Source organism: Dermacentor silvarum, chromosome 7, assembly GCF_013339745.2.
Source record: "Dermacentor silvarum isolate Dsil-2018 chromosome 7, BIME_Dsil_1.4, whole genome shotgun sequence".
Lineage (NCBI taxonomy): Eukaryota > Metazoa > Arthropoda > Arachnida > Ixodida > Ixodidae > Dermacentor > Dermacentor silvarum.
Genome location: NC_051160.1, coordinates 132,643,395 through 132,787,573, shown reverse-complemented (window position 1 = coordinate 132,787,573; position 144,179 = coordinate 132,643,395). Strand labels below are relative to the sequence as shown.

Below are 144,179 nucleotides of genomic sequence, written 5' to 3'. Positions count from 1 at the left end.
CGCTCCACATCCCCGCCTGTCGGTTTTCTTCAGCCTCTGCCATGTCCGACCGAACCTTTCGAGTGCGTTGGAATTGACTTATACGGTCCCTTGCCGTTGACGCCCTCCGGTCACCGCTGGATCGTCAGAGCGGTAGACCACTTAACAAGATACGCCGAGACTGCGCCTCTTCGATCTGGTGCTGCTTCTGAGGTTGCTGACTTTTTCCTGCAATCCATAGTCTTGCGCCATGGTGCTCCTCGCGTTCTTTTGTCCGATCATGGCAAAGCCTTCATGCCCCACGTCCTCGAAGAAGTCTTGCGGCAGACTAATACGAAGCATAAACCACTTCTACATATCAACCGCAAACCAACGGCTTTACTGAACGCTTCCACCGAACGCTCTCTGACATGATTTCTATGTACTTACGTCCTGACCACACAAACTGGGACATCCTTCCCTGTGTTACATTCGCTTATAATACTGCGACACAACGAACTACCGGTTACAGCCCTTTCTTCCTGGTGTATGGACGATCTGCCTCCTCCGTCTTCGACACCGAATTCTTTTTCTCTCCTGCTTCGCCTAACACCTCCCTCCCAGAAGAGTTTACAGCTCGACTCGCGCATTACCGTGAAATTGCTTGTCGCAACACCGCCGCTACCCAAGAAGAAAGAAAACGTCACTGCGACAGTAAACGACGCGACATCGCCTTCCATCCTGGAGACCAAGTCCTCCTATGGACGCCGGTTCGAACCCCTGGACATTGCGAGAAATTCCTTCACCGGTACATTGGGCCCTACACAGTCCTACAACAAACTTCCGCAGTGAACTATCTAGTCACTCCGCTTCACTCCGTCGAGGACCACCGTCGTCGTAGTGCAGAAATTGTTCACGTCTCCCGCATGAAGCACTTTATTCCCCGTTCAGCCGATCTTTAGATTGCGGCCAGGCTTGCCGCTTCCACGAGGGGGGGAAATTAGTGTAAGCACATTTTACGTACTTCATCGTTCTCATTTGTATATAGCCATCATCATCCCTGTTTCTCTTCTTCTTCGTGTGTGAGCCTCGGCCGTGCTGGTGGAATAAACGGGTCTGCCAGTGCTGCCTGTCCTGGTCGTCTTCCGTCTTTCAATATATATATATATATATATATATGCATATGGAGATGAGACAAGGAGAGGAGAGGAGGGGGAGGAGGGTGCGCATGCGCAGTGCAGGGGTGCGCACCGCGGATGGATGGAGGGAGGGAGTGACATAGCCCCGAGCATAAGATGATTCGCATCTAAAACTCAGGCTGACATCTCAAAGTAATAATAGGGCTTTAAGAAACTCCCCAGTTCAGAGGTGCAGAATTATTTTGAGCAAATCGGTTTCTTCGGTGTGCACCTAAATCTAACTACATGAGCGTTTTCTCATTTAGCCTAAATCGAAACACGACTGCCGCAGTCATGAAAAAAAAACACGTGTCCTTTAATCTTCAGCACAACGCTATAGTCACTGAGCGACAGTGTCTACTATTCCAATTTATCTATCCATCTTCATAAAATCAAAATATCTATGAGTGCTAGTTTCCAAAGGGGTTACTGTATGTAGCGCCAAACTGATGCCTGCGCGGACAGTAACTGCCAAGTCATACAGCCTACTCGTTCGGCTATCGACTTTGCTTTATTAATACATTTTTATTTACAAGGTAATAACCTTGACTGAAGAAATATTTTCAGCACAGTGCGGCGTTGCGTTTTATTGCGATAGCAATTATATGGACACTCAAAAGCAGATTTATGCCGTCGGTGTCGCCGTCGCCATCGCCGTCGCCGTGAGGTTCCGTATGACGTCAATGGAGATGAAATCGTCGCCGCGCGCCGAACGCTGTATGTGCGAGTGAAAGGGCGCGAGGGGCGCGTGCTTTCACGGGGAGTGAACGCACGGCGGAGAACAAACGCACGTTCGGCGCCGTGCTCGCTTAAGGGCTGCAGAAGTAGGCGTCTCTTTCCTCCTTTACAATCACCATATATGTAGAGCAAACGCGCCTTCTTCCGACGCGCGAGAGGCCGTGGGGGAGGGGGGGAGGGGGAGGGAAGGGAGGCGACGTTTAGCTGCGGCACCAAGTGCCTATTTATATCAGAGGCTCCGGTAACAGTCACCTACGCCGCACGCATTTTGAGTGAACGCGGGCAAAACGCCGATGGCGTCGACAACAGTTCTGCGTGTTGCCGGTGCTGCTGCATGTCGAAGTTTATACAGCTGATAAAGCTACTATCATTACTCCGTATAGCTCTCTACAAATTTGCTATCGCAATTGATGCTTCGCCTTTCAGGTGAAACTGCGACAGTGCGGCGTTGCGTTTTTCTCAACGTAATCTTCCGGTATTTCTGGATGCACAAGATGAAAGAATGTATATTGTACGTCCGTGGCGGTCTTCATTGATGCGATGTCCACGCGTCTCGAATTTTCCGCTCCCTTTTCGTCCTTGAGAAACACTATGTGATTCAGTGCCACTTAGCGCCGCGTCTTGAGTTAGAGTTCGCTTTGGGGAATGTATATTTCTCATGAGGACAACTTGCGGCTTTGCAACCACCCCAATGATGGCAGGAATGACGATGTGAATTCAGTGGTTTATGGGTACGCCTCACTATTTTATTGTGCGGAGGAGGTGCAATGCAGTACAACATAGCAATACAATTGCCCACGTGGTCGCTTCGGCAATGATGCATTTTAATGGCGTCTCGTTTACGTCAGAAATATTTTCATTTGTCGTTGGATTGCTTTACAAACTGAGAGGATTTTCATTCTTCTCTTGCCCGCATTTTTACCTCTCCTTTGTGCACTATTCAGAGAATGCACCTCGTTTCAACTGTGGAGAGAAAGAAAAAAAACACATACTGAACGTCATGAATACATAAGCGACTATTCAACTGATATTCCTGATACGTCGATATTCCTGAACCTGCCACCTATCATTTCTAAATGCCTAAGGCATCTTTTGGTCTTTGAATTATTTGTAGGCACTGCACTCTGGCGGTGCCCCGCGTTACACGACGGCGACGATGTCACGTCGACCAAATGGGAGGCTGCCCTAAGCAGCCCCGATCTTGAAGCACACCTATGGGCTGTCCATCGGGCCCGCGACGCAGCAGAGAGGCTCGGCCTTTCTCTGCCGACGTGGGAGCGGCCCGCTACGTGCTGACGCGCGTTCCGAGGGACAATAATAAAGTTTTACCATACCATACCATACCATACTGCACTCAAACTTCTGCTGCGAATTTTCAACACAACATCATTGAAGCTCACCGGAGCCAAAGAACTAAACAATGACTTCAATGTTGGTGCGAAAATTGCACGAAACCTTTACCTGTTTTTTTACTAACATTGTAGTCTTATGTCACTACTGACCAATTTCTTTGTAGAAAATATTGTCTAAGAAGGATAGAATCCGATATTAATTCATTTGTTGTGTTGGCTAAGACTGCCGATGTTTATTTTGCATCTTGACGCAATGTCCATAAACGCAAAAAGAAGCGCTGACCAAACAAAGGTGTTTAAATTACGGACGGTGAGGTTGCGATGTAGGAGCCTGATTGATAATAAAGCCAGCATAGAGGAGAAACAAGTCGAAAATCACTTAATAAAAAAAAAAACTCGGCGCTAATGCAATGGTAAACTCGGCTGTAATGCCGTTCCACTCAATGTGAAAGCTCGGGAAGTGTGCAGCAGTGATTCACTGGTGTTTCCTTTGTGTTTTCCTTGTGTTTATCTTGTTTTATCCTGTGTTTATCTTGTGTCGACGCTGTCGACATTTGTCGACAGCTGGCGAGCAGCTTGTGTTTGGGCCTTTACGATGTTGGGATTAGCTTACCTGCGCTATATAGCGAGCAACTTCAGCTTCTCGGGCGCGTACCGCTTCATCAGCCCTGCGTCGGCGCTGTCATTCACGAGCAAGCTCCCACTGTGGCTCCTAGCGTGCTTACTCCTCAGCGTCCTTGACCGGACAGAGCGTCCCGAAGTGCGGGAACGGCTTTTCTAGGCGCGCTCATCCTCTCCTGCTAGAAGTCGTGCGCTGATTGGACGAAAGCTAAAGATTTGAAACTGGCGTCTAGAGAGCATTTCGAATCGGCATATCCCGAACATTTCCCCACAGAGGGAACTGGAACGAAGGAAAATTTTTCGTAATGCATTCACGTTGCTGGCATTCTATGCTAAGCCGTGTTCGAACACGTTATGTGCATTGAATATCTTTTATCGTCACTAAGTCGAAACATGAATATATTGACTACCTTTGTTTGGTCGGTGTTTCCCTTGGCCTGTTTGAACAACATACATTTTTCCGGCCAGATTAATTGCTGTCAAACATAGGACTTCATAACCATGCTATATTAAGAACGAATATATATTTACCATTGGCGTAGACCTGCATAAATCCCCTGAAATATACAAAATAAATTGGTGAGATGACACTTTCAATGTGACGTGCTATGTTCATTGTGTGCTTCTGGATCTTTAAAATGCCTAAAGCATTTCGAAACTTCCGAGAAGTGGAGACAAAATATGCACAAGGAAAGTACAGAAGAAAATGTGACTACCCGTAAACCTACGGGGGAGTGCTTATGGCAGTGATTTTCAGTTTTAGCTTATCGATATTCCGCAAAAGGAAATTATATAATCAGTGTATGCGGTCATTACTAAGCTATGTGCTGCAAACTCCGACAAGAATGAAGAACTTCAGAAGGATCACATGCCACCGATTGACAGATAGAACGAAAGACGGCAGCTTTTCTCTATTTGAAACAAAGACGTCCATTGCACAATTGTGCAAACGCGGATAGCCTGCGCTATAGGTAGTTGACATTACATGATATAAGCGCAGTTGGATAACATATCTATGGCGTGAAGCTGGTCATCGCTAGCCTTTCCAAGTAACCTAAATAGTGGAAAATAAAGCGAAACACAGTCAACAATCCGCATAAGTATAGTATTATTAGGTAGCGCGATGGAGATAAGAAATATTCGGAAAGAAGATGAGTCGGATGAGTAGCTGAAGGTGACAAGAACAACTCACGTGGCTTACGCTGCTTACTACATGACTTGCATTCATTCAATATAATGAAATGTTACAAGATACATAATGTTGCCAATTTTTCTCAATATTGACATATCGCGGCATGAAACGTGGTGAAACATATAAGATTTAGCAAGGAGTAGTCCAGCGTTCAATTTTGAATATTTCAGTCGATGAAAATTCGTTTTGGTCGATGGCTTTAGCTGCTACATTGTTATTAGCAGCCGCAGCGCAGCTGCTAGCTGCATTTTTGCAGCTGTAGGTTGATATTGTGGCTGTTTTGTGGCACTGGTAATGATGCTACCAAATATGTAGAGGCTGTTGTTGCACCAATAATCTGTACTGTTAACAATGCCTTGCGTTCTTTTAAGCTGCTCTGTGTCGTTCTTTGCAGCTACGGCTCCTCAAAACATAAAGCTAAATGGATGCGACTGATCCCGCCGGACCCTGATCCCATGATGGGCGCGCTTTTAAAAGGCAGCCTGATTTGCAGCAGTGTTGGGCGTTAATGAAGTGGTGCCTCATTTGCATCAGAGTCAAAAACATTGGCGGAAGATGTGCAGTGCGCATTGTATTTTACATTCTTTCAAGGCTAACAAATGTACGCACTAAACTTTCAAGTAACTGCTGTGATCAAAACCACAGCACGTTTATTTTTTTATTACTGAGTCACTGGACTGGTACGAAATTCATTTGTGTCATTGAAAGACCACTGCCGAAAAAAATACCTTCAATGATGCATTGAGAGTTTTCAATATTTAAGAAACACTGACGTCATGAATCTGGTTACTGCAACTAGCAAATGGCACTGTGAGCCGTGACTTAAGCCTATTAAAAGTTCTTGACAAGAGCATACGTATATTAAGAAAGACACCTTTGAGTGCTTTATGGATAATTTCCACCCGCACTTCTTAAGGGCAGCTATATCACTTGATGTATTGTTGAGTGTCAACTGCTTCTGAGAACCTGTTCTAAAGGATAGGAAATAAGGCGCATGTGCAATTTGTGCCTGTGTAGAAAAGTTGAAAAGCATTTTTTCTTTGAAATCTTTCTTTTTTGTACACAAAATACTGTAGGCCCTGCTTCTGCTCCTAGCAGGAGCGGCAATAGTTGCAAGTGAGAGAAATACAACAATAAATATAGATTAAGTACAAAGTAAACGAAATACAACAACAAAAATCAACAAAGCTACGAAATACAAAGGAACCAATTAAATCGATTATTAGATAAATTGTAAAGAAAATGTACGCCAGAGCTCCTCTGGGAGCTGTCTAAGTAAGCATCGGCATTGTGCCTCTTGCTCATCTACACACCGCCCGCTGTCATTACGAATGTCATGAAACTTGATCCGACGAGTAGAAAGGACAGCGCTGTAGCGACAAGAACTGCTGCCGACGGCTGCGCAAGGTGAATTGGTGTCGCAAGCGAACTACTGCAGGTGGCGGCGCCAGGTGCGCTGATGGCGTTCCGTTCATGATATGCCGCGTTATCGCTCTATAACGCCTTATTCATCGGCGGCTAACCATAGAGTAACATATACAAGGATAAGAGAGGACACACACATAGGCCGCTGCAGCTGATTCGGGTTCGCAGCGCACCTAGAAGGTGTGCGGAATGTACAGACTCAGAGATTGGGACCGCAGGAAAAATAATCTCGAAGGCAATTTTCTGGCGATTAGAAACATTACACGGCCTCCAAGATCACTTCCGTGCGAGTGGTCGTCCCGGAGGCTATATATTGATTTTTTTTAACGTGTTGCATGCATGCATCGAGTAGCTTCGTGTAAGCTGTACCACCAGAGCAGCAAGGACACTATGCAACTTTGTGTTTATGCAGACATTTTAAATAAACATGACGTGTTGGAAGATACGAAACTTTATTTTCAAGTCGTATTCTCAGAAGCACATGCACACTTTTTTTCCGCTACGTTCGATGAATGCAAGCATAAGAAGATGGGTGCACTGCACAAGGCAAGACATACCAATACAGCTGCGATATGTTGAGAATAAGTTTCACAAAAAGAGTAAAAAAGCGATATTATAAAAAAAGTTGTCGCAGTTTCACCCGAAAGGCGAAGCATCAATTGCGATAGCAACATAGTAGAGAGCTATACGGAGTAAGGATAGTAGTTTTATCCGCTGTACAAACTTGGACATGCAGCAGCACTGGCAACACACAGCACTGTTGTCGACGCCGTCGGCGTTTTGCCCGCGTTCGCACAAAATGCGTGCGGCGTTGGTGGCTGTTGGCGGAACCTCCGATATAAATAGGCACTTGGTGCCGCAGCTAAACGTCGCCTCCCTTCCCTGCCCCCCCCCCCCCCCCCCCCACGGCCTTTCGTGCGTCAGAAGAAGGCGCGTTTGCTCTACATATATGGTGATTGTAAAGGAGGAAAGAGACGCCTACTTCTGCAGCCCTTAAGCGAGCACGGCGCAGAACGCGCGTTTGTTCTCCGCCGTGCGTTCACTCCCCGTGAAAGCGCGCGTCCCTCGCGCCCTTTCACTCGCACATACAGCGTTCGGCGGCGCTGATGATAAGTGGTTCTTGAGGGAAAGGGAAAGGTTGGCGCTATCTTCTGCAGCCCTTGAGGGAGCACGGCTCAGCGCCAACGGCGGCGCTGAGCCGTGCTCCCTCAAGGGCTGCAGAAGATAGCGCCAACCTTTCCCTTTCCCTCAAGAACCACTTATATCGCGCGGCGACGATTTCATCTCCATTGACGTCATACGGAACCTCACGGCGACGGCGACGCCGACGGCAGAAATCTGCTTTGGAGTGTCCATATAATTGCTATCGCAATAAAAAACCCACAAAACAGTAAATGTCGGTAAACATCATGATGCATGCGCTACTGAGGCAGGAGTATTTATTCAGAATACGTCGTAGCCACAGCTTACAAACATTCTTCTCAATTCGCAAGTTCCCTCTCATTGCGCTCGTAGCAAAGGCTTCAAGCAATCTGCCAACGCCACGAATAACGATCCTAAGCATAACTGCATTCTTTCACACAATTGCACACACATGCATTGAATTGAGACTACGTGTACCGACTCACTTTCTCCCGCCAAGAAACGATTTTCTCGTAAACGTGCTGCGCAGCATTCCAAATTGCTGTTTCTTACTTAACGTGAAGCAATCCACGAACGTCATGCGCTAAGTATAAAACACAAAAAAGCTCTCTGCGCCAAACAGCACATTGCGAAAAATGTCACCTCACGGCTGAAGTGACAAATACATAAGCAATTTGCAAAGTAATGAAGGGAAAAAGAGCGTACTGATCATCCCCATGCCAAGAAGCAGCCAAGCAGCAGCCAAGAAGACAAACGTTCAGGCAGACGAACCCAGCGAAGACCACGGAGACGTTATCGCACATCTTTTATAGCGTCGCCTTGCCTGACCACACGATGGCCGGTATTTTGTAGCGATGCGTTACGCTTCATTCTATACTAGTCTTATCATCCACCGCTCAGGCCGGCTGATACCGTTGATTACGTCTACGTGTACAGCCACATAGACAAGTACACGTACAGTGCACTAGAAAAGTTACTACAGTAGATAACTAGTACGCGCGTTCCCTTGGAGACAGGGAGTGTTGTATTGCCCTCTAGTGGGCGGCATGAAGCTGCGTAGCTCCGCCGCTTTTAGGCTGAAATGGCCACTCTTGTAATCCGTATGTTACTCTATGGTGCAACCATTATGAACCGTGACCAACTACACTCCGGTGGTGGGCGCATCTGGCACGGCCGCGAAGGCCGTATCTTGAAAGCGATCTGCAATGCTGACAGATAGCACTGACGGCTGACACCCTCTTGTGCGCTGCGTTCTCGCGTCGAAGAGGCAACATGAAGGTGAATTCGCTCGCTGCTGCCAGCGCTACATTGAAAGCGATCGTCTTAGTGGGCGGATGGAGGGTTTTTCTCGTGGAGTAAGCATAGAAGTGCTTACGCATTTTAAATAAAATCAAATACGAGGTGAATCAAGTACACCGCTAAGGCAACATCTTCTGCACTATATGAAGGTTAGAAAAAAATAAACATAAAGCACAACAGTGTAGGAGGAAATAGTATAATGTTCTAAACAGCTAGCCAGGTGTCCTATCGCTTCTGTTCTTGGCAGTGACGCCTACAGGAGAAGGTTCCATTGATATAACGTCAGTGGAAATTGATTATAAACATAAAAAACTTCTATAAAAGAGTTGAAAAAATAAATGCTTCCCTTCCTGTATGCAGCGTTAGTTTTGCTTTGTGATATATTGCTAAGCAAATGTAACATGGGTGCATTTTTTTTCTTCCATGCAGAACATTTCTAGGTGAATAATTGAAATTCTACACCTTTTCCACGACCTATAATTCCTTAAACAATACTCTAGACAAAAGTTGAGTCGGATGTATTTATTTGCGATTGTTGAATAGCATGCTGTTGCAGTGTGATCAGTACCAAGATTGAATTCTTCTCACTTCAGATTTATATTAGGTTATTTGTAGCGAATAAACTGTCTATACCAAGAATAACAATTAGGAAAGTAGAAAGACAGAGGAGCATTGTCTTCTTTTGTCCCCATCAGTTTCACCTCACAATAGACGAACTACTGCACGATGAAATGTGTTACGTTGTTGTGCTTGAATTGATCAGTTTCATCTCACAATAGACGAACTACTGCACGATGAAATGTGTTACGTTGTTGTGCTTGAATTGATTAGAGACCAGCGAATTCTTTTGATATTTCGGTAATAAACTTCTTCAGGATGGTGCCTATCTGCTCACTGTGTTGTTTGATGTTACACAAGAGGAAAGAAATCACATGTTTTCTGCCCTGGGGGGATGAATATTTCTGTTGAGGGGACATAATGTGGTAAGAACATCTGGGGTGCAAGCTCACACTACCTAGCAGAATTTCATTTGCTTGCTGATTTGCGTAATGTGATCTGGATGGGTTTCCTTTTCTTTTTTACATTCTCGGCCTACCATCCCATGATTTCGTTTGGGCCGGTCGGTCGGTCGGTGGTTGTTGTCGTTGTTGTTGTTATTGTCATCTTTACACAAAAACTCGGTCGCTTTCCGGTTTCTCACCGAGTAGATTCCTCGCCACCATGCTACTACGCATACGCACAACAGGGAAATCGACCAGGAAGCATGTCGGCATGTTCATTACGATGAATATTTTATACTACGATATATACAATGTGGGATTGGCCAGGAACCGTGTCCGCGTGTAAAATATGATCATATTGGTATATAAACCCACAACAGGCGATTGGACAAGAAGAGGGTGGTATGTTTATGTCGTACCAACAATAACTAAGTATTGAGGCTGATCGCTGCGTGTTGATAATTATTATGATTTCGACATCATGGCGCATACCAGCAAGAGGGAGGTGTCCAAGAAGCGTGTGCGCGTGTTGGTTATAATAATTATTTCCCTACCATGGTATCTACCCGCAACCTGGAATGTGGGGAGGAATCTACGTGGCGAGAAATCGACCAGAGGCCGACCAACCCAGGCGAGACCAAGGGTCAGTCAGTAAGTAAATCTTCAATTTGAAAAGTTTGATCGGCGCTTAACCTTCTCCTTTAAGAGTGGAACGCGATAGCATTCATAGATCCCGGACTGCTTTTTGCGCTTCCCGACAACTGCAGCTTATGTAACCACAATGTTTAACTGGAAACGCTGGCGGTCAACGCTTTGCACGAAGGCGAGCTTTCTGGTAGAAACGCGGCCTCTTGCGTTTGTTCCGCACTTTTATTAATTCCGTCTGTGAAGATTTAACATAAAAGGCATGCGCTGTCGGTGTTTGTTTCAACACATTTGTTTGTGATGACCCGGACTCCGTATTTTCTGCGACACGAGGTCTTTAACGTAATCGCGTTAAAAATTGGACTTGCTTAAAAAAGGACAGTGAACAATAATAAGTTCCTTCAATTCTTGCAATGCACAAGATAACTTGTTTAAGACTTGGCACGAGTTAGCTGAAACATTTCCTATATTGAGCCCTTAGGTACAGTTATTCGGGACTACAAAGTGGAAGCTTTATTTTTTATTGCAGTCGCGCACCTACCATGCTTGGAGGTCAGTGGATGAATGCATGGTATTTGCTGGAGAAGGCATTTTAAGTGCAACCTGACCAAAATTGTATTAATTTCGACTAATGCTGTATCGACTTGCTCCGTAGTAATCACGACGGAGGAAATCGCGATTTGACCGCGCAGAACGGGCATCACGCTATTATACGCCACCCGTTCCTGCAGCACTCACACAGTATTCATTAGTGCTTCACGATAAAGTCGAAAGTGAAATTGACGTTTCGATGTTATGTTAAGCAAGAAAAACGTACGCAAAAAACAATGCTCGCAAAAATCCTCGCAGTGACCATGTTCACTCCACTGCACGTCGCCTATTTTATCGAAATGACGCGCGCAAGAAACGCATAGCTCATGACGTTAGCACGGTGGCGGTGTGCCACCACGCTCATTGTTCCGACGTGCATGCGCTGTCGGCCGTGTAGGAGAGCCGAGGAGAGTTAGATCAACCGCGTTTTCTTCCATTTTTGTCCGATGTCGGGTCAATGCTATAGCGGAGTTATCCGATATACGTCATATGTCACGTGACAGCTTTTTTTCCGCAATCACGTCCGTTGTTCCAATTCTGCTTGTACGTACGCATAATTTTCGTGTAAAATTTTCTTCACGAACCACATTTATTAGCGAATTATGAAGTTATTCTGGTGGCATTGTGGTTTCCGAAATCACAAGCCCACATGCTTTTTCTGCTCCTAACATATTTTTTTGTATCAGGGCACAGGTCCATTCAAAGCCATGTATTAGAGATTAGCAAACACAAATTTTTACTAATGAAACCGTAGTCGCAAAACACTGAAATGTGAACACTTACTTGCAGTCTCTAAGACAGGACGTTTTACTTGTGAAATAATTGGCAGAGCCCCTATTCACTGGCATTCCACATGCTGTAAACTCTTCGCAGTCACCTGTGGTTACACTGTAAAAATATCTCTTTCTTTCTCTGCCTTTTGCACCTTGTCCACATATACAATCCGGTCCTCGTCCACAGTGTGGCACTCCTTCTCCTACAGCGATAACAAAGACGTGCACATAATGACAAAGCTGTTATCACCTTCCAGGGTTTCTTTGCAACTGGGATGCAAATATTGTACTTGTTCCTTGTCATCATATTTTGTCTTCGGGAAATGCTAGTGTCATTGACTCCGATTAAGTTAATATTGTAACGGAATGTCGAAATTCATTATGAAGTGTCCTAAAGAGAATGGTTTTCTTATGCTCATTCACCAATTTTTCGCGGTCGGAAGTTGGAAGATGCACTTTTAACGACAATACAAATGCTCCGATGTAGAGGTTGCGTTCTTTCGAGCAATCGAGGGACGGGACGCGTTCGGGGCTGGACGCCAACTATTATATCTCTATGATATGGCAGTGCTGTCCACCAACGCTTACCACCACTACAAATATAAGGTATAAAAACAGTTTTCCCTATAGAATTATGCGCTGAAAAAGCAAGAACTACCTAAGTATCCACACTGCAACAAATACAGGGTGTTTCAGCGAACACTTTCAAAAATTCTTATAGGTTGCCTGTGGCAGATAGCACAATTCTAGTTCATTAGCAGGTCTACTCGAAGAGGCGGACATTACTTGCACAAGAAATTGAAATGCATAATTGACTAATCAACAAAAATTCACTAATTAAGTTTTTAACTAATTACCTGATGGCCCATATTGCAATTTACAAATTGTACCCGTGGAGTTCGCAAGGCGGATTCACTTGGAACGAATTCTCGGGATGACACCAGTTTTGAGATAATAATTCCCGAACTTTGCGGAGAAATGCATTGGCCTTCCAGTTAGGTCCTTAACAAAACGTCGCTTTTTGCATTCAAGCACAAAATTAACTAGAACGCCAATGCATTTCTTCGCAAATTTCAGGAATTAATATCTCGAAACTGGTGTCATCCTGCGAAATGATTATAAGTGGATCCGTCTTGCGAAATCCACGACTACAGTTTGTAAATTGCAATACGGGACATCAGATAATTAGTTTAAAACTTAATTAGTAAATTTTTGTTAATTAGTCGATTATGCATTTCAATTTTTCGTGCACCTGTCCGCCTCTTGTGCACCAATGTCCGCCTCTTCGAGTAGACCAGCTCATTAACTAGAATTGGGCTATCTGCCACAGGCAACCTTAAATAAATTTTGAAAGTGTTCGCTGAAACACCCTGTATATTGTTACAATTGGGTGCGTTTATTTAAACGATGAATTGAAGAAAAGGGGCCGCGCCGACACCGAGCCGCTACAAAGACAAGCGCACTTCGTTCTCATCTTCTTCCGTCCTTGCCGTCGCTTTAGCGTACGACTCCTCCCTTCTCAGATGAAGACCGCTCGGCGAGTAACTGTTACGTCCACTCGGAGTCACGTGGATGACAGCGCTTCAGGTTAGCGACGTGAACACGCCGCGTCTTCTTAGACCGGTAGCCATTGGACACGAGACAAGCATTCGAGTAGGTTACATCACTGAGGCGATCGGTGATGACGAAAGGCCCGGTGCAACGAGCCAGAAACTTCTGGCACAGGCCGCGCTTGTCTGAAACCATACAATGTCCACTTTGTCGTATGACACATTCTTATGTCGTGAATCGTAGCAGATCTTGGAATGGTCCTGAGATGCCAACGTACGGAGCTGAGCTATGCGGTGCGCTTCCTCAGCGAGGCAGAGAGTCTGGGCAATAGAAGAGTCCGTATGAGGAGTAAAAGTTAGAATGGTGTCAAGGATGTTGCGGGGTGGTCTAACATAAAGAAGATAGAAAGGGCTGTAGCCTGTAGTTTCATGCTTTGCGGTGTTGTAGGCGTATGGGATAAAAGGCAAGATGTCATCCCAGGTTTTGTGCCTGGAATCCACGTACATCAAAAGCATGTTGGTCAAAGTTCAGTTAGTGCGCTCGACGAGACCATTTGTCTGTGGGTGATACAGGGTCGCGTGGCGAACCTGGCAAGCACAGAGACGCAACAGCTCTTCGATTACGTCGGCCACAAACTGGCGAACGCGATCGCTCACAGTAACATGAGGGGGTCCATGACACAGCATAACGGAGGACAGGAGGAAGCTCGAAACATCAAGAGCCGTGGCCGTTGGCATCCCTGCGGTTTCAGCATAACGCGTCAGATGGTCGACGCAGACTATTATCCAACGGTTGTCGTTTGTTGAGCGCGGGAATGGGCCGAGAAGGTCCACTCCAACCATTTCGAAAGGAGATGACGGTGGCGCTACAGTGTGAAGGAGTCCGACAGGAGCCGTATTAGGGCGCTTTAATTGCTGGCACTTCTTACAACTGACCACATATTTCCCTATATCCCGTCGCATACTGATCCAGTAGAATCGGCCCTGAATGCGGTGGTATGTTCTGGTGAAACCCCGGTGCGCAGCGGTAGAGTCGTCATGCATAGCACGGAGCACGTGGGTTGTCAAATTTATAGGGACCACTAAGAGGAGGCGGGCGCCATCAGCCGCATAATTCTTCTTGTAGAGCAGGCCATATTGGATGACAAAGCCACTGTTACCTGTCAGCTGAGCAGCTGAGGCAAAGAGGGCATCCAGGCAGTGGTCGTCACGCTGCTCTTCCCGGAAGGTGGCCAGTTCGGGAAAAAGACTGTCGTCGATGGCGGCCAGAAACTCATCGAAATTGTCGGCGTCACATTCACTTGTTTGTAGAGGGAGTCTCGAAAGACAATCGGCGTCCGCATGATGTCGGCCGCTCTTGTAACGGACTGCAAAGTCAAATTCCTGTAAACGTAGCGCCCATCGAGCAAGGCGGCCAGACGGGTCGCGGAGACCAACCAACCAACATTGTGAATGGTGGTCAGTAACGATCGTGAAGCGGCGCCTGTAGAGATATGGCCGGAACTTCTGAACTGCAAAGACGACAGCGAGACACTTGCTCAGTGACGGTGTAATTCGGTTGGGCCTTGCTCAACGAACGGCTGGCGTATGCAGTGGCGCGCTCGGCGTCACCAAAACGCTGGACGAGGACGGCGCTGAGGCTGATTCCGCTCGCGTCGGTGTGCAATTATGTTGTGGCAGAGGGGTCAAAATGAAAAAAGTATGGGTCCGGAAGAGAGCATGAACTTCAGTTGACGAAACGAGGAATCGCAATCTGCTGTCCAGATGAAAGGGTTATCCTTGCGCAGCAATGAAGTCACAGGGTAGGCAGTATAGGCAAAGTTGGACACAAAACGTCGAAAGTACGAGAAAATACCCAAGAAGCTCCTCAGCTCGCGTTCTGACTGCGGTTGTTTATAGGCGCTAACTGCAGCGACCTTCTGTGGGTCTGGTAGCACCCCGCGCTTGTCCACTAGATATTCAAGTACTAGAGCCTCTCGTTGGCCAAATTGACATTTCTTTGAATTGAGTGTAAGGGCAGCTTGTTCAAGGCACGTCAGAACAATGTCCATTCGATCGGTGTGCTCTGCAAAAGTGCGGCCAAAAATGACGACGTCGTCAAGATAACACAGACAAATCTCCCATTTCAGGCGGCTCAATACCGTGACCATAAACCTTTCAAATGTTGAAGGTGCGTTGCACAAACCAAACGGCATGACGTTGAATTCATACAAGCCGTCTGGGGTCACAAAAGCTGTTTTCTCTTTGTCAGCTGATCGGAGGTCCTGATCGGAGGTCCACAGATGAAAAGTAGGATGCGGAATGAAGGCAGTCGATAACGTGATCGATCCCGGGAAGTGCATACAAATCCTTTTTCGTCTCAGAATTGAGACGCCGGTAGTCGACACAAAGCCTCCAGGACCTATCTTTCTTTTTCACGAGGATGACCGGCGCAGCCCATGGGCTAGAGGATTCTGGCATGATGCGCTTGGCTAGCATGTCATCGACCTATTCAGCGATGATCTTGCGCTCTGACGCGGACACGCGGTAAGGCCTTATGGGATGCGCGGAACCCGTGTCGAGTTACGTTGGCCAGGCGGCCGAACTTTGGCGTGTTACGTCGAGCTCTCAAGGCTTCAAACGTGCGGCAGTGCCGAATGACGTCACTGACGGAGTCAAGACTGTCTTTTCCAATGAGGAACTCGTACACGTCCTCGGCGACCCCTTTTAGAAGATGACCAACTTTGTCCTCTACTGTCATCTGAAGGTCCAGGGCCTTGCACAATTTCCGCTCTTCCTCGATGTACGTCGTGCATGTTTCGCCGGGAACTTGGGCTCGCTGCATTAGGGTTTGTTCTGCACGCTTCTTTTTAGCTGCCGCATCTCCGAAGCACTTCTTGATTTATTATACGAACCGTTCCCACGTCGTCATGTTTTCTTCGTGGTTTTCAAAGCACACTGAGGCGGTTCCCTTGAGGAAGAAGGCAACGTTGTTAAGCTGGGCGGTGGCATTCCAGCATTTGAACCGACTGGCGCGTTGGTAAAAGCTGAGCCATCCATCCATGTCTTCCCCGGCTTTTTCGGCGAAGGTTCGTGGTTTGATGTAGGGCTGCCATGGGGAGCTGGAAGAAGGCGGCGGGTTGTCACCGTCGGAAGCCACCTCTGGTGGCAGACCGGCAATTCGGCGACTTCCGCGAAGCTCGAAGTCGCCGGATCGCCGGAAGTCGCCTTCTGCGGGCGGTTCGTCGTCATTGTTCGGGGACGCTGTTGTTTTATTCTGCACCGTTCACCAAAACTGTTAGGATGGGATGCGTTTATTTAAAAGATGAATTAATGAAAAGGGGCCGTGCCGACATGAGCCGCTAGCCATGTATTACATGTCTGGAGCAATAAAAGACTACTACTACTACTACAAAGACAGGCGAACTTCGTTCTCCTCTTATTCCGTCCTTGCCGTAGCTTCAGCGTAACAATATCTTTTTAAGCGCATCATTTTTTGCTAACGGGAACATTTTTTACAAGCTTTAGGCTTTTCGCTTACATTTACAATCTTTGTCAATGGTTCCCGCGCATATTTTTTCTTCGTTTTTGAATCGCAACTGGTGTTTTATTCTGCCGTATTTCATGTTTGTATTTATTGGTAATTTTGTGTGCTTCTTGTCACATTTGTGTCCGCTGTCGGGCTTAAAGAACCGTCACTACAATTACTCGCCGATTGTGTTAGCCTTTATATAGACGACAGCGGTGTAAGCACGTCATAGAAGTTTAAATCTTTTTCACCCTGGAAAGAAATCGTGCTGGTGCTACGTGGTTATATAGACTTTGATTCTACAGTGAACTGATGATGCAGAACATTCGTCTTGCAAAAGTTCAACAGTTTCCCATTTCGTCACTATCGAAATGCCGCTACCGAAGCTGGGATTTGATTCCGTGATCTCGTACTTAGCAGCCTAACGTCCTAGCCAGCATGGTACGATGTCGCATTATACTCAAGAGAAAGAAGCGCTTGCACACTGTGACACTCAGTTACTTCTATGAGGCACTACGCTTACTCTTATGTTTTATCTGGAAAATAGGATTTGCAGTTTTCAGGTCATACCTGGATTGCATCTGGACATGCACTTAAAGCGGCTACCAAACAGGCGTGGCTTGTGACAAGCGGAATCCGGCATTGCATAACAGGTCTTCCTTATACTTTCGTAGTAGTACCCTATATCTGAATCGTTACAGTCTTTCCTCACGTAGAAACTCGGAAACTTGCACTTTGGGTCGTCAAATGTGTCACCTGTAGGAAGAATTTATATAGAAACGTCAAGGATCATATAATCCGGCAATACACACTATATTCACTGAAAATATTTATTCGTACTCAAGTTCACCCAGAGCAAAGTGCCGAAGCGAAACATAACGATTCATCGGGAACCATAATAAACACGTATTCTTTAAATAACTGCAGCTGCAACGTGATCTTACAATATCATACACTACCAAACAAAAACGACAAAAGAAACAAGATGTTTTTGGATCAACAAGATGCTAAGTTCTCGCGGCTAAACATTATAACCTTGCCTGTACTTAGCCTAGATTCTCCTAGACATTAATTTATATACACAGTCCTAGAGACAGTTTTGAAGTTGCGGCAAGGTCGTTGCGGTTTCCAACCTTCCTTGTTTGGGGGAAAATGTTACAAGTTTTGAGAGTCTCAACGTTTGAATTTCGTCACTATCAAATACTTCAGTGGCGGTGGGACACGTACATGTGAAGTCGATCAAAAAATTTTCCTATCTAAAGATTGATTTTCATATTACTCGTATCCAATTTGGGGAGGTGGAACAGCAGGTTCGGATGGGAATGACGCAAATCAACTCACTTCGTTGAAAGAAAACACCGCAATCTTTTTCAGTAGCTCTTTAGGATTTATTTTGATCAGCTGACGTAATCGCTGAAATTACGGAGCAGGGAGAGCGCTAATTTCGGACAGACACGGCATAGAAGCTCTTACAGGATACATTTGGGTTACATTTTTGCGAATACATGGCATGCAAGGCTTGAGGGTCTGGGATCAAATCCTATATCTATTCCCAGTAGACGCGTAACAGAAAGTGCGCCACGTAAACCACCTAATTTTATCTCCATCTTTGCAATGTTGCGAGGAGGTTTTATAAAGCTTTCGTTCACGAAGGCTCACAATTACGTTTTAGGAGTTGTGGCCACCTGGTGCAGATAGTCCGAAGATAGGCCCAGGACGCACACCGACTGCTTAGCTAACAGCGATCACATTTAAAGCTGTGCCTTCTAAAGCTGTGCCTTCTGATGAATATCTCTGATGCAGTTGCCAATTAGCAATGCAGCTCACGTCTGCGAAAGTTTCGCTTACGCATCTGATGTTTAACGCCATTTTACGCGCGTTTTAGCAAAGGCATTAACTTACCTCGTCCTGCGGATACAGAAACTGCGCATGCTGCCATGGTCATAATGATGTACAACATGTCCAACGTTCTTGTGCACAGCTTCTTGCGTACCTGCGCGTGTTTACATTAGTGAGTTGAAGGTAGCCATTGTTTACGCAGACTCATTTTCTAGATTTCTCGGGCCCTTTGCCTTGAAGCAAGTCGCACTAAAGTACGCATGTGTATATTCAAGCGAACTTATACTTTGCAGTCCTGAGTCCACTTCTGTGCTTATCTGCTATATTACCATTACTTACCTCAAGTAACAATATTTGCCGTGCTCTTCTTGAGCTCGTGATTATACGGCATTTGTATGGCAAATTATTTCGCAGTTCTGAACTGTTTTATTTACAACAATGTTGTGCAAGACCGCTCGGATATCTGAATAAATAGCTTGCCAGGACGTAGTCACCCCACACAGATGTTCGACTAACGATAGGTAAAACAACAGTACAAGCTGAGGCAGTTTTGGATACGATGAGTTTGCATAAGCTACACATGCAGATATATACAGGGTGTTCATTTTTACGCTTTAGGGAATTTTTAGAAATCGCGTGTGGCAGATAGCATAATTTTAGCATTGAGCTGGGTTGTTCGATCAGGCGGACATTAGCAGCAGGAGAAATTGAAACACATATTCAACTAATTAACAAAATTCAATAAAACACTTTTAGTTAATTACTTTACCACACATATTGCAATTTACGAATTGTAGCAGGTGAGCTTGTCAGGCGCATCCACTTAGAATGAATTTCCAGAATGTTACCAGTATGGATATATGCGCCGTCAAACTCGCCGTAAAATGCACTGTTGTTCCACTTACTTTTTTACCAAAATGCTGTTTTATACATTGAAGCACAGAAGTAACTGGAACGCATATGTATTTTGTCCCACACTTTGCGAATATCTCGAGACTGGTGCCATCCTGGAAATTCATTTCAAGTGGATACGTCTTACAAACTCAGCGGCTACAACTCGTAACTTGCAATATGCATCGTAAACAATTAACTAAGAAGTTCATTTGTAAATTTTTGTTGATTAGTTGAATATGTGCGTCGATTTCTCGTGCTACTAATGTCCGCGTCTTCGAATAACCCAGCTGAACGATAAGGATTATTCTACCTGCCACATGCGAGTTTTAAAAATCCTATAAAGCATAATTTTGAACGCCCGGTATATATATATATATATATATATATATATATATATATATATATATAGTATACACAGTTCAATTGAACTGAAATGAAACTAGTAAGTCAACAAAAAACAGCGAAAAGGTGTGAAGTCAGGAATATATTTACAACAGTAACGTTGCCCCTTCGTTAAAATTTAGGTAGGTTAATATAAAAAATGTTTGCTACTGATTGCATTTCTTATTTCAGTTAACATGAAATACAGCATTTTTATTTTACTCGTAATTCTTAATTGCTGTAATAGAGACACTGATCGTCAAGAAGCAGAACAGCAAGACTCCTTTCGCGAGCTCCACACCCGCCTTCAGTCTCCTCTTGTTCTGGGTCACCTTGACGCCCGGATGCCGATATGGAACTACGTACGGATCCAAGCAACGTTAGAATTAGTGCTATTCCTGTGCAGCTACAACCTAGGTGTCGAATGTGTTATTGCGTTGGCCAGCCGCACTTTATCATCTGCGGAGATAAATTATTCTTTATAGAATTCTTTATATTCTTATAGAAGAGGCCTATCGGTTTACCGAGGTTATTCTCAATGGTATGCATGACCCCAGTACAAGCCTAAAGAATATAAATTTTCCCATTGGGTTTCTACGAAACATAGAAGTGTACTCAAGCGTAAAAAGTGGGCCCACTCAAAATGCAGAAGTCGAGAGCCCAAGAAATTAATATGAGAAGCCGCCTACTGAGGTTGCTTTATGATTAACTGTGAAAGCAGAATCACAAGTATCACAGTGCGCCATTGGAGAACAGTGCTCTTAGCGGCAGGTGGACTTTTGCAGCCACTTTCGTATGCGCTACAGCAAACGATGACTTCATATCCATCATATAGACTCCTGTAGTGGAACAGTGCAAGCAGTCGCAGATTTTTTCACCGTTCTTTTTTCCTCTGTATATAACTGCCACCATAAAGCACTGTCTACCAGCCTCGCTCTTCTGCTGGAACTTCGAGCGCGGTACGTTTGGAGGACAATCTCATCAGAGAGTTCCTTAGGCGTGTGAGGTAATCTGTGCTGCGGCGCAGATGGCATCCCAGCTGCCATTATCGAAGCCTAGAGTAGTGTCTTTGTACCTGTGCTAAGAGAAAACTTTAATAAATGTCGGAATAATTTAACTTTTTCACGCGCGAAGAAAACCACTCATTCTTTTCCATCTTGAAATCCGCTTCCTAAGGGGATGTCGCAAAGCAGTGGCCAATTTGTCTTCCCCCTGGTATTTGCAAGCTTTTTGAATTAGCTAGTGGCAGAATATTTTTGTTGTAAAGGACGCCGAGACGTTCTACCAGAACAGCTCTATTTTCTGAGCTGCATGCTAGAAGCATCGCAGCCACACTGCACAGCTGTACACTGGAATATATATTGCGTGAACAGACGTACAAATAAAACAGTCTAGCACATGCGCTGAACGAACATTTCAAAACAGAAGAACCGATAGGAATCTGTTGGTGCGAGCATTGTTTACGCTCTATCGATACAACAGTTGTTCAATGTAAACAATGTTCTCGTTTCAAATCAGCATGGATTTCGTTCGGCCTGATGGCAACGTTCTCAGCTTTGTGATGCAGGTTGCCCAGCCCATAAGTAAAAGTGGGCAGCGTGGTGCTGTTGCTAAGCCTGTGGGCGTATGATCGAGTCCCGGCCGCGGCGGTCGCATTTCGATGGCGGGGAAATGCAAAAACGCCCGTGTGCCGTGCGTTGAGTGCACGTTAAAGAACCCCAGGTGGTCTAAATTATTATTTTTCGGTTTATACTGTGTACTGAGACCTCAGAAAAGCAGCTGACATAGTCGATCATCCACTTCTGCTCGAAAAGCTCCAGAACTACGTTGTTGAACCTGCTATTGAGGCGCTACTACACAGCGATGTGCTCGATACGTCCTGCTTCGTGAGTGTAAGTTATCAATGAATTTTTTCTTATAAAGTATCTAGTGCGGTGCTCAAAGGGTCCGTGTCAGGTCCGCTTGTCTTCTTAATTTTCATCATTGACGTTTCCCTAGCAATCGTTAATTCTTCATTTATTATTTACGCTGACAACATTAAAGTATTTTGAGTTGATACACAATACTGAGGGCTGCCACGCTCTTCAGTCCTACCTATGTTCTTTCTCTGAAGGGCGCCAATTAAACGGCCTAACACTAAATTCATCAAAAGCAAGTACTTTGTCATATTTGCGCAAGACCCATAATATTGCCTTCGTATATTCTGTTGATCGTGCACTGTTCACGACCGTTGTTGAAATAAGCGACCTCAGAGTAGTAAGCTTGCACTCTGTGTGCAAATCATCACGAAGCCTGGACACGCTCGGTTCCGTATGCACACCTATAAGACACTGGTAAAACCGAAACATCCATCAAAGCGTTGGGACTACTTGGTGCAGCAACCCACGCATAGAAATTCTGCCTATGTGATTATATCTGTGGCATTGCTGTGGTGCCACACAAATTCGTCGCCGGGTATAAATTAAAGCGCAAAACGCACGTGTTTTCTGCGATCATTTAGCAATGTTTGCGTCTGCACGAATAACAAGACACGTCGGCATGGTTAGTTTGAAGCTAGGGGATGGTTGGCTGGTTGTGTATAGATGGTTGAAAGATGGCTAATGGATTGGTTGGGTTTACACATCTTTGGCACAAGGCACAGACGGCGCCCTGTCTTTTAATGTTCTTTAACGTACATTTTTGCTCTAATACGGAAAACTAGAAGCCTTTAGCCGACTCGCTCCTTAATGTCCCGCAAAGCTCTTCGGTTTAATGTATGTAAGACGTCTGACGATACAGTAAAGCTGTGTAGTATTGGAGCACGATTACGGTGTAAATTATTGAACCGCAGTACTTAAATATACTAACCTTGGCAATGCGAAGCAAAAGTCCTCGTAATATTCCAGCACTCTTCAGTCACATGGCCTCTCTATTCTAGAATTTGCTCTTTTATAGATCACTTGCTTCGTTATTATCCAGAAGACCAACATCTCATTGTGCGCACTCGAATTTGAAATTAACCTAAAAAATCTTACATGCGAAATTCTTATCGACACTAGCATAGAAGTCTGCTCGTGTCACCAATAAAGGTCACATGTGGCCCACATCACTTATCTAGAGCTGCATTGTTGCCTTGAACAAAACTCGCCGGAGAGTGTGAGGCGGGAACAACAAGCTTTTTCCACTTCATGCGTTCAAAACGAATTGTTTTTTGCAACGTTTTCACAACGAGCAAGAAGTGTTTTTCAAGAAAGTGGTCATAGTGCTCAATCTCCCCCACCTCCAATAGGTAATGAGAATAAATGGGTGCTTGAACCAGAGTTTTGAACCAAAAGTTTTTTTCGTTCCGGATTTTGTTTCGGCTCACCGAAAACCGTTCAGTTCCGGTTATACACCGTAGAAAAAAGTAAAGGTTCAAACCGGTTTGCATAGGTTGAAGTTTATTTGCCTAACCAAAGAACAATTACTGAAAACCAAGCACGAATTTATTTTGTAGAAGAACTCGATGCTGCTGCAAAGCTGCACTAAAAGAATACGCCTGCTGTTCTTCAGGCCGCACGAGCTACAAAAAAAATACTGCAAAACCAATGCAATCGCAGGAACCTGTGGGAAGCGAAGCTTTCTTCAGACAGAGAGAGATGGGAGAATACATTAAACGAACGCAGACAGTCCTCCAGCCTACTTACTTTGCTTAGGGGGAAATATAAGGCTCGAAAAATGGGGGACTGAGGATTAATCATGAGCACAGGCAGTAGGATGCGATTATTTGCACGCTCTCGTTCGAAAAACCCTTCACAGCGTTGAATGTAGGCATCTGGTAATTTAAAATTCGAAGAGTACCTTGATGGTCTGCTTCAATTATACGTCCAGTCAATGGCCCAAACCGTTTTTCAATGAATGGCTTGTCGTAAAGTGGTTCAAATGAAGATGCCAATTCTGTTTTTCATAGTCCTACTTCAAATAAGCAACAAGTATGTGTGCTCCACTGTGTCAGGTACTGCAGTCGATATTTCAGTAGTAGTCAAGGCGAAATCAAGGAAAAGTTTGGGGGAAAAAGCAGAACAAGTATGAAATCAAATATTTTCTTGTGCACAAAACATGGGCCTTACTTTCAACACAGATAAGTCAAACTTCATAATCCTAGGCAGACAATATGATAGCCATGCACCTCAAATAAAATTGGGAGATGAGAGGCTAAAAATGGTTAAAGAATTGAAAATATTAGGAGTTATCTTTGATTCAAAAATTTCTTTCATACCTCACACCCAATATATCAAGGATAAGGTTACTCTTACAGCCCATCAATTGAGTAAATTCACAGGACCAAGGAAAGGCATTCAGCAAAAGCAATTAAAAGCTATATACATTACAGTAATAGAACGAATAATAGTTTACGCTTGCCCAGTGTGGTATAGCAAAAAGGTGGAGGTAATTAAAAAGTAAAAGCAATCCAAAGAATACCATTAATATTACTCACTAGGGCATATAGAACTACATCAAACTATGCCTTAAATATACTTTCTAATATTCTACCCATAGCGCTAACAATAGAAACGAAATAGAAATATATGAAATATTTGCACATGGTAAAAACTTTTCATGGAACGACATAATTTTTACTGAGAATCAAGTAACATCAAAATAGGACCTATCGGAATTTCACCCATCAACAAAGCTTTCTTTTCCATATACAGACAAGGAAATAAAAGTTGACATCATGATATACACAGACGGCTCTAAAATGGACGGAAAAGTGGGAGCTGCTGATGTTACATACAATGATACAGGAGAAATTGTTACATCAAGGTCGTTCAAATTGCTAGTGTATTCTTCAAATTTTGATGCAGAAACAATAGCAATAGAAAAAGCAATAGGTTACATAGAGTCAAAATGATTTACTCACACTTTCCAAATTCTCACAGACAGCCTGTCATGTTTACAAGCACTAAAAAACCCCCAAACCACCAATCCTCTTATAGTGAAAATAAAGAAAAAACTGTTACATATACCAGAAGACACAATCACGTTATCCTTTGTTAAAGGACAAAGTAAGAACAAAGGTAATAATATGGCAAACCTATTAGCTAAAGAGGCTTGTATAGTAGGAGAGAACACCTATTTACCAATTACAAAAACATTCATTAAGAAACAACTCAACACACTCGTGCAAGAAAAGTGGAACATCTTACGGCAACAGGAAGGAAAAAATAGTTATACTTACGAATGTGTCAAAAATGTTAAAACAATTCCCGACAATTTCATAGTTAAGTATTTCACATCCCAAGCAATTTGAGGACACGGGAGATTTCCGCACTACTTCTTCAGATTCAACTTGTCTAGCACAAATATATGCAACTGCAGACAAACCGTATCAACATTTGATCATTATTTGGAATCATGTAAAATCACAGAATCCCAACGTAAAAAAACTGGTAAAATAAATTGGAACGAACCCTGCAAAAAGGAAAACAGAAATAATAAAAAACAACCAAGCTCTCGAAATTATTCAGGAAATCATGAGAATAATTGGGGACACAATTTCACAAATTTAACTTCTAAAACATCTAAACCCGAGCTTTATGCATTTAAACACAGACCTGATGTCGCACGGAAGGAGAGCCGACCCCCGGAAGGGTTAGGCCTGAGACGCACTTTCGTCTGACATTAGGTACAGTTACACTGTCCAGTTCAGACGACATACACTAAAAATAAATCCGAGGCATAGCTTTGGGCATTCCCAAGATCTTGTAGGATTGGAACACCCGTCACAAAACGTTTCAAGCACTTTATCAGACAACAACACACTCAACTGACATGGATGATTATTGTTCACCACGTACCAAAACACTTAACCTCTCCAAGTCAAAGAATTTTATATAAGCGGAAATCAAGTTTCAAAGGCAACAGTGAAGGCAAGGCAAGCCTCAAGCACTCAAGAAGAGTTTTGTATTCAAGAAAAGAATGATACATGTACATCATTTTTGGTTAAATAAATCCCGCACCAACCCGCTCCCTGGCTGTGGTTTCGCCGAAGGTGACCAATTTTCTTACCCTAACCTTTCCTCTTTCCTTAACTTTCGTTTATTTTATTCAAAACAAAAATCAATTTGGGAACCTCCCCCCATTTTTTATATCACATTCGGCTTTCTTTTCCTACCTGCGATACAGTAGTGGTGCAGGTCGAGGCATCTCTTCTTTATGCCTCTCTCACTTTCTGTGTCAGGTACTTTGCAAGCACCAGTCTGTCGAGTCGGAGCGTTGGCGATGCAAATATTGGTCCAAACAATACCTAGTCTGCCCCCCGACGCAATAAGCTACAACCCGTACTATTTGCTACTGCTACTTACAAAATCACGGGAAGATGGTGTGTACTAACAAATGAAGTAACCTAGTTGAGCCATTATTATTATTTGATTTGAAAACATATAAGCACTTGTAACATATAAAACATATTGAACGATTTGAAAACATATAATTACTCACAGGGGACCCTGATCATGAGAAAGAAATTTACAGAAGAATAAAATTGGGTTGGAGTGCATACGGCAGGCATTGCCAAATCCTGACTGGGAGCTTACCACTGTCGTTGAAAAGAAAAGTGTACAATCATTGCATTCTACCGGTGCTAACATACGGGGCAGAAACTTGGAGGTTGACAAAGAAGCTCGAGAACAAGTTAAGGACCGCACAAAGAGCAATGGAACGAAAAATCTTAGGAGTAACGTTAAGAGACAGGAAGAGAGCGGTGTGGATCAGAGAACAAACGGGGGTAGACGATATTCTAGTTGACATTAAGCGGAAGAAATGGAGCTGGGCAGGCCATGTAATACGTAGGATGGATAACCGGTGGACCATTAGGGTTACAGAATGGATACCAAGAGAAGGGAAGCGCAGTCGAGGACGGCAGAAAGTCAGGTGGGATGATGAGGTTAGGAAATTCGCAGGCGCAAGTTGGAATACGCTAGCGCAAGACAGGGGTAATTGGAGATCGCAGGGAGAGGCCTTCGTCCTGCAGTGGACATAAATATAGGCTGATGATGATAATGATGATGATAATGAAGCACTTGACAGGAAATGGAGAGCGAGGACCAGGCTTTTCAACTTCCACTGGAAGGGGCACAACGCCTGCCTAATCTACCGCAAGTGCAGGGAATGCACGCATGGTAAGCTCCAGAAAAAGTGGCGAACCTGAACCGATAACAATAATATTTTTTTTTCCGATTCGCTCCCGAGCTAACAATAGTTGTTACGCTCGGGATTTGTTCTGTTACGAGCAAAACTAGAGTTTTTTTTCCGGTATTCGGTTCAGTCTCTGTTAGTAATCTGGCTTGAAGTAAAACAACTACATACTAATAGTTAAAAAGAGGGTGTTTTCTTGTGACAGCGACAAAACGAGATTAAAGCGTTGTGCCGCTGGTTCTTTTTTAGAAAAATCGGTGGTTAAGAGAAAAATTGTCTGTACGCGGGGGGAAGCTTTGTTAAGGAGGTGGGCTTTATTCTCCCAAAAGTAAAAAAAGTCCCGCTGACGGCACTATATTACAATCCCCGTCATAAAGCAGCAATTTTGTAGATATCTCATAGAACTGATATAGAGGTAGAATAAATCTCAAACGAAGTGTCACATTTCCTAAAAAAATTCAGAGCCCTTCCACTACTGTGAAGATGAAAGCCAGCGATGCTGTGACTATGGTGCGTCTGCTGTAGTGAATATTGCCCCCATGATGAGAATGGGTGTATCGTCGTTGGGCATCACCCGACCGAATATGTCTCGTTTCTATGTCTTTCGTAGGCGATGCAGGGGGAACGCACACAGCCGCGATCACCGTACCGTCAAAGCGTTTTAATGAAGACGGCTTGGCCAGTCGCGGCGCGCACAAGCGCTAACGCGTTTGCGTGGTCGCCAGGTGACGTACGTCACGTAATGAAGAAGCAAACGTATGAACCGGCGAGAACCGCGGTATAATGCATGCTTTTTTCTGTAATCCTAAGTTTCAACACGCCGCGAACCAGCGTTTTCATATGACTCCACGAGGTGGCGCGACGGGTCTGAAATTCTTGTACACTATACTTCCGGTTTTATACGGACGTAATCTCATAGAACCTAGCCTATTGACCCTTTTCGCGGCGATCCCGTGGGCGCTGCCATGTTTGATCACGTGGTGACGCGTCCATTGCTTGCCTCAACGGCCTCCGTTGCCTCCTCGTTTACAATGGAAGTGTATGATGCCGGCGCTGCTTAGAAAACCTCCGTTTTTCGGAGATATCGTAGACAGTGACTAGCTGGATGACACGAAGCTTTGATCACAGCTTCAGAGAACATGAAACACGCTTTCGGAGCTTATTAAGCTACGTCCAAACGGCGCAAGCAGCGTATATGGTGCTTGTTAAAGCGCGCGGGGCTAAATGTGTATTTCAAGCTATCCAAGCTTTCCGATTATGAGTTCAATCAGGATTAGTGTGTTTTGCTCTTTGTTCTTTATTCGGCAAATATTTTGATGCAGTAGCTTGTCAGTTTCTGACTCAGTGAAGGTCCTCGGTGCGGCCACTATCTGATTATTTTCTGCCTAATCGCTCGCGGGTGTGCTCAGTTCCGATAAATTTGTTCTTGCTGCGCACAAGCCTTGCGACGTAGCTGTTTTGTACATTGTAATACCTTCTAGCAAATATATATTACAGCTAGTAACTCGCTTACTCTTGTGGACCGTAACAAAACAGGTGTAGTCCGTCATTTATTGTGCGTATACAGTGCGCATATATTCAAGTGTGCGCCCATTCACTTATTCTTGATACGTCGGCGATAGAGCGGCCGTAAGTTTTCCTGCCATTTGGGAAAGAGGTGTATAGATAACGTGCGCGAAACTTACTATGACAGGAAGCGGCGCTACGCCCTTTGTCATTGTTTAACGAGTGGTACTCTTGCCGACGTTCTGGGGATGAAGCCCTTTCTTTGAAGGTTAGCGATACAAGGCTGGCGGATGAGCAAATTTATGTATCCTCGAGGAAAGCCGTACATCACGAAGTGCCGGTAATACGTTCGGACAGTTGCAGCAGAGGTCCGCGAACTTGGTCACACAGATTCATTCTATTCCTTAACATGCCAGTCACTATTTTTGCAGCCAACTACTGCGCATGTCTTCAATCCACATGATTCAATCTAGAATGATTTGAGCACAGTGTATTATCGAAAACTCAGTTGCATTTCCGACAGCTGATCGCACAGAAGCAAGGTAAAAAGCGGTAATGGTTTCGTATTCGGGCGCGGTCGCTGAGGAGAGGCATTGCGCACCGACGTGAGCGCCATCTCATTTCTGTAAAACAAACTGCTCCGCGAAAAGGCTCAATAACAGCTTCGCTGTAAAAAAAAAAAATCGGCAGAACGCATTTCACGATGTCTGTTGACGATAATGCGTTAAGAATTGAATCAATATGGCGATACAACGTATTGTTGCCATCAAAATGACTTATGTATGAGGCGTGTACGTGTAGGTACCCAGATAGGAAGAGGAATGGCTTTACTCCCAAAACACGCGCTGCTTAACTAGATACAAAAATGGGTGTGGTATTGACGTCATACTGTTAAAATAGTTTTGCCAGCTTCAATTTATTAAACTGTGCCAACGCCTATCTGGTTTCTTGGGTGTTCGTGTACTACGCCTTAAGGTTTCAGGAGCAGACTGCGCTGGAACCTGCTCAAAGCTTTCAGGGCTGGATATCGCCTTGACATCTTCAAGGCTGGGGTCTCATGCGAAGATTGGTGTTGCAGTGTCCGATCGTCACCCTATTGACGGTCAGGAACGGCTGCCATTTCTCGGGCCGCCGTGTGGTCTGCTTAATCGAGCCGTCCTGAAAGTAATAGGACTAAATGCGAGCTTCTGGCTCACTGCAAATCCGGGTGCTTAGCTCTAACGCAATGGTCTGCCTGCATAGAACGTTCTTCGTTATCCACCTGCACCGTATATGTGACGGCGCTAATAAGTGGCCCGGTGCGCGCAGTATTATTTACAATAACGTGTGGTGTATTCCATTCGCTATATAGGCACTTGAATTTGTATAGGTCAAGAATATTAACAGTGGCAATATACATTTGTAATTGTAAAATTTTTCATTGCCCTAAAAAAGCAAGCACGCAAGCTGCAGCTGTGGCTTTCCATGAGCAGCACGCACAGCTTCTTCGACGCGGCAGTTCCTTTGAAGAGTTTCAAAGTACTACACGTTGTCGTTACGATTGTTACGTTTTCAAAACAGGTGGTACACACAGTAGCCGTCGCACGCACTTGTAAGCTGTATTCCAAGAATCGCGAAGCCGGAGCCATGTTGGCCTTTTGTTTTCATGTTTCTACTTTGCACCGTCGGAAATCGTAGTCGCTTTTCTTATGAAAGCGAAGATTTCTTCGCCAACCCTCCGGGGTTTTTCCTGACCTTGGCTGCTGGGTGTTGCTGCTGTATTGGCTAATAACTCATAATAAGCAAAGTTTATTTCTGTGCCCTATGATGGGTTGCAAATTTGGTTCCCCTGCACGGCAACCCGGTGATATAACGTTTGTGCTACAATTGCACGTATGCCTCGTTCGTTACGACGCCAACTAGTCTTCGAGATAATCGCCGCGCTTCCCACATTGCGTAGCACGGATATGCGAGAGCACGTGTACGCTCGCTAGTTTTCTTTACGCCAAAGGTTGAAGAATAACATGGAAAAATGTATCATCATCATCAGCAGCAGCAGCAGCAGCAGCAGCAGCAGCAGCAGCCTATATTTTATGCCTACTGCAGGACGAAGGCCTCTCCCTGCGATCTCTAATTACCCCTGTCTTGCGCTAGCGTATTCTACCTTGCGCCTGCAAATTCCTTAACTTCATCATCCCACCTGGTTTTCTGCCGACCTCGACTGCGCTTCACTTCTCTTGTATCCATTCTGTAACCCCAATGGTCCACCGGTTATCCATCGTACACATTACATGGCCTGCCCAGCTCCATTTCCTCCGCTTAATGTCAACTAGAATATCGGCTATCCCCGTTTGTTCTCTTATCCACACCGCTCTCTTCCTGTGTCTTGATGTCGCTCTTAAGATCTTTCGTTCTATCGCTCTTTGTGCGGTCCATAACTTGTTCTCGAGTTTCTTTGTTAACCTCCAAGTTTCCGCCCCATATGTTAGCACCGGTAGCATGCAATGATTGTACACTTTTCTTTTCAATTACATTGGTAAGCCCCCAGTCATGGTTTGGCAATCCTTGCAGTATGCACTCCAACCCAATTTTATTCTTCTGTAAATTTCTTTCTCGTGATCAGGGTTCCCTGTGAGTAATTGACCTAGATAAACGTATAGTATTTGATTAACCGCTTCACATAGTTTCGACGGTGTGCGTTGGACCTTAATTAATTTTATTGCGATAGCAATTATATGGACACTTCAACGGAATTTTTGCCGTCGGCGTCGTCGTCGCCGTCGCCGTCAGGTTCCGTATAGATTGCAAGGGCGATAAAATCGTCGCCGCGCGCCGTACGAGTAAAAGCGCGCGGGGGACGCGCGCTATCACGGAGAGCCAAGGCACGGCGGAAAGCAAACGCGATTGTCGCCCAAAAGGCCGTGGGGGTATGGGGGGGAAGGAGGCGGGGCGACGCTGTGCTACGGCACCAAATGCTTATCTTGCAACCCAGCGCAAGGAGAACTGGCAACGCAATCTCCCACGCGAAAGCAAAAAAAAAAAAACTTTTCGCAGTTTCACCTGAAAGGCGAAGCATCAATTGGGATAGCAAATTTGTAGAGAGCTATACGGAGTAATGATAGTAGTTTTATCAGCTGTATAAACTTGGACATGCAGCAGCACCGGCAACACGCAGAACTGTTGCCGACGCCGACGCCGTTTTGCCCGCGTTCGCTCAAAATGTGTGCGGCCTTGCTGACTGTTGCTGGAGCCTCTGATATAAATAGGCACTTAGTGCCTCAGCTAAACGTCGCCTCCCTTCCCTCCCCCTCCCCCCCCTCCCCCACGGCCTCTCGCGCGTCGGAAGAAGGCGCGTTTGCTCCACATATATGGTGATTGTAAAGGAGGAAAGAGACGCCTACTTCTGCTGCCCTTAAGCGAGCACGCCGCTGAACGCGCGTTTGTTCTCCGCCGTGCGTTCACTCCCCGTGAAAGCGCGCGCCCCTCGCGCCCTTTCACTCGCACATACAGCGTTCGGCGCGCGGCGACGATTTCATCTCCATTGACGTCATACGGAACCTCACGGCGGCGGCAGAAATCTGCTTTTGAGTATCCATATAATTGCTATCGCAATAAAAAAGCGTGGAGGCAGCGCGGGAGCGACGGGGGAAGCAGCTTCTACTCTGCCAACAAAAACGCTTGCACTGGCTGTGGTGCCGTCGCCCCGACTTCTTATCTCCACCACGGCCGGGCTCGACTGGCGCGCGCACTCGCTTCTTAAGAAGCGAGCGAGCGAGCGCGCCAGTCGAGCCCAGCGGTGTCTCCACACGGCTCTGACCTTTATCCGCTGTCCATTCGCCGCTGAGTTCCCGTTGAAGCGATAGACCGAACGATTCTTCGCCCGCTGCAGCGGCCGCGCCGGCGTTTTGACAGTCGTTGTCTGCGGTCATTCAGTGTGATATATTCATGTTTGCTTGTGCGCGATGACACCACGCTTGTCAATTCAGTTAGAAAGCGAATGTGTGCAAGTTTATGCGGCCGATAAAACCACTCTAGTATCCCTACTCCGAATAGCTCTCTTACAATTTGCTATCGCAATTCATGCTTCGCCTTTCGGGCGAAACTGTGACATTTTTTTTCTTTATTCAAGGATTGAACTTCGTGCTTCGTGTACCTGCGGCTTGAATAGGTGGGCTTGCATATTTCTTCCAAGCAACACTTATCGCGCCCTTTGTATTATGTATTGCGCACGTTTATTTTACGTGCTCACTTTCCTCTACCGACAAGAAGCGAATATTCGTTTGGCCCCTGTGCGGTTTTTCACAGCGTATCTGTTGTACCCAGAAGCGCTACATTATTAACAGCGGAGCTGTTTAAGGCGGCCGTAATTTGTGCTGCGAGCCGCAAAACCTTGCCGATCTATGACGTCACTGGGTTGCCTAGCAACCACCTCGCGGAGCGGCCTGTGTATCGCCTGCTGTGCCTACCGTGCACATGTTGCCTTGAGATGATACATTAAAAAGAGGGAAGGAGAGCATGCGCGCGTCGCGCCCTATGCTCGCGAGAGAGAAAGAGAAAATGAGAGCAAGAGAGAGAGAGAAACAAATTATAGCAGCACCAACGAGGCAAAGCGCAGAGCTGTTGCCGACGCCATCAGTGTTTCGCCGTTTCGCCGCATTAGAGCCGAACGCGCGCGGTGTGCGGGACTGCACAACGCGCCTGTGACGTCTGTTCGGCAGGTTTCGACCAGCCATGCCCGACAAGTGTGGAGGCGCAGCTTAGCCGTTACATCACCGAGGAGATAACGCTCGGAGCCGCCACGATGGCGGCGGAACTCTCGTTGACTCTGTGGCGAGTACATGTACCCTTGACATGGGACGGCCAAAGATCCGGACACCCAGAGAAGAAGCCGCGTATCTTGAAGCGCGTCACACGGCCAAGCGACAATATGTGCGGCGGCGGCGAGCAGATTCGGAATACCGTGCCTAGCAGCACTGAGCATTTTCTAGCAAAACTGAGACACGCGTAGTAAAACCTGGATGAAGCTAGGTCGATCGCAAGCTCTGCTCTTTACTCCAGCCTTACACCACTAGTGCAAGCTGCCCACGTTTTTTTTTTCCTTTCAGTTCCATGTTAGCCACTTTTCTCATTGAGCTGCACACGGTGGTTAGATCATTTTGTAACGTTCCTGCCTGCTAACATTGCTCCTACAAGCTAAAAACAATATACTTAACAACCCGCTAAGAGCACCTGTCGCAGTTATCATACCGTTATCGCGCTGATATGGATTAAAAATTGGGAAAATAAAATAGAATATTGAGTTTGAGAAATTGGTCACCCATTTCTAATACGTGCTTGCCTTTGTTTCATATAAGCGACTTCATGACTCAGTGCATTGCATGATGGCGTCATCAAAATTTTGCATAAGCTTATTTTATACGAATGATAAGGAACACTATCTGATGGTTGGCGTTGGGACAGCAGCGTCGATATCTGTCGTAGCGGAGAAGGGTTACTGTGGCAAGAGCATCTGGGCGGCTGTCGCTTCGCAGCTGCAGAAAACGTTCTTCTGGCAGCTTTGGTTATTTCTTTTTTTGTCATCTACCTCACAATGCCTACTGCTCTTTTTTAATCGCGAAAAGAAGCCATCCAATATTGCTAGCCGGAAAACAGCTTAAGGCTTTTAAAAACAACAACCAGCTTTAATGTGGATCTGACATTTTTTGGAGCTTTTCTTTATGGAAACGAATACTTGGGTGTGTCTCGCATGCGTAAATCCAATGGAGATAGGCACCTTTCGCTTCAATTCGTGGACTGGTTTACTGTCGACTTTTCTGTCAACGCAGATGAAGACATCCCGGTATCAGAGTCACATACAGCCTCGCTGTAAAGTGGTTGAGCTCCGCCTTAGCGTTTCCTGGTTGATGCGCATGCCCTCAGTCCCTGGCTTGATCAGCCTCGCTGAGGATACAGCCGTGCTATCGTGGGCCAGTGGTGACTGGATGGGTGAAAACCACGAAGCGCGGTGTCCTTGTTTGTTCTGCGTTGGTTTGCTAGTCGTTTATTTGAATGCATTGCACAGGGAGGATGGAAACGGTCATTCTTTATTAAATACCTCCAAAGTGGGTGAAGTTCATCTTGATTGCTTTCGCAATAGTTAAAGCTCTACATCCTGACGTAAACCTCACCTTAGGCTTAGTTGTCAAAAAGGCAGGGCAAGAATATACGTTGCACGCGCTGATCGAGGCAGTGAGAGCAATTCTAGCAATTGCTAGAAGAAGAATCCACTAGGTGCCTATTCAGGGCGTCTGTATATAACCTTTGTATAACTGTCTGTATTCACCCGGTGAGACCCGTAGGTAACGTACTTATTCGACAAGCGCCTGGAAACTGAACGGAAGCATCAACCGGACAGCTGTCGAGATAAACAAGTGACATTTAGAGTATTGTTGAAAAAAAAACACGAAACACTTTGACACGACCCGATTCGTTACAGGCATAAGTAGCGGTTCAAGGTAGATAGAGTAGCTTTAAAGAGAAGGAAAAATGGTTATGAAGATGTATACAAAAATGCTAGAATGAAAAGCATGTACAGTATTAGTGAATAAATGAAGCAGGACAAGTAACTATTTGTCACCGCCCTGTTTAACGGGGATGTAATAAAATCATTATCATCAACATTAGCCACTGATCACCTTGCATCTTTCGAATTTAGCGCTTGAAATAGCGGATGCGGATCAGTGTAATGTGGAAAATATTTAATATGGTAGCAAGCCGCTTGGTGTCGCCAGATAAGTTGCATTTCAATTTTTGTCTGCATTGTCGGCTATTCAAAATTATTCGCTGTATGAAGGGTTTCTTAGAGATCGGAGCACCGCAGCGTCGACAGTCGAACGAGGCACGGCTTTCAAGCACGAGCGCCGTTGCGAGCAAAAGCGCTGGGCCAACTAGCGTCTGGGCAGACTAGAGCTGGACCCACTAGCGTCTTTCTTCGCTACAATTACCCCGGGAGTGATAAGGGAGCCGTCCGGCAACCTAAGAGCTCGTCAGGATGACAGGATCGTAGTGTGGCTTGAGGCGGTCGACGTGGACAATGTCTCGTCCACGACGGTTATGGTCCGAAGACGGTTGAACTGGTTCGATAACAAAATTCACGGAAGATGCGCGTTCGACGACGAGATAAGGGCCTTCATACTTTGGGAGTAGTTTCGATGAGAGGCCAGGGGCGGTGAACGGGAGAGAGAGCCACACAAGCGCGCCAGGAAGCAAGGTGACCGCGGAAGTGGAGTAACCGCGAGTGCTCTTCTGGTGCTCTTGGTCGTTGGATGTAAAGGCACGTGCGAGGTCATGGCATTCTTCAGCATGCGGTGCTGTGGCAGAAATAGGTGAGCCCTCGGATGCGTCCGGCCGGTAAGGTAAAATTGTGTCGATGGTATGCGACGGGTGCCGACTGTATAGTAAGAAAAAGGGCGAAAAGCCAGTTGTGCTCTGAGTAGCGGTGTTGTACGCGTAGATGACGAAGGGCAGAATGGCGTCCCAGTTCGTGGGGTCGGAGGCGACCTACATTGAAAGCATGTCAGCGAGCGTGCGGTTGAAGCGTTCTGTGAGGCCATTGTTTGGGGGGTGGTACGCCTTAGTTGTGCGATGAATGACCTGGCACTCTTTAAGAATGGCTTCAACCACTTCCGACAGGATGACACGTCCGCGATCACTGAGCAATTCCTGTGGTGGACCATGCCACAGGATGAATCGGCGAAGCAGGATCGAGGCAACATCGCGTGCTGTAGCTGCTGGGAGAGTGGCGGTTTCGGCGTATCGTGTAAGGTGATTTACTGCCACAATAACCCAGCGGTTACCAGCCAACGTCAAGGGAACTGGCCCATACAAATCAATTCCAACGCGCCCGAACGGCCGGGTAGGGCAGGGTAGAGGCTGCAGACCAGCCGGCGAGAGCTGGGGTGAAGATTTCCGGCGCTGGCAGTCGGGGCAGGAGCGAACGAACTGTTGAACGTACTTGTACATTCCCCGCCAGTAGTGGCGCTGTCGAAGGCGCTGGTAGGTTTTGAAAACTCCCGAGTGTACGCACTGTGGATCGGTGTGAAAGGATGCACATATTTCGGAGCGCAGACTGCGAGGAACTACTGACAACCACTGGCGGCCGTCTGCGATATAACTGCGTCGGTGAAGCAGGTTGTCACGAACCGCGAAATGGCGAGCCTGACAACGCAACGTACGAGTGGTTGACTGTGGTGATGGGTCAGCAAGCAAGTCTATCATCGAGGCAATCCACGGTTCCTTGCGCTGCTCGGAAGCGATAGTCTCAAGGTCGATTGTAGAAACAGCTAGCTCGGATAGTGAGCAGCAGCTATTGTCGTCAGGCAAGGGAGAGCGTGATAGGGCGTCGGCATCAGAATGTTGACGTCCGTTGCGGTACAGCACGTGGATATCGTTGTCCTGCAGGCGAAGTGCCCAGTGGGCAAGACGACCTGAAGGATCATTCAATGATGACAGCCAACATAGTGCATGGTGGTCGGTGACGACATCAAATGGGCGGCAATACAAATAAGGCCGGAACTTAGTAAGAGCCCAGATGATCGCCAGACATTATTTTTCCGTGACACTGTAATTGGTCTCGGCTTTCGTAAGGGTGCGACTGGCGTAGGCCATGACATATTCAGGAAAGCCAGGTTTGCGCTGCGCAAGGAGAGTGCCGAGGACAACACCGCTGGCATCTGTGTTTACCTCTGTAGGGGCCGTCGGGTCGTAGTGGCGCAGAATTAAGGGAGTCGTCAGCAAACGAGGGGGGTTTGCGAACGCTTCCTCGCACTCTGGCGACCACGAATGAAGGGGCCCGTTGCATCCCAGGAGCTTCGTCAGAGGTGATACGATGGCAGCGAAATTTCGAATGAAGCGTCGGAAGTAAGAACACAAACCAACGAAACTTCGCAGCTTAGGGAATTCGGCGACGGCACGAAGCTTGGCTGGATCGGGGAGAATTCCATCTTTGGAAACAACGTAACCCAGTATCGTCAGCTGCCGTGCTGCTAATCGGCACTTCTTTAAATTCAGTTGTAGGATGGCGTTTCTCAAACACGTCAAAACACGCCGGAGGCGTTGAAGGTGCGTGGAGAAGTCCGAATTAAAAACAACGACGTCATCAAGGCAGCACAAGCACGTGTGCTGTTTCAAGCCGCGCAGAACGGTATCCATCATGCGCTCAAAAGTTGCTGGCGCATTACAAAGTCCAAACGGCATGACGTTAAATTCGTATACGCCGTCGGGCGTGACAAAGGCTGTCTTCGGTCGATCGTCATCTGCCATAGGCACTTGCCAATACCCTGAGCGCAGCTCGAGAGATGAAAAAAATTAGCTCCTTGTAGGCTGTCAATAGCGTCGTCGATTCGCGGAAGCGGGTAAACGCCCTTGCAGGTGATCTTGTTGAGGCGCCGATAGTCCACACAGAACCGTACAGAACCGTCTTTCTTCGTAACAAGGACGAAGGGAGATGCCCATAGACTGTGGGAAGGTCGGATCACTTCACGGCGGAGCATATCGGCCACATGTTCATTAATCACGCGACGTTCTGTAGCCGATACACGCTATGGGCGTTGCCGCAATGGCGATTGGGAGCCAGTATCGATGTGGTGCGTAACAGTTGACGTCCGGCCCAGGAAGGGTTGCCCGACGTCGAAAGGAGCACGTAATTCTTGTAGGAGGCACAGAAGCTGTGATCGCTGGCCCGGCGTAAGGTCAGCGGCAACAGAAGAATCGAACACATCTATAGGCAATGAGCCAGACGTAGAAATCGAGCCGAGCGTACTGTAACGGGCATAGCATGGATCTTCGGGAACGTCCGTAATTTGTACCTCTGCGATAGCTTGGACACTGCCCAGACATTCTCCTTGGAGTAGCAACACAGGGTACGAGAACGGGTTACAAATAAATATAGCACTAGAGCCCTGTGTGTTGTTCACCGTCGCAAAAGGTAGCAGGAGACCTTTTCGAGTGGAAAAGCGGCCAGACGGTGAAAGTAATGCGACGGCGTCGGAGAGGCTGCTGCAGTACATAGAGAAAACCACTGACGAGTTGGGAGGAACGGTGGTGTCGTGTCTGACGAGGAGTTTGTGCTCAAGAGAAGCATTGTCGGCGAGCGTCAAATCAGAACTGTCAAAACAGTTCTAGTTCGGCCCGTGCGCAATGAATGACGGCATTGTGGCGGGAGAGAAATTCCCAGCCGAGGATAACGTCATGGGAGCACGACGAAATTACAATAAATTCGATGGCGTAGACAACGTCCTCAATGACAACACGAGCTGTGTGAACGGGTGAATGCCCTGTGCGCCGGCTGTGCGGAGGGACAGTCCGGTAAGGGGCATCGTGACTTTCCGAATCAAGCGACAAAGTTTGGCGTCCATAACTGATACGGCGGCTCCGGTGTCCACGAGTGCAGATGTGTGAACACCATCAACAAACATGTCAATCACATTCGTCGGGCTACCCGGAGGACTTTCGCGCTTCGCCGGCGTCGCAGCCCTTGCCTCGTGGACTGCGACGATTAGTTTTCCTCTTCCCGAGCTGCGGGACGGAGCCGCATCGGTGATAGCGAGCGTCGGCGTGGAGAAGGTGAGCGGAGGGTATTGGGCGTTGGGCGGAACATCGGTGACGATGCCGAAGGGTAGTCGTAATATGGGCGGGGAGAACCGACCATACGACTTCACGCATGTGTTGTAGCGCTAGGTGACTGCACGCGATTATAGTAGCGTGCGACGTGACCGGCGTAGCCGCACGCAAGACAGATAGGCCGGTTGTCAGATATACGCCACCGATTCGCTGTGGTGGGCCCCGTCCATGTAGGAGGACGCGCTGTGCGGGGCGGCTGCTGATATGATTGCATGGCGGGCTGTAGTCGGGGCACAGTCAAGACGTCGGCGTGTGTGAGGCCCACCTTGAGGGAAGGGGTGGGGCCTGGCGGCGACTTCCGCGTAGCTGAGTGGTGCAGCCGGAAGGATCTGTTGGGGCCTGGTGGCGACTTCAGCGTAGCGGAGAGGTGCGGCCGCAGGAACATGTTGATGGCGCTCAGGCAAAAGCTGGTTGAGTTCGTGCACGATAGTGCGGCGGAGCGGGGGCTCAAAACTTGACGTTGGCTCTTTTACTGGTGGCGGTTGTGCAAAGACCATCAAGGAGAGCTCGCGTGCAATTTTCTCGCGCACGAAAGCCTTCATTTCTGCTATCAACGCTGACTGATCAGCAATGGCCGTCAAGCCAGCGAGGTGTTCGTCGCGCGATGTAGGGCGACGGGTCAATGACCGCTGCCTGCGTAGCTCCTCATAACTTTGGCACAGTGTAATTATCTCGGCCACAGTGCGAGGATTTTTGGCAAGGAGCATGTTGAAGGCATCGTCTTCTATGCCTTTCACTACATCCCTGATCTTATCAGACTCCGACATGGTCGCGTTGACTTTCTTGCATAAGTCCAGGATGTCTTCGATATAACTTGTGAAGGGTTCGCCTACTTGCTGAGCTCGTTCCCGCAAACGCTGTTCGGCGCGCAGCTTACGAACAGCAGGGCGACCAAAAACCTCGACAAAAGATGTCTTGAAGTCTGACCACGTCGGAAATTCCGTTTCATGGTTGTTGTACCATAAGCTGGCCACACCCGTCAGGTATAATAACACGTTGCTGAGCTTAGCTGCTTCGTCCCATTTATTGTGGGCGCTTACCCGCTCGTAGGTCGTAGGCCAATCTTCAACGTCGGTGTCATCCGCGCCTGTGAAGACAGCAGGGTTCCTGTGGCGCGGCACATCAGAACGCGGTGCTGGTGCAGGGGGAGGTATTGCTGGGAGGCTTCTTCAGGCATGGTCGACTGTACGGTGCGGGATCGAAGTTCCAGGTTGCAGGTTTTGAGGGCGCAGCACGCTCCACCAATTGTAAAGGGTTTATTAGAGATCGGAGCAGCGCAGCGTGGACAGTCAAACGAGACACGGCTTTCAAGCACGAGCGCCGTTGCGAGCAAAAGCGGTGGGCCCATTAGCGTATTGGCAGACTAGAGCTGGACCCACTAGCGTCTCTCTTCGCTACAGCTGGAATAACAACCGTGAGAGTGCCTCAAGGTAGAGCACTACACGGGCTCGTGCTTACCCGAAAGCCCGAACACGGCCCGGGCCCGGGCCGGGCTCGGGTATTTTGACGCGGGCCCGGGCTGGGCGCGGACTTTCTAGTGGTGTGCATGTAACGTGCAGCGAGTTCTCCTCGCGCGTCCCCACTCTGAAATACCTGTTGACCCGGCGCAGCTAGAAGCTAGCAGTGCTACTCCTCTGTACTTCCGTTTTCGCTGTTTTCGCATATTTTCGTTGTTTGAACAGAATGTAAAATTCCAGAAAGACCGAAGTCGCCTCAAACCAAAGGATGCCCTTGTATTCCTTACCTAAATCAATGCAATTAATGCTTTCATGCGGTGCAAGCGCGTTCGCGACTTGCTGATTCTTCAAAGGCGAATTGGTAAAACGATGACTGGTAAGATAAGATAATTCGTCACGCGGCTGAAATATGGCAGTGCGTCCATCCATGATTGCACGCATGTTCTCAACCGGCCGCGTAGCAGCAGCGCATTACGCTTCACCATGGCGGAACAAGAAGCTTTCTTTCTCCATTTACTCCATTCATGCGCTGCGCTCACGACCAGTCTTGGCTGCGCTTCGGCTATAGTGTACTAGAATACGGTTGTGTGGGACGAGCGGCTGGGGCGACACATGCTTTGCAGTCAGGCGCCCGACGTGGAAAACTACTGGGGCGGCGCTGCGATAGAAGCGGATTGGGCCGTATCAAGGTCGCGCCGTTGGGAACTGCTGGCGATACTGCTCGGCAGGGTCATTCGTACTACTTCGCGCGCTGGTAGTTCCGTTGAGACCACTCAAATGGTGTTCATGATTGCATATGACATGTATTGATGCCTTAAGAATAAATTCATTTCATTCTCTTCTTGATTAAATTTTTTTAAATGCCACTCGGTAGTCTTTTTTGGTCTCGGGCCGGTTTCGAGCCTGGCTCGGGCCGGGCTCGGGCCGGGCGGGAGCCGTAGATTATTTCAGGCCCTGGGCAGGGCCTGGTTCTCGCCACAAAACTTTTCGTTGGACTCAGGCGAGCAGCCCAACATAAAAGCGGGCCCGGGCCGGGCCTGGGCTGAAAAAATCGGCCGGTGCAGTGTTCTACGTCAAGGTCATATTGAATACCCGCACGCATCCGGTTTCTTTTTGGTGCTGGAATTTCTCAATGGCCACCACCGCGTGCAAAGCGTCATGGTGTACGCGTTCAGAACTGCTCGACACAAAGTGACACACAGCACGTAGAGGGCTCGACTCGGCAATCTGAAGTACAGCTCGTACACTGCAACCTAAGAGTTTGTTGCTTTACCTTCTTACTCATTTTATGACAACAAGGCTCTTGGAGAAAATGCATCAAGAAACGTATTGAGCTTCGAATCTAGTGATGACGAGGATGATGATATTGTCACGTAGTTGTAGTGACGATGAAGAAAACAGCAAAGATACTGTATATGAAGAAACTAGCTTTTTATAGGGCGAACTTCTGCACACAAAAATAGGTTACACTCAAAGGACAACGATAGCGGCGAACAGAGTCGGCGGTTGTCGAAAATCTGATCAGCAGGTGAAGCGCGTCACCCTTTATAGATAAGTCATCGAAGGTTCCAGGGTAATCGCTGGTGCCTGCGTACCTTCCAAAAAGTACTGCACATTTTCCGTTGCGCCTATGTGCAATCAGATTACACAACATTCGCTGACAACAGACTGCGAATGAAACCATCGATATCATTCGAGAAACTTTCGACACATGTAGGCGCGTCCTGCGCTGAGTGATGACATTTGTTAGATGGTGAAAAGCGGTCATCCGAGAAAGATAAACAAGTACACGTTTAAATATCCCCCCCCTCTAAAAACAAACAAACACGAGAGCGTAAAGAATACCACGAATAATAAGGAAAAAAAAAAACAACCGCCACAAAGAAACAAAGTCCCTAAGTTCGTCCGCGGGCTTTTCGCAGATGGCGCGCCAGTGGTGTCTCGCTAGCTGTTAAGCCTATTTTTGTGACTGTTCTGTCGATTGGGCGATTCTTTTCCTGAGTTGCGTGTTGAGGTTATGCCTCTTCGATCTCTTGAATAGGGCCCTTCTGGCCTCCCAGAGGTGGAGTAGGTGGGTGTCTATGGCGGGGTGGCGTCTTCAAGTTCTATGATTTTTGTGAACCGTTCGGTAGTATCCAGGATCTGTTTTAGCCAGGCGTCGATGTCCGATATGGTGGTTTAATAGTCCAGCTTGCCTCTGAAGGCATTCCCTTCCGTTAGTCTTGTCAGGCCAGTCATGACCAGTCGACGTGCACGCTCGATGTCGAGTTGAACGATGTGGTGGTCACTACCAAGAGTGTTGGGGAGACAGGTCCAGATCGCGTTCTTCAGGTCCCGCGTAAAGGTTAGGTCGGGGTTGCTGTCTCTTGAGAAGTTGTTTCCCACTCTCGTAGGCTGGAGAGAATCGTTCCACAACGTGATTCCGTGTTGCTGAGTGGCATCGTGGACTCTCGCGCCTTTTTTCGTGGTGGTGGCCTAGCCCCAGGCGGTGTGCGTGGCGTTATAGTCACCTACGACTACGAGCCGGTGGCCTCTTGTGCGCTTTCGGAGTTCGCGGATGAAGTGATCGTAGTCCGCGAGCTGGTCTCGCGGTGGGCTGTATACGTTCGCCACGTAGAGGCTTTGGTACCACTTGCGGTGGGGTATGATTTCCACGATAGTGTTCTCAATCGTGGTTTCTTCTATCCTGTGTTCTTGGGCCGTAATTGTCTTTTTGAGAAGTATGGCGGTTCTTGTGGTTATGGTTAGGGAGTTGTATCCTGCAAGCCTAACTTTTTATTGCGATAGCAATTATATGGACACTCAAAAGCAGATTTCTGCCGTCGCCGTCGCCGTGAGGTTCCGTATGACGTCAATGGAGATGAAATCGTCACCGCGCGCCGAACGCTGTATGTGCGAGTGAAAGGGCGCGAGGGACGCGCGCTTTCACGGGGAGTGAACGCACGGCGAACAAACGCGCATTCTGCTTTGTGCTCCCTTAAGGGCTGCAGAAGTAGGCGTCTCTTTCCTCCTCTACAATCACCATATATGTAGAGCAAACGTGCCTTCTTCCGACGCACGAAAGGCCGTGGGGGGAGGGGGAGGGAAGGGAGGCGACGTTTAGCTGCGGCACCAAGTGCCTATTTATATCAGAGGCTCCGGCAATAGTCACCAACGCCGCACGCATTTTGAGCGAACGCGGGCAAAAGGCCGACGGCGTCGACAACAGTTCTGCGTGTTGCCGGTGCTGCTGCATGTCCAAGTTTCTACAGCTGATAAAGCTGCTATCATTACTCCGTATAGCTCTCTTCAAATTTGCTATCGCAATTGATGCTTCACCTTTCAGGTGAAACTGCGACAACTTTTTTGGTGTTGGTCTTTTGGAGGGCGATGATGTCTGGTTGATTTGTCTTTAGATGTTCTTGTAGATTTGCCAAGTGGTGTCTGTTTCAGTGCCAGATGCGGAAAGTCGATTGCGAAATGGGCGTTTTGCAGTTAGGGGTGGCCATCCACAGGAATCACAGGTGCGTTAATTTGCTCCCGTTCAAGAGAGTTCAAGCGGGAAGGCGTCTTGCTGTGTTGCCGTCGTTTCTTCCTTCCGTGCCTTTCCTCAAGTTCCGCTTCACTCATGTAGTTGTTCTTGACATGGGCTATGAAGTAAGTGAGCTGGGATTTCATCTCATTAATTTGGTCTGTATGTGCCATGGTGTGGCTGAGTGTCGTGAACTCGTTGCCGATTTGGGTATGGATTGGCTGCAATTTCGCTTGTACGATTGCTTCGAGCTTGGACTGAACTATCGGCGTGAGCTTCGATTCAATTAGAGCCTCGAGTTTCGTTTCAATGACGTGGACGATCTTCTCCTCCACGACAGCTTCAACTTAATGTGTCGTGAGGTTCTTGCCTTGTTGTTTAGCTGGTAGCTGTTCTTGACATTATTGAGTGAGCGTCTTGATGTTGTCTTTCTGGTTGTGTATACTTTCTTCTCGTTCTTGGCATAGTTGCGTGAGCTTGTCGATGACGGCGCCTTGGTTTTGGATCTGGTCGCGAAGGCTTTGTAGCGCCTTCTGCTGATTTCGAACAATGTTCTCCAGAGCCCTGAGCGCCGCGGTGTCTGCAGTCAAGAAACCCGAAGTGCTCCTGTTGTGAGAGTAACCCCACGCTGCAGCAGCATAGTTGACTCGTTGAACGGAGCGTGTTCGGGATCTCGTGCCAGACTTAGACCTCGATGGTACGATAGACCTAGACCTAGACTTGCTTCGGCGGGCATGGCATCGCGGTGCGCTCCCCGAGCTTGTAGACGGGTTCTCTAGCTTCGGAAATTCGTCATCGCTGCTTAAACTCCAATGTCTGTCTCGGACTTTCGCCTTGTTAAGTTGCTGTTGTCTCACTTGGTAAGGTGGTGGGTTGGGTCTTAACTTCTTCTTGCACTACTTTCCGGCGGTCTCGTGTGCTTCATCGCATACTTTGCACTTGGGTAGGCATTCGTAATCCTCGAGTACTGCGTCTTGTCCGCACTTGTAGCAGAAGTGTTTTATGGTACTGGGGCAGATGTCTTGTCTATGTCCAATGGCACCAGACGTCCGGCAGTACTGCACGGACTTTCAATAGGGCTTACAGCGATAGTTCCCGCTTTGGTAGGTGATGTAGTACGGGACGTGTGGCCCGTCGAAAGTGATGACGGCCATGCACGATCGACCGAGCATGCGTGCGCCGAGAACTGTGTATCTCGGATCGACTCTGAGGCCAGCTACGATTTCGGCACTACTGGTACCTTGCAGGAGACCGTAGATGACGCCTCTGCTCACGTCGTCGGGATTCCTGACGTGGGGGTTCATTTTGAAGAAGGTGCTGCCTAACTGGATGGTCGTTATGCTTTCGAGCTTGGTTGCACGTTCAGTGTCGGTGGTACTCGCAATGATGACGTTTTCTATCCTCTGCGTCTGAACTCGAACGTTATCGTGGAAGTCCTGTTGCATGAGGTTGCTGGATCGTCGATGTCGCGGGTGACTGCGGTTAGGTTCCATTTCGATTAGTCGAGTCCGACTTGTAGCCTGTAGACAATCTTAAAGTCGTCGGTTGGGAAAGGCGGCATCTTCTGGTTGCGTTGTTTTGACGGTTGCGGTGTGGGCTTAGGGTCTTGTTTCGGCATTTCGCTGTGCGCTTTTATGGGTTCCGATGCTTGTTTTCTCTTGCGTCCGACTTGCAGCCATTCAATGTGTTGGTTTTTGATTGTTTTCCCGCTGTTAGCATCGTAGGGCCGTGCCGATGTCGTTGCGAAATTCGCGTCCGTCCCATCTGTTTGCATTCTTGTCGGTTTCTCTTGTAGCTGGGTAGCCATCTGCTTTCCTCGAAGGTGTAGACGGCGGAGACCAGGTGGTGGTTTCCTCGACTCTTGGAGCCGTGTAACCGTATAATAGAGCACTGCTGAGGCCGATCGAAGATGTGCCTGACAAAACACCAAAACTGCTTCTACAGTTTCCACACATACAAGTGGTACCTGGAGTAGAAAGCCGTTACCTGTAGTTCGTTTTGAAAAATTCCTCAGGAAACCGGCAGTTCCGGTAGGAGAGTGCGAGAGCATGTGCTATAATATTGGTAGCTTGAGACATATTTGTGTGAATGGATAAGGCGAAGAGTGTGTGGCCCAATTGTCGCAAAGTTTGGAAGGATTACATGCGAAGCTCCGTAGTCTCTTTAGTGTTAGACCCAGTCCTCGATCGACGTCCCTACTTAGGCTGGTGCTTTTTGCCGAATGGCATTAGTGCTTGGCATTTCCATACGAGACGATGAAAACTTGGTGGTGTCACCGCGCTTGCGCATGGATAGCGTTTCAGTTGCGGATGTGTTTGCGTACACATTGCCCCTTAGTTTGTCCAGATGCTGAATGAAGCATCTCACTATCAGGGAACGTCGACGCAATGGCTCACACGAACACAAGCGTGACAGTGCCTAAGTCATACGGCGTACGCTGCACTTCTGCCATGCTGCAAAACTCACACATCAGAATGATGTTGCTTTCTCGAGTAACGTCGATGACGTGGAACGTCAAGCACCACTGGCAGACAAGAGGAATTAAAAGTTTTTTTTACAGAATGAAAGGTTCCTGATTGCATTCCCAGATAGGGTTCCGCTGAAAGAAGTCACAGTCTACCGCACGAAATAAAGGTTCACTATATGTTATGTCTAATGCCTGGGCAGTGTGTTTATTGTTGTTGTTGCCGTCCTCAAAACATGGCTCATACCCACAAGATGAATTTCTACACTGTAAGGGATGAAAGCTAGACTAAACAAAAAGAACTAAAATAAAAAAGTACTATCTAGAATGAAACATTGCATAAAAGAATGGGCTCCAATCCACGCTGTGAAGGTGGTTGGCCGCTGAAGCTCTGGTATCAACTGATCCGATAGACCAATGCGACGTAGCCTTGAACGAGGTCCTGCCTAGGTCCTGCCTAGGTCCTGCCTGAGCCTGCCTGAGCACGACGCCGTTGTGCACATCGACGTCCCTATTCCCGTCGCTACTCATCGTGTTCACGCTGCTCTTCGGGAGTCGTAACTATGCTTGGCGTTTCCATAACACCATAAGAACACAAGTGAAATCAGTTGCTAGGCGGGTTCTTGTTTTACATATGAAAGTGTAGTTACGTCACTCTCTGCTTCGTATGCTTCAGTTGCGCTTCACGGCAACTGCAGCTTATGCAACCGTAATATTTACTGAGAAACGCGTGCGGTGACGTAATGCGCGAAGGCGAGCTTTCAGTTATTTTGTTTCTTTCCCTCGCATGGCCGCCGCTGCCGCGGATGCGCAGAGACGAGCGCCATCTTGTGGAATCTAGCAGAGGCGAGCGGAGGCGAGTCGCAAGCAACCCAGCACGCGACATGTGCCTCCCGCTGTGATTGTTTGAGTCTTTGGCTGCGGAGACGAAGAAATGCCGGGATCTTAGTCATATACAATGCCGCGGTAAAACGGCGGCAAACATATTATGGGACATGTTTCCCAAACGATTTTATTACACCCCATTAAGTACCCCTAGCGGCGTAACTTTCTCAAACATAGAATTACCTTCCGCCAAGCTGCTAAAATGTACCTATAGATGCTACCCAACTAGCACGAACAGTAGGTGCATGCTACAGTACGTCCATGGTAATTCATGTCCTCTATTTTTCCCCTCTGTATCCATTGACGCGTTAAATCCTCAGATGCCAAAGCCATCGCAACTGTTATACCTCGTTTGGACGGGATTCTCAGCAATGCCACTTAGTGGGTATGTGTCAAGTGTCGAGGTCATCATCACCATCAATATGGCGGCCTGCCACAGCAGCAGCAGTCACCTTGGCCGCGCCAGACGACTCCCGAAGATGGGTACACATGCGCGCATTTGTCTCAAGAGGTGACGGGGGTGTCATCTTCAATGTGTTCAATGATGCGGATTCAGCAGTTAAGGTATCTTGTTTCTTGCAAGCTACGAGAGAAAAATCTCAGCGATCCATGAGAGCTTCCTAGACTGCGGTGAATGACACTATGCATCTTTGTTTATCAGCAGGTGGGCAATTGAAAAATACGGTTACCGGAATTTTAGACATGACAAAATTTGTGAAGACGGCGCATGCTGATATTACATAGCCGAGGCGTACGCCAATACATGTATTGAAGTTTTTGGTTTGCATATTCAACTCTTTTCTCTATCTTCATGCGTATCGGGGTAAATTTTGAGTGACCCCTCTCCTTCTCTGCGTAGAGCTTACATTTCAAAAACACTGATAATGCTCGCGTTCCTGCAAAATGTTTTGTGTTGGTATCTTGCCCTGCTTCAGTGGACTCTCATAGAGAGCGCTGATCTCAGCGTGCGTGTCGATTTATTTCTAACGCTCTAATTAGCACATGTCTAAATAAATGCACGCGGTTATAGGTTCGCGAAAACAGTTGCCTACGCTTTTTTCATCGTTCACGGGAGATCTTTAAATTAATACAACTTCCTTCGGAATAATTTCTTACGCTACGTTCTCGACCCATCATCTAGAAGGCCCGATTATTTCTTTTTTTAGAAACTTACAATTTATCAACTTCGCAGCAATCACTCCGCTTTATTTACAAATTTCTGGGTGATAAGTTTAGGGCCGAGAAGGATGTCATTCTTGCAGTAAACGTGCTTGTGTAGTCATACTTCGAAGTGGAGTCATGGAGCAACAGACTGCACAACGTCATTGAGGAAGCTGTGCAATTTCTCGAATGATCGTAATATCTACGTAGCCGACTTGCAGCCATTATGAATGCGTTTTAGGGGCTTATTTGTCTGTGTGCACGTGAGAAAATTAGAATTCCTTGAATTATATAGTGGTGACGTCCGCTACCTCGTGAAACACGTTGTGTATAAAAATAATATTATTCCCTGTGACCAATAACTCTGGGAAGAATATAAAATTAGCGAGTTGATGTTCTGTCTAGCCTCGATGGCTGAGTAACTCAGTCGAGCTGCTAAAAATGATGTCACTGGTTCAATTGAAAGCGACAATTGGAATGCCATATACGACTATACCTACAAATGAAACGCTTGAGTAAACAATATTCGGTGTAAATATAGAAACCCCGAAGTGGAAAATGATACACCAACGTATTCTATAGCTTAGCGGCAGCCTTAATATCTGAAAATCCAGCACTGATTAAGTTTACTACAGTGAATGTTTCTGCCTTTCGTTTTAAATCACATACTTCAAAACATTCAAGGAAAATTCTGCACTGAAATATTCAGGTATTCATGCGCTATAATTTCACCGACGTTGCCTGATACTGCGAGTCAGCAAAACTTCAGTGCCACAACTATGAACTGCGTTGCCAGCCGATGTTAAGATCGTCCTCATTTTTAGTTCAGATATCACAAATAAAATTACTTGCGTCTTATTCAGCTACAACATTCTCTTTTTCTTCTGCAATCGATATGCTGTAACACATTCCTCGTTCGCAGCACGTCGGCCGACGTTGCCTGAGATCCGCAAAACCTGACCATCTGCGTCGCCTCCAACAGGGAAGTCGAGAGCAGAAAATTATTCACATCGATCTTTTCCGAATGGCGAGCAATCGCAGGTGTTCAACCGGACAGCAAACCTGTAGCGCACATTAGACTGAGTGCAATGCTTTTATAGATCCCGGCCTGCTTGTTATAGACTACATTACCAAGGCACACAAAAACAGCGTGCAAAATATTCCAGGGTGTCGGCAATACAAACTTTTGAAGCCAAGCGCGTTGCGTGCATTACGCGCGAAGGTCAAAACTTTGTCAACAGCAGCGCTCAGATTTCTTCCGCTCCTCTTCTCGAGCGCAACCTGTGAGCGAACTGACCACTGACAGCCAGACAGTACCTGTAGTATGGCACTGCTCGATGCATTGCGCCGATCGCTGAGTACAGTTCTCCTGTTGACCATTGGGGCAGTCCGCTCCGCTATTCTGCTCATTCAGATTGGCATCCTGATTTTATTGAAAGGAAGAGCCGCTCTGAAGCCTAGAGAACGCCAGGAACCAGAATGCCTCCAAGATCCGGCGCTGGGTGGTCACGACTTCATCACGTTTGAGGTGAGGTAACAAGTTTCTTTGCGCTACGTATAAATATGATGTAGGTTTTTCTTCGCTATAAATAGTTCGCCCCATGCGCGGCCCGTTATGTGTACATTGACAGGACCGAAGTGCAAGGATATGCTTTCGATTATGTAGACGTTCGCAGCAGATGATGGTTGGTGGCAGTGTTGTACGGAACGGCGTTCCTGGAACTAGTTCTTTTTGGGAGGAACAGAGGAACAGCCACCGTTCCAATAAGGATTGGTGTTACTGTAACGGTAACTCGTTATGCTTACGAAGCCACGGCAGAGGGAATGGCGTTCCTTCTGTAAACGTTCCACGGCATTGAACAAACGCACGCACGTACGCAGCACATCACGCAGGGTTGATGGGAGACCACGTGAGGCACAAAGAACTACCCCTTGCCTGTCACGTGACTTTGGGACATTTTTTTCGTGAGTTCTCTGTTCTTTTTTATTATAGACTTGAAGATTGTCACGTGACGCTCCCTCCTGTAGTTTCTTTCCTCCATGCCGGCCTGCCGCAAAGGAATCATGACGTCAGGATCGCAGCGCCACTCGAGAGAATACGCGGCGGATGGGAAGTCCTCGCGGGCACCGAACCCTTCCAGCCATCGCACAGTATGAGCTGCCGCGGTACTTGCTAGTACCAGTTGACCACCCTCTGTCGCAGATGAAGAACTTCGAGGGATTGAACCAAGTTTTCCTCAAGTACAACACGGCAGTACCCCCAAGCGCTTCGGGGGATCGGCTCTTCAACATTGCCAACGAAGTGCTAACGAAAAAATCACCAGCCCTTCTCCTGTCGAGAAAATGGGGGTAAGGGAAGCTTGTGGCCAGACGACGCTGTCGCAGGCGTTCCGCTTCGTTTGCCCTAAACTCAAGGTCGGTGGCTCTCCATTTACGTTTGGCCTCAACATCGCGCTTCCGCGACTTGGGGTCCGCGGCTCCTGGCTAGCGTTTTGCCTTGGCTTCGGAAGCTCTCACGCTAAAATCGGCAGGTCGGCGACGAGCCCTTTCCCCAGCGATTTCGCGGCGCCGTTGGTCAAACGCAGCCTGCTCCTCGGCCGAACGCACCACGCGCGGCCCTCCCATCCGGACGCCGAAACTGATCTGAGGCGAGGGAAGCCCGGCGGAGCGCGCGCCAAGCCCCTTTCCTTTCAATTCCCGTGACACACTAAACGACCCTGATTGGTCGAGCGCGTTTCGTGATTTGGCGCCCGCGCAGCTTTCCCCGCACCAGCTCTACTCTGGGAGCGGAGCTGAAATGTGCGGCGCCGGTATGAGCCCACGTGATTTTTTTCTTTCTTTCTTTCTCATTCTTTCTTCCCTTCCTTTCTTTCTTTCATTCTTGTCCGTGGCTCATACACGCATATCCAGTGTGGGTATGCGCCACACATGATTTTATTATTGTTAATCGTGGCGTAACTCGCGAGCATGTGTTGTTATTTATGTCATGACCTATAAGTCATTTTAGTCATACATTCGTACCTTCCATGCAATTTGGCATATACCAAGGGCATGAGAGGCGAGTTTTCGACACGTTTTCAATAGGGTTTTAGCGTGACACCACTACCACCGTCAATACTTGTGAGGCAATACAAGCTCGCTTGAAAACCGGGTTTGTCCGTCCGGCACCAACATCGAGATGCAGCCCTTGCTCAGTTCAAACAAGGGACTTAACTATATTGCGGATATGTATTCTGAACATTTCTTTTACCCACTCATAGTGCAATATGGAATTATCATTTATTAAACGCCTATGTATTGCTTATTTCGAAGTGGTTTCGTGTGCAAGAAATTTATTATATTGGTCCATGTGAGTAACTTTCTATGTGCACATCTGAAGCCCAGTATCCTGACTGCGCATTTGAAGGCCGAAGTGGAATTGCCATATGTGTTGCACTTGTAGCAGACGAGCACCAAAGTTGCAGTTCGACATATCGGGAGTACGTCCGGTGCTCCCTGAACAAAAATTATTATAGAAGCGTTTCTTTGGATTGTTTTTATTTCCGGATAATATGCCGCCGGCGATGTTCAAATTCGTATAATATACGTAGTTTGATGTGAGTTTTAAATTGCTCATTTCATTTCGCCTCAGGGTTTTCCGACACTATGTTTTAATGAAAGAATTATAAAATGTAACGTTAATGTAACAACACGTTCCAATGTTCGAAGTGTAACTGGAACGCGTTCCTTTCGCATTAAAGAACTTGTAACGGCAACTCGTTTCAATATTGGCAAGGAACGAGCTTTCGTTCCTGTCTTAAAGGAACGTGTACAACACTGGTTGGTGGTCGTGCATTGTAAGGAGATACGTGTAATTTCCTCTTCATGGGCTCTTAACGAACATTTTGTGAAATTACGCAAGCGTAAAAACATGCGTCGTCTTCGAACCACAAACATTTCACAAGTTTGAGAAACGCGTATTGTTCCTATTATAAATGAAATCCAACATCTTTTCGCGTAACAAAATATTACTCCCGATATTTTTAGTTGAATGTTTCTTAGACGATTATTAGATAACATTTATATGTTAGTAATTTTCGCATGCGTGAAGTATGTTATGCACAACATAGCATACTTGGCATAAGTGCTTAGATCACGGTGTACAAACAGCACACACATGCTCACTGTTTTGATCAATCTCCCTGATGGTATCGTTACAGGTATAGAGTGCTATTACAACAAGAAAAGTACATTGCCCATTGAGTGCCGCCATCTTGAATAGTGTTCGGATATGTCATGTATAAAAACTAAATTCTGAGTTTTTTACGTGCCACCTCCACGATATTATTACGATGCACGCCGTAGTGGGCGTGCATCGTTACAAACAATTATTTCGACCAACTTGAATTCTCTAACGTGCACCTAAATCAATGTACGCGAGGTTTATTGCACTTCGCCCTTATCGAAATACAACCCCCATGCCTGGGATACAGGCCGTTGCCTCGAGCTTAACATGGCAACGCCATAGTCATTAAAAGGACCCTGAACCACTTATTTTTCGAAGCGGAGAACGGCATTTGAAGTGAAAATAGGCTATTTTAAAAAAACTACGCCGCAAAAAGTACTTCAATGCGTTCAGCAGAATGGGAGTTATTGGCACTCAATTACGGCCTCCGCTGTGCTCCCGTTCCTTCTTCAATGACTTGAACTGCGAAGGCTATGCCAGAGTGGGGCAGGGCCACAACATTCCGCCTTCGAAAAGTGGACTCGTGCCACCACGCGTCCACTGGCTCAAATTTTCTTTTAATCATTACAGGACACCACGTTGCACTATGTATCAGCCGGAAATCAAGACAAGCCTCTGGTCCTGTTGTTACATGGATTCCCAGACTTCTGGTTCTTCTGGAAGCACCAGATCCTGGATTTAAAGAAGGATTTCTGGTGAGCGCCACAGGGTTTCTGTTGCCCATCTGCCTGTAGTATGAAAAGTAGGCTTACCTACCTAGCGCCAATTGTGCGGTGCGTAGACTGCTCGCCGTCAAAGGACGTTAGACCATTTCATCGGGCTAGCAGAAAAGGGGCGCTGCGTCCTTTCTTCGTATCTGGCTTGTGCGAGCAGGAGCCTAAAGCCCGCGTGGCCGTCACGTACTGCGGAACTATTTGGCGATAAATCGGCTCGTTCTCCGAGATATTTACGTGATGTCAGTTCATTAACGTCGTCGGAGAACAACTCTGTAGCTTTTCAGTGTTGCAGTGAATACACTATATGGAAATGTATGTTGGCTGGCCAAAAATGCGACGTGCACCATCAGCAGCGGTGTTTGTACGTGTTTGAACTATTTTGGCTCTATTGGTTACGATTGGACAAAAAGCAGCGGCATCTGGGGTAAGCGTGAATTGTAAAATATCATATTTATAGTTTTGCGGCCAACATAATCTAACAGCGAAGCATCTAAGCACCATTCATAAATTATTTGCTTCAGCCACCGGCATCGCTCTCATGAATTCCAAGTCTAGTAGACTTGAAATAGCTATGCTATGCCTGCTTTAGCTTCCTCTATGAGCCCAATAGGGTGCCTCTACACAGCGATCACTGCGGTTGGTAAACGATCATGACAAAATAAGCTATGTGTTCTGGCATTGTCTTTTCACCCACTAAAGCATTAATCACGTACGCTTGTCTAAAGTGACCCATCGGCAGATTTGGTCATCATCGTTCGCGAAAGAAAACAAAGCACAGCCTAACGCCACAATAAGACCACTGATGCTCATGCCGCAGGCTGGCCGACATGCGCTATAAGACAAACAGATTTATAACGCCGAAGTAACCACTGCTTCAGACACTCGCGCAGTCCGCAGCCTAACAGCTCGACCAATCAACACGTGGGATTGAAGTTGTACTCAGAATGCTGCCTATTACTAACGACAACTATTTTACTCGTACGCGGAAACCGCATCCAAGAAACGAGGTAGACGCACAATCCATCTACAGATAACAATTTGAATGCTTATCAATGGGAACAGCCGACCGTATATCGTAGCAGCACGACACGCCCGCTGCTACGATCGTCCGCATACGTTTCTTAACCACTCATTACTGCTTAACCTAATCTTAGAATTCCAGTGATAATGTAAGAACAAGTTCACACTTATGAAAGAATTGTTTAAATATACATAACAAAATAATTTTAAAATACACAACACAGAAGAGTGGCTGACTGTAGACTAGAACACGTGGCATGGATTGCCTTGGGTGCTACGCCCACCTCAACGCACGTAGAAACTCCGGCCATGCGGACTTAAATAACTTGACGACTCCTCACAGAGCTTATTCCCCGGTAGAAGACACCACGTCATAGCATGCGACCATGCGAGCGCGAAAGCAACCATCAGTAACGTCGCGAGCGCAAAGCGGGCATGCAACACTGAGCGCTCGCATAAGCCAGCATGGCTTATGCAAGTCGCATAAGCCAGGAAAAAATGTCTATTACTACCTATACCACCTCTGCAGAAGGACTAGTTAATGCCTTTGTTCCCTGCGGAAATAGACAATGAAGCAATACAGGCTACCTAAATATAAGCCTTCACATGCATCACTCCTTTAATGGAGACAGTAGCTTTCTGAAAGCATTCAGCTGTTTACTTATGCTGACAGCAATCTTCGATGTTTTCGGCACCTTTATTTATTGTTTTCTTTTATTGCTTTGTTGAGGGAAATTTTTTTAAAAGACGACCACAACAAGGCTGTTAGAGCAAAAGCGCTTCTTAATGAATGCTATTAACGGGAAAAGCTTTAACTCATGAAATTCAACGTTGTTTCGGACACCTTCTTACACAGGGTGTCCCCGCTATAATGCAGCACGATTTGAAAAAAAAAAAGGAATGGCGTTACGCGAATCAAACCTAGTGAGTATTGTTTCCCGTACAGTGGATACACACTGAATTGCCGCGCGACTGGTCGATCGAGGCAATTTGCGTGTATTCGTCGGCTTCTTTCACGCTCGGAAAAACACTTTTATGCAGCACGTACTGAGCAACAGAATGCTGTATCGGGAGTTTTTCATGTTGCGCTACAATTTTCTCATTGACACTTTGATAATTAGGACAGTGCTTCTCGAGTTAGATAATAAATTACAATTACTTCATTAAATCTTAGTAATGAAAAAAATTACTGGCGGCTACTCCACTATACTGGAAACAATACACATTGGGTTTGCTTCTCGTAGTGCCCTTCCTCTTTTTTTTAAATCGTGCTGCCTGATAGCTGGGACACCCTGTATAGTGTGAATGGCATAATTTGACGTCGGGCTTTTTTAATAAAAACATTAACGTACAGTATCTAGCATACCTTTATCTACGTTGTTACTTTCAGGGTCGTTGCGCTGCACCTCCGGGGTTATGGGCGCTCATCAAAGCCCAACCTTGTCTTCGACTATCGTGGACCCCGGCTTGTCGAGGATGTTCGCGGGCTTATCGTATCCCTCGGTGAGGTGAATGTTCAGTGCCGTTGATTCGTTAAGAATATCGCCTAGAATGCATGTCGCGTCGTTTGGTGTGTATTGCGATGAACTGGTTTGTATAAACTATTGCTTAAATAGTGTATGTAAAAGAAACTTTTCTAAACGGTTTCTTGAAGAAATTATTTAAATGTACTGGCCAATTGATTTTCACTAATAATCTCATGACGCAAAGTGACTACTTCGAAATTGGTAAAAGCTTACTGTTTTGTACTTTTATGCTATAAATATTCCGTAGTAGTTTCATAGGTTACCTTCAACAAAAAGCTTGCAGATACTTAAAAGCCATATTTAAATTTTGCGATAAAAGCTTATTAAATGATGCGGGTTTGAATGGTGGCTGTTAGCATAAGGTTGAGGGTCGACATATCAAGCCTCCTACCTCGGCGTTTTCATTAACATGCGGGCGGCATTAAATTGTCACTCTGCATAATTGAACTTATTGGGGTGCATAGACAAACTAAAGGTTTCGTGAGCCTTGCTCTTCACGCCTTTTCTTCCAATCCATCTTCTGCGCGAAGTTTTCTCGTTAAATGAGAGACACATGGATTGAAAAACAAGAGGAAAACCTGCTGAACACACCATATCTTTCTAGCGTGCGGCAGTGTGATGAAAGAGACGGAACGGAAAGATGAGAGAGATAGGAAGGGAGATTGTGCTCGGAGTTGATTGCTCATCTGGCGTAAGATGATCTTCGAACGCCTAACGCGCTGAGTAAGGCGCGCTGAGTTACGCGCTGAGTAGGAATGCGGAAAGGGACAAAACATGCTGCGTCCCTACCTTGCGGGCACGAATCTCACTATTTCGCGTACATTAGGCCGGCCGTTCATCATGAATGATCAATGAAATTGGCCAGGCTACAATGTGCCTGATCTCGTACGCAAGTACATGCATGCGACCGGAGGAGGCATTGCACTCCTTTGCCAGAAAGTCGAAGTGTGCAGTACGGGTCAGAACGAGCTTCACTGGTGATAGTTTAATGCTTAACGGGCATTTTATCAACAATTACACACGTATCATAACCAGCTTTAACAAGTATCACAGGCGTTTATAAATGATTGGTATGGTATCGCTCCCACATATCCTACACTGACAAGTGTAAGGGTATTTTATTTTATGGCAATGAGAAAATGAGTTTCGCGTTTTACAAAATCGTTTCTAGCAAGACATGCTCTCGTGCGCGCGTAACCCTTTTAACTTATGTGACGTCTTCCTCTAAAGACGTCCAATATTCTGAAGGATAATACGTCTCAAAATGGCATTGAGCATTATTTGGCTGCTTCCCACAAAGTGATCCCTTCTCCAGCGCGCGCCTAGTCGACGACGGAGCCCTGCGCCGCCTATTGACGGCCCGCAGTGTTGCCAGGTTTGGCTATATAGAGCCAAATTGGGCTATGTGAAAATTTTTTGCCGTCGACTTGGACGAGTTGGCTATGTGGCTATATTTGGTCTACTGAAAATCTGTGACATGGCTGTGTTTGGGCTATAAGTGTAGCCCTAATCCACGCTCCAGAGGTGGCTCGAATCGGGTGGAAGCAAATCGCGAAGGCTGTGTTTTAGCTGGCTGAGCCGGTCACGTGGCTGTGCGTGGGTGCACGCGCGGAATGATCCCCCCCCCCCCCCCTCCCGCTTTTCTTTCCCTCTCTGTGCCGTTGTCTGAGCCCGTGGCTTTGCTCTTTGATGCACTTAAACTTACACCCTGCTTGACCGTTAGGAACACGATCCCCGGGCATCGGGATGAACCTGGGAGTAGTGAGTTTTTCACAGTACACTCTACTAAGAGAGCTATGCTCAAGAAGGGAGAGCAATAACATAGGGTCGGGGCCATCGGGCGATCGCGGCGCCGACATGAAAGAAGGGAAGCACGGGTGGATGACATGCTGCAGTGTGTTTATGGCCATGTCTTCTGGATGAAGTATCGCGCCGGGCACAGCTTTCGACCTACTCCACGTTTCTGGCGCAAAGCTTTACTGCCATTTTCCTTTTAATGCTATATGAATTTTTCAGCGTGCTTAGATTCGAGATTCATTTCGATAGGTTGGACGTAAGATCGGATCCTCCTCAGAGAGGAGAATCCAAACACGGGAAAGTGGGACAAGTTTGCGAAAACTTATAAAAAAGAATGGGAGCGAGACCCCAAGCCAAAGGTGGGTTCTGGTGCTTTTACTTCTAGATGGTTTGCCCGTAACGTCATGGATGCAGATACTCGTTCTGCTAATATCGAAACATGTTTGCCAAGAAGACATCAGTGCACCACGTCACATGAACTTCACCCACCGTATTAGCTTAGCTATTGAGGTGTCGTGCTGCTGGCTCGAGGACGCGGGTGTGATTCCGGGCCACGGAGGCCGCATTTCGATCAAGGCGAAATGCAGGAACACCCGTGTACTAAGGTGTACGTTAAAGAACCCGAGGTGGCGAAAATGAATCCCGGATTCCCCCACTGCGTCATGCCTCCCAATCATATCGTCGTTTTGGCACGTAAACCCCCAGCAATTGTTAGTTTTATAATAGGGGCCTCAAACGTATTGGGGCCCCAAAGAAATAGCGTCGAAGCCACTGCGCATGCGCAAGACGGGAACTGTGTTTGGGTGTAGCGTTGGGCACGCTATTTATTTCATCGATTTTGTGGGAGCCCACAAGCTGCGCCAAAAGCTTTCGTCCACAAACATTGCGGCACGCATCGAAGCGACGGCTAACACAAAACTGGGCTCGATTCGTGGTAATGCGTGAAGTTCGTACGCTAGAAGAAGTGATTGCGGTTATCGCTTTCTCTCAGCTAACATGTGTAATGACGATTGATTCATTATACGCCACTGATTCCGAATTCAATTGTCGATTTCATTGCTCGTAGGTCTATCACGGATTGACTTGGCTGGGTGAAGGTGCGTCAGTCAAAACTAAGCACAACAGCAGCATAAGTTCTAAATTGTAATTAAAGGCGGAAACACGAAAGTCTAAATTACTTTTGTTATCATAAAATGGTATTTTAAAATATTTATATCAGCGTTTCTTTGACGCCGTAGTGACGCCGCAAACGCAACACGCAAAGGCCGACCGTCACGGCGGCACGGACATTTTGTTATGACGGGTTCTGCAAAAAAGGATTGCCGTAGTCGAATGTGAAAAGGTATGCACAAATAAAACTACAAATAAAAATGGCTATATTTGGCTACGAAATAGTTTTGCAATTTTTTCTGTTTGGCTACATTTGGGCTACATCTTATCAAGATTTTGGCTACACCACCTCGTCGGACCTGGCAACACTACGGGTCAGCAAAGACACTCCCTTTCCGATGACAGTGACCTGTCAAGGAAGCGGTAACGACCTTCATGGCCTGGCTACTAACCGTAACAAGTTGACCGTCATGGAGAGTCCAATAATTGCGGCAAGTAGCCAATGTCGACGACGTTCGTGGAACAGCGTACACTCCTCTCTTCCGACTGCCTCGTCATTGCATGGTAGGCGGGTTCGAAGGTTATACATCACAGCCGAGTCCAGGATTATGGTGCACCATGGGCGGAGTGCTGTCAACAGTGTGAGCCTTCTGATTGACCGAGACAAGATCATCAAATTTTCTCGTTTAGTTATCTAGGAAAGAAAGACTGTTTCAAGAGCGGTTATCTATGGTGCAGTGTACGGTGCTCCGGCATGTAGTGAGATCAGTAACGTCATATACTCGGACATAGGGTGTACTCCCATATCGATATAGCTTGTCAGTTGCAAATATGGAAATAAACCCGTTTCCTGTTTCCTTCGATCTTCCGACCTTATCTGCCCATCAGCAAGGAACTCCCTTCGATAGAGACAGACGACGGCGTGGGTGCGCTTAGTCAACTTCGAGTGCCGCCCCGGTATAGTGCCGGCCAGCTACCACTGCTTTCGGAGTTCCGGTGGCGTAGGCAAACAACCCTCTTTGTGGCGCCTGAGTGAGAGCCACTAAACGCAGAGGCGGATCACAACAAGGCGTAGCTTAAAACAGTTTCACACGACAGAAGGAGAACCACGAATGAAGTGAGCTCGTCCTTTGCGATTCTCGTAAGTGTCACATAATGTCGTACCTACAGCCACATGCACTGTTTTACTAGCCACGGTGAGAGACACATGATAGACGTGGGAGTACGTGCTCCGCGGCGCAAAAATGCGAGAATCGCGAGTACGTTGCGAAATGTGCTATAGCTATGCTCCGCAGAGTTAAAGGCGAAGTCAAGGTCTCTTTGATTTGGCGGCACTTTTTTGAAACACTTCTCGAGAGTGCCTTGCGTGGTGCCGCAAGACTTCGCGACGTGCAAATTAGTATTTGCAAATCGAGGAGAAGAAGTGCTCTAACCAAGAGCTCTGTCGTCTAGTGCGGGCGGTTAGGCCTTTTTGTTAAATGCGCAAGGAGCAACGGCGAACGTATTTTCTGCTTGGTATCGCAATTATCGCTATCGTGAGAGCACTACGACGTGGTCTGATGAAATGGCAGCCATGGATTCTGTTTCTTTTTTACGCTGGAGAAATCATTCCGAGTAAAACCAATTGGAAGCTATTTCCTGCTTTACAGTTAAGTTTTACAAATGTGCTCTGACAACCTGTCAGGCCTCGAACCTGTATTTTACAGCCTTATGTAAGATCTGTAGGTAACTGTAGAAGCCACAGCAGGAAAAATTTACATCCGCGCACTATGAATCAACTAGCACGTCGCTATGTCCCCTGCTACTGAGAGCTTCCACGACGTATGCACTTCCACATACGCCCCAAGGTTTGTGAGTGGTGGCGCTGGCTAACACTTCCAGGTTTAGTTCTAGTTGTAAAACATAAATAGCCCAGAAAGTGGATGGGAAAACGGTTCCGCGGTAGCTCAATGCTGAGAGCATCGCACGCGTAATTCGAAGACGTGGGTTCGTTCCCCACCTGCGGACAGTTTTTTTTCATCCATTTTCATTTCCACTAATTTATCATTTCTTTAATTCAATTAGTAAGTACAAGTAATTTCCCCTATGTTGTCCTTGGTGTTAATGTTTGTTGGCTTCTTATGATTAATAAAAATCGGGCCCCTCGGTTCCCTTTCTTCTCGTTAATATATATATATATATATATATATATATATACATACCCTTTGCTAACACTTTTCTATTTCTATCGCTTTATGGCGAAAGCCATTATATCGACAAACCAGGCTAATTTTTGCTGTTGTCGTCGCCATGATGTTCCGTATTAAATCCAAAAGCCATATAAGTGAGCGACTGATACACTGTGGGTGCGGGAAAAAGCATGTAACAGTCAGCCGAAAAGGATGCTGGCTTGATAGGCATTATCTTCCCACGCGCTCAATACTCAGCTTACTTGTAGGTCACGCAATCAAACGCGAATGGGAAGGAGAGCACGGGTCTTCTTCTATAGTCCTGCCGTAGCTGTGAATGACTGTGCGCGGCTGACGGTTATGCGGCCCACGTGCCATATCAAATTATTGGTAATCATTGGTGGGTGCAATGATAAAGGGCGAGCAGGGATGGCTGGTAACTTCATGCGCGCTGTCTTCCTTAGTGCGCCCTAGTGTTGCAGAGTTAAGAGACAGAGGTCGTTGCAGATCACTGAAATAGGCCGTCTGTAGGGGACATAAAAATCGGCAGATAATAATGATGAATATAATTTTCGCAGTTGCGGTGAATCGCGCGGGTGTAGGAACCATTCGCCTCCACTGCCGGCGTTTTCCATAATGCTTGCGTTGTGAAAGCGAGTGCTCGGGGTCCTCCAGTGAGGTATTTGCAGGTTTACATGGTCCGTGCATTACACTAGACTTGCTATTTTAACTTTAGGTGAATGTTTACTACAATTTATATGGCCACTGTAACTAACGCATACACTCGTGTAAGGCCCACACTTTTCTGTTGCGATATCGATGGGCCTTTCATGGGACCGGGCCATTTGACCTAATTTTTCCAAGTACGAGTACTACGAGTATGAAATCCGCCGTAAACCTCCGCGACCGCCTACTCTCGACATCCAGTAGCAACGCGCGAAAGTACACTGCGCGCGACAATTCGGTGTTGAGCTCGATCAGAATCAGCGCACGGAACGCGATTGCTTCTCGGTTGGATGTCTTTTTTTTTCTAAATACTGGCTGTCAAGTTGGGAGTGAGGCGCTTACACGGGTGCGATCCTTACAAGGATTTGCACAGTAAGAATCTTTCTTCGTGTAATGGCCTTCTACTTCGCTATCGCTAATACTGCTTGGTCGTCAGGGCCAAACTGAACTCTTTTTTTAGTACTTTGAGTCCGAGTATAAGCGCTGCTGCGCATGACTTCTAGACTTCTGTTTATTCTGATTTCGAGTGAATCCGGCTTGGCATCATTTCGGTTACTGAGTGATTTCTATATTTAAGGAGTTTCAGCGAACACTTTCAAAAATGTTTAAAGGTTGCGTATGGGAGATAACACAATTCTAGTTCATGAGCTCGTCAACTCGAAGAGGCGGACATTACTTGCAGAAAAAATTGAAATGCATAGTCGACTAATGAACAAAATTAGCCGAATAAGTTTTTATCTAATTATCTTATGGCCCATGATGCTATTTACAAATTATAGCCGTGGAGTTCGGATCCACTTGGAAATAATTCTCAGGCTGACATCAGTGTCGAGGTATTAATTCTCTAACTTTGCGGAGAAATGCATTGGCCTGCCAGTCACATTCTTAACAAAACGTCGTTTTATGCATCAAAGCACAAAAGTATAAATACATGTATAATATATGGGCTTTTACGTGCCAAAACCGCGATCTTATTATGAGGCACGCCGTAGTGGAGGACTCTGAAATAATTTAGACCACCTGGGGTTCTTTAACCTGCACCTCTAACCAAGTATACGGGTGTTCTAGCATTTCGCACCCATCGAAATGCAGCCGCCGTGGCCGTGATTTGATCCCGCTACATCATGCTTATCTGTCCAACACCATAGCCACTAAGCAACCACGGCGGGTAAGCACAAAAGTAACTCGAACGCCAATGCATTTCTCCGCAATTTTCGGGAATTAATATCTCGAAACTAGTGCCATCCTGAAAATTAGTTCTTAGTGCATCCGCATTGCGAACTATAAGGCTAGAATTTGTAAATTGCAAATTGGGCCATAAGTTAATGCGCAAAAACCTAATTGGTGAATTTCTGTTGATTAGTCGATTATGCATTGGAATTTCTTGTGCAAGTAATGTCCGCCTCTTCGAGTAGACCAGCTCATGAACTAGAACTGTGCTATCTTCCACACGCAACCTTTAAACATTTTTTGAAAGTGTTTGCTGAAACACCCGTATTTATGGCCTCTGCATGCAAGATGCGATGTTTCCTTTCCTAATGCGTAAATGTTGTAAATAAATATAAGAGCTTTTTGTCGCCAGTCGTTGTATTGCCTACTAGAAATAGAATTAATAATGAGTGTCACGGCTGTCATCCGTTCGCAGTCGGCGCGAAGTCGATCGACTGAGTATACAGGCGGTTTGGTCGTTCCGTACTCGACCACAGTGAAAGAGTCAAAGTCGGGAGTATAAAAAACAAAACAAACCACGATATTTAGCGACTGATCACGATACACAAATTAATAAAATAAAATAAAAAATGACATCAGAAAACTAACACACTTGAACCTAATATCGCTCGATGACGACAAAGAAATATGACGAGCAATTAACAGTGGATATAAAATGAAACAAGGCGCGGATAAAAAATAAAAGAATACACTTAACAGTAGTTCACTTAAACAAAGTTCAAATGAAAACCAACGATGTTATATACGCGTGGCCGGGCAGCAGCAGCAATTTTCCATAAACCGTGAAGTCGGCGCGCAGAGCTTTCCCGAAGAATGTCGGCGAGCCGATCTTGTTGAGGTGGATGCGACTGCGGGGCTGGGTTTCCCGGGAGTCTTGATCTTACGACTTCCCTCAAGCAGGTTGAGCTAACTTGAGGTGAACTACGTGAGTTTCGTTGCAGATGTTGGTTTGTCGTGTCGTACGTCAACTAGTTACTCGGAGTTCCGACGCGGCTAGGCGGCCCAGGCGGGACTGGATGGCACTAGCCCCTCGACTGCTTCTCAGCAGCTCAGAGGCTCAGCTTCTAGACTGATTAGCAGGGCCTAAAACCTGCGCTTAAATAGCCTCTCGAGACTTTCCCTAGTTCCTTAGGTCGGGGAACGGCAGGTATTGGTGACAGTTCACCTAATTATCTCATGACTCCTCTCAAAGGTCTTGGCCGCGCTCCTTTTGATCAGGGGTGAGGGAACCGATGATTTCCCCCCACTGCCAGAGGTCGCGCCCCCACACTGCACGACAGACACACACATGCACACAATTTGGATCAGCTGACAAGCACAGAAGCAACAGCGGCCGCCGGCCTTACGGCGCCCGTTAATCGGCTTGTCGCTGTCGCGAAATTATGCCGCTTCGTAACATTGAGACAGATATCACTCACGTGCTTTTCACACGCCGTTGATAGAAGACTCTGCCGAAGGGGTCAATGAAGTCTGCAGGTTTTTTTTTTTCAGGGTCAAAAAAGCACGCAAAGTAAGTTGAAGTGAGGTGAACATACATCAACATATTCATTCTCTAGGCATTGGGTTTTCATTTAGTTGGCTACCTCCTTCTGTTTAAAAATATTATAAACTTTGTCCTGTGCATATATTCAAATATATTGTGTTTGCGCATGGTTTGCGCATGGCTCAGCGGAAAAATTTTTAAATGTGGAAGTGAGGAAACACGGAAGAGGCAGCCGCCGCTGGTGCTTCTAATGCGCTTGTTCTCCTATTCTCATGATTTGCCGAAATAAAGCGAAAGTATAAATTAAAAGCCGTGCACGTCCGCGCCAACAATGATGCTCCAAGATGTTAGCCATAACAAAAGTGAAAAGGTAGAGGCAACGCAAAAGAATCCTCAAATAGTTTGCGTAACACAACTCCAGTAATGACACTTTAGGGGCAGGGAGGGGGGGGGGAGCTCCAGATCGCCGGGGGGGAGGCTCAGCCTCCCCGGGAAAACTGCGGAGGGTGCTCGAGCCTCGGAGCCCCCCCCCGCCGTAGTCGGCACCTATGGGGAGAACCATGAATCGGTGCAGAACTGGCCTTGCACGAAGCCACATGGAAGAAGGCAGTGCGGCGGCGCGCGGTCGTCTTTAATTTCGGGGCCAAAGGGCTGCACTTCCTGAAATATCGCTGAAAGTGCTGAAAAATCTAAGAGACCATCACCAGAAGCACTTAGGGGATGGTCGCACACTTTCATATTAAAGAACGTCTCACATAGTCGTGTGAACATTCGTATGATGCGATGGAAACCGCAAAGGACAGAACCACTGGGTTTCTCTAAAGAAGCAACATTTATTTATGTATTTATTGACTGATTTGTTTATCTATACCTGTAACCTCACGGGTTCCGACATCGAAACATTGTGTGAGGGGGCATGAGTGTCATTTTTCGTTTTAAATGTTGGAGTCAAAGCTGTATACAGCAGAAAAAATAGAAAACACAAGACACTTTCGCTGTGTAAGGAAATACTTAAGAATGTATACAGAAAATGACACGATTAGCAATGTTAAAGAAAAAAATGTCGCAGTTTCACCCGAAAGGCGAAGCATCAATTGAGATAGCAACTTAGCAGAGAGCTATACGGAGTAAGGATAGTAGTTTTATCAGCTGTATAAACTTCGGACATGCAGCAGCACCAGCAACGCGCAGAACTGATTATTGTGCAGACGGCTGGAACGGCTGGCCAAAGGACATCCCATACCCTGCGTGCCTAGCCTGCTGTCTGGGTCCGTATACGAAACAACCGTAAAAAAAGATACTATTAAATGCCTTGGCAACCATGCTACTTAAATGAAATTCTCATCTCCCGCACCGCAACCAAACACACGGGAATGAAAGAGGACACCCTTAAGCGGTTGGTACAAGCCATCACTATCAGCCGCATCCTATACGTCACATCCTTTCTATGCCTCTCCAAGGCCGAGAAGCACAGGATTAACATAATTATAAAGAAGGCATACAAGCAATCCCTGCACTTCCCTCAATCGACGGCGAATCAGAAGCTAATAGAATTGGGCGTACATAACACCATTGATGAGTTAAATGAGGCCCAGCGCCTTCCACACTACGAGCGGCTCTCACAAAGACCGGGTGTCATATCATCCGCACCCTGAACATCCAGTACCTTGGGGAGAAGGGAGCCAACGTCCCCAAAGCCCCGGACCTCGCAGATATGTTCCTCATCATGCACCTTGACTGCAGTGCAGAACGGCGCGCCGACCGCGCTAGACAACTCAACAGGCGTTACTAGAAATCTACACAAGTAGCTTACGCAGACGCAGTGGAGTGCCAGCAACTACCGACCGTGGCCCTAGCGGTGGTCACAAGGCCGAACCATACCACTAACACAAGCAGCTCCATACGCAGCACAGAAACCGAACAGGTTGAACAAGCTTCAATCACTTTAGCCTACGCAACGACTACGGCCTCTTGCATCGTTAGCGACTCCAAGTCGGCTATCTACAACTTCATTAAAGGTCTCATCTCACCGCAAGCAAACCGCCTACTGTCAAGGAAATTTCTATCCCGTCGCCGCCGCGTTCAGTTAATCTGGGCCCCGGGCCATTCGGGCCTTGCCGGTAACGAAGTCGCGGACGATGCTGCTCGAGAAATCGTCCACGAGGCCCGTCACCGTCATCGGAGAGAAGGCCTTCACCGTCGTCGGCGCACCGATTGCTGTACCATAGATGTTTTGAAATTACACGTTTTTTTTTCTAAGCGTCCCAAGCGTTCGAATAAATCCTGCTTTTTTAAATACTCACCCGAATGAATAAGCGTTTACATAGATTCGCGTACGAACTCTTGTAAGTTATTGTTGAGACACCACCTTTCTTTAACACACCGGCGGAAAAAAGAAGCCAAAATGAGTGTGAAAAGCTTTGTAAGCCCACATTTATGGCTGTAAAATTATCTTTTTTACAATTGAGCATGGACCGAGGAATCACGTGCCTCGGGCATAGAAGCAGACTAATAGTAAACTGAATGCCTCGATCGTAACTGAAGCCATGAATCTATACTACAGTGGAGCAAAAGTTTTCAGGTACCGATGATAATACATGGTCAAATGTGTTTCGGTGAGGTTTGGCTGATCAATTAGCTGAAATATTTATGAAGCGTTACATCAAGATATTCCTTGGAGCGGCGTGAATGAGAATTTAGTTTTCGCTAGCCAATGTCAGGGTAGCTGAAGTCTCCCAATAGAAATACGTCCGCTTTCGGAACCTTTGAGATAGCTCAGTATCGTTAAGCTCTCATGGAAATCAGTAACGAAACTAATGGGCTCTCTGGCAGCCTGTGACAGACCGCGAAGATGCCTTTCGATGCTTATTTTTACCATTAGGTGCATTTGACCGTTATTTAATTCCGACCATAAAGGATCTGGTGACTTTTTTGGCAATTATGGCTTTCATCATTGCGTTTGAACTTGTTGATATCATGCAGGTTGTCTATGTACCCGGCCCTGCTCTTCATTCTTTGACCCTGAAGAGTGCTGGGCGTTTCTTAGGGCCATGTAGAATTCTGTGAATGTATCCAGAATTAGGGAACGGGGCTGACATAGCTGCTTTTCGTAGCAGTTATGAGTTAAGGTTGAATTCAATAGTCGCTTCTATTTCAGCGATGTTTCTGCACTACGAAGAAACTCCGCAAATCCTGAAATAATGTAACATTACTGCACATATTTCGCGTGAAATACAATGATTGTGTCTTTCAATACACAATGGATGTATTTTCCTCGATAAGATTTTAGCGATGCTTCTCTACTGCCATAATGCACTTGCATTTATGAAAGAATTTGCCAAGAAGAGAGTGAAATTTCATCAAATGACGTTGTTTTCTCTTTTTTTTTACTCATAGGCAAAAAGAAAGCCAGTATTGTGGGGCATGACTGGGGTGCTGTCATTGCCTGGTGGGTTGCTACGAAGTACGAGAACCTGGTGGACAAGATGGTCATCATTAACGAACCCTATCCCCTGGCTTTAAGATACCAGCTGGAACACAGTCTCAGTCAGATGCTTATGTCCTGGTAAGTGCCTGCTCGTGGTGTTCGAGCTCTCTCCCTTTCGTTGCATTTGCTTAAGATGCAATGTCGCTTGGGCGAAATGTCGTTTTATTAACGCTATCGCTTATCCTTCACGACAAAGTCTACGGGTTCTACGCCATAGGAGGCTCCAGATATATGGTGACGGTCGATTCATAACGTTGCGCTAGGATATCACCCGCTTAGTACTGTAGTTTAAATAAACTCATTACGCTTTGATTACCCTGGTTTCATTCGTCGTTTTTGTGCGATATTCTCCACTCTTTATTGTTTATTTCACGTTTGATTCATATCTTCTTTTACCCGGCATAAGAAGTAACAAGTTTTGCACAAGCTCTTATCAGCTATTAGATCGTCTTAGCCCGTCTTTGCTCCTTCAATGATGTGGGCCATAAAATCTGCACAAAAACGTACATTCTAAATACAACAACGCGAAAGTTGGTGAGTGTACTTTCGTTGCGCAAGCAATGCGGCTGTTAATTAACTCTCTGCAGGTACTTCGTGGCATTCCAGTTACCGTGGTTACCGGAAGCCAGTTTCTGTGTCAACGACCTTCAGCTACTGGACACATTACATGGCGCATACGATGAAGAGGAGCGGGAGGCCTTGAAATACGCATTCAGCAAGCCGGGTGCGCATTATGTAGCGGCGACCGTTTGGTCACCTTGCTGGCGGCTTGAACTTTGTGCTCTAATTTTGAATTAACGCTTGATTGCTTTATCGAAGGTTATCCAGGTTCAGATACCATTAGGAGAATCAGGCGTCACTAATGAAGCTTCTTATAAGTAAGATTTTTAAACAATGGTGACACTGGAGCTTGCTGTTTCTCCTCGCCTGTGTGAAGCAGCACGGAGTAAAGGCACGATTGACGTAAGTAAATTTACTCACGCTCACCGAGTGCAGTTCAATTGGCCACAGACAACAATCCACAGAGGAGTGCAGGCCTCACGCAGTTATACCCGCACGCCAGCGATGAGCACGCTCCGCCACACTTAACGATGACGTGCCGAGTACGCGAGGTGTTCGCAAGGCGGATCCCTACAATTAGTAGAAACAAGCCTGATATGGCTCTATTAGAACTTCAAGTTAAGTGCAGCAGTTCAGACAAGGACGCTGGCTCGCACGCCACCGCGGCACTTGCAGGGGGGCTTCAACTGCCTGCGTGTCTGTCATAAACACTGTGAACTAAGCCGGGCTTCATGCTCACTAGCTTTCCGCATCAATCCAGAAGCAAGCTGAAGCGTTTCGGTTCCTTTACATTTATTCGATTTGAAAGGTTTAGCGAGATGCTGCTTGTGGTACTACCGGTGTCACTGAGCCTAAAATTCGCTGCCAATACCCTCGTTACCGCTGTAGGTTTTCGTTTGAAGCAGCAAAAACGGCTGCATGAGCAGTTCAATGGAGGCGCACGTATGTTTCATTATTCCATTGAAGCGCCAGACACTTGCCTCCTTGAAACGCAGGGACCTCTCCTGTCTTGAAATTTAGGCACTTCGCGAATGGTGCCATAAACTCAGGTTTTCCACTGACCAATGCATCCACGAGTTCTGGTGGGCAGTAGAGATTCTCCAGTGTCAGACAGTAGTAGCGGTCCAGATGCTCGCTCATAATTGCCAGCTCAACGTTGGTATACACATTTCATTGTTGGTGCCAACAATTCCCTTTCCATTGTGAATAGCCTTGTTTGAAACATAGACGCTTTCGCACTCACAAAGGAAACATAATTTAATCTTGAGCCGTGCTCTGCTCAAAACGATATACTGGGTATACAGCTTAGCCGTGCCTTGTACAAGAGGTAACGGTCATCCACGCTTACGTGACGTTCGGGGGTGTGCACAGAAAGGAAACGATGTTTATCTCTGATCACTGGCCACGCTTTCCACTGCATAGGTTGAGAATGATGAGCCAGGTCGATGTCAGCTTAACTCTTGACAAAAAATTTAGGAACCTTATTAGTATTTGAATATGCTTTCGGCTCATGATCTTTGTGACATATGGTATTTTGACGACAGCGCACCTGGACCAGTACATAAAGTTTTTGGCTTCTAGATGATAGATTTTTGTCGATTTTTGTCGATGATAGATTTTTGTCGATGCAGCACGCTATCGGGACCGTCACCGCTTCGTAGCTGCGGTCGTAGACCACACACATCAATGCAAAGCAAGCGCATCAATCGCCACAAGACACGTAGAAACGGCGGAGGAAGTGGCTATCGCGCTGGCGATAGCTCACACCAATGCCTCGTACATCATCAGCGACTCTCAAACGGCCGTGCGAAAGTACGCCAATGGCAGAATCTCCCCTGAGGCATTGCGGATCCTTAATACAGGCAAAACTTATGAGGCAGACAAATGCGTACAAATCCTCTGGATCCCAGCCCACACACCTCTTGATCAACCGGAGTTCAGTCCAAACGAGGTGGCGCACAACGTGGTTCGAGGTCTCACGTTCCGAGCCGGGTTCGAAGAAGCAGCCACTCGAACGGACACCTCCGCGGTGGTGTGGGAATGGGACGATCGGCTCACTAAATTCTGTGACATTACTCAACATTATCGAATGCAAAGGCGTGAGTATCCACCACCACACCCCAAGCTCAATAGGGCCCAGTCCGTTCAATGGCGGCAGCTACAAACACGAACATACACGAACCCTGTCATCATGAACCATATATACCCCGAATTATATACAACCAATCTATGCCAGTATTGTAACACCAGAGCCACACTAGATCACATCCTATGGGCATGTCCAGCATTAATGAGCATTACTGGGGTCGCGGCCTCCAATGAGGGCCTTCGGGCGCGTTGGGGGACTGCGCTGCTCAGTTCAGGCCTGGACCAGCAACTGTGGGCTATCCAGGAGGCCGAGGAAGCTGCCGGGAGACACGGTCTCTCCGCTGGCTCCTAGGTGGGAACCCAGCCCAGCAATCTGCCGGAAATAAATAAAGTTCTTCTCTCTCTCTCTCTCTAGATGATAACATAAAAAATAACTTCAAGAAATAAACGAACATGTTGCATAACCGACTCCTTCCATGGGGCCGGGTTCTTACTCCATGCTGGAACTATTGTGCTGCTTAGCGGTTTGTCTCTAGAAACATTATGTCACAATATTCCATCGTCACAAACAGATCCAAGTATTGGACGCATTCGTCACCTGCTGCATTGATGTGGTGGCCTGATGCTGCCGTGAAAGGAAATCGTGAAAGCGCTGGGGGCGGGTGTCCCCATGTTGATAATCTACCATTGCCTACATGCAGTCCCTCTGTCATCTTGGGAATCCTAAGTGCCTGAGCACAAGCTGTGCAGTTTAATGAGCTAGTTGTCTCTTCCTGAAGTCAAGTTCACGTCTTTTTCTTAATTTGAAGAACCGTTTATGAAACCTCGGTTCTGGCCTCTTTTGCAGACAGAGTTTCCGCCACAAAAACAACTTGCAGGTGACGATGTCATTTTGCAAAGCTTGCCAGTTCAAAATCGTGCTGCTCGGCAGATAAGGTGCATTCACCGCTATTTCATTTCTTGTGGCGTCACCTGTTGTGCAAAAATCGAATAAACGAATGTCGTAAAGCCGAACTGACTTTTGCGTGGTGAAGCCAATCTTACGTTAGCAGTTTTATTGAGGACTAGCCCAGTTTGTCATCAGTAGGAGCGGTACGGATTTCAATAACCAGCCACGCTCGTCCTTGGAAGGGAAAGGGCGAACACTGTTCTAGTTCACCACGTCCAAATAAAAGTAGAAGTTCTAAATTACCGTGCCATATTGTAATAAATGTTTGACTAGTTTTTTGTCTTATAGGTAAGTAATTGAAAGCCTTAAGTGCTCAAATAAGCCTGGGTTGTAAATAACCAAGAAATAAAGCGTTTCAGTCGAGGCAAATCAATATTTTGACACCGCGAGAAATCATGCAAAATAAAACTATGTACTTATGATCCGATGCTTTTTTAAAGCGAAAAAACAAAAACTAAAAGAAAACGTGGGCAGCTTGCACTAGTGATGCAAGGCTGGGGTAAACAGCGGAGCTGGAAATCGACCTAGGTTCTTCCAGGTTTTACTGGCCTTGGCTATGTTTTGCTAGGAAATGCGAAGTGTATGGTATTCCAAATCGGCTCGCCGCCGACGCGCAGATTCTCGCTTGGCCGCGCGACGCGCTTTAAGATGAGCGGCTTCTTCTTCGATTGTTCGGATCTTCTGTGGTCGTCCCATGTCAAGGCTAAATGTACTCGCCACAGAGGTCAGTGGTCAGAGCGACGGTCCGCTCACTTTATCAACGGGATCAGCCGGCCATGTGGGATGAATGATAAGCTAGTATAGAATAAAGCATAACGCATCGCTACAAAATACCGGCCATGGGCCCTATAACATAATTCCCATCTGTTTTTATTCCAAACTCCTGACGACACATTTACGTAACCGCCAACGCAAGCACCGGGTGGGGACCAACAGCGTGGTTTGAACCAACCAATAAAATGCACCTCTCGTTTACAGGTCACCTTTGTTCGATTGACAACGAATAGCAATGCCTATCTTGGCAGTGTTTTCTTGTATTATTGTCTGACAAGAGGCGAGAAGCACGCAGCAGTGGCGATAGCTTTCGTAGGGATGTTATTATTTATGATGTTCACTGTTCTTCAGGATGGAAGCGTTTTTAAACTACGCTGGAAGGACGGAGCTAATGGGTTTGCCCAGAGATGAGGGCAACAACCGCAGGATATGGTCGGCGCACTTCATGAAGGTGGATTTCATGGACCGAGCGACAAGCAGGCTGGAAAAGCTATTCTGCGATTGGCTCCTTAGAGCAATTACAATAAATGGTTTTACATGCGCGTACATGAAACACCATCCGCGTTTTGTTGCATCCTATGTATAGTGTGTTGCACTGTGTGCTCCAAATCTGATTTTCGCCAACGAACACAATAAAGTGAGTCCAAAGAACGGTTGTGTTGTAAGTGGAATTCCTTTTTTTATATATAATTTGGGCACATGCTTGCTTGTTCGTAGTAATGAACCCGACTGCGTGCATGAAAACGCAAAAAGAATCCACTGCGCACAAGTACGCAGCACGAATGCACGAATGGCATGGCGGGACAGGAGAGGAGCGCGCGCTTCGGTTCGGCGGTGCGTCTGATAACGCCCGCGACAAAAAAAAAAAAAAAAAAAGATCACACCGCGGACAGCTAAAGAAATAAAAAAAAAGCACTGCTCGAAAATGAGGGGAGTGGAGGCGCGACATGCGAGGAGGGATAGGAAAGTCAAGAGGCAAAGGAGATACGAGCGGAGCAACGTTATCATAAAGAAAGGAAGAAAAAAAGGTGATGTAGCAAAGAAGAAGAGTAAAAAAATCGCGCCGCTTTTCTTTTTTTTTTCGCCGCCGTAGTACCGTCATCCGTCCGCTACGGCATAATAAAGCGCGCCTTGGCGCTACCGTCGACTGAGCGTCTGCTATACAGAACCAATGGTAAGGTATATGAAGATTCACCCCCCTGATGCAGGCGCGTCCTGCACTCCGCGACAACATTTATTGGACGGTGAAAAGCGGTCACCCGAGAAAGATATACAAGTACACGTGTCAATATTGCCGCAGTTGAGTTGATCAGTACCGCTTGCACTGAGCACGCGAATTTAGAGAATGTGCAATAAATTGAATTTATAGGTACGTCTGGTAGTTTGAAAATTTCTGCAAGAAACATTAATAAAATAAATTCTCATTTCACTCCCGCCTCCTCCCAATATCATCATACAGCGTTCGGTGGGCCGCCCAATAATGCCTTATATGCGTATAACGTGTCCACACATTTAAGGAACATACGTAATTTTGTAAGATATATGGCAGAGTTCATGTTCAAAGCAATTTCTTAAGCAATAAATGCCTACAGCGTCGAAACAGGACACCCTCATGTGAACATAACTTCCAAAAAAGCGAAAAGGAAGAAGACGAAATGCAGAAGCCCGCGACCCGGCCAAAAGGAGTGGCAGCTCAGAGCCGTGTAACCTTATAATAGAGCACTGCCGAGGCCAATCACTGCTGGCATAACATGAAATTTCCTTCCACAGTTTCCACACATGAGACACGCGTACCTGGAGTAGAAAGATGGTACCTGTAGTTCGCTTTAAAAAATTTCCGACAAAACCAGCAGTTCCAACGGGAGAGTGAGAGAGCGTATACTATAATATTAGCAACTGGAGACATATTTGTGTGAATGGGTAAGCCGAAGAGTGAGTGGCCCAATTGTCGCTAAGTTTGGAAGGATAACATGCGAAACTCCGTAGTGAGCTAAGTGTCTCTTTAGCGTTAGCTCGCTGCCAGACCCAGTCCGCGATCGATATCCCTACTTAGGCTAGTGCTTTTCCCCAAATGGCATTAGTCCTTCGTATTTCTGTACGAGACGATGAAAACTCGGCATAATTGCGCTTGCGCATGAATAGCGTTTCAGTTGTGGATGTGTTTGCGTACAAATTGCCACTTACTATGTCTAGATACTGAATGAAGCATCTCACTATGAGGGGACGTTGACGCAATTGCCCACACCGAACACTCGCGTGACAGTACCTAAATTATACGGTACATGCTGCACTTCCGCCTTGCTTCAAACTCACGCGTCAGACTGATGTTGCTTTCTTGAGCAACGCCGATGACGCGGACCAATAACCACCGTTGGCAGACAAGGGGAAGTAGAAGTGTTTCTACAAAATAAAAGGTTCGTCATTGCAGTCGAATATAGGGTTCCGCAGAAATAATCGTTCGCTATTCATGTTATGTTTAGTGCATGGACAGTATGCTTATTGTTGTTGTTGCCTTTAAGTCCTTAAAACATGGCTCATACCAACGAGGTGGATTGGCTACATTGAAAGGGATGAAAGCTAGACTAAACAAAATAACAAACATAAAAAAGTACAATCTAGAAAGGAACGTTGCATAAAAAATGGGCTCCAATCCACGCTGTGAAGGTGGTGGGCCAGTGAAGCTTTGGTACTACCTGATCCGATAGACCAATGTGACGTAGCCTTTAACTGGGTCCTGCGGAGCCCGAGCACGACGCTGTTGTGCATGTCGACGTTCCTGTTCCCGCCGCCAATCATTGTGTTCACGCTGCTCTTCGGGAGTCGTAACTATGCTTGGCGTTTCCATAGCACCATAAGAACACAAGTGAAATCAGTTGCTAGGTGGGTACTTCTTTTACATATGAAAGTGTAGTTACATCACTATGTGCTTCGTATGCTACAGTTGCCGCTTCCCGGCAACTGCAGCTGACGCAACCGTAATATTTACTGGGAAACGCTTGTGGCGACGCTATGCGCGAACGCGAGCTTTTAGTTCTTTTGTTTCTTTCCCTCACATGGCTGCCACTTCCGCGGATGTGCGGAGGAGTAGGCATCTTGTGGTGCTGCAAGGAACCCAGCATCGCACGCGGCGCGTGCCTCCCGCTCTGATTGTTTAAGTTTTTGGCTGCGGAGACGTAGAAATACGGGGATTTTAATCATATACCGCGCCGCTGTAATAAGCTGGCAAAAATTTTATAGGGCATACTTAACAAACAATTTTATTACCCCACGTTAAGTGCCCTTAGCGGCGTAACTTTCTCAAACTGTGAATTACCTTCTGCCAAGCAGCTGAAATGTATCTATGGGTGCTACCCAACTAGCACGAACAGTAGGTGCATGCTACAGTACGTCAATGGTAATTCCTGTCCTCTATTTTCCCCCTCTGTATCCATTGACGCGGTAAATCTTGAGATGCCAAAGCCATCGGAATTGTCATGCCTCGTTTGGACGGGATTCTCGGCAATGCCACTTAGTGGGTATGTGTCAAGTGTCGAGGTCATCATCACCATCAATATGGCTGCCTGCGGCAGCAGCAACAGTCAGCGTGGCCGCGCCAGACGACGCCCGAATATGGGTACACATGCGCGCATTTGTCTCAAGAGGTGATGGGGGTATCATCGTCAATGCGGTCAACGATGCGGATTCAACAGTTCAGGTATCTTGTTTCTTGCAAGCTACGAGAGAAAATGTCAGCGATCCATGAGAGCTTCCTACACTGCGGTGAATGGCACTACGCATCTTTGTTTACCTGCAGGTGGGCAATTGAAATATACGGTTACCTGAATTTACGACATGATAAAATTTGTGAAGACGGCACATGCTAATATTCCATACCAGAGGCGTATGTCTATACGTGTATTGAAGTTTTTGTCTCGCATATTCAACTCCTTTCTCTCTCTTCATACATATCCGGGTATATTTTGAGTGACCCCTCTCCTTCTCTACGTGCTATAAACACTGCTAATGCTTGCGTCACTGCAAAATGTTTTGTGTTGTTAACTTGCCCTGCTTCACTGGACTGTCATAGAGAGCGCTGAGGCCAACGTGCGTGTCGCATTATTTCTAACGCTGAAATTAGCAGATGTCTAAATAAATGCACGCGGTTATAAGAGCGTGAAAACAGTTGCCTACGCTTATTTCATCGTTCACAGGAGATATTTTCAATTAATACAATTTCCTTCGGGTAATTTCTTACCCTACGTTCACGACCCATCATCTTGAAGTCCCGATTATTTCTTTATTTTTTAGAAAATTGCAATTTATCAATATCGCAGCAATCGCTCCGTTTTATTTACAAATTTCTGGGTGATAAGTTTAGGGCCGACAAAGATGTCATTCTTGCAGTAAACGTATTGATGTAGTCATATGTGGAAGTGAATTCATCGAGGAACAGACTGCACAACGTCACTGAGGAAGCTGTGCAATTTCTCAAATGATCGTAATATCTACGTAGCCGACTTCCAGCCATTATGAAAGTGTTTGAGAAGCTTATTTGTCTGTGTGCACGTAAGAAAATAAGAACTCCTTAAATTATTTAGTGGTCACATCCGCTACTTCTTGACACACGTTGTGCATAAAAATAATATTATTCCCTGCGACAAATTACTCTACGAAGAATATAAATATAACGAGTTGATGTTCTGTCTAGCCTCGATAGCTGAGCAGCTCAGTCGAGCTCCTAAAAAGGATGTCACAGGTTCAATTATTGAACGGCACAATTGTAATCCCATATACGAGTATACATATAAATGAAACGCTTGAGTTAACAATATTCGGTGTAAATAGAGAACCCCGAAGTGGCAAATCCTACACCAACGTCTTCTATAGCTTAGTGGCAGCCTTATTATGTGAAAATCCAGCACATAATAAGTTTCTTACAGTGAATGTTACTGCCTTTCGTTTTAAATCACATACTTCAAAACATTCAAGGAAAATTCTGCACTTCTGCATTCGCAAGAAAATTAATGCACAGGTATTCATGCATTAGAATTTCTCTGATGTTGCAAAAATTCAGTGCCGGAATAATGAACTGCAGTTGCCAGCCGATGTTAAGGTCGTCCTCATTTTTGGCTCAGATATCAGAAATAAAATAACTTACGTCTTATTCATCGAAAGCGTTCTGTTTTTTTTTTCTGTACTCGATATGCTGTAACACATTCCTCGTTTGCAGCACGTCGGCCGACGTTCCCTGAGATCCGCAAAACCTGACCATCTGCGTCGCCTCCAACGGGGAAGCCGAGAGCGGCTAATTATTGACGTCGATCTTTTCCGAACGGCGAGCAATCGCAGCTGTTCAACCGGATAGGAAACATGTAGCGCACATTGTGCTGAGTGCAATGCTTTTGCAGACCCCGGCCTGCTTGTTATAGACTACATTACCGAGGCAAACAAAAAGAGCGTGCAAAAGATTCGAGGGTGTCGGCAATACAAACTTTTGAAGCCAAGCGCGTTGGGCGAAAGTCAAAACTGTGTCAAGAGCAACGCTCAGATTCCCTCCGCTCCTCTTCTCGAGCGCAACCTGTGAGCGAACTGAACTGACCACTGACAGAGAGACAGTACCTACAGTATGGCACTGCTCGATGCATTGCGTCGCTCGCTGAGTGCAGTGCTCTTGTTGACCATTGGTGCAGTCCGCTCCGCTATTCTGCTCATTCAGATTGGCATCCTCATTTTGTTGAAAGGAAGAGCCGCTCTGAAGCCTAGAGAACGCCAGGAACCAGAATGCCTCCAAGATCCGGCGCTGGGTGGTCACGACTTCATCACGTTTGAGGTAAGCTAACGTTTCTTTGCGCTGCGCATAAATAAGATGTAGATTTTCTTTCGCTATAAATAGTTCGCCCCATGCGCGGCCGTTATATGTACATTGACTGGACCGAAGTGCAAGAATATGCTTTCGATTACGTAGACGTTCGCTGCAAATGATGGTTGGTGGTCGTGCATTGTAAGGAGATACGTGTAACTTCCTCTTCATAGGCTCCTAACGAATATTTTGTCAAAAAACGTAAGCGTATCTGGATGGGCCGTCCTAGAACCAAAAACAATCCACAAATTTGAGAAACGTGTATTGTTCCCGTCATAAATGAATCCACTATTTTTTCGCGTAATAAAATATTACTCCCGAGAGTTCAGTTGACTGTTTCTTCCAAATACTTCGTATAGACGATGATTAGGTAACAATTATATGTTAGTAATTTTCGCATGCGTGAAGTATGTTATGCACAACATAGCATACTTAGCATAAGTGCTTAGATCACGGTGTACTTCTAAACAACACGCACATGCTCACTGTTTTGATCGATGTCCCTGATGGTATCGCTACAGGTATAGAGTGCTATTACAACTCGAAAAGTACATTGCCCATTGAGTGCCGCCATCACGAATAGTGTTCTGATATGTCATGTATAAAAACTAAATTCACAGTTTTTTACGTGCCACCCCCATGATATCATTACGATGCATGCCGTAGTGAGCAACTCGAAATTATTTTGACCATCGTGAATTGTCTAACGTGCACCTAACTCAAAGCACACGAGCTTTATTGCACTTCGCCCCCTATCAGAATACAACGCCCATGCCCGGGATACAGGCAGTGGCCGCGAGCTTAACATGGCAACGCCATAGCCATTAAAAGGACGCTGAACCACTTTTCATCGAAGCGGAGGAAGGTATTTGAACTGAAAATAGGCTATTTTGGAAATACATTGCCGCAAAAAGTACTTTAATGCGTTCATCAGAAGCGAAATTATTGGCAATGAAATACGGCCTCCGCTGTGCTGCCGTTCCTTCTTCAATGCCTTGCACTGCGAAGGCTATGGTGGAGTGGGGCGGGACCACAACGGGGCCTTCAAAGTGTCGCCGTGGCACGCAGTTCAAACTTTATTGTGGATGTTAACTTCGAAGCCACGACTTCCTATTTCGGTGCCTACGACGCGCTAAACATCAGCCAAACGCGGTTTTCTTCAGCGAGCCACAGTGCGCTTAGCCAGTGGACTCGTGGCGGCATGAGTGCACTGGCTCAAATTTTCTTTTAATCATTACAGGAAGCCACGTTGCACTATGTATCAGCAGGAAATCAAGACAAGCCTCTGGTGCTAGTTCTTACATGGATTCCCAGACTTCTGGTTCTCCTGGAAGCACCAGATCCTGGATTTAAAGAAGGATTTCTGGTGAGCGCCACATGGTATCAGTTGCCCATCTGCCTGTAGTATAAAAAGTAGGCTTACCTACCTTGCGCCAAGTGTGCTGTGCGCTGACTGCTTGCCGTAAGAGGTCTTTAGACCATTTCATCGGGCGAGCAGGAAAGGGGCGCTGCATCCTTTCTCCCTATCTGTCTTGTGCGAACAGGTGCGTCGCTGCTTGAATGCGTAGCCTAAAGCCCGCGTGGCCGTCACGTGCTGCGTGACTATTTGGCGATGCTTTAGCTCATTTTCCGAGATATTTACGTGGTGTCAGTTTATTAATGTCGTCGGAGAACAACTATGTAGCTTTTCAGCGTTGCAGTAAATGCACTATTTGAAAATGTTTCTTGGCGCGGTGGCTACTCCCCCGTAATGGGTTCTCGGAGTCGCTCCTCAGGACCTAAAATAAAGTTCACTGCCTGCCTGCCTGGCCAAATATCCGACGTGCATCTTCAGCAGCGGTGTTTGTACGTGTTTGAACTATCTTGGCTGTATTGGTTTCGATTCGTCAAAAAGCAGCGGCATCTGTGAATTGCTAAACGTGAATTGTAAAATATCATAATTATAGTTCTGCGTGGTAACTAACACAACAGTACTCGTGTGCGGCCATCGCAGTGTAACACCGAAACGCCTAAGCGCCAATCATAAATTATTTGCTTCAGCCACCGGCATCGTTTTCATGAATTCCAAGTCTAGTAGACCTGAAATCACTATGCTATGCCTGCTTTAGCTTCCTCTATGAGGCCAATAGGGTGCCTCAACACAGCGATCACTGCCGTTGGTAAACGATCATGACAAAAATAAGCTATGTGTTCTGGCATTGTCTTTTCACCCACTAGAGCATTAATTGCGTACGCTTGTCTAATGTGACCCATCGGTAGATTTGGTCATCATTGTTCACGAAAGAAAATAAAGTACGGCCTAACGCCACAATAATACCACGGATGCTCCTGCCGCAGGCTGGCTACATGCGCCAACAGATCTACACCCTTCGACCAACAGATCTATAACCCTGAAGTAACCACTGCTTCAGACACTTGCGTTGTCCACAGCCAACCGCTCGACCAATCGACACGTGTGATTCAAGTTGCACTCATAATGCTGTTATTACTAGTGATAGCTATTTTACTCGTAGGCGGAAACCGCATCCAAGAAACAAGGTAGACGCACAATCTATCCACAGATAACAATTTGAATGCTTGTCAATATGAACAGCAGATCTTATATCGTAGCAGCGCGATACGCACGCTGCTACGATCTTCGCATACGTTTCTTAACTACTCCGTGCTGCTAAACCACATCTTAGAATTACAGTGACAATGTATGAATAAGGTCGCACTTATAAAATAATTGTTTAAGAATACACAACACACTAATTTTATAAACACACAACACAGGAGAATGGCTGACTGCCGGCCAAAACACGTGCGCACACATTGCCTTGGGTGCTACGCTCACCTCAACGCACGTAGAAACTGCTGCCATGCAGACTTAAATCACTTCAGTACTCCTCACAGAGCTTACTCCCAGATAGAAGACACCACGTCAAACCATGCGACCATGCGTGCGCGAAAGCAACCACCAGTAACGGCGCGAGCGCAAAGCTGGCATACAACACTGAGCGCTCGCACACGCCGGCATGCTGACTGCTTATAAATGGTGCCACGCAGTATGGTGGCGCCCATGAAAAAAAAGTGTCTATTACTACCTTATACCATCTCTGCAAATGGACTGGTTAATAGCTTTGTTACCTACGGAATTGCGGAATGAAGCAATACAGGTTACCTAAATATAAGCCTTCACAGTGCATTACTCCTTTAACTGGATACAGTAGCTTTCTAAAAGCATTCAGATGTTTGCGTATGCTGACAATAATCGTCGATGTTTTCGGCACCCTTATTTATTGTTTTTTATTTCTTTTGTTGGGGACGATTTTTTTAAAAGACTACCACAACAAGGCTGTTAGAGTAAACGCGCTTCTTAACGAATAATAGTTACGGGAAAAGCTTTACCTCATGAATCTCAACGTTGTTTCGACAACTTCTTATATAGGGCGAATGGCATAATTTGACGTCGGGCTTTTTTTTACTAAAAAAATCGCGCACAGTATCTAGCATATCTTCATCTACGTTAATTTCAGGGTCGTTGCACTGGACCTCCGGGGTTATGGGCGCTCATCAAAGCCCACCCTTGTCTTCGACTATCGTGGACCCCGGCTTGTCGAGGATGTTCGCGGGCTCATCGTATCCCTCGGTGAGGTGAATGTTCAGTGCCGTTGATTCGTTAAGAATATCGCCTAGAATGCATGTCGCGTCGTTCGGTGTGTATTGCGATGAACTGGTTCGTATAAACTATTGGTTAAATTCTGTATGTAAAACAAACTTTTCTAAACGGTTTCCTGAAGAACTTATTTAAATGTACGGCGAATTAATTTTCACTAATAATCTCACGATGCAAAGTCACTACTTCGAAATTGGTCGAAGCTTACTGTGTTGTACTTTTATGCTATAATTATTGCGTGTGCGTAAGCAGGCGTTTGGTGTGTTGCGACACCACGGACCTGAGCACATGGAAGTTGGACCCTCCCGCGTCTAACCGTGCGTGGCTTAGCCTGTGTCCGGGGAAAAGGGGATCCTGGGGGTTGAGCCAATGCCGGGTGTTCGGATCCTTTACGGCCCCTCGGCGGAGGCAACACACCACTTTGGCCTCGGCTTCACGTAGACGGCACCCCCGGACTGACCCACCTGGGGGAAATCGGTAGTTGCCTTTTCCTGTCCCCTTCTCAAATCTTCGTCTCTCTCTCTCTCACTTTCAATCTTTCCTCTCTTCTACTCACTTCATTTACTTCTCGTTTTCCAGGCAGCAAGGCTTAACCGTGTGTATCTGTCCAGTCTTGGGTGTGTACATTAGGATATATAGTGGCGGTGCATAGCTGGCGTCTGCAGGTTTTTCGTAGCCTGTAGCGTCCCCTTGTTGGGCTCGGTGGTGGGTGGCTACCACCGCTGCCGAATTATGAAACCATATTATGGCAGAAGCGTTCCCCCGACTTCCATATCGGCCTCTGAAACGAGGTCCCACCGATGCACTCTTTCAATTTACCCTCCGAACTGACCTAGACCACCTTCCTAAAATACAATGTCATTCACAGTGAAGGAAACACAACTGTAAGGAAACTGTCACCTTTCTTAGTATCGAAATGCTTAGCAAGCACAATTGGACCTGGCTATAAAGCCTTAAAGATGGCAAGCGGAGACCTCCTGCTTGAACTGACAAAGAAAGATCAAGTCGAAAAGCTCGCTGAACTCACCAGTGTCAGTGACATTAAAGTCACAATCTCTCCACATCGCTCGCTCAACACAAGCAGGAGAGTAATATCAGAATAAGATATTCTCAACTTTAGTGACGAAGAGCTCCTTGAAGGATTCCAAGATCAAAACGTAATTAAGGTACAAAGGATTACACTCCGAGGAAACGACCAACAAATCCCCATAAAACACGTGCTGCTAATATTTGGTACTAGTACTGTGCCCCCTGCACTCGAAGCAGGATACCTAAAGATCAACGTCCAACCATACATACCTAACCCAAAACAATGTAAAAAGAACAAAGTGTAGTGCCAACGACCGCCCCTCTGACCACTGCAATGCTCCTGCACCATGTGCCAATTGCAAGGGAGATCATCCAGCTTACTCACGGAGCTGCCCTTGCTGGAAAAAATAAAAATAAATAATTGCTATCACAGTAAAAGAAAAAAATTCATTCTATGAAGCAAGGAAAAGGTAGGGGCACTTACCTCAACTTAGCTATGCCAGTGCGGCGCGGCAAGGGGCCGTGCCGCATCGGTTTCAGGAGTCTACAGGGTCCACGCACAGTGTTCCCGTAGAGACTCCATCCGCCCCGTCGGTGGCTGCAGCCAGTCCTGCTCCATCATCATCTAAGATGGGCCGGCAGACCACAGTGTCGCAGGGACCAAGGCTGAACCGAACTCCACGGCCCGAGATACGCGTTTCGGAGCCTGGCTCTCGATCATCCAGCACCTCGGAGAAGGCGATGAAGGTCGACCCAAAAACCCCGGCGTCATTGACGCCAAAAGACCTGCACTCCCTGGAGCGCAGCAAGAAGGACAAACTTCTTGTAACTGCGCCGAAAAAGGGACAGCTAACCTGAACGGCTACCACCCTTGATTAGATTAGTGATCTTTTTATAACATGTCACCTATCACTTTTTACCTCACACACACATAAGTAAACAATTTTATTTGTCTTACAATGGCTTTCATCATCCATTGGAACTGTAGAGGCCTGATACATAATCTAGGTGACATCAAAGACATCATAAATAAGCTATCGCCAGTTGCATTCTGCTTTCAAGACACGAACTTAAGCCCCAAAAATACACATTTTCTGAAAGGTTTCACTGTCCTACGCAAGGACCGCGAACACTCCAGCCATCTTTCAGGAGGAGTCGCCATAGTTGTGCAGGGCGGCACTCCTACCCGAAATGTCCAATTAAATACATCTCTCGAGGCTGTAGCAGTCACAGTTCTGTCTCATAAAACCATCACCATTTGTCCACTGTATCTTCCACTCCATAACTATTTTACTACTAAAGATTTAGAAAATTTAACAGACCAGCTGCCGGATCCGTTTGTCTTAGTTGGGGATTTTAATGCTCATTATATTCTTTGGGGCAGTGACAAAACTGATCCAAGAGGCGAGCTCATTGAAGATTTTATTTTGTCAAATGATATCTGCCTTTTAAACTCGGTTGCATAAACATATTTTTCACCGACTTCACGTACATTTAGTTGTTTAGATTTAACTTTTTGCTCACCGTCTCTTTTTAGCGATTTTAAATGGGAAGCCCTCGACACGTCATATCGTAGGGATCACCCGCCGTAGTGATCACCATCACCACCAAGCTTAGGCATTAAGCCACGCGGGTAGAAACTGCAGCTCTCTGACTGGCCAGTTTTAATTGGAGCATGAGAAACTGAAATACTCTTCTCACCAGAACTGAGCATTCACGAACTCGATAAAAAGTTCGTTCAGGTTAAAATCTCAGCCGCAGAAACAGCGATACCTCAGTCATCCGGTATTTTGCGCCAAAAACTAAATACCGGGTGGACAGACGAGTGTACTGAAGCTAAAAAACAACAAAATAAGGCCCGGGGAATCTTACGAAGGCATCCAACCTATAACAACCTCCTAGGCTTTAAAACAGGCCAAAGCCAAAGCAAGATTTGTTCGGTGTCAGGCGGAGACATCATTATGGCAAAAATACGTATTTTCAATTAATCGTTCGGTCACATTTAAACAAATGAGGTACCGGGTTAGAAAATTTAAAGGAGTGTACACATCATACACGATACCACTACTTACAAGTCCAGGCACACAAAACACTAGAAGACCAGGCCAACTTATTAGGCAAACACTTTTACAAGATCTCAAGTTCGGCGAATTACTCAAACATTTTTAAAATACAAAAAAGTCGGCTGAGAAACAGAGACTTCCCACTACTGGTGCTTCAATGAAACTATATAATGACTCCCTTACAATGCAGGAATTAAACAGAGTTCTTTCGGCCGGTAAAAAAGCAGCAACAGGTCTTGACCGGGTTCACTACATAATGCTGGAGCACCTAGCTCAAGCATCGGTAGAGGCAGTCCTTCAATTTTTCAACAAGATATGGCAATCTGGGGTAATGCATATAGACTGGAAAAACGCCGTAGTAGTGCCTTTTCTAAAGTCTGGTAAACCTGCATCATCCCCAAGCAGCTACAAACCCATTGCACTAACAAGTTCTCTAGCCAAATCATATGAGAGCATTATAAACGCGAGACTCACATTCATCCTTTAATCAAGCCACCTAATTGACACGCACCAGTGCGGATTCAAAAGGGCTGCTCCACCACTGATCATCTCGTCCGACTAGAACATGAAATACGTGTTGCGTTACTACACAAACAACACTGTCTCGCTGTTTTCTTGGACTTAGAAAAAGCGTACGATACCACGTTGCGGTATGGAATTTTGAGAGACATGGCTGAATTGAGAATTCGTGGGAAAATGCTTAACTTCCTTTACGATTTCATGTCAAATAGAACATTTCAGGTATACGTCTCGGCACAACATTCAACACTTTCCCGAACATTTACACAAGAAAATGGTGCCCCACAAGATTGCATTCTCAGCACGACACTCTTCATAGTCAAAATAAACTCTGTAAACAAAATCATTCCATCGTCTGTTATGCATTCAATATATGTCGACGATTTGCAAGTGGCTTGCCACGCCTCAAACCTATCCACCTGCGAAAGGCAGCTATATACAAATAACAATAAATAATCTCACACAATGGGCTGATCAAAATGGTTTCCGCTTTTCAACCCACAAAACCGTTACAGTGCTGTTTTCCCAGAAGCGTGGCTTACATTGCGATCCAGTTTTGACAATGGATGGTGCAACACTGCTGGTCAAACGATACTACAAGTTTTAGCCGTAAGCTTTGACACAAAAGTGAACTTCCTAGCCCACATTACCACAACAAAATAAGGCAAATAATGCAATAAATATTCTCAAAGTGTTATCGCACAAGCACTGGGGATATGACCAAATATGTCTACTACGTATTTACCGGTCCCTTGTGCGTAGCATTATCGACTACGGTAATGTATTTTATGGTGCAGCCAGGCAATCCTACATTAAACGACTTGATCCAATTCATAATCTTGGCCTACGATTGGCGAGCGGTGCCTATAGAACATCGCCCGTCCTAAGTTTATACGTTGACTGCAATGAGCCTTCCGTACAGCACCGCAGAGCACTACTAACCCTTTCCTATGTACTGAGGATTCGGTCAACACCACAACATATATGGTACAAAATCGTAACACAATGCAACTCTCAGTTACACTACACAAATAAACCGAACATGATACGGCCACTTGTCTTACGACATGAGGAATACTGTCACATTTATAACATTTCCTATGAGGTCCTGCAGGTTGCTGAAAGGCCGCAAATACTGGCCCCATGGTGCGATTTTACACAGCTATGTGACTGGACGCTAACCCACTTAAAGAAAAAGGACACCCCACAAGAACACATAGTGCAAGAGTTCCGCACTATAAAAGACAAATATAAAGATCACATATTATTTTACACAGATGGTTCTAAAACACAAGAATACGTGGGTGTGGGAACCATAACGAAAAATTGGGAAAATAGCATTCGAATACATAATTCGGCTTCAGAATTTACCGCCGAAGTTATGGCTATATGGACGGCAGTAAACAAAGTTATCACCGACAAACAGAAGAGTGATGTCATTTACACCGTTTCGTTGAGTGCACTAAGAGCTTTAAATTTAAAATCTGCCTGTGAACCGCTGCTTGGCGATATCTTAAACATGGTTGATAACAACAAATACGGACGAACCATACGATTCTGCTGGGTCCCTAGCCATGTTGGGATACCAGGGAATGAATCGGCAGATAGATGCGCGGCCATGGAAGCGCACAAAGACCTAACTGACTCAAACATTTCACACAAAGACAGTATCCGAGCAATTCGTAAAGCCCTGATATCAAAATGGCAACAATAATGGGACTTTGGGACTCCTGCATCAATAACAAGTTACACATAGTCAAACCCCTGCTTGGCGAGTGGAAATCATGTAGTCACCAGCAACGGATCTATGAGGTGATATTATGTCGACTTCGAATAGGGCACACACATCTGACGCACAAATTCTTACTTCGAAAAGAAGATCCGCCAACCTGCGATAAGTGTAATGAACTTCTTACAGTAATACACATTGTTATGACATGTCCAGACATAGACGAACACAGACGAAAATTTTTGCAGAATATGTATAACTTGCACATATCTTTACACCCGCCTCATTATTGGGAGATGATCCGCTAGTGCCAGTCACTGACTTGTTCGAGTTTTTAGATGAAGCCGTTTTCTTTACATAGAATATAAGGTAACGCAGCTTTCGCTGCATTAACATTTTATTTCTTAATACTATGTGGCTGGCGCAGAATGACCTTTGTCGCTTTTGCGCCAATAAACCGGGCGCAAAATAACTAACTAAATAGGCTATAAATATTCCGTAGTAGTTTCATAAGTTACCTTAAGCAAAATGCTTGGAGGTACTTAAAATCCATATTTAAATTTTGCGAAAATAGCTTCTTTAGATGATGCTGGTTGGAATGGTGGCTGTTAGCATGAGGTTGGGAGCGACATATAGTCTCATAACTCGGCGTTTCTGTTACCATGTGTGCGGCATCAAATTGTCACTCCGCATAATTGACCTTATTGGCGTGCATAGACAAACTAAAGGTTTCGTGAGTCTTGCTCTTCACGCCTTCTGTTCTAATGCATTTTCTGCGCGAAGTTTTCTCGTTGAATGAGAGACACATTGATTGAAAGACAAGTGGAAAGCCTGCTGAACACACCATATCTTTCTAGCGTGCGGCAATGTAAGGAAGAAAGAGACGGAACGGAAAGATGAGAGAGATAGGAAGGGAGATTGTGCTCGGAGTTGATTGCTCATCTGGCGCGCTGAGTAGGAATGCGGATTGGGACAAAACCTGTGTTCCTATCTTGGGCGCACCAATCTCACTATTTCGCGTACATTAGGCCGGACGTCCAGCATGAATGATCAATGAAATTGGCCAGGCTACAATGTGCCTGATCTAGTACGCAGGCACATGCATGCGGCCAGAGGAGGCATTGCACTCCACTGCCAAAAAGTCGAAGTGTGCAGTATGAATCAGAACGAGCTTGATTGGCCATAGTTTAATGCTTAACGGGCATTTTATCAACTATTACACACGTGCCATAACCAGCTTTAACAAATATCACATGCGTTTTATAAATTACTGGTATGGTATCGCTCCCACATATCGCTGCTCCATTGCCAAGTGCAAGGGTATTTTATTTTATTGCAGTGAGAAATGACTTTTGCGTTTTACAAGATCGTTTCTAGCAAGACATGCTCTCGTGCGCGCGTAACCCTTTTAACTTATGTGCCGTCGTCCTCTAAAGACGTCCAATTTTCTGAAGGATATTACGTCTCAAAACGGCATTGAGCATTATTTGGCTGCTTCCCACAAAGTGATCCCTGCACCAGCGCGCGCCTAGTCGACGACGGAGCCCTGCGGCGCCTATTGACGGGTCAGCAAAGGCGCTCCCTTTCTGATGGCAGTGACTGTCAAGGAAGCGGTAACGACCTTCATGGCCAGGCTACTAACCGTAACAAGTTGACCGTCATGGAGAGCCCACTAATTGCGGCTAGTAGCCAATGTCGATGACGTTCGTGGAGCAGTGCAGACCCCTCTTTCTCATTTCCTTGTCATTGCATCGTAGGCGCGTTGGAAGGTTATACATCCCAGCTGAGTCCAGGAATATGGTGCACATTGGCGGAGTGCTGTCAACAGTGTGAGCCTTGTGAATTACTGAGAGAAGATCATCAAATTTTCTTGTTTAGTTATCAAGGGAAAATGACTGTTTCAAGACCGGTGTAGTGTGCTCCGGCATGTAGTGAGATCAGTAACGTCATATGATCGGAGATAGTTTGTACTCCCATATCGATATAGCTTGTGAGATTCAAATATGGAAATGAACCCGTTTCCTGTTTCCTTCAGTCTTCCAACCTCATCTCCCTACCAGCAAGGAACTCCCTTGGATAGAGACAGACGACGGCGTGTGTCCGCTTAGTCAGCTTTGAGTGCCGCCCCGGTATAACGCCGGCCAGCTACCGTGCTTTCGGCGTTCCGGTGGCGTAGGCAATTGACCCTTTTTCTATCGCCTGAGTGAGAACCACTAACTCCAGAGGCGGATCACAACAAGGCGTAGCTTAAAACAACTGTACACGACAGGAGAACCACGAATGAGGTGAGCTCGTCCTTTGCGATTCTCGTTAGTGTCACATAATGTCGTACCTACAGCCATATGCACTGTTTTACTAGCCACGGTGAGAGACACATCAGAGACGCGGGAGCACGTGCTCCGCTTCGCAAATATGCGAGAATCGCGAGTACGTTGCGAAATGTGCTATAGCTATGCTCCGCAGAGTTAAAGGCGAAGTCAAGGTCTCTTTGATTTGGCGGCACTTTTTTGAAACACTTCTCGAGAGTGCCTTGCGTGGTGCCGATTTGCAAATTGGTATTTGCAAATCTAGGAGAGGAAGTGCTCCGACCAAGAGCTGTGCGTCGATTTCCAAATTGGTGTTTGCAAATCGAGGATTCTTCTACTTGTTATCGCAATTATCGCTATCGTGAGAGCACTACGACGTGGCCTAATGAAATGGCAGCCGTGGATTCTGTTTCTTTTTTACGTTGTAAAAATCGTTCCCAGTGAAAACCAATTGGAAGCTATTTCCTGCTTTACAATTAAGTTTTACAAATGTGTTCTGACAACCAGTCAAGCCTCGAACCTGTATTTTACAGCCTTATGTCAGATATAAGGTAACTGTAGAAGCCACAGCAGGAAAAATTTACATCCACGCACCATGAATCAACTAGCACGTCGCTATGTCCCCTACTACCGAGAGCTTCCACGACGCATGCATTTCCTAAGTAACGAGTGTAGGAGAACCACGAGCCGGTGCAGAACTGGCCTTGCACGAAGTCACATGGAAGAAGGCTGTGAGGCTGAGTGCGGTTGCCTTTCATTTCGGGGCCAAAGTGCTGCACTTCCTGAAATATCGCTGAAAGTGCTGAAAAATCTAAGAGACCATCACCAAAAGCACTTAGGTGATGGTCGCACATTTTCTCTATTAAAGAACGTCTCACATGTCGTGTGAACATTCATATGATGCGATGGACACCGCCAAGGACAGAACCACTAGATTTCTCTAAAGAAGGAACATTTATTTATGTATTTATTGATTGATTTGTTTATTTATACCTGTAACCTCACGGGTTTCGACATCGAAACCTTGTGTGAGCTTGTGTGAGGGGGCATGAGTGTCATTTATCGTTTTAAAAGCCGGAATCATGGCTGTATACAACAGAAAGAAAAGAAAACACACGACACTTTCGCTGTGTAAGGAAATACTTAAAAATTTATACAGAAAATTAAACAATTAGCAATGTTAAAGAAGACCCACGAAATGTTGGATCTACAAAAAGGCCATCATTTAGACAAAAAAATTGCCGCGTATCTGCGTGCTTCGCTGCAAATGTCGTCGAAAGACGATAGTCTTCTGCCGGCCGTGGTACATGAGTGCTGGTCTGATCCGCGGCCACCCGTGATGCTGTTCTCGTACCATTTCCGTCCTGGCATGAAGGTTTGTTTGAACAGATTTCATTTTATCGCATTATTTCATCAAGCGGCCATTTATGTTTTGCCCTGCCTCAGACAGCGCTTCCTTTATGTTGAATCGGCCGCATCTGGCTGGCATTGATAAAATTGAGGAGGCGCTGCGTGAGACATGGACGCCATCTGGCAATACATTGGGAAACATGAGCTTGTTTCCCGATGTATTGTTTCCTTCCTCCATGGCAGAGGGCGCTCGTCGGCGCGCAGTCGGGGAACGTCGTTCGTCAGCGCGAATAGCATGGCATTTTCAGCGCAGCTTAAGAAACTAGGGTCTTTATAGTTACGTATCTATGTATTTTCTATTAAAGGAACACACCTCCCAATACTTACCTAGTGATGTTGCGCCTCAGATATGCGTAATATTTACTTTGTGATCGATAACGTTCACAAGTATGAACAGCCGTACCAGTTTAAGTAGTGTGGGTGGTAAGCAAGTGGTCCAACTTTGGCCGGGTGGCTGAATCGGGTGACAGACAGACAGACAGACCAAACTTTTAGCGTTTAAGTTCCCCAAGAAAGACTATCGTCTTTAAAATACATTTCTAGTTATACAGAAACCGCGTATTCAGCAACCTCCTCAAGATTAAAGCGTCTAGAACGTTCGATATTTCATGGGGAAGTTTTATTCCAATATAAGATGGCTCGTGGCAATGCAGATGTGCCAAATGTATTAGTTTGAACGTAGAGACACTGAAAACTGATTATTGTGCAGACGGCTAGATTGGCTGGCCAAAGGGCATCCCATACCCTGCGGGCCTAGCCTGCTATCTGGGCTCCGTATACGACACAACTGTAAAAAATACTATTAAACGCCTTAGCAACCAAGCTACTCAAATGGAATGCTCATCTCCCGCACCGCAACCAAACACACGGGAATGAAAGAGGACACCCTTAAGCGGTTCGTACAAGCCATCACTATCAGCCGCATCCTATACGTCACATCCTTTCTATGCCTCTCCAAGGCCGAGAAGCACAGGATTAACATAATTATAACGAAGGCATACAAGCAATCCCTGCACTTCCCTCAATCGACGGCGAATCAGAAGCTAATAGAATTGGGCGTACATAACACCATTGATGAGTTAAATGAGGCCCAGCGCCTTGCACACTACGAGGGGCTCTCACAAACAAAGACCGGGTGCCATATCATCCGCACCCTGGACATCCAGTACCTTGCGGAGAAGGGAGCCAAGGTCCCCATAGCCCCGGACCTCACAGACATGCTCCTCATCATGCACCCTGGATACAATGCAGGAAGGCGCGCCGACCGCGCTAGATCTACAACTCAACAAGCGTTATTAGAAACCCACCCATGTAGCTTACGCAGACGCAGTGGAGTGCCAGCAACTACCGACCGTGGCCCTAGCTGTGGTCACAAGGTCGAACCATACCACTAACACAAGCAGCTCCATACGCAGCACACAAACCGAACAGGTTGAACAAGCTTCAATCACTTTAGCCTACGCAACGACTACGGCCTCTTGCATCATTAGCGACTCCAAGTCGGCTATCTACAACTTCATTAAAGGTCTCATCTCACCGCAAGCAAACCGCATACTGTCAAGGAAATTTCTATCCCGTCGCCGCCGCGTTCAGTTAATCTGGGCCCCGGGCCATTCGGGCCTTGCCGGGAACGAAGTAGCTGACCATGCTACTCGAGAAATCGTCCACCAGGCCCGTCACCGTCATCGGAGCACCGATTGCTTTACCTTAGATGTTTTGAAATGACACGTTTCTTTTTGTTTTTAAGCGTCCCAAGGGTTCGAATAAATCATGATTTTTTACACTGACCCGATTGAACAAGCGTTTACATAGGTTCGCGTACCAACTCTTGTAAGTTATTAAGAGATACCACTTTTCTTTAACACACTGGTGGAAGAAAGAAGCCAAACGTTAGTGTGAAAAGCTTTGTAAGGCCGCGTTTATGGCTGTAAAAGTACCTTTTTTCCTATTGAGAAATCACGTGGCTCGTGCATACAAGCAAACTAATACTAAACAGAATGAGTCGATGGTCACTGAAGCCATGAATCTATACTACAGTGGACCAAACGTTTTCAGGTACCGATGATAAAGCATGGTCAAATGTGTTTAGGTGGAGTTTGGCTGATCAATTAGCTGAAATATTTATGAAGCGTTACATCAAGATATTCCTTGGAGCGGCGTGAATGAGAATTTAGTTTTCGCTAGTCAATGTCAGGGTAGCTGAAGTCTCCCAATAGAAATACGTCCGCTTTCGGAACCTTTGAGATAGCTCAGTATCGTTAAGCTCTCATGGAAATCAGTAACGAAACTAATGGGCTCTCTGGCAGCCTGTGACAGACCGCGAAGATGCCTTTCGATGCTTATTTTTACCATTAGGTGCATCTGATCGTTATTTAATGCCGACCATAAAGAATCTGGTGAGTTTTTTGGCAATTATGGTTTTCATGATTGCGTTTGAACTTGTTGGTATCATGCAGGTCGTCTATGTACACGGCACTGATCTTCAGTGTTTGAGTTTGAAAAGTGCTGGGAGTTTCTTAGGGCCATGTGTGATTCTGTGAATGTATCCAGGATTAGGGGAAGGGGGCACATAGCTGATTTTCGTAGCAGTTATAAATTAAGGTTGAATCCAATAGTAGCTTCTATTTTAGCGATGTTTCTGCGCTGCGAAGAAACGCCAGGAATCCTAAAATAAAGTAACATTACTGCACATATGACACGTGAAATACGATTATTGTGTTTTACATTACACAATGGGTGCATTTTCCTCGATAAGATTTTAGCGATGCTTGCCAACTGCCATATTGTACTTGCATTTATGAAAAACATTTACCAGGAAGAGAATGCAATCGTATCAGATGACGATGTTTTTCTTTTTACTCATAGGCAAGAAGAAAGCCATTATTGTGGGGCATGACTGGGGGGCTGTCATTGCCTGGTGGCTAGCTACAAAGTACGAGAACCTGGTGGACAAGCTGGTCATCATTAACGGACCCCATCCCCTGGCTCTAAGGTACCAACTGGAACACAGTCTCAGCCAGATGCTGATGTCCTGGTGAGTGCCTGCTCATGGTGTTCGAGCTCTGTCCCTTTCGTTGCATTTGCATAAGCTGCAATGTCGCTTGGGCGAATTGTCGCTTTATTAACGCTATCGCTTGTCTTTTACGATAAAGTCTACGGGTTCTACACCATAGGAGGCTACATATATATGGTGGCAGTCGATTCATAACGTTGCGCGGCGACATCAACCGCTTATCGGTTTATATAAACTCATTACGCTTTGATTACCCTAATTTCATTATTCGCTTTCCTGTGATATTCGCCACTCTTAATTGTTTATTTCATGTTTGATTCATATCTTCTTTTACCCGGTATAAAAAATAGCAAGTTTTGCACATACAAAAGGTTATCAGCTCTTAGATCTTCTTATCCCGTTTTTGCTCCTTGCAAGGATGTGGGCCATAATATCAGCACAAAAACGTGCATTCTAAATACAACAACGCAAAAGAAGCTTGGCGAGTGTACTTTCGTTGCGCAAGCAATGCGGCTGTAAATTAACTCTCTGCAGGTACTTCGTGGCATTCCAGTTACCGTGGCTACCGGAATCCAGTTTCTGTGCCAACGACCTTCAGCTACTGGACACATTACATGGCGCATACGATGAGGAGGAGCGGGAGGCCTTGAAATACACATTCAGCAAGCCGGGTACGCATTATGTAGTGGCGACGGTTTCGTCACCTTGCTGGCGGCTTGAACTTTGTGCTATAATTTTGAATTAACGCTTGCTTGCTTTATCGAATGTTATCCAGGTTCAGATACCATTAGGAGAATCTGGCATTACTAATGAAGCTTCTTATAAGAGAGCTTGCTGTTTCTCCTCGCCTGTGTGAAGCAGCACGGAATAAACGCACGATTGACGTAAGTAAATTTACTCACACTTACCGAGTGCAGTTTAATTGCCTGCAGGCAACAATCCACAGAGGAGTGCAGGCCTCACGCAGTTATACTCGCACGCCAACGATGCGCATGCTCCGCCACACATAACGATGACGTGCCGAGTACGAGAGGTGTTCACAACGCGGATCTCTACAATTCATAGAATTATGCATATTTTGTTCTATTAACACCTCAAGTGCAGTAGTTCAGACAAGGATGCTGGCTCGCACGCTACAGCGGCACTTTCTGGGTGATTTCAACCGCCTGCGTGTTTGTAATGAACACTGTGAACTATGCGGGGCTTGATGCTCCTTATAGCTTACCGCATCAATCTAGAAGCAAGCTGAAGCGTTTCGCTTTCTTTACAATTATTCGATTTTAAAGGTTTAATGAGATGCTGCTTGTGGTACTGCGGGTGTCACTGAGCATAAAATGCGCCGCCAATACCCTTTTTAGAGCAGTAGGTTTTCGTTTGAAGCAGCAAAAACGGCTGCATGAGAAGTTCAATGGAGGCGCACGTATGTTTCATTCTTCTATTGAAGCGCCAGACACTTCCCTCCTTGAAACGCAGGGACCTCTCCTGTCTTGAAATTTAGGCACTTCGCAAATGGTCCTCATTTCCTTATACCGTGAAAGTGCCATACTCTGGTTTTCCACTCACCAATGCATCCACGAGTTCTGGTGGGCAGTAGAGATTCTCCAGTGTCAGACAGTAGTAGCGGTCCAGATGCTCGCTCATAATTGCCCGCTCAGCATTGGTATACACATATCATTGTCGGTGCCAACAATTCCCTTTCCAGTGTCAATAACCATGTTTGAAACATAGACGCTTTCACACTCACAAAGGAAACATAATTTAATCTCGAGCCGTGCTCTGTTTAAAACGATATACTGGTTACAGCTTAGCCGTGCCTTGTACAAGAGGTAACTGTCATCCACGCTTACGTGACATTCGGTGTTGTGCACAGAAAGGAAACGCCGTCTATCTCTTTGACCACTAGCCACGCTTTCCACTGCATAGGTTGAGAATGATGAGCCAGGTCGATGTCAGCTTAACTCTTGACATAAAATTTCGGAACCTTATTAGTATTTGAATATAGTTTCGGCTCATGATCTTTCTGAAATTTGGTATTTCGACGACAGCGCACCTGGACCAGTACATAAAGCTTTTGGTTTCTGGATTATAACATAAAAAATAATTAGTTCAAGAAATAAACAAACATGTTGCATAACCGACTCCTTGCATGGGGCCGGGTTCTCACTCCTGTGCTGCTTAGCGGTTTGTCTCTAGAAATATTATATCACAATTTTCCATCGTCACAAACAGATACAAGTATCGGACGCATTTGTCACCTGCTGCATTTACGTGGGGGCTTGGTGCTGGCGTGAAAGGAAATCGTGAAAGCGCTGGGGGGCGGGTGTGCCCATGTTGATAATCTACCATTGCCTACATGCAGTCCCACTGTCATCTTGGGAATCCGAAGTGCCTGAGCACTAGCTGTGCAGTTCAATGAGCTAGTTGTCTCTTCCTGAAGTCAAGTTCACTTCTTGTTTTTCTTAAGTTGAAGAACCGTTTATAAAACTTCGGTTCTGGCCATTTTTGCAGGCAGAGTTTCCGCCACAAAAACAACTGCCAGGTGACGACGTCATTTTGCAAAGCTTGCCAGTACAAAATCGCCCTGCTCGGCAGATAAGGTGCATTCACCGTTATTTCATTTCTTGTGGCGTCACCTGTTGTGCAAAAATCGAATAAACGAATGTAGTAAAGCCGAACTAACTTTTGCGTGGTGAAACGTTCGCAGTTTTACTGTGGACTGGCCCAGTTTGTCGTCGGTTGAGCGGTACGGATTTCAATAACCAGCCACGATCGTCTTGGAAGGGAAAGGGCGAACATCGTTCTAGTTCACCACGTCCAATTAAAAGTAGGAATTCTAAATTACCAAGCCATAATGTAGTAAATGTTTTACTAGTGTTTTGTCTTATAGGTAAGCAATTGGAAGCCTTAAGTGCTCAAATAAGCCTGTGGTGTAAATAACCGAGACGATAAAGCGTTTCAGTACAGGCAAATCAATATTTTTACACCGCGAGAAATCATGCAAAATAAAACTAGGTACTTATGATCAGACGCTTTTTTGAAGCGAAGAAACAAAAACAAAAAAAAAACGTGGGCAGCTTGCACTAGTGCAAGGCTGGGGTAAACAACTTAGCTGGTGATCGACCTAGGTTCTTCCAGGTTTTACTGGGCTTGGCTAAGTTTTTCTAGGAAATGCGAAGTGCACGATATTCGAAATCAGCTCGCCGCCGACGCGCAGATTCTCGCTTGGCCGTGCGACGCGCTTCAAGATGAGCGGCTTCTTCTTCGAGTGTCCGGACCTCCTTTGGTCGTCCCGTGTCCAGGGTACATGTACTCGCCACAGAGTAAACGACAGTTCTGCCGCCGTCGCGGCGGCTCCGAACTTTATCTCTCCGGTGTGGTCGCGGCCAAGCTCGCCGCCGACGCGCAGATTCTCGCTTGGCCGTGCGACGCGCTTCAAGATGAGCGGCTTCTTCTTCGAGTGTCAGGACTTCCTTTGGTCGTCCCATGTCCAGGGTACATGTACTCGCCACAGAGTCAACGACAGTTCTGCCGCCGTCGCGGCGGCTCCGAACTTTATCTCTCCGGTGAGGTCGCGGCCAAGCTGCGCCTCCACACTTGCCGGGCGTGGCTGGTCGAAACCTGCGAGTCGCCGCCAGATGCGCCTGCTGCGGTCACGGACACCGCGTGCGTTCAATATTACGTATTAAATGCGGATTCTGTCCGTGGAAATGCGGACAGAAAGAGCTCCGCATTTAATATGTAGCTCAAACGTGGGCCGCTATTTTGTAGCGATGCCTTTCCTATGCTAATGCCGTTTCGCGCTTTTCACGCTTGGTCAGTGGTCAGAGCGATGGTCCGCTCACTTTATCAACGGGATCACCGGCCGTGAGCGGTGAATGATAAGACTAGTATAGAATAAAGCTTAACGCATAGCTACAAAATACCGGCCATGGGCCCTATAACATATTCCACATCTGTTTTTATTCCATACTCCTGACGACACATTTACGTAACCGCCGACGCAAGCACCGGGTGGTGACCAACGGCGTGGTTTCAACCAACCAATAAAATGCTCCTCTCGTTTAGAGGTCACCTTCGTTTGATTGAAAACGAATAGCAGTGTCTATCTTCGCAGTCTTTTCTTGTATTATTGACTGACAAGAGACGAGGAGCACGCAGCAGTGGCTATAGCTTTCGTAGGGCCGAGCTGAAAGTAGATATCCAGAAGAGCAGCGTGTCGCCGCCATCTGAGATTGGCCTGCTTCGCCTTGCTTAGCTTGCGGTGGCTGGGCGAAAATCACCGCGGCGTGCAACGGAAGGTTAAAGGTTTCGCTAAAACAGATCCTGAACGCAGAAGAGTTGGCAGAGCAATGTCATCAACATGCCGAAAGGGATTGAAAATGTTATACTGCCTTGCGAAAATGCTTACTTTACGGAAATAAATTCACGGCCCCCGGCATCTCCGAGTAGGCAATGTCCGAGTGATCGGTAGGCAGACATCTTCGATTCCTTTCGGAAGGGGGATGTCTCCGGCTATTCCAAAGAAAAATCAGTTTGGCTCGGCATATTAATGCATCTTTAATGCATACATGTCACTTTGTCGTGATGAGCTTTCGCAATTTTCTGACGTCACGTGACGGACAGGCGAAATGAGTGCAGCCTGAAAACTTTTGAGTAATGGCAAGAAATAAGCAGAATCGTAAATAAATATGGCTATTTTGTTCGGTCTAATCATGCATTATAAGTGTGTACACGTCATATCCAATGGTGAGCTATCGCGGTATTTGTGACGTGGCGGAACCGACAGGCGAAGTGGACGTGGCCCGAAAAGTGCTTGACCAGTCATGGAGATCTGGTTGCAAAATCGAAATAGAAACACTTTGAAATAGCTTTACGTTATAGCTCCCCATGAGTGTTAGACACGCTTTGAAAAAGGGCATTGGGGCTGCCTTGTTGCAATTAAAGTTCATTTGCTAAGCAGCGCAGCCAAGCAGAAAAATTTATTAAGGAGCTATTCAGAGGAAAGTGATCCTCATTACAGATTATTACATGACGAATGACGCACTCGTATGCGTAAAGGAGGAAGCTTCCTGAAACTTGTTGGAATAAATCATTGATACGCAGCAAGTAGGGCAGCCAATACCGAGCCCTCTAGAACTCCGGCAGCAACATCTGCGACAGGCGATTTAGCTGTACGGGAACACGTATGTTGTGACCAATGAGCTAAAAAGTATACACATCTTACTGTGGAATTCGAATCTACGCGAAGCATTTTGCAGGTGGCTGGCTAAGGCATCGACCATGCGGCGGCGACACTTCAAGCGGCTCTTTGACTCTCTCGATGACTTCGAGCAGGCGCTCATTGGGGAGCGCGAACATGCTAAGGGTCAGAAAGAACGTAGGCTTGGCTAGCTGCTCGGTCATGGCGAACACGTTCCCCTTCCTTTGTGTCAAGTAGTACCCCAGTAGTACGCGATTCTCGAGCTGGTCAAGGAAATCTCTGAGGAACGAAATGTCCACGTTGACGCATTTATCGACTAAGCTGCGGTCTTCCAGGGGGATCTCTGTGAGAGTTAAGAGCCGCTTGGGGTGCGTGGGATGGGAAACTTGCTTTTGATTCGCAGTTTGGGCATAAGAAACCACCATCATGTGCTGCGCAGCCGACATATTCGGATCTGTTACGTGCGCCAGCTCAGTCGGCGCAGGTAGTATGCGACAATCAGGCGAGAGTCGGATGATAGAGCTCGAAAGACGACGATGTCGCGACCACGCCGGCAATGCGAACATGAGCATAGACGCAGCTGCTCAAGTTGGCGACAGTACCAGCCCCGACCCCTCAGGAGGCTAGGCAGATTGATACACACACTCAAAACTATTATCTGTGGCATCATGGTATCATTTCCTTTATAATCAAACGTCTTTGTGAGCGAAGCATAGAGATCAGGTGCTGTGAAAAGATCCTCTTGTGTACCACATGAGATTCAGGGCTCTTAAATAAGGCACTGCAAAAAATGCGGCACTATATTACAACGTATTGTCAAATGCATAAACATTTCACTACGCAGTGTAGTTATATAGTAATCACCACATATCTGAACAAACTTGGAGGACGCTTAAGCTTCGCCTTTAAAAGTGGAACGTGATACCATTCAAAAATCACTGACTGCTGCTCACACCTCCCGCCAACTGTAGCTTATGTAACCATAATGTTTACCTGGAAACTCTGGCGGCGAAAGCTATGCACGAAGTCGAGCTTTCTGGGTCTTCTTTTATTTCCTCCGAACGGCTGGCGCCGCCACTGTAGCGGATGCGCGGAGTCGAGAGCCATCTGGATAGTGTTGCAAGGAACCTACTGGGGCGCACCGCTCCCACTAAGAGAGACCACAAACGGCAGCTACAAAAGGGGTTTGTGTTTGAGTTTCCACGTAACAGCAATATGTTTTCTCATATATTCAAATTGCAATCCGGCGCTATCATGTCTTTAGGTTGTGTGTAAGTCACACTTAACGATTTCTTTACTCATTTTACTTTGAGAAATTTAATTAGTTCAATAACTCCTATGCGCCACGCGGAGGGACTAAGTGGTTCGGGATGATTGTTGTATAACAGACAACGCCGCCGACGCCGACACCGGATTTTCTGCGACACAGGACCCTTAACGCTGTAGCGTTAAAAAATATAACTGTGAGAGGACAAGCCAAGGGCGATATCTCACTGCCGCTAATTTTAAATGTGCTGTATGCATTTTGTTACACAATACCGCCACTATTGAATAAAAAGTATCAATATTGAACTTTTTCAAAAAACGAGGAAGTTAATAACATTTTATGGCTTAAATGTGATGTTTTTGCTTTATTGAATTAAAAGTGAATGGAACAAGAAATTGCACTTATCGTATGTGCACAAATGTTCATAAATCCAGGTTTTGCGGTCTCTAGCTCGACCGCAGAGTCGGTCACACCGGCTTCTTCGGGACCGTATTACATAATTACTGCGTCCATTGTGCACTAATAAAAACATTAATATTTGCTCAAGCTCCACCAGAGATTTATGATAAAACTTTTCTCCTGTACCTCTGAAAAAGGAGGCTAACCAAAACACTCTCACATACTTACAGTATATGCATTCCGCTGTCAGCGTCCCTACCCTAAATAAAACTGTGATTTCCCCCGCTATTCTAGAAAAGAAGTCACCGATTTACTGGATAATGCGCCTAAATGCATTGTTTGCGATGGCGCTAATGGTGCTCGAATGCTTGGGCGAGGGTCTATTCAACAAAATATCTTTCTTTGATTCCTCTGACTGTTTATGGTGGTCAGGGGTAGGGGGTGAATGGATTTTCTCCAACGTTACTAAGACCTGAATTCAAAGGACGCGTACTCTTGAGCAACCAAGTTGCGGAGCGCATTCTTCGCCGAACCGAACGCGAACTACTAGAGCTCTGTGTGATGCACTGGTTAACGGACAGGAGCTCTGCGGTGTCTTGAGGTTTGGAGTCGTAGTTACGCCTGCCATGCCGGTTTTCGCGCCGCTCGAGACAACACACATATGAGGGATCGACCTATGCTTATAGCCACCTACACTAGCGCTAAATGTGTTCTAGTTAATGGTTCTTTTTTTCCTACGTAGTTACACATTGACACAATGAACGCTACCTAAAGAGCCTCACTACTACAAATACAGGCATTTAGTCGGATCATTTTTTATAAAGCTTATAGCTCTCTAGAAGGCTTCAGCTGTTCGCTTAACTTTATAATAATGTACAATGGTTTTTGCACAATTTAGTAAGCGAACCTTTCTACTCGATGACTTTCCGCAGGTGCTTTCACCGGTCCGGTCAACTACTACCGAGCGTCATTTCGACGGCAGTCTGAGGACCCGTTCGCCTACCGGCAGCTCTATGTTCCAGCCCTGATTGTGTGGGGATGCCAGGACACGGCCCTGACCAATAATATCGCAGCGCTCTCCCTGCAGTACGCAGGTGGCGGGCGCGTCGAGTACGTGGCCAACGCCGGCCACTGGGTGCACCGCGAGCGGCCCAAGCTCGTAAACGACCTGATCAGGCGTTTCCTCTTGGACGAAACGAACATGCGTTCCCAGTTCAAATACAGTCTAAACTAGTGTATAAATTTGCGACTAAACCTGCTTCTGTAATTTTATTGTCCATATAATGTTATCTAATGAGCGCGTAAAACCGCAGCAGATAGCATTTTGGACTGCCAAAAATAAATCGTATGTTTTTGTGATGGTGTTCGAATTCAAGATATGTTTTTTAATCAAAAGGGCTGACATTTCACTAATTTTAAGTACAAATATCATGTACCATGACATAGGTTCACAGCAGTTTCGCAAGTGATTCCATCAAACGCTTTATTGCAATGTCAGTGCATACTGGCGGTGAAAACAGTTGGTTATGTTTATAAAACAGTGGGAAAGTACCATTATCTCTCACGTCACGTTAATAAAAGTAAATAGCATTGAGATTAGGCTTTTAGGTGCCGTAATTATTAAAATACATACTTTAAAAGCTCAGTTTTAGAACACTTCGAACACAACTGCTCTGTAAATGAAAATATCGGTCTGCTATAGAAATTATACACAGCCCAAAAATTTATAAACTCTGATATCGACGACAGACCTACCACGTTTAGGAACGTGTAACGTCGTATTTGAGACAACAGGGCTGAAGGGATGGTTGGTTTAATGGCAACATGCACGAGCAAGGCACGGACTGTACCCGCCGAACTATGAAACTCTTGGCAAGTATGAAGTATTGGTGACGAACTCCTGTCGCTGTAAATACACGTGCTAACGGAAAGAAAGATGTACGAAACGTCATTAAATTTTGAAAGGGAAGTGTCGCAAAGCAGTCCAAGCCAGGCAACCAATGCTTTACCATAATGAAAACTTGAAGTTTCAGCTTGTATTAGCAGGATATTTCTAGGTTATTACCGCAGACTAGACAAGTCTTGGATTGAAAACAGAACTGGCAAGCTTGAAACATGGGTTTAAAGAACACAGAAAGAATAGAAGCTATCGTATTCCAAAGTACAGAAAACAGCGTATCATGGCGTGGAATGCTAAGGGCTATGAGTGAGAAATTGAAACCAGTGTTTTGCTGCGTTGTGTTTAACCCGCTCATGGGCTCGAGGGGTGACCCGCCATGGTTTCCTAGGTGCTTTGGCTTGCGCTGCTAAGGACGAGGTCACGGGCACAGATCCCGGCCGCGGCGGCCGCATTTCAATGGGGAGTGAAATGCAAGAACGCTCGTATTCGTATGAAGAACGCTCATTGAATGCACGTTAAAGAGCCTCAGGCGGTCAAAATTAATGCGGAGTCCCCCATTACAGTGTGCCTAATATTCAGGTGGTGGTGGTTTTGGCACGTAACACCTCAATGTTTTAATTTTCCTCGACGGCTGCTGACCATGAATAGCACTTATCGGGCCTATCCGTCCTATCTTCGCATGCGACAAGCTCCAGGCAGTATGCCAGCAGTTCACCCTGTACCAAAATAAATTACTGCATAATAAAGTAAACGGCAGAACCAGCGATGCCGAGGTTAGGGGCCCACGGCTCCTTGTGTGTATTAGAGCCGATGGTACGCAAAACATCGACCACTCAGTACATGCACCAAAAAGTGCAATTCTTTCGTGAAGGGATCTCAGAGAGACAAAATCAAATACATACCTGTGATGACTGACAAAAAATGCAGAGCCCTTCCACTGCTGTGAAGATGGAAGCCAGCGAAGCTGTGACTATGGTAACTCTGGTGTAGTGAATATTGCCTCTATGATGAGAATGGGCGTACCGTTGTTGGCCACAACCCAACCGGACATGTCTATCATGAACGTTTCGATGTATTTCGTAGGCGTTGCAGGGGGAACGTACACAGTCACGATCACCGCACCGTCCAAGCGTTTTATCAAAGACGGCTATGCCAATCGCGGCGCGCACACAAGCGCTAACGTGCTCACGTGGTCACGTGGCCAGGGTGATCTACGTCACGTAAGGAAGAAGCAAACGTAAGATCCGGCGAAAACTGGGGTATAATTCGCGCTTTCTTACAATCATAAGTTTGAAATTACCGCCAACTCGGCGTTTCCATTCCACTCCATTAGGTGGCGCGACGCGTCTGAGGCGCGACGTGTCTGAAATTGTAGTACGTTAAACTTCCGATTTTCTATGCACGTACGCAATCTCCTGGAGCCTAGCATATTGACGCGAGATAGGCTGGCACCTGCGGCCGCCGGCCGCTGCAACGAGAACGACGAAGTGTGTTCTGGAACGCGCGCTCTCCGAGTGTCAGCCTACATTGAAAAGAACACCGTTTTGCCAAGGTCTCGAATGCTACCTTCGTGACATTTTCTGGTGGAAGTGCTGGGTAAATGATACGATCGCCCGAGACGCGGCGTACTCCTGACTCGCCACCAGTGCGTAGTCCGACAGAGCTCACCCCGGTACACGTCCGTACCAGCCGTCGTCTTCAGGGGCTCCAGCCACAGCACGGTCTGCTACCTGATCCTACCAGGACGATGCACCAACCGTCTACTGCTGCGCTTGCCGCGCCGACACAGGTCCTTTTGCATCAGCCGCAAACACCCAATGTGTTCCACGGAGGCTGCTCCGTGGAACACATTGAAGACGTCGAAGACTCATGAAGACGTCGAAGACTGGCTCGACCACTTCGAAAGGGTAGCCGAATTCAACGATTGGTCCCAAGAGCGCAAGCTGCGTTATGTGTACTTCGCTCTCGGGGATTCCGCAAAGACGTGGTTCGAAAACCACGAGACGACACTGACATCGTGGGACATATCCGTCGGCAGTTAGTTGCCGCCTACACCAGCGCCGACAGAAAGGAGAGAGCGGAGTTGGCGATGCAGGCAAGGATTCAAGCCCCTAATGAGAGCGTCAAGACATACATTGAAGATATGGCTCGGCTCTTCAGACGTGCAGACGCTTCAATGCCCGAAGACAAAAAAGTTCGACACCTAATGCGAGGCGTAAAGCAGGAAATATTTGCCGGCCTTATCCGCAACCCACCGACTACGCTTGCGGCCTTTCTCGCTGAAGCCACTGCAATGGAAAGGGCACTACAACAGCGCGCCAGGCAGTACAATCGAAACGTGACTTCAATTTCGAGCGGCGTCCCTAACGTGACACTGGGAAGCGACGTCAGCGACCTGAGAGAATTAATAAGAGCGGTCATAAGAGAACAACTCCAAAAAATGCAGGCGGTCGAGCCCCCAGTCGCGCGACTTTCTGTGGCGGACATGGTGCGAGACGAAATCAGGCAAGCCATCCAAGTTCCTGAACGCTTCGGGGAACCACAGCCGCAGGTGCCATCCTATCTCGCGCCACAGCCGACGGAATGTCCAGTAGAACCCCGGTGACCACGTGTGGGTGTGGACACCTGTCCGTCACCGTGGGCTCTCGGAGAAATTGTTGCGACGATACTTCGGACCATACGAGGTTGTGCGCCGGCTTAGCGATGTGAATTACGAGATCCTGCCCCAAAGTGTTGATCCTCGCTTGAGCCGACGACGTCCCCGCCCCGAAGTTGTACACGTAGTACGGATGAAGCCGTACTACACCCGCGAGTGAAGTACACCTTTCAAACCCTTCGCCGTCCTACGCAGTGTTGTGTGGTTATCCTTCGTTTTCTGTGACCACATTTGCCATTAGAGCTGACTTGCCCCCTTATGAACTTTATTCTACCCAGCCGACCGGGACGGTCGCTTTTGGAAGGGGAGAAATGACGCGAGATAGGCTGGCACCTGCGGCCGCCGGCCGCTGCAACGAGAACGACGAAGTGTGTTCTGGAACGCTCGCTCTCCGAGTGTCAGCCTACATTGAAAAGAACACCGTTTTGCCAAGGTCTCGAATGCTATCTTCGTGACAATATAACAGCTTCGTTGTAAAAACCCTCTTCGTAGCAGGACTGCTACCGCCAGCGTTGCTCCGATGTCAAACTACAAGATGCCGCTTAGAGCGTTCTGCGCAATTACCCTCAAAGTTCTCAGGCTTCAATAAGTTTCTAATAAAAGGACTCCAGAAAAGGTATGCTTCCATCGGCTGGCTGAAATGAAATTTCGCATTTCGGTATGCATAATTAATGATTTAAGTCGAATGAACAGTTAGAGTTATAGTGCGAGGGTCAGTTCGAATGCGTTGCTCGGCACAGTGGACAGTGTCGGAAATTGTTGTACACTGCTCTTACGGTTTTCTACGCACGGAATCACCTGGAACCTAGCCTATAACAGCTTCGCTGTAATATTGTTAAATACAAGTAATACAGTCGCTTTGTGACAACAATGTTGTTCGAAAAATACTTTCAGTTTGCACGGCGCCTTAATTTTCTCTGTAAGCCGAATTATCACAAAATTAGCGTATTGCAGAACACAATTGTTATGTCCAAAGTAGAAAAGGCTTTGACAAAAAAAATTGTTTAGCAAAGGAGGAGCATAGAAGAAAAAATTGGCCCCATATCTGCTTGCTTCGCTGCAAATGACGTCGAAATATGATAGTCTTCTGCTGCCCCTGATACGTAACACCCTCTCTTCTCCTCCCTCTCACGCCTCACACTCTTCCCCTCCCCTCTCACTCCTCCCATAATGGATGTAATGGAGGTTTTTTCTGAATTCAATTCAAATTTTACGCCTTCGCCCTGCGCTCGCACTATCTGTTGGGACCTTTTATTACTGTTGGCTTAAAGTTGGCAACAGAGCCTCGGCTTAAGTCGGCTTGTTTTTAACGCGTAGCGTCTCTTCGACACCATTTCTAACGCTTTGATCTTTCCTTTACTAACGACCAGTCCAATGCATATTCTTAATTAAATTAACGCTGCGGATGACGGTTATGTACATATATTTTGCCTCAAATGGACCTGAGGTGTGCTTTGCGCTGTACAATAATATTGACGTATATGATCCCGTGTCACCAGTGCTAGTAGCTCGCTTGGTTTTAGCCGGGCGGTTGACAGACACACAGACAGACACAAAGTTTTCCGCGTTTAGGTAGCTCAAGAAAGACTATCGTCTTTAAAAATGGGGGCAGCTTCGCACTAGTGGTGCGAATTCTGAGCAAACAGCGAAGCAGGTGGCCCTTCCTTAGCTGTAACTTGGCTTTTCATTAGCTTTCAGCTTCTTTCGGAAGCGACGAGTGTCCAATTCTCTGGTCGAAACCTGCCGAGCCGCCGCGAGAGGCATCGGCTGCAGTCACGGACACCGGGCGCGTTCTCCGCGAACGCGGGGAAACGCGGTGGGCATCGGCAGCAGTTCTACGCGTCCCACTACCACCTGCCCAGAACCTCCTCTCCACCCCTCATCCGCTATGTTGCGCGACGCTATTTTTATACTCTGCTTTCAGCCTCTGTCAGCCCATCTCTCTCCCCCAGCTCGGCGAACTAGTAAGTAGCGACGTAAACCTCACGCGCTTAAGGTCACACGCGCCTGCGGCGCCTTAGATGATGATGCTGCTGCTGCTGCTACCGCTGCTGCGCCTGCGACCTCTTTCTCTTATTTTTCAGTCCCCATCCCCCTGTGCAGCGCGGTTGAGTTGTCCTCTATTGAGAGACAGTTATCGCGCGGCACTTAACCCAAACTTTCACCCTTTCCAACTATAATCTATTTCTCTAGTATGTGAGGAGGTGTCGCTCCGTTGCTAGGCGACGCCCGCGACATCATCGCCAAGAGAAGGAGTTTTTGCGTACGCCAGCAGACTACCTTCAGGTTAAAAATCTTAGCTGTTCAAATATGTGCGCTTGCACAGGCGAAAATGGAATATTCATAGATGTTTAGGTACCAAGTACTAGTGGCCTAATCACACACACAAAAAATGCTGGCTCTCCCGTAATTGAGAGTAGATGTAAACATTAAATGGCTGCAGGAAAAGCAGATTGGCGCCACGACGCAGGTATGAAAGCTTACTGAGCCGAAATGAATCTGTTCTGTTCTGAACCCCGTTGCAAGTCTCGTCTCGGCCGAACAACAATGCGCGGCAGGCCGGACTGGTCACGCAGCCTGGCGCCATCTCTCGAAGATGATCTAAGACCACCCGCGCCGCGGAACTCACGAATCGCTGGCGTTGAAAAGAGCACAGGCAACCCTATCTCAGCGCGAAAAGATGACATTTAAGTGTATAATGCATTCCATCTAACAAAAAAAAATTCAGTGTACAAGAAGTTGCAGCTTAGGACGAAATCAACAAACATTAGGACCAAATTTTAAGCAATATTTTTTCTTGTAATCGTTTGGGCAGTAACTAGCGTATGTAATGCGTTCCTGTACAAGGGGTTGAGGACCACATACCACATTTTTCCTAACTTTTGACTGTGTGATGAGGGAAACAACGACAAACTCGCCGGTTTCCAGTTGGGCCCAGGATCCGTTTAATAATGACACGGCAGACGGGAGCTTGCTACACGAAACACAGACTTTAAACAGACACGCTAACAGGATACAGACGATTTACATACACATGTACGTGGCCTATAGTTCGGAAGTTGTCCTTCCATATAAAGCACGTGCCTAGCACTCATGCTTCAACACTCGCCCGCTGTGCATCGTCGTTGCGGTGCCCGTGATGGTGGTTGTGACGGGTGGAGCGTCGTTGTGGCTACGTCGCTGCTCTCGCGCCGCACCTTGTCGCGACGCGGAAGCAAGAGGAAAACAGCAGGCCGGTAGAACACCAGGCCACTGCTGTAGCTGGCCAGTAACGCCTGGCCTGTAACGCCTAGGCCACTATAACGTCGGGCTCGGTCAGCGGACAGGTAGCTCAGGACAGGTAGCTCAGGTGGCCAGCAGGAAGCACTGCACCAGGCCGCTATCACAGCAGGCCGCTGGTACACAGGAGAGCAGAGCCACGAGCGCGATCCACGACCAGGTCCGCACGGTAGCAGGACGCCCGGTCGCCAGTCCTCGGGCTCGCTCAGCAGGCTGGTAGCTCAGGCGTCCCGGTCCAAGCAGGAAGCACTGCACCAGGCCGCTATCACAGCAGGCCGCTGGCGCGCAGGAAAGCCCAGCCACGAACTGGATCCCCGACCAGGTCCGCACGGTAGCTGGACACCCGGTCGCCGGTACCCGAGCCTGGAGCCGCCGTTTTGAGAGCTTGCGTTCGAGGCTGCCGCTCGCTCTCACGCTCTGCGTGCTCTCGTGTCTTCTTTGTTCATGACACGTGGTGGTCTTTTTCCATTACCATCATCACCAATCCTCTTCTTGTAGCCACAACACAATCATCATTCGAAGCAGGTCTTCTCGCCACCGCACGCCACTATCCACATCATCACAGACTGGTTGCCCGGATGATTTCCTTTTGTTCTCGCAACGATGCCCGGATGTTATCGTTTGAGCGCCCGGATAACGGCTCCAACTTTTGGCTCAAGCTCAGTAAAAGTCACCGACAATGGGAGCTAAAAGCATTTCACACTTAAAACGAAATCCACAGCCGCCGTGCTTGCTTGCAAAGGCGCATATTCTGCACTTCGTTTTTGCAGGTAAGGCGCTCATCATCATCATCAGCAGCAGCAGCAGCCTATATTTATGTCCACTGCAGGACGAAGGCCTCTCCCTGTGATCTCCATTACCCCTGTCTTGCGCTAGCTGATTCCAACTTGCGCATGCAAATTTCCTGACTTCATCACCCTACCTAGTTTTCTGCCATCCTCGACTACGCTTCCCTTCTCTTGGTATCCATTCTGTAACTCTAATGGTCCACCGGTTATCCATCCTACGCATTACATGGCCTGCCCAGCTGCATTTTTTCCGCTTAATGTCAACTAGAATATCGGCTATCCCCGTATTTTCTCTGATCCACACCGCTATCTTCCTGTCTCTTAACGTTAGGCCTAACATTTTTCATTGCATCGCTCTTTGTGCGGTTAACTTGTTCTCGAGCATCTTTGTTAACCTCCAAGTTTCTGCCCCTTATGTTATCACCAGTTTTTCGGAAGCTACTGTTTGTTCCAGTAGAATGCAATGATTGTACACTTTTCTTTTCAGCTCCCAGTCAGGATTTGGCAAAGCCTGCCGTATGCACTCCAACCCAATTTTATTCTTCTGTGAATTTGTTTCTCATGATCAGTATCCCCTGTGGGTAATTGACCTAGATAAGCGTACTCCTTTACAGACTCTAGAGGTTGACTGGCGATCCTGAATTCTTGTTCCCTAGCCAGGCTATTGAACATTGCGTCTATTTCCATACTGCCCATTTTTTCCAAAGCTATTGAAAAGTTGATACACATAAGAATTAACAGTTCTTGTGTCGCCATAACATGATAACGCCGTTTCAATTTGGCTTTAGTAAAAAAACGTTCCACGGAAACCGCGTTACTTCTTCAAAGAGAAATCATATTAGGTGGATTGAGCGTCAACTCTACATAGTTGGAATATTTATTGACTATTCAAAAGCCTTTGATCGGATTAATCATACCGCACTTTTAAAAAAAACCACAGCATTAGGGACTCCGTGGAGCATTTTTTAAACTTATGCAAGGCTACTTGAGTGATCACCAGCAGTAGGTACAACTTAATAACTATAAATCAAGCTTTCGATCCCTAAACAGCGGAGTAGCACAGGGAAGCAGCCTAGGGCCTTTACTGTTTCCCGGCCACGGCGGCCGCATTTCGATGCGGGCGAAATGCGAAAACACCCGTGTACTTAGATTTAGGTGCACGTTAAAGAACCCCAGGTGGTCCAAATTTCCGGAGTCCCTCAGTACGGCGTGCCTCATAATCATATCATGGTTTTGGCACGTAAAACCCCATAATTAAATTTTTTTAATCCTAACCAAGAAAGTGCGTCAACATCTTGAACAGGGTGGCCGTGTATAGATAGGGTGATTACCGTGAATATGATATGCTGTGCGTTGCCCATGTTCAGTATGGACATGGCGGAAGTTGTTTTCAAGAATAAAGTTAAGTTTTAGTCCAGCCGCATTCCTGTCGCTTTGTCTATGTCTGCCTCTCGAATGATTTTTTTCTTTGTCATGTTTGTGGCATTCTCCTAGTATGATGACAGGCGATACATTTGGCGACAAAAAAATTTGTGACCAGTCGCATGCATGGCGTTGTCGGATAATTATGACAAAGTTAATGTTTGTAATTTATCTGTACTCGCACGTCGTATCTGGTTTCACGAATCAAAGCGGGGCAAAGTGCCTGTATACAGTGGAGAAAAGACAAGAGGTTTTATTTTAACAGCGGAGCTGTTGTAGGTCCAGGCTGCGCCGCCCGTCTCGGTGTCCCGCAGGTCACGTGACCAGGAGAGGCCGTGTGCCGCGCCGGGGGAGGGCAGGTCACGTAACCAGCAGGGGAGGAGAGGCACGCTAGGTGAGGAGGTGACGAACGAGAGGGCGCGCGTTGGGGGGAGGATGCGACCAATCGGAGGCTGCGCTGGACGCGAGGAGGAGAGGCGATGCGTCTAAGAGAAGATGTTTCTGTGCGGCGCGCCTTTTCGGATAACGCGCGGAGCTCTCCGCCGATAACATCCGCGTTTCCCCGAATTCGCGCCAATCATGTGCGGTGTCCGTGACTGCAGCCGATGCCTCTGGCGACGGCTCGGCAAGTTTCGAGCACAGAACGGGACACTCGTCGACTAGCGTCGGAATTCGCTGCCTCTTCTCGCCTCGCAACGTTTGAATGTAATATACGTTCGTGCTGTAGATTTGTGGTTGCGCAATTGCTATGCGTGCAACACATGCACATGTAACACTCGGTGTAACTAACACAGCTTTGCTGTTCGACCACTTTATATAAAATTTTAATAAGTGATTCCGAGACCGCCATATTAAATTACGCTAAAGGACGCATCTCGCCAAAGGCGCAAAAATTCTCCAGGCTGGTTTCCACGGAGACCGAGTTAGGGGAATACAAATCATCTGGGCACCAGCCCACTCTGGCCTGCCAGGCAACGTGAATGCGCATGACGCGGCTCGAGGTTTCGCAGACCGAGAAGACGTCACCAACACGGACGCATTCGCAATCCGCCGGTCGGGTAGAGATAGGCTGGTTTCCTTTAGAGAAATTATTAATCATTACAGACTAGCCAGGGATAGATATCCGGCAGCACATTGCTCATTAAACAAGTGGCAATCGGCGGCTTGGCGGCTAATACACACCAACACATTCCCCAACCCCATTGCCTTCAGTCACTATCACCCAGACGTATACACAGACGTATCCCACAATTTTTCGGACCTTGCATGTATAACGGCGGCTCTGTATCTGTCTGCGTCGTTTCTTTCGAGCTCACATTTCACTTCTGGTATTTCTTTAGTGAAATTTCCCGGCGCGCTACTTTCCATGCTCAGCAGCCATTCAAGGTGCTCATTCAGTTCTTTTTCTTTCTCTTTCTCTTTATAACGAGCTACACTGCACTTTTCTATATGTAAGCATTGTAACAACCGAGCAGATCTTCAACACATAATCTGGGCATGCCCAAAGAAAGAATGTCATAACAATATTTGTTCAAAACCGCAACAACCAAGTTTATAATAAGAAATGGGGAGCAATGGGAGACCGTGCTGCTCAGCTCGGACCGGGATGTTCAAGCAAGAGTAGTCCAAATGGCTGAAGACGCCGCCGTGGCTCAGAGGCTGCCGGCCGCCGTCTAAAGAGGGGATGGGGAAGGTTTCTAGTGATTACCCCCTCCTCTAACCACATTTTGGGCCAAATAAAGTGATTTCTCTCTCTCTCTTTCGATCACCTTCACGGAGTGGAAGGCAGGTATTAGTTCTTTAAATATTATTTGTTTTAGTACATGTAATCAAGCCTTGCCGCAATGTTCCAGGTCAACTAAGCCAACTACATCTGCTTTAGCCAGCCTCAGAATGCGGAGGTTTTTAGGTACAGCAAGCTCGCCGTCTTCTGCAATCCCCCGTTCTACGTAGAATATATAAATGTCTAGTTTCTTTCTATTTGGTTACTGTCACTTTGTTTCTTACTGCGTCATCTGTAGTCTCGTTAGAAGATGTAAACGTCTAAATTAACGCCTGCATACGCATATCTGGAGAGGAGGATAAACATTAGTGCACTTTTACATACATCAAGATGCTTTGTTCTTAATATTTATTCACGTAAAATATTCTTCCGTTCGTGCATTCTCTTTGTTTTTGTAAAATTATTCTTATTTTGTCTCTACAACGGCACAATTTTGGGCCAATACCTCATAGTGGGATGTGCCCTTTTATTTGGGGTGGAGCAATCTGCGCGAGGTGCACTGTCATTGTGCGATGTCGACGCTCTCACCAAATACGGCTTAATTTGTGCCCTCTGCTGAAAAGCGTTTCACTAAGGTCAGTTACCTGGACAATATACTCTTCCCAGGCGTAACTTTTCGTTGTAGTCCATGTGATGGGTGCGGTGAACCGCAGCTGTTCGCAACGACAGTTGAGCGGCTTCGGTGGTCTCCTGGACTGGCGCCCGCTGGACTTCGCCGAGAGCGTCCCTTACGTATTCTGCTGCACGCTGTGTGGCGTTGTGGCCGCTTTTCCAAAGAGACTCACGCCATGCTGTCACGTATTTTGCCCGGAGTGCTTTCAAAGGATTATCGAGGGACAACGAGTATGTCCCTTGGACCAGACGCCCTTCACGGACAGCATGGTTGAGCTGCTGGACTCTGGTCACGGTGGCGTCCACCAGCTGCGCGCCCGCTGTCCGAACGCAACCCATGGCTGCACGTTCGTCACTGCACTAGCGGAGCTCAAGGATCACTTCCCAGACCACTGTGACCACCACAGCCTGGAGTGCCCACGCTGTGGTGTCGCCATACTACAGCGTAATGCACTGAGCCACTACTCCCAGGACTGCAGCGGTGTACGCAAAATTCTATCCGCATCAGAAGACGCGTGCTCCTATAGGGACGTCTCCAGCAGTCCTGGCCGCAGTCGCAAGTCTCGGTCAACGAATAGCCTCGTGGGTTCCTCAGGCCCCATAGGTCGTTACGCTGAAGCTCGCAAATCAGCTTCGGCTGATACCACGCCAGATAAGCCGCCGAATGCCGCAGCCATCACAACACTAGGCCATGAGAACCGCAAAGACTCCATTCGTTCGCTCTCCAGCAGCTCCAGCGGTGAATCCTCCGTCGAATCGTCGCTGATAAAGACGAACCACGGCGCCAGAGCATCGACCAAGAAGGAATGCAAGCGCGAGGCCAAGACCGCGAGCTCGTCGAAGAGAAATGAAGGCGTCACAAAGAAATATAACAGCCTCTCGGAGACTGAGCTCCTGGACAGAGTGGAATCGATGATTGCGAGGGCTGCTCAAAACACCGCGGACGCTACCGCTGTCGCAGAAGCGGGCGTGCCACCACAGACCAAAGCCAAAGAGGGAATACAGACGTCTGCTGCTGAGTATTGTAGCAAGACGGCCTGCACAGAGTTCCCGAGATTATCGTCGGCGGAACACCTCAAGCGCTCGTGCAAAGTGAGGATGCGCGATAGCGTCGACAAGCAGGATAGCGAAGAAGGCGTCGTCGCCGCTGCGTCTACGACCGGCTTTGCGTTCTGCTACATCACTGGTCTTGTAGGCTCCGAATCTCGCCTAGCGTGCGGAGAAGAGTTGTTCCTACGCAGCGACAGCTCGAAATTGGCTGACTGCACGTTCCGAGTTCACGCCAGGCTCCGCCGAGACGCAAACGGGAACGTGCTCATCAGCTTCACGCTGTGCATATGCGGTGGAACTTGGCAGCGAGTGGCCGAACTTGCACTGTCCAAACGAATCAACCTTGTTCTTGTGCACCCGTGGAACCAAGCGCAGAATGAGCAGCTGCCGCTGTGTTTAAAAACGGACGCGATGCCAAGACGCAGAGAAAGGAACCCTCTTGGGCGCTGGGACTTCTGGACTCCCACGACAGAACTGAAGCTAAGGGAACTCGCAGCCCGCGGGTTTGTCTCCAGTGGCGCTCTCTGCGTGGCACTAGAGATGGAGTGAGCAACGTAGCCTGCTGAACGCGGAAGCGCTAAAACTGGATGCGGGAACGATGGGGGGCTTCATCCATAAAAGTTTTGTTTTCTCCACAATAATTCATGTGACAACAACGCCTGAGAAAAGCTATAAATATCAATGGTATTCGGACGTTACGTGACATTATTTGGAGGCCATCATTAACCAGGTGTATGATTTCGAGTGATTTATTGCGCTGTCGCTGTTCTATATTCACGCGGAGTTTTTGATGTGGTACGTAATGGGGAGCCTCTGTAGTTTTGACCGATCACACTGCGTCGCAGAATAGCTTGATACCGCTTTGTTATCTGACCTGAGACCGCTTTAGCGTCGAACCATTTAGTTTGTTAGTATGTTGACGTAAGAGACTCAATAATAGTAACTTGTGTACACTTATTTAGTAACTTATTAGCTCGTGTAAACAATGAACCTCTGGATTTAGCGATATTTCTCGCGCTTTGTGTCACTTCTACTGCTGGATCGACAGTTAACGAAAATTTAGGCACAATACTTCGTTATTGCCTTCATGCTCGCACGTTTCTGCTAGTACAGTTTATTTTCTAACGATACCTCAAGGAGTATAGTGGAGGGGTTTTAAAGGGTGGGTGGGCTTTTACGGCAGAGTTAGTTGTTGTGCATTAGCTCAATCGTTCCCTCGAAATTGGTGACACTGGAGAGAAGCACAGCATCAGGGGGACAACCATTCCAATCTTTGGATGTCTTGATAAAAAAATTCAGCCTCCATTCCACCCTGTGAAGTTGTGGATGTACAGCGAAGCTGGTGCGAACGTTAGACGATCTTACACAAGCCCCACCACCACAAGCGAGGTACAATACGCATGCACGCACGACGAGCAATAGTGCGTCGTAATGACAGGCATGCAAGGTTAGCATGAGATTGTAGTTCCTTGATACTCGACAGATACGGTTAAACGGGGAAAATGAATTGTGGTGAACGGTTTCGCACAAATTCTATATTTTCGTTAAGGCTACATTAGGGTAGGTTCCTACCTGCTCATGCGTATGCAGGTTTCGGTCTATTGCGTTTGCGAGTATTCTTGCCTTTTGCGTATTTGTGAACACAACGATCGCGCATTACTCTTCTCTAATGTTCTTGAGCGACATTTGAAATTATCTTGGGTGTGATGATAATGATGATGACAGGGATCCTCTTTTTATGGCTAGTACCTACTGAAGGGGTTAGACCTTGAAGTGGTCTGCGGGAGCTAACTTCAGAGAATTCTTCTTGTGCCACAAAGTGCTTCTACATTCTCTTTTGCCACCTAAAGTGAGCTACAGAATACAAGTGTAAGAAAAGAACAAGTGATTACAAACCCCAAATTCAATCGCTACCTGCTCCATTCGATATCAACACTACGTTTTTCTGACACGCTACCGGAGGTGATTTTCAGCAATAGTCAACATGGTCCGTGATGTCATGAATAATGCAATGCGGCTTTTCCGTTTTACCACTGCCCTGGTATTGCTCATATTTCACTGCAAGATTGCATCTTATGGTCGGATAGTCCAATATAAACGTAGGAACAGTTACTTGCCTTTCTTTCCAAAACATACGAAGCTACAACGTGTCTTAGCTATGGAATTCAGCTTAGCATAGCATTAGCTATGAACTGCAGAATACATCCGTGCTTGGAGTGAGGCCGAAGGGTTAGGCGGTGGATTTGAAGATTATATTTAGTCTCCTCATTTTTCTCCAGATTCTCACAGCCTGATCTGGCTTGCTTTGCTCTTAAAGAGACAAAACAATTTATGTTTGATTCTATTAAACCAACTTTTATTTCAACATATGCTGCGATGGCTTTGATGTCTAATTTTGCTGTGCTTCTGTGCTTTTCTTGTTGTTCAGCGAAGACTTGACAAGGCAACGCGTGTGTTCTTTCTATTCGACCGGATATGTGGCAAAATCTCGCAATGCTGCTAGTTTTAAGAAGAAGAAGGCGGTGGCTGTCACTTGGATTCGCTAATATAGTTCTTGTTGCACAGCGGAGGCAAACATCCCGACGTTTCTCCGGCGTACTGCCTCCATCGAAAACAATCCTGGCGTGGAAGAATAGATTTAGAGAAACTGGCAGTATACAGAATGCGAAAAAACGGACAAGGGGAAGGGTCACCAAAAATTAGCGGATGCCCTAGAATGCTGCACGTCGTCCGCAGTAAGACACGTTGTCTCGCTTTCGGCATACGTCAACACAAAAGCCATCAGCAATTATTTGAGAAAGACTTATCTCAATTGGGAATACAAACGAGGTTATTTTATGTGTTTTGCAACAGATTATGTACAATCATGTTTTGATAATGAGTGAAAAAGGGAGCAAATGAAACTGAATGTGAAAATCAACCGCCTTGCCAACGCGGCAACCCTCACGGCACGGCTGCTTTCCCCAGCTTCCGACTGGTGACGATTCAAGTATACAACACAACCTTAGGAAGTTTTAAGAAAGAGAAAAAAGAATTACGGAAATGTAGACAATATGCTAGGCAAAAAGCATGTATAGCATGCCTTATTATTTCGAGTAGGCTAGGCCACTATTTGTCAACACCCGTTTCAGAGGGGACTGGCATTAAGTCATCATCATCATGCACCTCGTTGGCAGCAGCTAGCTTTGCCGTAGGTGACGACAACCTTGTACGTGTATAGCGAAGCTGTCTAAAGCTAGGATCCCGGGCTTTTTTCGTGGCATAACGCCGACAGAAAACAATGCACAGCGGCGCAGGGTAGAGAAATGGCTCATCCCACATAACAAGCTGTCAGCACGCAAAAATGCAATGGTTCAAAACCCCGTAAGGCAGAGGCCACAAGCACTCAGCAAAGTGAAGCCAACAGTGCATACATTGTTTGGAATCACGCATACAACACACAAAACAGCATACGTTTCAATTGTATAGGCGTTTTTAGACACCAACCGTTTGGTGCGTCCATTGTTTGAAGGTCCGAGCTCTCAGCACGAGCGGCGTTTCTCGAGGAAAGCGTAGGAGGGATCGACCCACTAGAAAGGGCTTGAGAGCGTGACCCGCTATGGCGTTCGTATTCTTCGCTACAGTCACCCCCGGGAACGAAGAGGGAGCCGTCGGGCGACATAACAGTTCGTCACTATGACTGGGTCACAGTAGGTCTTGAGGCGCTCGACGTTGACAGTGTCGCGTCCACGACGGCGCATGTCCGCAGAAGGTTCAACTGTTTCGATCACGTAGTTGACGGGAGATGTGCGTTTGAAAATATGGTAGGAGCCTTCATACTTGGGCACTAGTTTGGATGAGAGACCAGGTGTAGCGGAAGGAACCGAGAGCCACACAAGCGCGCCAAGAAGGAAGGTGGGTGTAGAAGTGGTGTCACCGCGTGTGCTCTTCTGCCGCTCTTGGTCATTGGATGTAAAGACCCATGCGAGATCGCGGCACTCCTCAGCATGTCTTTGCAGGGTCAGATATGGGCGCACATTCAGATGCACCCTGGTGGTACGGTAGAATTGTGTCGATAGTGTGCGACGGGTGCCGACCATTGAGTAAGGAAAAGGTGAAAAGCCAGTGGTCCTCTGAGTGGCAGTGTAAGTTATAAAGTAAGTTACACTGCCACTGCCACGCGTTAGAGTTACACTGCCACGCGTAAGATATAAAAGACAGAATGGCATCCCAATTAGTGTGGTCGGAGGCGACGTACATAGCAAGCATGTCCCCGAGCGAACGGTAGAAGCGTTCTGCACGGCCATTAGTTTGGGGGTGGTACGCCGCAGTTGTGCGATGAACAACGTGGCACTCCTTGAGAATGGCTTCAACTACTTCGGACAGTAAGACACGTCCATGATCACTCAGTAGTTCCTGGGGTGGCCCATGTCGCAGGAAGAATCGTCGAAGCAGGAAGGAGCAACATCGCGCGCTGTAGCTGCCGGTAGGGCGGCTGTTTCAGCGTATCGCGTCAGGTGGTCGGCGGCCACAATGGCCCACTGATTTCCAGCCGACGTTAGAGGAAGGGGCCCATACAAATCAATGCCGACGCGTCCAAATGGCCGGGTAGGGGCAAGGTAAATGTTGCAGACCGGCGGGCGTAAGGCGGGGTGAAGATTTCCGGCGCTGGCAATCGGGACAAGAGTGAACAAACTTGTGAACGTAGCGGTGACAGCAACGTCGTCAAGATAGCACAAGCATGTGTGCCACTTCAAGCTGCGCGGGACTGTGTCCATCATGCACTCAAAAGTTGTGGGCGCATTAAAAAGTCCAAAAGGCATTACGTTAAATTCGTATGAGCCATCGGGTGTTACAAAAGCTGTCTTTGGCCGATCGGCGTCAGGCATGGGTGCTTGCCAGTACCCAGACCGGTAGTTCTAAAGACGAAAATAATTATGCGCCCTGTAAACTGTCAATGTAGTAATCTATGCGTGGGAGAGGGTAGACGTCCTTGTGTGTGACCTTGTTGAGGCGCCGGTAGTGGACACAGAACCGCACAGAACCATCTTTCTTCGTAACGAGGACGACATGGGATGCTCATGACTGTTGGAAGGTCGTATCACCTCGCGGTGAAGCATGTCGTCGACCTGTACATTAATTACACGACGCTCTGCAGGAGAGACACGATACGGTCGTTGCCGCAATGGCGGTTGCGAGCCAGTGTCGATGCGATGCGTAACACTGGATGTCCAGCCTAGGGAAGTTTGCCCGACATCGAAAGAAGAACGAAATTATTCTAATAGGCACAAAAGTTGAGATCGCTGGACCGGCGTAAGGTCATTGGCGATAGAAGAACCGAACACATGACTGGAAGGTCCCTTACAGGTAGAAAGAGCAGTGAGCGCACTCGAACTAGCACAGCAATGGCCATCGGGGAGGTCTATAACTTGCACGTCTTCGATCGCTTGTACATGGCCGAGACATTGCCCTCGGAGCAGCATCACAGAGTATGGAAACGGGTTGCAAACGAAAATGGTGCTGTAGCCCTGTTTGATGTTCGCTGTCGCAAAAGGTAACAGCAGGCCTGTCCAGGTGAGAAAGCGGTCAGATGGAGATAGTAGTACAACAGCGTCGGAGAGGCTACTGCAGTACATGGGCACGACCATTGACGGGTTGGGAGGAACGTGGGTGCCGTCTTGAACAAGTAGCTTCCAGCTCGGCCCGTGCGCAATGGATAACGGCGTTGTGGCGCGAGAGGAAATCCCAGCCGAGGATAACGTCATGAGATCACGCGTTGAGGATGATGAATTGTATGGCGTACAGAAGGTCGTAAATAACAACACAAGCAGTGCTAGCCGCTAAGTGCTATGCTGAGCACTGGCTGTGCGGAGGGACAGTCCAGAAAGGGGCGTCCTGACTTTCCGAAGTAGGCGGCAAAGCTTTGCGTCCATAACACATATGGCGGCTCCAGTGCCCACGAGTGCAGATGCGCGAACACCGTCAACAAACACTTGATCACATTTGAAGGACTGCGTTGGGGACTTTCACGTTTCGACAGCACCGCAGCCCTGGCCTCTTGGACTGCGACGATTAGTTTTCCTCGTCCCGAGTTACGGGACGGGGTCTCATCGGTGACAATGAGCGACGGCTTGGAGACGGTGAACAGCGCGTAGTTGGCGTCGGGCGCAGAGTCTGTGACATAGCCGAATGAGGGTCGGAATATGGACGGTTGAACTGGATTGCCATGGCTGATGCGTCGCTAGGCGGCTGAACGCGATCACAATAACGCGCGATGTGACCGGCATGACCGCACGCAAAGCATATCGGCCGGTTGTCGTAAGTACACCACCGGTTCGCTGGGGTAGGTCCCATCCATGTAAGAAGTCGCGTAGTACAGGGCGGCTGCTGGTATGACGGCATGGCGGGCTGCGGTCGGGGCCTAGCCACGACATTGGCATAACCTAGAGGCACACTCGGAAAGAGTGGTTGAGTCCTCGCGACGACTTCATCGTAGCTGACAGGTGAAGCCATAGGGACCTGTTGGGACGTCGCGACGACATCAGCGTAGCTTAGTGGAGCGGCCGCAGGAAGATGTTGATGCTGGTCTGGCAAGACCTCGGCAATTTCCTGCTCGATCACGCGACGGAGCGTGGGCATAACATTCGTTGCGGGCTGTTGCACATGGGACGGCTGAGCGAAGGTCAGCAAGGAGAGCTGCCGTGCAACTTCCTCCCGAACGAACGCTTTCATTTCTGTAAGCAGTGTGGACTGGTCGGAGGATGGTGGTAAAACCAGCAATGTGTTTGTTACGCGATGAAGGGCGACGTGTCAACGAGCGCTGCCTTCGTAGCTACTCGGAGCTTTGGCAGAGAGTAACGATGTCTGACACTGACTGAGGATTTTTCGCAAGTAGCATGTTGAACGCATCGTCTTCGATTCCTTTCGTGACATTTCGTATTTTATCGGATTCCGACATCGTCGCGTTGACTCTTTTGCACAAGTCCAGAACATCTTCAATGTACCTGGTAAATGATTCACCCGGCTGCTGTGCACGTTCGCGTAAACGCGATTCCGCTCGCAGCTTGCGCACCGCAGGGCGACCAAACACCGCCACCAAAGAAGTCTTGAACAAGGACCACGTCGGAAAATCAGTCTCATGGTTGCTGTACCAGAGACTGGCTACACCCGCGAGATAGAAGATCACATTGCTGCGCTTTGCGGGGTCGTCCCATTTGTTGTGAGCGCTTACCCTCTCATAAGTTGTCAGCCAGTCCTCCACATCGGTTTCGTCCGCGCCGCTGAAAATGGCAGGGTCCCTGTGGCGAGGCACACCATGCACCACCATGCAAAAGAACATGCTTCAATCCATGCAAAAGAACATGCTTCAAACACGCAGAAGAAGACGACGAGGTTGGCCTATGCGAACGCGCCTCACATGGGCTCCTGCTTTTCATCTCAATAGCTGCTGAATTACTTGCTGTATCGACCTGACACCGACGTCAATCAGCGCCGCAAGTGAAGAGGCATCTTTCGAGACCACTTTCAGGCCAGTCCACCAAATCAGCAGCAGCACGTGCTCATGGACACGTCAGAAAACTGCCCAGTAACGTCAGAATCCTCCGAAGAGCCGAAAAAACCGAAAAATGACGATCCATGGATCACAGTAAAGAGTAGGAAGTCGAAATGGACGCCGAGCAAAACACCAGAAAATACATCTATGTCAACTACGACACAGGAGACGCAACACGCCCAACCGACAGCCGCACCGGTGCACAGACAACTCGCTCCGCTACCGAAAGATGATTACAAGGTGAGTTTCCGCCCTCGAGAAACTTTTACGTTTGCTAGGGGGCAGACGGATCAAATCGCCAACAGCATCAAAAGGGCGAGTAATCAGCCAATCGGAACGCGCACGCAAACCATGATCGTAAGAATAGAGCCACAACAAAACATCGCCATCGCGAGCGTACCCGACAGAGATTACGCGATCAAGCTAATCGGAATCAAATCACTACAACTTGGAGAGAAAGAATACGCAGTCACCGCATACGCAGCAACGCCTGACAACTCGGGCAAAGGTGTCATCCACGGCATAACCCCTGGAACCTCCGTAAGGACTCTGATGGAAGGACTTTACGCGCCAGGACATGCAGTCCTGTATGCGAGAATGCTAGGTTCTACCCACTCAGCTACCCAACCACTTTCGAAGGGGAAGAAGTGCCTTTCGTCGTGTATTACATGGATGGAGAAAAACGGTGTTACTTGTACCGCTCCGCGAAACAAGTATGTCAACTGTGTCGCACGGTGGGACACCGCGCAGACGTGTGCCCTCAAACAGACGTGAACTTCTGTGCAAAGTGTGGTACGGCCAACCCTGCGCAAGATCACGAGTGCACTCCAAAGTGCGCCCTATGCCAGGGCAAACACCTCACGGCTGCAAGGGATTGTCCCGAAAGATACCGGAATGAATCCAAGAAAACAGCAGACCATAGGGAATCGCGGCCCACCATTCGCCAGCCACAGAACTCCTCTCGGGCGGGAACACGATCGAAATCCCGGTCAAGATCCCTACAGAGGTCGACGTCCCGTGCCAGGCATATAGCAGCGCCAGGGCAGCAGAAATCGACAAACTCGCAGGTGAGCTGGTCACAACATTGTTTTCCGTCTCTCACTGCTCGTGATCCCAACTCTGCAGACAAAAACATAACAATCCCCACTTTCATAGACGAACTCCGTAAACAACTCAAAGAGGACAGAGAGACACACACAAGGGAGTTAAAAGAGACTAGGGAAATTTACATTAGAGAAATAGAAAAAATCAAAGAAAGACACACTAAAGAAATGAAAGAGGCCAAAGATGAGATAAAAGCCGCAAAGGAATAAATAGCCAAACTAAGAGCTTCGCTAGCGGAAAGTCAGGCGGTAGCGACCACCTGCAAGGAGCATCTCGCTTCTCTGTCATCGGAATCAAACTCCCTCCCCAATACCACTCCGTCGTCCGTCGAAATGTTTCACCAGATGGAAACTTCCCTGTCGCAAAAGCTACAACAGCTGCAGCTGCAGGAACAGCGTCAGATGCAGCAGCTTCAACTTTTCCTCCACGAAAAACTTCAGGAATAGCTTCTCGCCTTCCGCGAGCAGCTAGCGGACAATCTTCCTGTTAAAGGAAAGAAAAGAAAGTAGCCGAAAGCGAACTCAAGCGTCGAGGATCTGGATAGGTCCATAGAGAACGCACCATTACCCCACGATGGCGAGTAAGCGCAATAATCACGCACAAGAACTCCATGCATGGCAGTGGAATTGCAGAAACTTCTTAAGAAAAAAGCCAAACTACAACAATACATAAAAACCGCAACAACTCCACCGCAGGTTATCGCATTACAGGAAACAGGTACGAGGCCCACCATGTCCGGATATGAAACGTATATGGCGAAGACAGATACACGGGTAGCAGTGCTTGTCTCCCGCAGGCTGACGGCAATAGACCGCACACTGGATGGTAGTGAGATTGACCACGTATTTATAGAAATACTGCCGGCAGACAGGAAGGCACGCAGCGTCTTCGTCCTAAACATATATAGCCCACCAAAAAATGTGTTGAAAATTTTGATTACCTCATCAGATCGGCACTCAAGGAGGCGAAAAACAACACGCTGCTTGTGCTAGGCGACTTCAACGCGATGAATCCGACTTGGGGTTACAACCTCACTTCAAAGAAAGGAAACACCATCCACTCGCTCATTCAAAAACACGCACTCACACTCCTCACAGACCCAGACTTTCCTACTAGAGTGGGAAATAGTGTATCAAGGGACACATGTCCGGACCTTACCATGACCAAGAACCACGAAAAGGCTCCATGGAGAAATATGGAAGGAACGCTGGGTAGTGACCACCACATCCTGGAGGTTACCATTTCGCTCAAGCATACACGCGAACGTATCAGTCAGATCTTATTGACGGATTGGACGGCATTTCGTAAAGCGAGAGTTCAAAAAATAGAGAAAAGGAGGATATCACATCACTGCAACAATGGACGAGTGAGCTGAAGGAGTCGATCAGGCAACACTCAAAGCAGATGCAACTCACCACGGAACATCCGGTGGTAGACCCACATCTCGTGCATATGTGGGACGCTCGTAGAGGCCTTTTGAAAAGATGGCGCAAACAGAAACATAATAGAAAACCAAAATTCTGCATAGCTGCTCTGACACAACAGGCGGAAGAATACCCTACTGTCTTGGTGCGCCAAAACTGGCAACAAATGTGCGCCAGCCTGAGCGGAAGGCTCAGCTCGTCTAAAACGTGGGCAATCCTAAAACACCTTCTGGACCCAACCAAAAGCAAGCAACAAACCTCGCACACAATCAGACGCATACTTCGCAACCAACCGGGGTCGGATGAAGATATTCTGCGAGAGCTAGAGGCAAAATACATGGGCGGTCACACACGGAAACAAACATCTATACCAAAATATAGTGGGAAGCCAAATGAAGACCTAGATTGCCCATTTGAAATCACGGAAGTCTGGACAGCGCTTCACTCCCTAACTCGAAACACAACACCCGGACAAGATGGGCTCACAAACAAAATGCTGAGAAACCTGGACGACAACTCAATAGAAGCCCTAACGACTTTCTTTAATACTCATTGGGAAGCGGTAACACTACCAAATGAATGGAAACACGCGCACATAGTACTCATACCGAAACCGGGCAAGCCTCCAGGTCTCACCAACATGCGACCCATATCCTTGACGTCGTGCCTGGGAAAGCTTTTCGAAAACGCTGTGCTCAATCGCCTGAAGCCTCACGTGGATGACACGGGTTTCTTTCCTGACACGATGTAGGGCTTCAGGCCGCATTTGTCGACTCAAGACATACTACTCCAATTGAAGTAAGAAGTACTGGACCATGTCACCACACATGTAAAATGCATACTCGCACTGGATCTTAAAGGCGCATTTGATAACGTAGCTCATGAGGCCATCCTAAAAAAGTTATCGCAACTAAATTGCGGCGAACGAATCTACAACTACATTCGAGCATTCTTAACGGACCGCACGGCAACGGTAGGCGTGGAGACCCTCCGAACAAAAGAGAAAAAGATTCCAAATAGAGGCACTCCTGAGGGATCACTCTTATCGCCTTTTCTCTTCAACGTCGCCATGAAAAACCTCCTAGAGCATCTAGAGAAGATTCCGCACCTTCGTCACGCAATATATGCGGATGACATTACCATTGGACAACTCGAGGCTCGGATGGAGAACAGCAGGACGCCCTGCAAGCGGCGGCAGACGCTGTCACCGAATACGCCAAAGAATGCAACCTTGAATGCTCCCCAGAAAAATCCGAGCTCCTCGTTCTCAAAAAGGAATCAAGAAGAAAAAGCACAGAGAGAGAGGCCATAGAAATATACCTAAACCAAAAACCTATACCCAGAGTCTAAACACTCCGCATATTAGGTGTCTCCATGCAAAATAGTGGTCGCAATAACCACACTGTAAACGCACTAAAACAAACTGCCTACAGCGTAGCTCGCATGATAAATAGAGTTGCCAGTCGCAGACATGGCATGAAGGAAGAAGACTTATTACGCTTGACTCGGGCCCTTATCGTCAGTAGAGTCACGTACGCGACACCTTATTTGAACTTAACATCAACAGAAAAAGCCCAAATAAATGTGTTACTGTGGAAAGCGTACAAACAAGCCCTCGGCCTTCCTCCAGGCACCGGAACAACGAAACTTCTATCCCTGGGCATCCACAACACCTTAGAAGAACTAATTGAAGCACACCGACATGCGCAAATCACGCGCCTCAACCTCACTAGAACAGGCAGAGCAACACTTCGATGGTTGCAACACCCCGTGGCGACAACCAACAATCAAGAAGTACTCCGCAAGTCGCTACACGAGCAAATAATGGTGGCGCCTGTTCCGCGTAACATGCACCCGGAATATCACTTGGGCAGGAGAAAAGCACGAGCGATAACAATAGAAAGGAGATACGGCACTCTCTCCACTGCTCGCTGGACAGATCCGGCCATGTACCCGAATGGAAAGGGCATGGTAATCAGCGTGGCTGGACACAGACAGCAAGAACTGGTATCCGCCTCCGTTCGTACGCAGAACGTCGCCGCAGCCGAAGAGGCCGCTATTGCCCTCGCCATCTCGGCATCGAGACAAAACGAAGAACTATATATTCTTACAGACTGTCAGTCAGCACGTCGAGCCTACGCGAACGGCCATCTACATAAAATCGCATGCGATATTCTACATCGCCTCAACGAAATACCCCGCACCACGATAATTTGGACACCGGGACATGAAGGCGTCAGCGGAAACCATCGTGCACACACGATAGCCCGAGGTCACTGCAACCGGGCACTGCAAGAGACGCCAGAAGACCCAAGTCCAGACACACTACAAACTTACTACGATATACTGCAGCACTACCGCCTTTCTAGAAGAACGATGCCGCCACCCCACCCATCTCTCACCAGAGCTGAAGCCACGACCTGGAGGCAACTCCAGACCAACACCTATCCTCACTTCACGCTCCTTCACGCGATGTACCCCACCCTTTATCAGCCCCTTTGTCCTTTCTGTACAGAGCGAGCTACTCTCTACCACACCACATGGGCATGCCAAAATATCCCCAATAACTCCCCAAATCGAAATGCAACGCACGAGCAGTGGGACATGGTGCTGACCAGCTCGGCACTGGAGGATCAGCGAAAGCTTATCGCCAGAGCCGAAAGTGCTGCCACCGCCGCTGGGGCCCTGGACTGAAGGCTCCACCCACAACGGAGATCGACGCTTCTCCGTGCCTCATCAAAATAAAGTTTTGTCTCTCTCTCTCTCTCAAACAAGCATCCGAACCACATTATTGATGATAAGGTGCTCCTGATAACCATGCGAAGCACGCCGTGCTCCCCGCGTACGTTTGCCAGTAAAGATCACTGTTGCGCAAGCTGCCGCGCCGACCGCAGCTTGCGACGTGGGGACTGACGTCCCTAGCTTTTACTATATAAAATAACCAGCCTAGCAACTGATTTCAATGTTGTTCCAGCACCGCTATGGGTGGCGGCGTGTTTGTAAAAATTGTCATTACTCCCATTACTACCATTTCTCTATAAGATAGCATTATTACCGTTGCTGTAAAGCCACAAAGCATTGCATGCCCCCCTCAGTAGTTGTGGTGGTTTTCGACAGCTTGGCAGGATATCCACTTTCGCAGGGCCTGTATGGTGAGTCATTTTTTCTTTACGCACTTACTACGGCGAGGAGGCCTGCCATAATAATAATAGTCTATAGACTATATTGACGAGTCCCCTCACTCACTCAAAGGGGTGCCCCTTTTTATTCCACCTTATGTTATGTGCACACAGTTTTGCTAGTAAGTGGATAGGGGGCGGGGGGAGGAAGTCTCACGGGGACGCACAGTAACAACATAACAATCTGTCATTGTTCATTGGTCTGCGTCCGTTAAAGCGACATCCAACTAAGGCTCTCATCCTCATGCCCATGTGATCCGCAGCGGTTTGCTTCGCTCCCCTTGGTAGAAGCCGTCCGTGTCAAGCGTGGTGATGCATACGACAAAAGATGAAGTACAGCAAATGTCAAAAAAGATAAAAAAAGTATACCTTTACAAAAAATGCATCCCATATACCACAAGAGTAGAAGGCAAGCTAGAGCCAACGCGATCAAACGAAAGTTCAAGCAAGACCCAGACGCCCGCTACACCGACACGGCCAAGTATCCGCATCGAAACGCGTATGCTCTCAGCGTCGCAGACTCCCGAGGCCGTGAGTTAGCATCGGCAACCGTCAAGGCACGCAACCCGGAAACGGCGGAAGAAGCGGCAATCGCTCTCGCCACCACTACATGCACAGACGCAGCAGTCATTTTCACGGACTCTCAGGCCGCCTGTAGAAATGGCTTTCACTCTCAGGCCGCCTGCACGGCACACTGGCTGTTTTTTTGCTTTTCGCTCCCTTCAAAATGCGGAAGCCGCGGCCGGGATTTGATGTGTGGCGATAATGTCATTGCCCTAGGACTATATGAGGACCATCACCGGGACGGCGACGGCAGGAATGCGCCTGGAGTGTCCATATAATTGCTCTCGCAATAAATATACCATAACGAGATTCGAGCCCAGAAAATCACGAGGGTAGGCGATATGGGCTTGTTGGTCGGTCATCCTGGAATGGTACCTGGAAGCGCAGCAAAACACGGACACGAGAAAAAACTTTATGTCCGGGTTTCCGGACACGAGAAGAAAGGACACGAGTTTCCGGAAACTCGGACATCAGGTTTCTAATTTGACGGTGGTAAGTTTGAATCCTGCTGCAGTCCACTACATTATGAGGCATAGAGTGGCGCCTGACACCGGCAGAAAAATGGCGAGAGCTAGTGGGGTTATACTAGTCCACGTGGAATCACATTACGGTGGCCCACTAAGCTTCAAACAAGGTCACTCCCTCATCAGAACAGGAATTGACCTCCCTCGTGCAGTATTCGGCCACTACCTCCCTCATGACTCCTGGAAATTACTCATGGCCCTCAGTCCCCAGAAGCTGCAGAGCACCTGACCAAGGCGGCGGTCAGACCTGCGACGCAGCAGAGGGTGCTAAGAATCTCTGGGTCCGGACAGGCGCCCACTGGAAACTGAACCTGGCAATGTACAGCACGCGCACCCTCTCGAGTGAGACTAGCTTAGTAGGACTGTTTGAGGAATTGTCTGGGATATTATTGGCTTTAGCGAGATAAGAAGAACAGGTGACGTTTACACAGTGCTGACAAACGGCCACGTCATCTGCTACAGAGGTCTTCCAGATAATAGAGAATACGGGGCAGGATTTCTAATTCATAAGGATATAGCTGTAAACATTGACGAATTCTACAGCATTAATGCGAGGGTAACAGTCGTCGTAATCAAACTGAATATGAGGTATAGAATGAAGGTAGTACAAGCCTACGCGCCAACCTCCAGTCACGATGAGGAAGAAATCGAACAGTTGTGAGAAGATGTTGAATTACCGATCAGAAAGGTGTACATGGTGCGGGCACTCTGTATACCGTTGTCATGGGCGACTTTAATGCAGCAGCGGGTAAAAGGCAGGCTGGCAAGTAATAATGAATACCTTCTTGAAGAAGCGCAACATCAGGAAGTGGACCTGGAAAAGCCCTAATGAGAAACAAGAAATGAAATTGATTTCATACTCTATGCCGATCCCTGCATTATGCAGGATGTAGAAGTATTAGGTAGGGCAAAATGCAGTGACCATAGGTTAGCGAGGGCTAGGACTTTTCTCAATTTGAAGAGAGAAAGAGTAAAATTAGTCAAGAAGAAACAGGCCAACCTAGAAGCAGTAAGGGTAGAAGGAGACCAATTCAGGCTGGTGCTCGCAAACAAATATGCAGATTTAGAACAGTAAGATGAGATAACATATAGGTAACGAATGAAACGGTAACTAGGTTGATCTCAGAAGCAGCAATTGAAGTGGGAGGTAAAGCACCAAGGCAACCAGTCGATAAACTCTCCCAAGTAACAAAGGACGTAATAAGGAAACGGCCAAATATGAAAGTGTCAGACTAAAGAGATCAGATAGAATTCGCTAGAAAACTGATCAACAAGAAGAACGTAAGAGATATTCGAAATTATAACGTGGGAAAGATTGAGGAAGCCGTAAAATATCAACGAAGCATGCAATCAAGGAAAACAAGGACAGATGTATTCACTGAATAATAGGCAGGATAATGTCATCAGCAATTTCGATGACATAGTAAGAAGAGCGGAATAATTCTATACTGACCTGTAGAGTCCCCAGAGCAGCCAAGCTACTTTTATTCGAAGTAGTGATGAACAAGATACAGAGGATCCTTCTATAACTAGCGATGAAGTTAGAAGAGCCTTGCAAGACATGGCCAGCAGAAAAGCTGCTGGGGAAGATGGAATAACAGCAGATTTAGTCGAAGATGGAGGAGACATCATGCTTGAAAAGCTTGCGGCCTTTTGTACGCAGTGCCTCAGGACTTCAGATCTACCAGAGAGCTGGAAGAACGCCAACATTATACTAATCCATAAGAAGGGAGACGTTAAAGAATTGAATAATTATAGACCCATTAGCTTGCTTTCAGTATTGTATAAAATATTCACCAAGGTAATTTCAAATAGAATCAGGGCAACACTAGACTTCAGCCAACCAATAAAACAGGCTGGCTTCAGGAAGAGATATTATTCTACGATGGATCATATCCATGTCATCAACCAGGTAATAGAGAAATCTGCGGATTACAATAAACATCTCTATATGGCTTTGAAAATGCATTTCATTCATTAGAGATACCAGCAGTCATAGAGGCATTCTGTAACGATGGAGTACAGGAGGTATACATGAATATCTCGGCAAATATCTACATGGATTGCACAGCTATCTTGGTTCTCCACAAGCAAAGTAGAAAGTTACCTATCAATAAAGGGGTCAGGCAAGAAGACACAATTTGTAAAATGCTATTCACTGCAATGTTAGAAGTATTCAAGCTGATAGACTGGGTAGTCTTAGGAGTGAGGACAAACTACGAATATCTCAGCAACCATCGGTTTGCAGATGGCTTTGTCCTATTCAGCAACAATGGGGACGAATTACAACAAATGGTTGAAGACCTTAACCGCGAATGTGTAAGAGTGGGATTGAAGATTAATATGCAGAAGACAAAGATAATGTTCAATAGCATGGTAAGGAAATAAGAATACAGAATCGCCAGTCACCCTCTAGAGTCTGTAAAGGAGTATGTTTATCTAGGTCAATTACTCACAGGTAACCCTGATCATGAGAAGAAAATTTACAGAAGATTAAAATTGGGTTGGAGTGCACACGGCAGACATTGCCAAATCCTGACTGGCAGCTTACCACTATCGTTGAGAAGAAACGTACACAATCATTGCATTCTACCGGTGTCCAAATATGGGACAGAAACTTGGAGCTGAACAAAGAGCCTCGAGAACAAGTTAAGGACCGCACAAAGAGTGATGGAAGGAAAATGTTAGGCCTAACGTTAAGAGACAGGAAAAGAGCGCTGTGGATCAGAGGGCAAACGGGGACAGCCGATATTCTAATTGGCATTGAGAGAAAAAAATGGAGCTGGGAAGGCCATATAATGCGTAGGATGGATAACCTGCGGTCCATTAGAGTGACAGAATGGATACCAAGTCAAGGGAAGCGCAGTAGATGACGGCAGAAAACTAGGTGGGGTGATAAAGTTAGGAAATTTGCAGGCGCAAGTACGAATCAGCTAGCGCAAGATATGGGTACTTGAAGATCGCAGGGAGAGGCCTTCGTCCTGCAGTGGACATAAATATAGGCTGCTGCTGCTGTTGATGATGTGATGTAGGCGTATTGACACGTTTGCAGAGCCTTGCCACCTTTTCCAGGACTGAAAAAACAAAGTGATTCCTGCACGCTGCCCAATAAATTTCACCGATGGGATATATCATGAACATACGGAAGCACTGCAAACCGGCGCCTTTCATGAGGCTGGCACGGTGACTGAGCGGGCCGTCACGTTTGGTGAGCTTAAGAAGCTGTTGTGCTATAGCAGAAATTAAGGCCATAAGGTATCCAGCAGATGCAAGGCGATCAATCTGTGCGACAAAACTACTTGCATGCGTTCGATATCTCGAGTTAGCTCGGCGTCGTGGTTAGCAGCATCCGCCCGCCATTGGCGCTTGCGTTGCACTTCGCGATTTCAACCTGGAGGTTTCGTTGCAGCCGAAGCCAAAGTGTCGCTCGAGAAACTCCCGCCAAAAGCGGGCGTTGGCGCCTGCGAACGCCTTCCCGCCATTACCACGTTGACGCTGCTCTATCAGCAACATTTCCTCCTCGGATCGCCATCGTCGCATGCGTTCGATATCTCGAGTTAGCTCTGCGTCGTAGTTTGCAGCATCCGCCCGCCATTGGCGATTGCGTTCCACTAGAAACACAAACATGTAACCAATCATTGAGAAACGCGTCAATACAGCGTCGCGATTAAGCCACTGCTAAACACCGGGCCCGCACGTTTCAGCTTCGCTGTTTGGGTGGTGTTTTTTCTACCTGTTATATGTTGTAATGATGTGAATATGGACATCACTTGTTATATTTATTTTTAAACAGATTTAATTCTTTGCACCTATACAAGTTTGCGCTGTTAACCTGTTCAACGTATTTTTCACGGGACTGACTACTAGCGAATGTAGGCTATCGGTCGAGATAGTTTAATTGTAACCATCTCTTGTGATTTATCAATAAATTGAATGAATGAATGAATGAATGAATGAATGAATGAATGAATGAATGAATGAATGAACGAACGAATGAATGAATGTGCGCCTGTAGGTATGCGACATATTCTGACTGCTTCTCCAGATTATAAGCACCTATCATTTTTATGACGTAGCGAATCCTATAACACAAAGATGCTTGAGGTCTCTCTCACCGAATTACGTTGCCGCGTTCCCTCCCTGAATTTCTACATACGCAGGTCGGGTTTGGTTGGTTTTGTATTGAGGAAGAGACAATACATCACTTTCGTCTATCTTGTCGCAACTTTACTGAGGCAAGAAAAAGACTACTGGAAATACCTTTTGGAAGACTCGGACTGGGCTTAACAGAACCTGTTATTTCGTTTGGAAACTCCACTTTGGGATTCAGCTACAGGGATGCTTACCCCGCTGTCCCAACATTTTTTACAGAATCCAACCGAATGCCCTGCTAAACTCGTTCTTTTACTTTTTGTGTACTATTTAAAATTATTATTTATTCAATCTAACTTTCCTGATTTTATTTTAACAGATATTTCAACGTTCTACAGCTCAAATTCCATAGATATTCGGAAATTTATGCTTCACAGTAAATTGGAATAATCCATAAATTATAGGCCAATCCCCCCGTATTGGGTAGGAGCCAAATACGAGATAGGCAACAACGTGTTTCATTGTCGGCGTCCCCGTATAGCTCTGCTTGAGCGTGAGGCCGCGAGCGCGCGAGGCACCCGCAGAAGAAGAAAGCGCCCTACCGACTGCTCGTCAGCGTGAGAGGCTCTTCACTAAGGAACAAGAACAATACTCTACGTGTCAATCTAGCGTTCTCCGTTAGCTCTTGGGTTTTTCAAAATCCCCAGGTGAACCTAACCCCGACATGTCGTCTCCAGCAAAGAAAGGTGCCGAAGGCAGCAAGAACATGCAGAACATGCAAACCCGCACCGCGACAGCTTCCACGAGCGCAGACACGGAGGACAACATGGCAACGTCCAGCTCCGTTGCTCCGGTGAAATCCGGTGCTATGAGGGGCCGCGAGATAGGACGCCACCACCGGAAGCAGCCCGTGGTTCCCACCACGTCGTCGCTTCCCGTGGATCTAGGCTCCGTGTCCAACGTCGGGATGCCCCTGGTGATGACTCCAGGCATCGCGGTGAGTAAGCCGTCCTTGTAGAACACAGCGAGTGGTAGCGCACTCCATATAATAACATAGCGTGTAGCCCACCCGCCGCGGTGGCTTAGCGGATGTGATGTTGCTCTGCTAAGCACGAGGTCGCGGGATGAAATCCCGGCCGCGGCGGCCGCAATTCGTTGGGGGCCAAATGCAAAAACGCGCCTGTCTGGGGCAGTGAGAGCACGTCACAAATCCCGTGGTGGCCAAAATGAACCCTTTCGGCCTGGGTGAACTATAAAAGGGACACGAACCAAAATTGTGCTAAATCGTGACACAAATGGTTAGCAAACTCAAAAACAATTCGAGCTATTCTCCATACACCTCGACTAGCATAGGCGACAGTTTCATTATCCTTATCTTCGTCAGAAATCGCTAGAAGTGAAATCAAAATGGCGGAAGGCAAAAAAGACGACTGCGACAGTATCCATATCTTTTAACATTCAGTCAATACCTACTGTCTCGGCAGCGATCATAATTTTGTGTTTTGTTTCTGATATGCTTAGGCGTGTATTTGTGTCGGGAAGTTCTGCCTCTTATTTGCGCATAGCCCACAGCACGCCATGGTCTGCGTGTCATAAATAAAGGACACCAGGGCTCAGTGGTTGTCAAGGGCCCTGCATGTGTTGAATGTAGCGTGAGGGTACTGTTTACTTGTGACAGCTTCTGATTTCTTGTGTTATTATTCCAGAGGAAATCAGTCAGCCTGAAATGTTGTATTCAGTGGCAAAGGGACTCCTATAGCGAAACGTCTCTTTATCAATGACCCAGATATATTTGCTGCACTATAGGAAGTGTGCGTGTTGGATGCAGATGACGATGAAAGGCAGAATATACAGTTTTGCACAGTAGACGAAGAATTCGCCGTCTATGGTAAAAATACATCCAACGAAGTAACTATCAAGTAGATGGAGGCAAATCAAGTGCAATGATGAAGGAAATGTACGTGTTTGAGGTAGAAGACGAAAACGATGGAAACCAGGATACACCTGTCGGGAACCGAGTGCTCGCAGCGGATCGCCAGAACAAGAGAACAAGTACACCAGACGTTTAGAACGGACTAGCTCGTGCCATGCTTACGCATCGAGCACGCGCCGCTCTTTATTTTCATCGTCTTTCGCAGCCGGCACCCTGGCGCCGGCAGAGAGCACCGACCTTATCGTCCTCAGGATCTACGCCCTGGGACTATAGGACTCTATTAGCCTTAGTCCTCAGATAGGGAACACCCGCGCCCTGCGTGGCCGGTGACTTCCCGCACGCCGGATGCGTAAATAAATGTTGTTTCTCTCTCTCTCTTATCGTCACTACGTTGTCGCGTCGGTGGGCACTACACACATTTTGCTTTCGCAGGCTTGGGGAACAGTAATTGCTGCATAATATAAGGAAAGTCGACTAGGTATGACGAATATACATCTGACAAACCCACTATCAAGTAAATGGAGGCCATTAAAGTGCAATGATGAGGAAGTCTGCGTGTTGGAGGTACAAGACGATGACGATGAAAACGAAGATATACAGTTTGCTTTTGCAGGCTGGGGGAGCAGTAATTACTGTACATTCGACGAAATATTAGCTATCAATGACAAAAATACGTCCGACAAAGCGCCTATCACGTAGATAGAGGCCACTGAATTAAATCATTAGCCGCGTATAACCAGCACGAATAATGTTTTTAGGTCTTTCGCACACAAGGACCACTGTCAAATTGCCATCATGCAAGTTTTTCTGCATTTTAATGTGTCATACAGCTGAGAATGATATGCACCTTCGAAATTCTTCATATTGCTCTCTGCAACCCCTAAGCCCTGGTGTCCTATGTATAGAACACGGCGCCATATAGTCTACTGTTGTGGTAATCCGAATATAATAAATATTTTTGTGTTGCTTTGGGCAGTAGTAAATCAATACAAGACAATGAAAAAAAAATTCCGCACGGTAAAAAGTTCCGGGCTGAAAGGGTGCATCCGATGCCCTCTCCCACTACGGCGTGCCTCATAATGAAATCGTGATTTTGGCACGGAAAACCCTAGAATTCAATTCAATGTGTGGCGCACAGTATTCCTTCCGAATGGAGGGCAGGCGAGGTTTACTACAGTCAAGGCGAGTTTAGTGTTTATAAAGAAAGCAATATTTCCGCACTTATGTAGTTAAAGATATTAGCTTGCTCCAGAGAAGCAGCAAGAAAGTGATTCTATTTGTCAACCGTGGGCACAGCCTCAAATAGTTCATTAAATTCTTATATTAGAATATTGGCTGTTACGTAAGCATTCTGGCTTGCCCCGATGAGCTGGCCAATATAAACTAAATTTTTGTTTCAGTACCGGCCACCGTGTGCTATATATCTTTTCCTTGTTCGCTGCTATACCCAGGTTACTTTTGTTGTTCAAACGAATTTCCTTTGCAGGCAGAGGAGATGAACACAGCAGTGCAACGGGACGCATCCTGCGTTTCCGAATCCAGAGAATCTGCTGCCGCCGACATTTCTCCGAAACTGGATCGCGTGGGATCTACGCCCTCAGCTAGCTACGAGATTCTGACGGCAGCTAGGTCGACTTCTCCAGAACAGCGGGGCTCCAATCAGAGCACGGCCTCGCAAGTGGCCGACATTTATGAGGCCCTCCTGACGCTGTCGCCCTCTCAGGACATGCAACCCACAAGGCAGAAGTCGATAGAACCATTCACCACGTTTCTTGGACGTGCGGAGCCATCATCTTCTAATGTGAGTCAGTTGAAAGCGGTTCGTACAGTTGGTCGATCGTAATCTATTGCACTGACTACCTTTTCTCCTGTTCAACTGGTTGTTCGAAATATTAACAGTGGAGCTGTTTAAGCTCTTGGTTAGGCCGCGTAGTGCGCACAAGAAACCGCGCTGGCCGATGGCCTCACCGCGCGTTGCCTAGCAACCACCTCGCGGAGCGGCGCGTGCTTCGCCTCTTCTCCCGGTTCTTCGTGCCGTGCACATGTTGCCTTTACATGGTACGCTAAAGAGAAGAAGCGAGAGCATTTGCGCTGTGGTCGGGAGAGATAAAGAGAAAATGAGAGAGAGATAGAAATTGTAGCAGCACTAACGAGGCAAAGCGCAGAGCTACTGCCGACGCCGTCCGCATTTCCGCGCCTTCTCGTTGAACGCGCGCCGTGTCCGTGACTGCAGCCGGCGCTACTGGCGGCGGCTCGGCAGGTTTCGACCAGCCACGCCCTGGTAAATGTGGAGGCGCAGCTTTGCCGTGACGTCACCGGGGAGAAAAAGTGCGGAACCGCGGCAACGGGGGCAGAACTCCCGTTGATTCTGTGGCGACTACATGTACTCATGACATGAGACGACCAAAGAAGATCCGGACACCCGAAGAAGAAGCCGCTCATCTTGAAGCACTTCGCGCGGCCAAGCGAGAATCTGCACGTCGGTGGCGATCCAATTCGGAATACCGTCCTAGCAGCACTTAGCATTTCCTAGCAAAACTTAGCCAAGCCTAGTAAAACCTGGAAGAAGCTAGGTAGATCATCAGCTTCATTGTTTACTCCAGCCATGCACCACTTTTGCAAGCTGCCCCCATTTTTTATTTAGTTATATGAAACACCCTTGTTCTGCGGATTTTACATGAGGAATGGATGAATATATTTTAGAAAGGTAGTTAAATGAGAGTAAATAGCAACTACAAAAAAGTAAAAAAAAAAAGAAGTGTATGAACAATAGTGAACGCAGAGAGCAAATACAAAACAAAAAATCGTAAAAGCTAGACGGGAGCTTATGTAGGCTTTAGCTCAACAAAAAAAAAAAAATAATATGAAAGCGAAAATTAGATGCGTCCTCTTTGTGGAGATGGTGTAGTCTGAGTGTTAAGCAGTGCTCTGGGGCTCATTTTTATGTATGCCTTGGTGGGTTCTGACTCAGCACTTAACTTGATCGCACAAAGCAAGCATGCCATTTTGTCATGAGTCCTTTTTATTAAATATTTCAAATGACCCCAGACACGAAGTCTTGCATGAGGGTTGGCAGAATTTATAGCGATAATAATCTGATGGTAATCTTGAAATCATGTTAATCGGAGGGGAGTACAGCGTCATTGGAAAAATATCCCAGTTCTTTGCTCTCGTCACAAAAAAGAAAAACAAACAGCGCAGGTAACCAGCAGTTCACGGCGCGGGGGAAAACATTGCTGTCGCATGATTTGGGGAGCACGACACATGGTGAGTTGGCAGAATTAATGAGGTGCTCAAAAAGAAAAGATAAAACTACAAGTAAAGGCACATCGTAAACATAATACCCCTTAGGTCTAGGTTGCCAAGGTGCGCTTCCGTTTTTAACTGTGTGATGCTGCATGACGCAAGTTTGCCGAAAGTTTCTAAGGGTGTGATTGGCTTCGTTAGTGACATGTGTTACATGGTAATACCAAGCAAAGATTACTTGAAAGTGTGGCTCCCAGAGAGAGAGATAAACTTTATTGATATGAAAGACAGAGAGGTCGATCTGAGCTAGTGCGCTTTAGTCTGCTACTCCGCTTTGGCACTGAAAGGGAAATTCTGATTGGCGGAAATGGCGTACGTGCCAGAAGCAGACAGGGGCCCCCAGCCAAAGAGCACTTCAGCAGGATACAAAGTGGACATGTCCACTAGTTGAACACTTACATAATACGCCCCCGGTGGTAATACGGTGTACCATGCATTGCAATGTGCGCAAAATTACAGATAGTTGTCACGTGCGATAAAGTGTAAAGGGTATGGGTAAAGTCAAAAGTGTGGGGATATTCTCACTTTCAGGTATTCTCACTTTTAGCCCAAAATGACCATCCAGTTTCTGTTTCTTTTACTGGAAAATAAATAAATAAATAAATAAATAAAGAAAGAAAGAAAGAAAGAAAGAAAGAAAGAAAGAAAGAAAGAAAGAAAGGTAGTGTTTGGCCGGGCATATATCGAGGATGCCAAAATGAGCCGCTAAATGATACTTCGGCTGACATCATTGTGTGAATATAGCATGATTTCTTTTGGGGCGCAAATATTAGGCGCCCGTGCCTGCGCTGAGCGTCGGCGTGCCTCGGCGTCCCTCGCAACCGAGCGAACGAGCACAGTGAGAGGTCAAAGCGAACGCGGCGCGCAGCGGGAGCTGACAGAAAGCATGAGACGGACAGCGGAGGGGAGACGGCCTGCGCATTCACTGAGTTGCCGCAGCGTGGGCGATAGCTTCTGCGCTTCCGAGGGGAAGAGGGGGGCGCGGGGGGAGGGCATGGCGACGTGAGGTGGGGAAGGCTACGCTCGTCCGCGGCGTCAGCTGCTTAGGTCAGTCCGCGGTACCAGCGTGTGTGACGGGGATCACTGCTCCTGCAAGAGACGATGGAGCGCTGCTGCTCGATGTCACGCTTCCTTGGGTGTTGTCGCCGCTGACACTGGTGGCACGCTTTCCGTGCTACGAAGGGCCGCTCTCCTCGTTGGTGGACCGAAAGCGTGCGAAGAACACCGTAAGGTCGCGCAAGAGTGGCTTCTTCACTAAGGAACAAGAACAATACTCTACGTGTCAATCTAGCGTTCTCCGTTAGCTCTTGGGTTTTTCAAAATCCCCAGGTGAACCTAACCCCGACATGTCGTCTCCAGCAAAGAAAGGTGCCGAAGGCAGCAAGAACATGCAGAACATGCAAACCCGCACCGCGACAGCTTCCACGAGCGCGGACACGGAGGACAACATGGCAACGTCCAGCTCCGTTGCTCCGGTGAAATCCGGTGCTATGAGGGGCGTTCCCTGCAATATGCAGGTGCTCGATATGCTCGATAAATATGCTCGATAAACACCTCGATCCCAAGCTCAAGACTAGTTGGGATCCATGTTAGTATTCACAATGAGAACGACAATATGGCAAAGTATATGTAAATCATACGTACATATAGGCCTAAATGTCAATTTATAAACAAAGGGCAGGGCGCTTCTATTAATAGCTGCGAGGAACCTGCAGAAATGAATTTTTAGAGCTGAAAATTATTTTGTTGAACCGTATATAAGGGTTTCCTGTTATATCTGCCCATTATACACTTTGTACACTTTATTAGCAATCTAAAGTATGATGGGTGTGCCATCGGTGATGGTATGTTTTATATGTTGTGATGAGTATTATCAGGAGTGGAACTTTGGCAGTCGCACATATTTAGCAACCCAAATTTGCGTCAAAGACGATCGCTCAAGACCGGGAAGTACCATATGGTATATTATTATCATCATAAGTGACATCATCATCACCCTATTTCTATGCCCACTGCAGGGTGAAGGCCTCTCTTAGCGACATCTAGTTACCCCTGGCTAGCGCTAGCTGACTGTAACTTGTGCCTGCAAATTTCCTAATTTCATCACTCCCCGTAATTTCCCACAGCCCTCGACAGCGCTTCCCTTGCCTTGGCACCCATTCTGTAACTCTATTGTTGCAGCAGATATCTACCCTACGCATTACATGGCCTACGCAGCTCCACAATGAATATGTATGTGTCAATGTGACACAATTAGCATAAAATCGTGTAGTATAGCTTGACGTCTCTTGTTCGTTGTACAAATAACTGTACTCGACATTCTTCACTGTACAAGCGTTATACATCACCTTCGTTATCATGCCGTAGCTGCGTAGACGTGTCCTGCTCAGCAGTCACCTGATTTGGTACTTGTATTTCGGCATTACTTGCGAGCGGTGGAGTTCATTAAAGTAAAAAAAATTACGGGGGATGCTTAGAACTTTCTAAGATTGTGAAGGTGAAAGCCTAGTTGTACCTTCTAGTGATCTAAGATTGACATTTCTGTCGAACTTTAGCTTTATTTATAGCCGCTTCCTCCCGACGGCGGTTACGACGAGTGGCATTTCGAGCTGCTCTAGCCTGTTCCGCCGTGGCGTACATTCTCGGTCTTCCCCGCCCGCGACTAGGTCTTGGTGCGCCAACACCCATACCGATGCGGAACGAAGCTCTGGGTCACGCGGCGAAGTATACAAGGCGAGCGAACGTACTGCGACCGTTTCCAGAACGTTCTACGGGCGCCGCCACTGCGCTTGCCCTCGACGCCACTACTGCGCTGCTGCGGACATTTCCCTCCTCCTCTCCAGTGCCGGCGTTGCCCTTTCCATCACCTCTCCAACGGCGCTCCGTCCCCCTTTCTCAGACCCCTCCTCCTTGCGCTGCTGTTTCCCTTTCCCGGCGCGCTCGGTTTTTCTGTACCTCACAACATGACCTTCAAACCTAGAGATCGAAGGCTTTCACTTTAAAAAAATTGTGACATTAAATGTGTTACTGTTCTGGTGGATAAACATAAATATTGATAGTTTACAGGTTGAGTAGGCTCAAAGCAAACGAACGTTTACGTATCAGCGCTAGTTGGGTAGAATTGAAGTATTCACTGAGCAAACTTTTTTGTCGGTGGCTGGCGAACACTTCGAGCGCGTGGAATCATCATCATCATCGGCCTATATTTATGTCCGCTGCAGGACGAAGGCCTCTCCCTGCGATCTCAAGTTACCAATGAACACTACTAGCGCTAGCTAATTCCAACGAGCGCGCATAGTGCTACGAAATGGCCAATCGGGCTAGTTGGTGGATTTGCGTCTCGAAAACGTTTTAAGCGCAACCAAACACAGTACACGAAGGAACAAGAAGACAAGGCGCTTACTTACAACTGAAATATTTATTGGAAAAGAGCACAAATATAGAAGCACAAAAAATGGAGGTGATCGCGCATGCGCAGCAAGACAGGGGTAGCCAAGTTCAATAGTGTATATATTTTCTACCTGTATACTTGTGCTCTTTTCCAATAAATGTTTTAGTTGAGAGTCAGTCCCTTGTTCTCTTGTTCCTTCGCGTACTGTCTTTCATTGCGCTTAACTACAAGTTTTCAAGGTACATAGTGCTCTTGAACACCATCGCACAACCAATGCGATGGAAGTGTTCGGAGTACCTTATAATGTAGTGTATTTTCAGCGTTGTGTGCAGTATCGCGATCATTAAAACCTAAACGCAGACCAAAACAGACACAATAAATATGCAGCGACACAGTACACGCAGGCTACAGTGTATGTTGCAGGCAACTTTTTTTCATGGAACTAACAATCAAATGGCCCAAGAAGTGGGGCTAACGCTTTTTTTTAATCGCAGGATAACTCTCCGGGGAACGCTGCTCGCAGGAGATCGAAAGGGCAGTTCGAGGTGAAGGTGGCGGCGGCCACGCTGCTCATCTTGATCATTCTTACTTCCACCTTCTTGCTGTACCCCAAACCAAAGCCGCAGCGGATTCACAAGTTCTGTACAACGAAAGGCTGCGAGACACATAGGTGAGATGAGAAATATTATTATCACGTAGGAAAATTAGTTGTAGTTTCTATTTCACTTCAACGCTTTATTGAACATAAAGCGCGCATAGTAATTACATGAACTTTTTGGACCCGAAGCCATAGGTTAGTAAGGGGTCCGACATTCGAGTGCGGTATTGCGCAAAAGGAGATTTTTTTTTCCGCAAACAAACTGAAAGCGAACGTAAGGAAGCTTTGTACCAAGCACACTATTTTTATCTTGATTAAAATGGAGAAAATTTCATAGTGACATAAAACACATAAACGCAATGCACAAATAGTGCGTAAACAAGCGTACTCTGAATTTTTCAACATATTACACAACGGAAATCTCCACTCAGAGAATAAACATATATGTATATATCTCCATTTATGACGGGGAAAGAACACCGGTGACGTGAATATCCTGCTGACAAAGTTAAAGCTAAGAAATACCTTTTCGCTAGGATATTGAACTTACCTGCTTCTTTTACGTCTAGTGGTAAGTGTTTCTGTATTTTAACGCGTGTAACTTTGATTTGATGCTCACTGTGTATTTTGTGAATCGGAGCTTACTTGTAGTCATGTGACGCCATATTTCTGGTGACACAGGATGGCTCTGGAAAGGGGACGGGGAGAGAGGGTGACTGAATAAAAGTTAGTGAATAGAAAGGTTTTTAGCTGATTTAGAAGATTAAAAGGCAGTACTAACATAATTTTAAATAATGGTACGATAGGATGAAATAAGTCTGAGTGTCTAATTATTATTATACATTTTCGTTCTAATTTTGTATTAGCTCAAGGTAGGTATTGTGTGTCCACGCCCACGATTCAGTACACAGCGTAAAATAACCATGTGTAATCGCGACATATTCGGTACAGGGAGTGTTGCTATCAATGTAATGTCGAGTTTGTAGTATTTCATAACATCACCCTGAAAACGTACTACACAGCGCATCAATGTGGTTTTTCCAGTGTAGATGGCAGTCTATTACTGGGCCACGATATTTGAACGAAGACGTGCGCTTGACCGGCTTTGTACTAATTGTTACGCATTGTTACTTAGAGCTTTCATAGTGGCGTACGTCCAATGTCCCCCATTTCACCTTCAGTGTTTACAGTTGCACCACATTAGTGGCCAGAAGGAACGGAACCAACCTTGCACGCGCCAGCACAAGGAATAGTGGATATTCGTCTGAAAGTTCTTGTGAGGAATAGTTGCATTTTATGTAACCAGCGTAAATGTTGCTCTTGTCGTACCTGTTACCAATCTGAAACGTGTTTTGTCATTTCAATGTTTGGCTAGTTGGTGCTTAGCTATCAATATTTTCGATGCAAAAATCAAACAAAAAACAAGGCACACGCACCGAAAGAGTGCCTTGGCAGTATTTCTGTATGCGTTTGATTTACCTTTTGTGCCACAAATATTGTTGCCTTGTTTTGCCGTTACTTGGGTGGTCTTTGTCTGCATAACACAACACAATAAAGGATCACGCCAGAGCATGAAGGACATTCTTGCTATAGACAGTTTCACGTACACGACAACAGCCGCGAGAGTACTGCTCCCAGAAACTTCCTCACACGTGCCTTATCAGTCTATTTCGTCGGAAGACAGAGCGTGTTAAGTTGTTTTATTGAAAGAAAACTCTATTTTTAGGTTTTCGCATAAAAGACAGCGCATTACGCTTCCCGACTTATACCTGAAATTTTTCATATGACGTACGGCGGTCTTGAATGGGAAATTTTTTTATATAAGGAGCAAAAAGTGTCCATAATCCGTGGGCTTCGGTATTAAAGCTCTCCGCTACTCCATA

At 46.9% G+C, this 144,179-nt stretch overlaps 1 protein-coding gene across 1 annotated transcript; it reads left to right on the top strand.

The window, feature by feature from the left end:
- The first annotated feature begins 50,192 nt into the window (after positions 1–50,192).
- Positions 50,193–102,423, top strand: LOC119459188 (epoxide hydrolase 4-like). Its single transcript, XM_049671624.1, has 6 exons — positions 50,193–50,396; positions 53,664–53,788; positions 82,086–82,198; positions 94,147–94,315; positions 94,829–94,965; positions 102,093–102,423. Exons 1-6 carry the CDS (start codon positions 50,193–50,195, stop codon positions 102,392–102,394), a joined length of 1,050 nt encoding a protein of 349 aa, XP_049527581.1. The 3' UTR covers positions 102,395–102,423.
- Positions 102,424–144,179: the final 41,756 nt, after the last annotated feature.

Excerpts from the sequence above, each read along its gene's own strand:
- LOC119459188 (XM_049671624.1), top strand. The coding sequence starts at position 50,193 with ATGGCACTGCTCGATGCATTGCGCCGATCGCTGAGTACAGTTCTCCTG. Across the intron at positions 82,199-94,146 it reads CGGGCTCATCGTATCCCTCG|GCAAGAAGAAAGCCATTATT; the intron begins GTGAGGTGAATG and ends TTTTACTCATAG. Across the intron at positions 94,316-94,828 it reads AGCCAGATGCTGATGTCCTG|GTACTTCGTGGCATTCCAGT; the intron begins GTGAGTGCCTGC and ends AACTCTCTGCAG.